General features: G+C 38.0%; 4 protein-coding genes across 4 annotated transcripts in view; 2 read left to right on the forward strand and 2 right to left on the reverse strand.

Moving 5' to 3' along the window:
• LOC140756830 (tRNA pseudouridine(38/39) synthase) overlaps positions 1-1,645 on the reverse strand; it is a 23,902-nt gene extending 22,257 nt beyond the window's left edge. The window contains 2 exon segments of the mRNA XM_073092361.1: positions 1,285-1,412; positions 1,492-1,645. Of these exon segments, the coding sequence (XP_072948462.1) occupies positions 1,285-1,412; positions 1,492-1,566 (203 nt within the window). The 5' untranslated portion in view covers positions 1,567-1,645.
• Positions 1,646-24,619: 22,974 nt separating this feature from the next.
• LOC140756797 (anoctamin-4) lies at positions 24,620-75,400 on the forward strand. The gene is made up of 25 exons (XM_073092334.1): positions 24,620-24,777; positions 44,830-45,111; positions 45,641-45,762; positions 46,857-47,003; positions 47,946-47,978; positions 48,424-48,582; positions 48,907-49,014; positions 49,860-49,994; positions 50,615-50,791; positions 51,160-51,311; positions 52,771-52,873; positions 53,893-54,000; positions 55,124-55,329; positions 55,682-55,848; positions 58,624-58,700; positions 66,132-66,272; positions 66,952-67,116; positions 67,415-67,558; positions 68,396-68,565; positions 69,190-69,329; positions 70,121-70,280; positions 71,029-71,180; positions 72,530-72,705; positions 73,444-73,621; positions 74,466-75,400. Exons 2-25 carry the CDS (start codon positions 44,838-44,840, stop codon positions 74,573-74,575), a joined length of 3,504 nt encoding a protein of 1,167 aa, XP_072948435.1. The 5' UTR covers positions 24,620-24,777; positions 44,830-44,837; the 3' UTR covers positions 74,576-75,400.
• Positions 75,401-89,058: 13,658 nt separating this feature from the next.
• On the forward strand, positions 89,059-121,697 carry LOC140756861 (lysosome membrane protein 2). The gene is made up of 12 exons (XM_073092392.1): positions 89,059-89,496; positions 107,339-107,430; positions 108,217-108,380; positions 112,157-112,295; positions 115,740-115,852; positions 116,234-116,333; positions 116,618-116,745; positions 117,860-117,980; positions 118,678-118,825; positions 119,438-119,588; positions 120,348-120,444; positions 120,788-121,697. The coding sequence occupies exons 1-12, from the start codon at positions 89,250-89,252 to the stop codon at positions 121,001-121,003; spliced, it is 1,716 nt and encodes a 571-aa protein (XP_072948493.1). The 5' UTR covers positions 89,059-89,249; the 3' UTR covers positions 121,004-121,697.
• A 1,299-nt stretch (positions 121,698-122,996) lies between these two features.
• Positions 122,997-125,161, reverse strand: LOC140756862 (uncharacterized). The gene is made up of 2 exons (XM_073092393.1): positions 124,619-125,161; positions 122,997-123,671 (listed from the first exon to the last, which is right to left on the reverse strand). Exons 1-2 carry the CDS (start codon positions 124,964-124,966, stop codon positions 123,108-123,110), a joined length of 912 nt encoding a protein of 303 aa, XP_072948494.1. The 5' UTR covers positions 124,967-125,161; the 3' UTR covers positions 122,997-123,107.
• Between the last annotated feature and the right edge of the window lie 266 nt (positions 125,162-125,427).

The raw sequence follows: 125,427 nt of genomic DNA on the forward strand, positions 1-125,427 counted from the left end.
CGTATAAAGAGACACCCCAATGTGCTTGCCAGTGAGCTAATGAAGTCCACACACACCTTTAAGCGCATCAAAAGGAGAGCTCCCCAGGACCTTCTCCCTTCTTAGAAATTGCCTACGGGGATACACTTATAAATGGGTGCGCCACTGGGCGTAAACCATGCACGCCTTGTAGTAACCACATAACCTCCAGCTAAATGCCTTGAGAGGCAGATTGCAGGATATAAGGAGTTAAAAAAAAAAAAAAAAAAAAAAAAAACAAATATCAAATGCACCTTGGTTTATTAGAACAACAGAGGTCCATGAAATCCTGAACATACCCATGGTAAAAACAGAAATAGAAACTCATGGAGAAAAATATAAAAAACGCCTACATAGGCACCCCAACCGACTGGCGGGGCAGCTGGCAACTGCAGTCACTGAACGTCGCCTAAAAAAGCGGCGGGATATGTTCGATGACGCGTGACTAATAGTCCGAAAATAAAGAAAGGGTTGGCTCCGCTGGGAGCAGTTCCCTACAAGCCTTATAAGACTCACAACACATCTGTTTATAGTCGCAGACAGACTGATCGCAGATGCTAACACAAAAAAAAAACTCTAGAGGTATGCCACACCTATTTAACAGTGTTAAGCACTGCTGTGTTCTGGTTTAAAGGGTGTGGTAAGGAAAACATAGTTTCATGAGGGCATTCCAGCTTAGTCCTCAGTGCTAGCAATTCCTCTGAGGCCGACCTGAGATACAAATTAAATCTTATCTGGAGTTGAATATAGATGTCCATGGGTAGCCATAACCATTTACCATCGGACTTGTGGACTACTCGTTTGCTACTTCTATACTATAATTAAGTAGTTATAGTACAGTAAGGGGTTGATGACGTGACTTGACGTGATGTATGTGTAGTAGTACTACTACTTAAAGATGTGACTTGATACCGTGACGTGACTACTACAAGTAGTAGTACTACTACTACACATACATCACGTATATAGTAGTAGTATTGCACATACATCGCGTCAAGTCACGTCATCAACCCATTACTGTCCCACTGCTGGGCACGGGTCTCCTCTCAGAGCGAGAAGGATTAGGCCATAGCCAACCACGCTGGCCAAGTGCGTATTGGTAGACTTCACATACCTTTGAGATTTTTCTATATAAATCTCTCAGGTATGCAGGTTTCGTCACGATGTAAGCCCTAGATTGGAGTTCTATCTGAGGTTGTTTAATTGCTTTATCCAATCCAATCGTAATTTCATAGTACACAGTACGAATTATTAAAATTTACTCACTTTGTAAAGTCGAACTCTCTTTTCCTTTTTAAATCATAACTTTTCGCGCTCTCGGAAACTTTTCTTTTCAATAAATTACTTAACTGTTCGTTATGGGCTTTATATTGAAGGATTTGCTGCACTAACTCCTGTTAGAAATGTTAAAATAAACGAAATATTAATAAATGCCGCAATTTCATTTTACAAATTTGTAATTTACGTATTTACCTCCTTATCAAGTTGTAATAATTCATCTTTACACGCATTCCGTAATCTTTTACGTTTAGAAAATGTGTCTTCCATATTTAAATACAATGTTTATCACAATTTTTGGAATGCTTTATTTCTTGGTTATGTTTTTACTTTGTAGTTTGTTGTTCAAGTTAAGACTGTCACTGTCATCAAGACAAGATCAATATGTCTTGTCTATGTCAAAAGACAAGTTATAGTTATACGGCCTTGACTTCTTGCCCTCCAGCCTAACTTAAACTTTTTGTTCTCAGATTTTAGCGTTATGGATTTGTTACTTTAATTTTATAGTTTTTTTGTGCTTTTTTGTTTGTATGACTTCAAATACAAATAACAGAGTCATAAATTATTAATTTTATTTCAAAGTTTATGTAATAAAACCTCTTAGTACCTTTGGTTTTTGTTTACGTGTGCGTCCATGGCACCTATGACTTAGGTTACTATACTCTTTTCCTATGACACAGGAAAACTAATATGAGGCTAACAGTGTAGAAACGAAGAGCCCTCTTAGCGCCTGCCTGCCTTGCCGCCTTGCCTGGTCGAGCTCCGCCTAGGTGAGATTGAATCACCACACCGTCTGGTGTATACGACGGAAAGCAACCACACATACCGCCGTCTTACGACAGGCAGGGGATACCGTAGCCCTATTCTGGTCCCAGAACTACACTGTATTAGATACAGGTCTGTTATACAAAATATAATTAAATTAGGATTCTATTTAGTGCCTTCGTCTGTGGCACTCACCGTCTGTTTCAAGTACCAACTATTTACAGATCGTTGACCTAAAATCTTAAATAGTTTCGTCAATCGTCAAAACTAAAATATCTGAGGAAACTTCAGTCAATATGAAATAAGTGAGCTAAAGTGCAATACACGAAAATCAGTATTCTTAATTAATTTATAGCCATCAATAAATACAGTAATAGCGTAGTGGTTGATAGTCTCTCAATCGAGGGGTCCGAGGATCAATTCCAGGAACGCACCTAAAATTTTTCAAAGTGAATTAGAAGAGAACTATCACTTGCTATATAAATAGTTGTAAAGGGAAAATATCGAGTCTAAGTTCTTTAAAAAAAACAAAGAATATCGAAAAGATATACCTACATATATACCTACCATAGATTAGTAAAGATACTTCGCCGCCTTTAAAATTGAATGAAGCCACAAACGGCTTATTAGTAAGTTCTTTTTTTGAATTCTTGACAAATAAAAACATTTTTAGAGAAAATTTACGAATAAATAACTAATACTGCGTAATTTACATAATAAATAAATAATTATTTCAAATATTTTAGGGACATTTTAGCACGGAGACGTGGCAAAACTTTTTTACGCAACTATTTAAATTCTCAAAACTGGGTACATTTTCTTGTTAGGAGTGAGTAATCTTTACTAATCTGTGATACCTACACAGAGAGACCTTACAGAGAGGGTCAAAAGATCAATACTTAGAGATGTTCTGTGAAAAAAAAAAATGTTTTTCTAATCGTATTATGTCTATTGTTTTATATACTACTGTATTTATTTGATTCTATAATACTATAGTTTTGTAGGCAATAAATCAGTATGACACATGGTTCCCACGTGGCTTCGTAGTGTAGTTAGGGAAGTAAATTAATAAAAATATCGATATTTGTATTTAAGGCTCAAAGAATATCGGTGACCTATAAAGTTAAGATATTATCGACAATTCATAGAATATTCAAATCAGAGATCAGTTTTTTGCTGAAGTTCAAAGATTATTAATTTTGACGACTTTTATTTTTTTCCGACCTAGAAAACTAGGTCGGCAAATTATAATAATAATAATAATAAATTTTTATTTCAGATAACAGAGATCCATTTTGTTAGTTACAATTAAACTTAAAACTATGTTAGTACAACTATATCTATACCTATAATCAATAAATCATGTACTTGCGGGGCACCCCGCGCAGACAACGACACCGAGCCATGGGTAGTTCCGTCTTGGTTTCAATCATCGTCCGCGCAAAATGCCTCCAAACAGGTGCATGCACATCCTCACAAACGGTTTTTAGCATGATGTTGTGACTATCCCTTATTCTCCTCATCAGCGATGCGACTTTTTTCCTTATGACGGCATGAAAGCTATCAGTTTGAGTCTAAGCAAACATCTCGGAGGCTCTACAAAAGCGAGGAAGTCCCAACATCATCCTAAAGACATTATTATACTGAATACGCAGAGCGCTTAGTGATTTTTTGGCATAAGCTATCCACAGTCCTCCCGTGTACAATCCCTGACAGTACGCCCTAAAGAGTGTAATTTGGACCTGTCGTGAACAGCGGGCAAACCTACGCGCCAGCATATTACCTCGAACCGCAAGCGCTCTGCGTTCCCTTTCGATATCTACATCATCTCTAAGGCTGTCTGTGAGGAGATGTCCTAGATATTTAAAATGATAAACCCGTTTGAGATTAACACCATTTAGGGTAATCGCAGGGAAGGATTCAGGACATTTACCGGCAGCCTTAAACACCATGTACTCGCTTTTTTTAACGTTATATACTAGACCGTGTGATGCGGCATAGACCTCACAAGCCGATAGCAGTTCTCTGATTGCTCCAACAGTCGGCCCCAACAGCACCATGTCGTCCGCATAGCTAATGTTGTTAAATGGAATACCACCGATACGACATCCTACACGCGTACCGCTGAGCCCGACTATGAGGTCATTGATGTACAGATTGAAGAGCTTGGGCGAGGTTAACCCCCCCTGCCTCACCCCACACTCCAATCTGTACGACTCAGAGACACTGTTCGACCACCTAACGAAGTTAGTCTGATTTGTATACCAGTATCTAAACAGATTAATCAGGTCCGGCGGCATACCACTATCTGCCATTTTTCTCCAAAGCACGTCGTAGGAAACGAGATCGAAGGCCTTGGAGAGGTCCAGAAAGCAGGCGTATACCGGTGTTCTACGATCGGTATAGTATTGGACAGCATGCTTAAGACACAGTATTGCACTCTCAGTTGATAGACCAGGCCGAAAACCAAACTGAGCGTCATGTATGTTTAAATATTTTTGCAAGTAAGAGTCCAGCAAACCATCCAACACCTTAGCTGTAACAGTAGCGAGAGAAATAGGTCGATAATTTCCCGCATCAGAGATATCTCCTGTCCTGCTCTTAACTATGGGCACTACAATAGTTTTCATTAAGTCAGCTGGTAAGTAAGAGTGGCTCATACACATAGAAAAGAACATAGAGAGGACCCTCGGTAGATGCGGCCCCGCGTGTCTTAGGTGCTCGACACTGAGCCCATCGTGTCCTGGAGATTTACCTCGTTTCATTCCTTTAATAACTATGTTGACTTGGTTAGGTGTAAATTCTAATATTGACTGATCCCCACGGTCAGAGGCCCCAGCGTCGAGCACCACAGTGGACGGGCCGAGAGGAGATGCTACCTTAAAGTAATCCCTAAACATATTCGCAATTTCCCCTGGATCGCTTAGGCCACCGATGGTGGCTGAAAGACCAGGCTTTATGTCCATTTTACCAGTGGTCTGCCAGAATTTTTTTAAAGTCTTTCCCAGCCCGTAATTCGGCCAGTCGATCCATTTTTATTTGCTCTTGGTTGCTTTGGCACCATTTTAACCGCCCTTTAAAAACCTTTCCAGATTCACGCATTTTTTCGTAGTATATTCCCGTAGATGGTCGACCATTCAGAACCCAGTGACTGAAACAAGCCCGTGCCTGTCTATGGGCTTCCCCCACATACCTATTCCATCCACACAATACTCGTTTCTTTTTACTGTAAAATATGGTTTCCTTAGTTTGGATAGCCGCATCCCTTAAACTAGTTATAATTTGGTTATACATTTTGTCTAAAATCATCCTATGGCATGTCAAATTACATGGCCCGCCACTGCATTGGTTAAATTCTGGAGGAAATACTATATCACGTAGGGCATTGTTACATAGATAATTATATCTACTAATTTGGGCCTCATCCCTCTCGCCCCAAATTGCCGCATCACACTTTATTGTACAGGTTGACAATTTAGGTCGAATTATATCTAAGTTACATTCAAAGCATATCGGCAAGTGATCTGACACAAAAACATCTTCTATGATATTTAAGCTCTTAATAGTTTGAAAAGCTGACAGGGACACCACACAGTGGTCCAGCCATCTTCTGCTCCCATGATAAAGGTCTACATATGTATACTTATCCGAAGAATTACCACCCATTATTTCCACATCAGCACAAACCCAGGACCGGTCCGAGCAGAATTTACTTAACTCCGAATAAAAAAGTTCATTTGGGTGAGCATTAAAATCGCCCAAAATGTATACAGTTTCTATTTCATTGCTCTCTTCAATTGCACTTATTTCACCTAATACTTCAGCAAAAATTGGTAAGTTATCAGTTGACTTAACCGGCATATATACCGAAAACACTAAGATGGTACGTTGGCCCACGGTGGCCTTAATTGCAGTTAGTCTACTACTAGTACAATCAATAACAGAAACAGTATTAAAGATGCCCTTCCTCCAGAGAATGGCCACCCCACCGTATGGTCTCCCCCTCAGAATGTCCACAGATGTGTCAACAGCAGACTTGCCTGTGTATTCAAAATCATTACTTACAGTTCCTAATAGGCATATATCGTGTTGAAGAAGCCAGGTCTCCTGTAGACACACAACAACAATTATCTTACTATCTAAAGAAATAAAGAATATCGATATCGACATTTGATATATGTATTTGATGTGATAACCGTATCGCGCATAGTCTCCATGACCTTCATTAATAAAATCAATCTGCTCATTGCTTATCAATGATCGAAAAATGACAATGTCTTGTATGAAGAATTTGTCAAATGTATCGTAGCAAAAAGTCGTATATCTAAATAAAAATCGATTTAGACTCCGATATTATCGATAATATCGTTACATCCCTAAGTTTATAATGAAACGCACGTGGCAACACACCTGCCAAAACATTTCATTAATCTTGGCGCCAAATCACTATCAACGATTCCTATATACAACATTTATCGCATGTTAAATTGGATAATGTTTAGACTGACATCTGTAACTAACCCCCAAATAGATGTATTCATCATCATCAACCCATTAATGTCCCACTGCTGGGCACGGGTTTCCTCTCATAATGAGAAGGATTAGGCCATAGTTCAACGCGCTGGCCAAGTGCGTATTAGTAGACTTCACATAACTTTGAGATTTTTTTTTATAAATCTCTCAAGTATGCAGGTTTCCTCACGATGTTTTCCTTCACCGTTTAGCAAGTGATAATTAATTTTTAATACGCACATAACTTTGAAAAATCAGAGGTGCCTAAGATTTGAACCTCGGACCCCTCGATCGAGAGGCCGAGTTTCTTAACCACAAGGCTATCACTCGCGATGTATTAGGCCTCATTAATATCTTTTTTTTTTGAACAGGGGAAAACCATTAAAAGGCATGTCGCACCGGGTAAGTGCCGTGGGAGCGACACAGGGTTATGTGGGACTCTTACCGCACTAAAACCCCCCAGGCGGCCGTCTTCGGCGCTACGTAAAGGACTCCGGGATCTCCAAAGGAACGCAACCGGAGTGCTCTTAGCGCGTTGCACCGTCGGGCTCCGCCCAGGTGAGCCTGACGCGGACCGCACCGTATGCACGACAGTATGCGACCACACATAACGCCGTCCTTCCCAGGGTTGCTGGCAGTGTTAAGCGCTGCTGTGTTCTGGTTTGAAGAGTGTGGTAAGGGAGACATACTTTTCCGAGGCGTTCCAGCTTAGTCCTCAGAGGTAGCGGCGCATACGTGGCCGACCTCATATAGGAATCTAATCCTATTTGGGGTTGATTACAGATGTCCATGAGCGGTGCCACTTACCATCAGGTGGACTGCATGCTCGTCTGCTACTCCTATATTATAAAAATGTTTGAGTTAGTACCCCTGCTCCTCTGTGTAGATATAAATGTACCCTAAAGGTACCTATCCTTCGTAGTTTGACTCTGGAGACACTACTACCACTGTATAAGTATCTATAGATCCTTATACTGTGCTACTACTAAATATTCTTGCCTTAACACTTGAATCAAATAATTTACACGTAAGTTTCATGTAATTATATTACCACCAGGCATTATGTTTGCCCTTTTGTATATTTATTTTTAGAGGTGATGCATTAAATTTTAAATAAATATATTCTAACATAATGACGTCACTTCCATAAAGACGTCATGGAACCAAACGCCATGGTAATTGAGAGATCAATTATTAATATCCTATTCAACGATCGAAGAACCGTGGGACGCATGACGTATATGAACATAGATATCGGATACGGAATAACTTTAATTGACCGCTGAATGAAATATCTATTACATGGATTATATACATATTTGACGTTAATTTTACTACATATATATTATTTTCAACGAGCTTTTGCCCGCGGCTTCGCTCGTGTTATGAAGTAATATTTTCATCCCCTATTTTATGCCCTTGGGGGTAGAATTGATCAAAATCCTTTCTTAGCGGATACCTACGTCATAACATCTACCTGCATGCCAAATTTCAGCCCGATCCGTCCAGAGTTTTGGGCGGTGCGTTGATAGATCACTATATCAGTCAGTCGTCACCTTTGAGTTATATATATTTAGATGCCGTACAGAAACTTATTACTAAGCCTAAATCGTTTCGTTCGGTCTATTTAGGCCTAATATGCAACAGACAAAAAATAAAATATCGAGAAAAAATAAATAATTACAGTATGTATAGTGCGTCATTATAATGTCGTCATTGCGCTGCTCTCTAAGAGATGGTGCCACACGTTGATTCAGTTAATTGGTGAATATAAGGAACTCTAATGCACTCAAATTCAAAATCATGTCCATTTGTGACTTTCTAAGGCGTTGAAATTTAAAAAAATAGGATGATTTCTTGCCGACTATTGACTTGTTTCGTATAATATGTAACTATTTACATTACTGATGAAAGGAAAACCTATTTATCTATCGATATATTAAACTGCTGCAGCAGGGGCGGGTCTAGCTCGTGTAGCGCCCTTGTGCAATGAAACCCTGGCGTCCCCTCTAGGCCTGACTCCTGAAATAAGGTTTATTTCGAGTCAAAACAAAATGTTCGAAAAAGAAGCCGCCCATAGGGCGCTCGCGTTTGACAACTGCCGCCACCGCGCTGGCTGGTGGCTTCTGTCATATCATTGTTGTACCATGATGGTCCAAGACGATGCTCTTAGCTGTCTCAGGGAGCGCCGCGGCGCCTGTGTGTATTGCACACCCTGCACTATAGGTTAAGCCGCCCCTGTGCTGTAGGCAGCGCTAATGTCAATCAACTCTCATAAAAAGTAAGTGCAGGGTGTCCCAGGCCTCATTCCATTCATTGTAAGATAAAACCCATGCCCAGGTAAGAGGGAATTTGAACAATATAAACAATTTTCTTGTATAGAATTTATTATGCCTAGTCTATGGCGCGTGACGTCATACTCTTGCAATATTGAATGAAGTGCTACGTAGTGGGGTCACGTACGGGGTTATTCGCTGATAACACGATAAGAATTAATGAAGAAATAGTCTAGTGGTTGATACTCTGCCTCTAAGTCCTAGGTTAGAATCCCAGACGGGTACTTATGATTTTTCAAAGTTACAAAGAACCGTCTGTGGTTGGACTCCGGCGGCACCACCGCCACACCTATCTTTGCCTAATAACAGCAGTGTTAGGCGCTGCTGTGTTCCGTTTTGAACGGTGTGGTAAGGGAGACATACTTTTTCGAGGCGTTCCAGCTTAGTCCTCAGGGGAAGCGGCGCATTTGTGGCCGACCTCAGGTAGGAATATCTAATCCTATCTGGGGTTGATTACAGATGTCCATGGCGGCGGTGGCCACTCCATCAGGTGGACTGCATGCTCGTCTGCTACTCCTATGTTATAAAAAAAACACTACCACAACACCTATTTCTACCTAATAACAACAATGTTAAGCAATGTTGTGTTCCAATTTGAATGGCTTAGTTACGTAAAGATACTTTTCAGAGGCATTCTAGCTTAGTTCTCTGAGCTACGGGCGCATCTGTGGTCGACCTCAGTTAGGAATCTAATCTTATCTGAGGTTGATTACAGATGTCCATGGGCGGCAGTAGCGACTTACTTTTGGTGTTAGAAATTAAATTATCACTTGCTATAACCGTAAAGGAAAATATCACGAGGAAACGTACTTGCCAGGTTCTTTAAAAATTCTCAAATGGACGTAGTTATGCAAAATAGATCCAACCACAAAAACTAGCTTTTGACAAAATAGGTCTTTTAGTTAAAGTTAAATTGCTTAATTTATGGTTGGTATCACGGGTATCTGTACGTCAAATCAAAAGAAATAATGTACCATGCAACTTGAATATTTTTTGAAAGTTGATGTGGAGATGCCTTTTGTGATAATAACTAAAAAAACGGTTTTTGTGGGTTCGATCAATTTTGCATAACTACGTCCAAATGTGTATTAAATCTCCCAAGCCCCTCTTACTTTACTTAGATCTATGCCCAGAAGTAGGACAATAATGGGTCGAGGAACATGTCAACGAATAAGCTCAGCTTCAGGACTGCATTCTCGTTTGCTATTTTAATCTTATAAAAAGACCGATGGATAACAGTGGGACAGTAATAAGCCACAAATAGATTGCATATACACTTAGTTTTATATAGAACAATTTCGAGTAGCCACACGAAACTTTATCGAACAATCTAAAAATAAACTTACTCTATTTCGGAAATAGCATTCTTATAATAGAAAGTACTGAATATTTTAAGGATGGCTTTTGGCGTATCAAATAATTTCGATAATGACGTCATCAGAGACGTCATTTAATATACGAGTAGGTCATGGAGTTACATAAAAACTATAATAAGAAGTAAGAACTGTTGCTAACTTCACTGACGTAAATTTGTTATAGTCCGCGCCAAACTAGTAATCCGCTCTGAAGTTGTTGCGAGCAGGTGTAGTCATACAATTTGCTATGGCGACGCGATTCATTTCTATGTTCAGAGCGGACTAGCAGATTGGCGCGGATATACCAGGTTAGGTTAGAGGCATTGATAGTTTATTATGTCTATGTTTAGGTATCAGAAATCCGATCTCTCAATCGGGCGATCCAAGGTTTGAATCCTCGGCACACAACTCTGTTTTTTGAAGTTATATCATATGTGCGTATTAGAAATTAATTATCACTTACTTTTTAATGATGCAGCAAATCGTCGTGAGGATACCTACTTGACTGAATTATTTACTGTGAAGGAAAACATCGTGAGGACAGGTGTCCTCACGATTTTTTCCTTCACAGTAAATAGGAGTAGGTACTCGACTGAATTCTTAAATACTCGTAGGTACTGGACTGAATTCTTAAATAAAATTATAGTTTAAAAACTAAAAACCATGATAATCTAACAAGGAAAATCGTTAATCCTAATTCCTGGCGATCCTGATGAGGTGAATGGGATAAAATTATTAAAATCGTGTATTGTCATTGGTTCTGCATGTTCAAAATTTTATTTCATGGTGATCTGAAATATAATTGAGAATTACAATGTAGTATCCTTCTTCCCACTCGTCGGCATCGCGATTGTTTAGCCTTTAAAAACAAAAAAAGTTTAAAGACCACTGACACTGCGTATGACAGTGACAGCTCCGGATTCCTCACTTCTTTTTCGCGCTTCCAAGGCATCGTGATACTATTTTTTCAAAGTTTTGTTAAACGTGTATAGTGAAGCAAAGCTAGTGAAAAAATGAAGAAAATGGAAACTAGGAATGAAGAATCACGTCTGCGTAGTTGTAGTCGCAGTAGCAGGAATTTACGAAGCAATTCTTCGGGTTGGATCACCGGTTCAGAGGTTATGTACAAATTACTTACCAGGTATGTAAGAAAATAATGTATTCATTTATTACAGTTATGTGTACACAACTATAAAAATGCCTAAATAACTAACATATGCTTAGAGAGAAACTATATTGTTTGAAAAACTTTCTCGTATCTACAACTTCAAAACTATTCACGCACGCCAATCTCGCTCTTGCACGTTACAGACACCAAACGGTGCTCATATTCGCCATTAACCGCAAGATGCTTGCATTTTTATGCATATAATTTAGCAATTAATGGTCCAGATATAAAATGCACCCGAGCCACGAGTACCACCTACCCGAGTACGAGATACTCGTGGCGTCGCTTTGTCGACACTAAATGGTTCCCATGCTCACCATTAAGCACGAGATGCTGGCCCTAACATGTATATGTGACAAATGTTCGAATATTCAAAGAGTCACAACCGTCGAGTACGAGATACTCCTAGTTTTACTTTATTGACACTAAACGGTTCACTCATTCGCCATTGAGTACGAGATACTCGCGCTAACATTTCTATGTGGCAAGTGGTCGAATATACAAAGCATCAGAACCGTCGAGTAAGAGATACTCCAAGTGTTACTTTGTTGACACTAAACGTTTTACTCATTCGCCATTGAGTACGAGATACTCGCGCTAACATTTCTATGTGGCAAGTGGTCGAATATACAAAGCATCAGAACCATCGAGTACGAGATACTCCAAGTGTTACTTTGTTGACACTAAACGTTTCACTCATTCGCCATTGAGTACGAGATACCTGCGCTAACATTTATATGTGGCAAATGGCTTGAATGCTTCCATCACTAGCTATTGCACTAACAATACACAATATAAAGCATGAATGATTTATAAGCACCAAGCTAGAGCTGCTACAACACAAGGTTATGCCAACCCTGTTATACCAACTCTGACAAAATAATTTTCAGAACCAGCTATAATTTCAGGAATCATTCATGGAGTTATTGCAAATAGCAAAACATATTTGTAACTATATGACAAAACAGTGTCCTAACAGAAATGGAAAATATTATGTCAACATACTGGGACAACGAGTGAATACAATAATATCATCAGAGTTCTCTAAAATTGGGAGGTATGTGTGAAGCAACTGGATGAATGACATATTCCAATGAGAACTGAGGAAATCAACCTGGTACATTTTGATGCTCTTCTCAGAATAACACTTTAACTAGTGCTACCTATAAAGGTCATAATAGGTCATTTATGCTCCACCACAATACACACGATAAAAATATATGTAATACATGGTGGAGAACAGAAAATAGGAATCATCACATTGCTGGTGCGCTAACCCAAAACAAATATAACCCCGTGCATATAAGAATCTTATCAGGATTCACTGCACAGCATGATGCTCATGAGCTCATGTAACGGAATCATACTGAAGACATTGAAACTCACTTAGCTGCATTACAAATGATAGAAGACTAGCTATCTTATCAGAAAACAATGTCTAAAATAGACATTTGTGACATAAATGTTTTATGCAGCACCCCGTTGCCAATTTGAAATTGGTTGAGATTGGTTGTTCCACACAAATCAATTGTGTTATATGATATTAAAATTTAATATATGGCGTCAAGATAAAAATCTTACAACATTGATGACAAAATTATTTTTGTATACTAGTTAATCCAATGCTCGATCTCAAATGGTAATAGATGTGCTCTTCACATTATCACATACACACTGGTGTATATACATGACAACTGTTTCATGTTAACCTGATATAGAACAGAAGGCATGTTCTCTCAAAAGAACCACCTTAGGAGGACAATGATTAAGCAAACAAGACTCCGGCTTATTGATACTTACACATATCTGTCCAATATATTTTTAGTCACATGAAGAAAGAATACTATAAGTATCCCATATATTGGATCCAGCGTCTGAAGTCCTAGCTTTGATAGTAGCATTCTGTGTTAATACCTCAACACAATTGAGCAGAGTTCATTGATTTGTTATGGATACTCTATAGTTCCTACTCAATTTCAGCTGTTTTATATATATAAGCAAATAACAGGTACCTATACATGGCTCAAAGTAAACAATATTACATGGGTTATATTGTAGTACATCTTACTCACATATATACAAATTATGTATAATAAAAGTTAATCAGTTACCAGCTATATAAAGCTGTTTGATTTGATATCTTGAGGGCTAGGTATATGAATATCCTAACATCCAGATTAGGTGTATTTCAAGATATTGCGGATTTCAGGAAATACTCGTATTATTATGGTATAACTCTAAGGAGATTTGTATCAAGGAGTACAATCAGAACTATAATGCACCACTTAACTACTGGTACAGAGTACCTACTTAAAGTCATTGAGCTTACATAATATATATAACTCTATTATATATAGATGTAACTTGAATTGAAGTTTTTAAATTATCTATTTAATACACTGGTTTACAGTGATAAAATCAATCCAGAAGTCTGGAGTTGTCTCTGGACACAAATACCTTTATGATTTATTCTAAGGCCAGGTACTATAACAATACCTGCAATACTATAACAATACAAATGTGCTAAATAATAAATGTCCATACTTGTAAATAATTCAAAAACCTTGTTTAGTATTACTTATTTATGTGGCATATGTGACATAAATGCAAATATGTGAATGTCAAGAGTGAACTTTATGTACAAATGTGAGAATTTATACAAAATTAACATTTTGGATTTCGTTACACTTATCTTTCAGTGACTCAATAGGAATAAATACAGTAATAATTAAAGGTTTGGAAGTTCAGTCCACAAACATACGGTTAATTATTAAATATCTGCACATATTTTTCACTTTTACTGTACATAACTGCTTAAAATATGAGGTTGATCATCATGAAAAAATTGACTAAAGATTGGTAGTACCTATGTAATGTTCTACAACAGAAGCCTGGTACTCCCAACATTACAAAAAGCAATCAAATAATAATATATTATTTATATGGTTGCTTAAACATTTCCTTTAGCAACTCCGGGTTTATATAGAAACATGCATCATACATTTATACACCAGTCATCAGGTCAACAAATAACACAGCAGTCCATTAATCTTAGAATAAAGACAAGCATAATATGAGAATTGCTATTGCACTTAAGTCTTCATAATGTCTATGTTAGTTACACTAAAACTGAAATTGTTATCATTCATAATGAAATTTAATAATGTCCACCATGGTAATATGTGACACATTAATGATATAAAAGTAATAACAATATTATTATATCATGTGAATGGCCAGCCATTAATATGATATCTTCTTTGGGTCTTTTATGCCTAGTGTGTATACCTAGATGCTCTTATAAAACATAAAACAAAGAAAGTAAGCTGCATGTCCAATCAATTTTCAAATGTAAATCTAGCATCCCTAGAATTAATAGGAATTCCTTAGGGGTATGTGTGATGAATGTTACTATATAGGACACACATGGCAGACATCTGGCCTGGAACAAAGAAAACTATATTATATATACAAATTATTATTATAATTATTATATATAGAAGATTTATCTACTTTCCTTTTCTTAAAGAATTAAGATGGAGAAAAATGTGGGTAATAACTTTATAATTTATCACTGTCAGAGCTGTAACTAGAACCAGTTGTGTTAGTAATCATTACAGGCTAAGTAAGCCAGAACCCCATGGAAGTTATAAAATATTTGACTTATTAAAACTGAATTAATCCTGGGAATGCTCAGCATAAATACTTTTGAGTCAAGATAAGCTTTTCTGGTCTAGTCATGAATGGGGTTTGAAATAATCATATACATAAATACTGCTATGAAAACTGATATCAACTTTTACATACACACAACTGATAGTTACACACATTTTTAGGAAAAGATGTTAGATGGAAAGTCAGATTGGATTTCAAAAGGAAACACATCATAAGCTTTCCAACCAACCATATAGATATGTAACTTTACAGAGGGCATGCATAAGCATGGTACAGCAAAAAGTATAAGTAACTTTTGCAAATCTGATATATACCTACAAAAACAGGAAGTCATATAAAACTAAAATGTTTCATTGATCTAAGAATGATCATGTCCCTCCTGAACATGCACACTAATATAAAGAAACAAAGTAGGTATAACACCCAATATTATACCGGGTATACCTACAACATAAAATATAAATTTATCTCACATGGGGCATATATCATCCCAAGATCAAATCAAATACCCAATCATAATTTGTCAATAAATAATGGTATTAATTCCTTAATATTCAACATGGGATGGCTTCCTATTTTAATAATATTGGAATACATACAATGTACCTACTGGTACATTTAAGTATAGTATTATATAAAAGTACATAATTATATAATGCACATCACATATGAAACATATTTATACACATATTGCTATATAGCAAAGGAAATAGTATTATTTGTGTCAAAAAAATTGACCAAGTAATTCATTCTACACATAATTATGACATACTCGTACTATGGAGGGTAGAAAACATATTTTCGACCTTGTATGTATTTATTTTTTGCAAGGTGCAAAAGCTTGAATTGAATAATTATTAATACTGACTAAATTACAATATTAGTATTATTATTATTATTATTGGCCAACTTTAGTAATAATATATTTAGAGAAAAATATTGCATTATTATTGCACTGAATATTATTTCATCTAATTCAGAGGGAATCTCACTTAGTACTATGTGTTTCAGAACATTTCATCCATATTATACAGTAAGAGTAAATATTCAGTTAGCAATCCTAATAATTATGTATATTTTATAATTATACCTAATTAAGAGAAAAAATTCTTATTAATATGATATTTTCATATTGTATTTTTATATATATATATATATATATTTTATTATTGAGAATAAATCTCACTAAGCACTATGGATTTCACAACATCTCAACCATATGATGCAGAACAAATAAATATTCAGCAATGTAATTAAATCCATATAATAATATATATGTATGGTAATAAATCTCTAATTTAATTACATGTTCCATTGTTGCAGTTGTCTCTAAACATCTACATTGTAATTCTCAATTATATTTCAGATCACCATGAAATAAAATTGAAAATTAGACGAGCTTACCTGTAAGCGAAGTCTGATTATAATTTTATGAATGGTGATCTGAAATATAATTACCCACCCTCCCAAAATCAAAACCCATACTGCAACAATAAGAACAAAAGAGTCTCCTAGATATAGACAGCATGCATATTATCAAGGAGACTAAGTTGGAAATGATAGACTCTAAATTAAGTGAGGAATCCGGAGCTGTCACTGTCATACGCAGTGTCAGTGGTCTTTAAACTTTTTTTGTTTTTAAAGGCTAAACAATCGCGATGCCGACGAGTGGGAAGAAGGATACTACATTGTAATTCTCAATTATATTTCAGATCACCATTCATAAAATTATAATCAGACTTCGCTTACAGGTAAGCTCGTCTAATTTTCAATTTTAAATTAATCGTTCAAAGTGGGTAATCGAGTTCAAAGATTCCGTTACATACATACAGGTTAACCTAATAAAAGCGTGGTAAAAAAGTTCTCAAAGGTGCTTGAGTCTACCATGAATCTACCAATAAATTGGCCAGGGGGGGAGTATAGCCGAAATTCTTGTCACTTAGACGAAGACCCATTCCCAACAATAGGACAATATTTGGCCGACGACGACACATACAGAAATTACATTTATATTTAAAAGGATAACTTATTACGACAAATACACGTTCAACTTAACTCCTAAGCACGTTTGTGTACCAAATATCAATTATCCCAAATAACATGTCTGTGGAAACACTAAACACTTAAACAAATTACAAGAGGTAGTGATGTATTGCTTGTGAAAAAATATCGATAATCTTGATAAAATTTTACGATGGGTATAGTTCGCGGAAAACTGCTAGTCCACTCTGAAGTTGTTGCAAGCAGGTGTAGTCATACAATTTGCTATGGTGACGCGATTCATTTTTATATTCAGAGCGGACTAGCAGTTTTACGCGGACTATACTAAATTTTTTTTAAATGGCAGCAATAACCTAAATGAAATCACTATCATAGAAAATATCTAACTTGTAGATATGATACAAAATTAATGTATTTATACTTTACACACATATATTGAGATTTTTACTGAATTTATAAATAATAATTTTAGATTTATATGTAAGGGAGACATACTTTTCCGAGGCGTTCCAGCTTAGTCCTCAGGGGTAGCGGCGCATATGTGTCCAACCTCAGGTAGGAATATCTAATCCTATCTGGGGTTGATTACAGATGTCCATGGGCGGCAGTAGCCACTTACCATCAGGTGGACTGCATGCTCGTCCGCTACTCTTATATTATAAAAAAAAAGTAATAATAATTCGATAATTATAACTGTGATTTGCTGCATTAGGAATGTTATTTCGCATGACCTGTGGGTTACGATAAGAGTAGTTAATTTAACTTGACTTTATCCTGTGAATATTTATTAATCATAGAAATATTTTAATGGAAGTATTTATAGGTCTAAATTAAGTTGACAACCTTAATTCGACTAAGGATAACCATCCCGTTATCGCACATAAAAATATGTTTTATGTAATTGTAGCTACAAATCCCGTAGCTTTGTCCAACTTTTTTGAAAGACTTTGGATTACGGATAAATGTTCCAGACTCATTCATTCAACTTCATTAAGACTTAACAATTTTACTAATATTTGACGGCAAATCTCTTAGAATAAATGTTATGTACTCTAAACTCTACGCCCATGACTTTCAATTTGACCAAAAAAAATACACTTATTTGATTGTATTCCATATACCTACATGTATATTGTATAGTGTAGGTTTATCGTGTATGTCACTTTATTTTTAGGATGAATCAGAAACTTTCTTTGGGACTAAACAATGTACATATAATCATTGTAGTACTTAGAAGAGGCCGCCAAGACAGATTTATAATACTTCGAAGCGGTCTAATTTAAGTCGAAATCACGCGAATAAACGACCATCCACTTAACATGTGGTAGAGTGCATTATCGTTTGCTGATCAGTATATAAAATCATTATATGTCTATGGGTTTCTGATAGATTTACTGTTGTATATTGTTTTGATTTCGAAGTAACGCTTTAGAACTAATCTTTATTAGTTTTCGTGAGAACCTCTGCGAAATAATTCCATGAACATGGGTTACTTCAAACGATCAAACAGTCGAAAATCAGTTTTGTTAAGTAAGAAATAGTACTAGTAGTAGTGTGCTGAATATATATAGTAATTGCATTGTCAACAAAAGTAAAGTGCGCATCTAATCCCAGAATAATCGATAGATAAACAGGTAGGAGCTAAAATTTCCATCTAGTGATAGAAATTTTGACCCACCAAAGTTAAGCTAAATAAAACTGTTGAAAAATACTTTGAAAGCACTGATTTGAGTTTATAATTACATTGCGTAGTACGTGTATAGTTGTCGACTATTACTTTCCCATTGCTGGGTACGGATCCCCTCTCAGATTTAGAAGAATAAGGCCATAGTATACCGCGTTGGCCAAGTGCTTATTGGTAGACATACCCTTGCGATTTTTTTGATTTTTTGAGGTATGCAGTATGTCCATACCTATTATTATTTTGCGTTTTCTACTATAACCAGACCACGTGGACAGCTAACATGCTATGTGTACAATACTGTCTACATAATCACGATAATTTGAGCGTAACATTTCATCTAGTGACACGCATGCCAACATTACATAGTAATAATAATAATAATAATAATATTCTTTATTGTACCCAAAAAAGAACACAAAACAAAACATACAATTTTGGACGATACAAAAGGCGGTCTTATCGCTAAAACAGCGATCTCTTCCAGACAACCTTAGGATGAGGAGTTAAAGAAGAGATGACTTAAAATAATAGGGAGGGTGCAATTAAATGATAGATGCAGGGCTAATATATAAAATTAAGTGTAAATATAGAGATAGCATACTATAGAACAAATAATAAATAAAGGGGAAAGAAGCTAAAAAAAAAAAAATATAAAACAACAAAAAGAAAGTTAACACAGTTTTATAGGTGAATAGCAAGAGCACAGATTTTGGGAGGAAAAATAGTTAGAGGTGAAGGTAGTGAGATTTTACGAGATTTTTGAAGGAGTATAAGGATTGGGAGTAACGAATAGATACAGGGAGGGAGTTCCAAAGACGGATAGCGGATACAGTGTAGGATTTTTTGTAAAAAGAAGTTGAGTGAGAGGGAGTACAGAGAGCAAGATTTTCTGAGGAACGAAGGGTTCGGTCATGGGACAAGTGGAGGAACTGGAAGCGTTGTTTGAGGTAAGGAGAAGCGGTTGGATTAAATAGTAAACAATAGAGAAGAGATAGAATATGAGCATTCCGGCGAAGGCGAATTGGGAGCCACTTGAGTTTAGCACGATATTCTGAAACGTGGTCATATTTTCTTAGGCCGAATATAAACCGTATACATAAGTTTTGGAGTCGCTCAAGCTTATTTAATTGCTCCTCGGTAATGTCGGGATAACACACATCAGCATAGTCAAGTATTGGTAAGAGGAGGGACTGTGCAAGCGTAATTTTAGTTGGAATGGGTAAAACATTTTTTAGCCTACGTAGCGAGCTCACTGCAGCAAAGAGCTTTCTACTGACCTCTGAGATCTGAGGTATCCATGAAAGGTGTTGGTCCATGTAGATACCCAGATTTTTGACCTTATTGCTATAGGGAATACGCACATCATCCAGTACGATTGGTGGTAACTGGTGCCAATCGATCCTAGAGATCAGACGCGAACTCCCTATGATAATAGCCTGAGACTTGGTAGCATTTAATTTTAGGCCAAAGGTTTTACTCCAAGTCGAGATACAATCCAAATCAGCATTAGTAATCCTGATGGCGTTGAGTAAGTTGTTCAAGCAAGCATGATTGTAGACTTGTAAATCATCTGCATATAGATGGTAGAGCGAAGTGAGATGAAGACTAATAGAATTTATGAAAATAGTAAACAGGAGAGGAGACAACACGCCACCTTGCGGTACACCGGCAACCGTATTCAACCAGTACGAAAATTTGTCATCAATTTGAATCCGCTGCCGGCGGCCATGCAAGTAACTATGAAACCAGTCAATAGCCGTCGGAGATATGTAGAGAGAACGCAAGACCCCCAAGAGGATATCGAAATCAACAGCATTGAACGCATTGCTGAAATCCAACAGCGTCAACACCGTCAGCTGTTGATTATCCATCCCCATGCGTATGTCGTCCGTGATTTTTAGCAATGCAGTAGCCGTACTATGACCAGGACGGAAACCGGATTGTAAAGGATTAAGTAGAGCATTAGCGGACAGAAAAGAGCTAAGCTGATGGTGGATGAGGCGCTCGAGGACTTTAGATAAGAAAGGAAGTATGGATATGGGTCTGAAGTCCCCAAATTCGGAAGGGTTGGACTTTTTGGGTAAAGGGATGACATGGGCATCTTTCCAAATGGAAGGGAAGGAATTATTACGGACGGAACTATTCAGCAAGGACGTAATGCAAGGGAGAAGTATGTCAAGGAGAGGGATGATCATTTTACGGCTAATGCAATCACTGCCGACCGCATTAGATGGTATGGAGAGTATTGCCCCCTCGACATCACGATCCGAAAATTGACTAAACGAAAATAAAGGAGAGGTTGGATTGGGAATATGTGACAGTTGATTTAGAGTTTTTGCTTTTGTTTCGCTATCAATGGAAGACGTGACAGAGAAGTGACGATTTAAATCGTTTAGGTCGAGATTGTGCGGAAGAGAATTATTTGGTGATTTCCCAATTCCTAAAGTTTTTAAAAATTTCCAGACCCTGCTAGGGTCTTCATTTTGAACAGACTTATGAATATGGCGTCGTTGTAGATCTCTACACATCATATTGCACCGATTTCTTGCGAACTTATACCGCTCAAGATTACCTTCGCTGGAATCTAGCTTGTACCTCGCTTTGGCAGAGTTTTTCTTATTAATTAAAGACCTCAAGTCGTCAGTGAGCCAAGGAGCTGGTGGATGTCGTATGCGGACTGGACGAACAGGGGCGTGCAAATCGTACAGTTGTACTAATAAGGAGTTAAAGAGTTCCACCTGTTCGTCGACAGTGCTTACACACTCAATGACACCCCAATCAATATTGGCAGCGTCTTGGCGAAGCTTTGCAATATCCATTCCACTGAAATTACGCTGAAGAAGAATCTTTGACTTAGCTTTTGGAGGACGGATTTTGTATGACATATAGAGAAGGTCGTGATATGAGAAACCTTCGGCAGCACACTGGCCATACTTTGCAACGTGATCCAATGATGATACAATCATTAAATCGAGCAGAGATGGGTCACAGTTCGGGAAAAAGTGTGTTGCACTTAGTGGCAATATATTTAGATTAGCCGCATTTACTAAGGATTGTAGTTTACGAGATCTGACATCCTGCTTGAGTAAACAAGTATTAAAATCACCCATAATAATTGTATGGTCAAAAAGTGGACAATGATCTTTAAGCAGTTTGTCTAGGCAGGAAAAGTAATCGATGGTAAGAGACGGGCTGTAAAAAACGCCAAGAAGTAGTTTAGCATTAGAGAGATGAATTTCCAGAAAGAGATGCTCAGATTCGTTCCCAGAAATGTCCTGCGGAGATATACTTATAATCGAAAAGGGGATATGGGAACGAAGATAGATTGCAACTCCCCCACCGCCCCGAACAGTACGGTCGTTGCGGATTAGGTGAAATCCAGGAAGAGAATATGCCGTAGAAGGGAGACATGGCTTAAGCCACGATTCCGAAACAAGAATAGCATGAATATGTGTGCTATCAAATGTTGACAACAGGTCGGGGTAAAGTAAGTAAAGTAAGTAATGGGAAAAATATCGATTACTTAGTCGCTTTATTTGGTTGAAAGCTTTTTGTCAGATTTCATTATTAAGTTTTTTTTTTTAATATAATATAGGAGTAGCAGACGAGCATGGAGTCCACTTGATGGTAAGTGGCTACTGCCGCCCATGGACATCTGTAATCAACCCCAGATAGAATTAGATATTCTTACCTGAGGTCGGCCACAGGTGCGTCGCTATCCCTGAGGATTAAGCTGGTACGTCTCAGAAAATTATGTCTCCTTTACCACACCCTTCAAACCAGAACATTGCAGCGCTTAACACTGCTGTTATAAGGCAGAAATAGGTGTGGCGGTGGTGCCGCCGGAGTCGAACCACAAAGGGTTCTACTACCTTCAACTTCACTACAAGTTGTATATCTTGCTTTAAAAGGATAAGGTAGTGATAGCCGGCCGTTCTATTGGGGGTCCAACGTTCGAATCCTAAACAAGCACCTCCATTTTTCAAAGTTGTGTGTATGCTAGGAAAACATCATGAGTGTAGATTTCCACTCCTGACTGTTCTAAAATAGCATCAGCGCGGTGGTTTTTGGTCTAATTTCATAGAATAACAGCTATAGTCATTACTCTGAGAATTATTTTTTTCTTTGACAGACCCTGTCAAACAGTAACAGTCCAAGATGACTTCTTTAAGCGTATTAGATATTTGGGAATATTTCCATGAGCACGCACTCCATAACACGTGTAAACGATTTGAAGTTACGTTTTATTAACGTTTTAATAAAATATTTTTTTTTAATAAAGTAGGTACATCCTGTATGTATGTATCTAGGTAGGTATTTAACTGAATCTTTGAACTTGATTTTAATAACACCAATAACCGATTATTGCTTCACAAGGTGTTCAGTTTCTAGAAATATTATCCATTTAAATATGATATCAGATGAATTATTTATTGAACCAGTTTTGTTACCATTAAAGTAAGGTAATTTGAAATTATTTTATTATTGATTTGCAATAAGACTCATGAACAATGCAGACAGAAATATAATTATTGAGCTGAAATTATCACTAGATGAATGAATGAGGAGAAAGCAAAACGCATAGGAATAAGTAGACCCGTATTTGTTCATATTCATAATAAATTATTCATAACACAACTGTATGACGGAGTGGTGTTAAATATTGAATACTAAGTATGCAAATACTAACTTATTTTAGTTTTATTTAAGAGGAACTTTTTATGAAAATCCATTTGAGCATTTAGTACGTCACAATGTCAATGTATATGGACATCTGTAATTAATTAACGTAGGATAAAATCACACCTTGTCCGAAAACACTTGAAGCATTTAAATGTCTTATGCACCCATTACTATCCCACTACTGGATACAGGGGGGTTACTACCATCTCTTAACACAATATTATTTTAATCACATTTTTATTTTTTTTTGCAGGAAATTTAACTTTTTAAGCAAAATATGACAATTTCATTTGGTTTTATACAATGGATAAGCGAAAAATTAATAAGGGTTTAATTTTGTTCAACTATGTATGACGGAATGTTATACTGTTTTAAGGAGAAAATAAAACATTCCTGAACTATGATGGTTTTTAAAAGATGGTGGCACGCCCCCAGGTCTCCTCTCTGAATGAAAAGTATAGTGCCGTAGTTCACCGCGCTGGTCAAGTGCGAGTAGGGAAACTTCACACCTTACTGGGTTTCTTCGCGGCGATTTTCTTCGCCATTACAGCAAGTGATGGCAATTTATAATAGGCACATAATTTTGTATAATCAGACAGGTGTGCGTGTTTTATAAACCTCAGATAACTCAATGAGAGGCTGTGTGAACCAGTATGTTATCACTGATGTCAGAATAAAATAATGGTTCTCGTAGGCCTAAGGCCTGATGCAGATTGAGATAGACACCTTTTCTTAAAATAAGACGATGACACCGGAAAAGCAAATTGTGTAAAATACGGAAGCGTGTGTCTGTACTTGCACAAAACCTTTGGTGAGCTTTACTTTATTTCACTAAATTTTATTAAAACAATATTAATTTTCAACATTTGCTTTTATTAGCAGTATTTTTTGACAATGAGATTACAGTTATTTTAAAATCTACTAGTAAGTATGCGGTATAATACGGTGAATGATTGAACACAAAGACGCAATTTCCGAAATCGAAAATCAATATTAAATGACCTGACCAATATACGATTGTACGATAATTTACAACGTAACCATAAATTATTCTGTAGTTACACGCATACGAAACATCGATACGTTTTCATGGCCACGTCACTAGCTGTCAGTGGCCATATTGGAGTTTTATTTCAGAGTTCGAAGCGGGCGGAAGCACGCGTCATTATGTCTGTGCGCGGGAAATCGTGAAAAAAAACGGTTGTGTACAACAGCGTATTATCATTATGCCATTGAATGATTTTCTCATAATTGTGCTGTGAAGTGCCAGTGTTTTGTGTGAATGGCTTTGTTTTGATATTGGTAAGTTATTTGTTGTTATACAATTTTAATACTTTTTAAGGTGAATATTTTGTTCTGCATTGTGTCTATTATATCGTGCTATGTGCTATTAGCATTGTTCGATCTGTAAATATTTTTTGGCTGTATACGGTGTGAAATCTACAGGTGCGAAATATTTTTTACGAATACGGAAATTCTTGCAGAATGCCAAATAAAAAGAAAATAATTAAATTAACTTTCGAAAACGAAAACATTGAGAATTTGACCTGAATTTTAATTTATTTTGTTATATTATGCACGATGTTTCCAGCATGTGTTCCTGTGCATTCTGTGTCGTTGGTGCCATGGATATAACGATATCCCAGAATAGACATTTAAATTCATCATTCAGTCATCTGATTAGGCGGCGATTGAACCGGTAAACTACATGTAAAACCAATGGGATGTCCAGTCCATCACAAGTCATCAATTATTAAATTTCATTAATAGTTAAAAGTTGAAGTTAATACGTTTTTTCTAGTAAGTAATATTGAAGTAACTACCGAAAATGCAGTCCATCGAATAGTAAGTGGTAACTGCCGCCTGTGGACATCTATAACCAACAGCCATAGATTAGTAAAGATACGTCGCCGCCTTGAAATTGAATGAAGCCGCAAATGGCTTATAATAAATAAATAAAAACATTTTTAGAGAAAATTTACGAATAAATAACTAATACTGCGTAATTTACATGATAATTAAATAATTTATAATAATAATTTCAAATATTTTAGGGATATTTTAGCACGGAGACAAGGCAAAACTTTTTTACGCAACTATTTCAATTCTCAAAATTGGGCACATTTTCTTGTTAGGAGTGAGTAATCTTTACTAATCTATGATTAAATATGATAATATGTTTTTTTATGAAAAAACATTCTTTTTTTTATGGTAGAACCCTTTGCGGGTCGACTCCGGCGGCACCACCGCCACACTTATTTCTGCGTAGTAACAGCAGTGTTAAGCGCTGCTGTGTTCTGGTTTGACGTGTGTGATAAGGGAGACATATTTTCCGAGGCGTTCCAATATAGCCATCAGGTGTAGCGGCGCATCTGTGGCCGACCTCAGGTAGGAATCTAGTCCTATCTGGGGTTGATTACGGATGTCCATGACCGGCAGTAGCCACTTACCATCAGGTGGACTGCATGCTCGTCCGCTACTCCGACATAATAAAAAAAAAAACCTTTAGTTAATTTAACACTATTTTCTCAAAATTTTTCTTTGTTTCTTAAGGAAACAATCACGTGGGGTTTCCCGATACCCTCTCCTCCCCAAAGTAAGATTAGATGACATTTGGTTCGACCCCCTCCCCCTCCTAAACGCCTCATGTAATTATTGGAAGCCCCCTAAGATAATCGCTTCATGTAGCTAAGAGGCCGGCATCACACATCCACCAAATCATAGAATGCGATAGAAATCGGTGTTACTGCCTATTTACATTAAAAACAAAAGTTTTGCCTATTACATCATCATCAACCCATTATTGTCCCAATGCTGGGCACGAGAATGAAATGGATTCTCTCAAAATGAGAAGGAATAGGCCATAGTCCACCGCGCTGACCTAGTGCGTGTTGGTAGACTTCACATACCTTAGAGTTTCTTTTTAATCTATCAGGTGTGTACGTTTTCTCACGATGTTTTCCTTCACCGTTTAAGCAAGTGATAATTAATTTCTAATACGCACATAACTTTGACAAAATCTGGTGCCTGGAATTTGAACCTAGGACCTTTCGATCAAGAGGCCAAATTTCTTAACCACTGGGCTGTCACTGCATATTACATAAATTAATTATTTTATCTACAAGATATTATATAGTCCGCGCCAAACTGCTGTCCGCTCTGAAGTTGTTGCGAGCTGGTGTAGTCATACAATTTGCTATGACGACGCGATTCATTTCTATATTCAGAGCAGACTAGCACATTTACGCGGACTGTACCTATTAAATTATAACTTTTGAGTGGATAAAATAGTATTAAATTACTATAGTTTCGTTTTATTTAAATGTAGGCCACGTAAACCATTCGCCGTGAAGTGAACGCAAGGAGAATTTCTTAAGAAATCTGTACAAAGGTCGAAATTTTGTTGCAATTATGACAATTGGTTGAATATATTTTTAACTAATTAAGTGACTTTTGAAGGTGGCAGAACCATCTGTGCGCCACCGCTGCAACTATTTCTGCCTAATAACAACAGTGTTAAGCGCTGCTATGTTCTGGTTTAAAGGGTGTGGTAAGGGAGATATATGCTCTCGAGGGATATCAACTTAGCCCTCAGAAGTAGCGGCGCATCTGTGGCCGAAATTAGGTAGGAATCTAATCCTATCTGGGGTTGATTACGGACATACTGGTGGAATAACTGGCGGCACTTGCTATATACCATCAGATGGACTGCATGCTCGTCTGCTACTCCTATAATATAAGAAGTGGAGAGAAGTGGAAAATATTAATTATTGCTGATAATATAAGAAACAAAATAATATTTAAAAAACAATTTTGCATTGTTTTAGTAAATCCTGATAGTAGGTGGTGCAATATTTTTTCTTTGTGTATTACTTTCACTTACAAAATGGACTGACGATGGACAATTATTATCTATAATTTAAAAAAAAGCTTTATAAAGTACAATTCATTATATCGGACATCCAATTTGAAACCTGGCGAAATAGCAACATAGTACTGAAATCGGCGGTTAATTTATCAACATATTATTACTTATTACCATAGATTAGTAAAGATTATTCACTCCTAACAAGAAAATGTTACCAGTTTTGAGAATTGAAATAGTTGCGTAAAAAGTTTTGCCATGTCTCCGTGCTAAAATATCCCTAAAATATTTGAAATAATTATTTATTTATTATGTAAATTACGCAGTATTAGTTATTTATTCGTAAATTTTCTCTAAAAATGTTTTTATTTGTCAAGAATTCATGGCGGCGAAGTATCTTTACTAATCTATGCTTATTACCTACATCACGACATAAACGATTTCTAATATTATCGCCGACTTTTATCTTTAGAGAGCGATCTCTTTTTCACGCTTCATTGCTCTTTAAACACTCCAAACACTCCAAGTTTAAACAACAAAATAAAAACTAATATTTTATATTTAAACTTTACCACTTTCTGTAGAGTCCGCGCCAAATTTCTAGTCCGTTCTGAAGTTGTTGTACGCAGGTGAAGTCAGAGAGCTAATGCGGTCGAACAACTACAAGCATATACTCCGTAGAACAGACAGGGCGGGCAGCGGAGGGTGCCGTGGAGGTCCCGCGCTGTCATCGTCCCGCCGATATCTACAATTTGCTGTTGCGACGCGACTCGTTTCTATACTCAGAGCGGACTAGAAGTTTGGCGCGGACTCTACCTTCAATAATATTTGAACAGAGTCGCGGACTAAGCTCGTCGGAAGCTCGGGGCAGAAAGTTGAATGAGGCCCCCAGTCTAAAGAGTTAATTTAATTTTAAAAGCTTTTACAAATGTCTACAAGAGACCTTTTAGACGTTGTTCTTCCCCCCTTTCCCCCTTAGACCAACAGAATTTTAATCAAAGATAATTAAAATGTACGGTTAGCAATTTCGAATTAACTACTAAACGACTGGACTGATTTTGATGAAATTTGTTGTGTGTGTTCAAGGGGACTTGAGAATGGTTTAGATTCACAATTTAGTCAGCAAATGTTTTTTTTCTGACTAGAAAATTTAGTTGAAAAATGTTTTCTTAATTATTTTTTAATTCGTAAGTAGTTGTTGATTTTGGAATGTTTCACATTGGATTCGACAGTCTTCGCTACCATCGCAGTTGCAAATATTCTATCTATTTTTCAAACCCGTAAGTGATAAGGGTTGTTGACCCTTAACATTTTTTTTTATTTATATGGCAACACAACGTTTGCCGGGTCAGCTAGTCTATATATATATATTTCTTATGTGCGTGTGTATGTCACTGAACTCCTCCTAAACGACTGGACTGATTTTGATGAAATTTGTTGTGTGTGTTCAAGGGGACTTGAGTATGGTTCAGATTCACAATTTAGTCCGTGGGAAAAGGTTTTTTTTTAATTAACTTTTAATTCGTAAGTAGTTATAGAATCGGAAACTATGCATTTGATCAAGTGAAGATCCGTAGCAAAGCTTGGGAGGGGAGCCCACGAGAGTTTGGGAGTTGGTAAGACCAATTTTCGATAGATGGCACCACTGTCATTTCAATGCAGGTACAAATTTTCCGTTTTACGTATGTCATATTATTTCTTTAAAATGCGGGCGAAGCCGCGGGCACCACTAGTACTCAATAAAATTTTCAAGTGTCTATCTATTACGGTTCAAGAGATAGTGTGACAAACGGATATACAGCGGAGGCTTAGTAACAGGTTTCCGTCCCTATCCTTTGGAAACGGAACCTTAAAAATAGCGTTTATATTGATCGGAATAAAGGTTGAAAAATACCTCGTTTATTATGAATCTTCATTATTCAGCTGAATAAAGCATTATTCGTTTAAACAGAGCATGACGTGTTTTCCTAACAACCTTAACAATACGGTATTTTTGTTTAATTATATTATTAAATAGACTTTAATAGTCTATTTAAAAATAGTAATTTATAAAAGGTTTTATAGTTATTGTAACATTGATAGCCCAGTGGTTAAGAAACTTTTAAAAATCCCACCTTTGATTTTTCGAAGTTATGTGCGTATTAGAAATTAATTATCACTTGCTTAAACGGTGAAGAAAAACATCGTGAGGAAACATGCAAAAAAAAGAATTGTAAAAGGCATATGTCTACCAACGCACTTGGCCAGCGCGGTGGACTATGGCCTAATCATTCTGAGAGGAGACCCGTGCCCATCAGTGGGACAGTCATGGGTAACATTCAATCTTCTTTAGTTCTAAAAATAATTGTCCTGTTTGTCTGACTGATTGCTCGTCACAGACCCTATTGAAAATAGAAACGTGTTTGGACAATACGTTCCTTTTATAACGTAGGACCCATTTTTTAAGGTGTTAGAACCCTCTGTGGTTCGACTCCGGTTGCACCACCGCCATACTTATCTGCCTAGTTAACAGCAGTGTTAAGCGCTGCTGCGTTCTGGTTTGAGAGGTGTAATAAGGGAGACATCTCTCTAAAGTATATACTTTTACGAGGCGTTCACCGCAGTTTCGCCGTGACCACAATCCATGCAACTGGGTCGAAATATCGGCAATAAAGAAATTCAAAAATCGCATATCCTGATTACTCGTTATATAGTAAAATGTCTCAATTCCGCGATAAATTTAGTCTCAAATCAAATAAATACATTTTTGGTATTTCTGTACCCTCTGCCAGGCCCCGATTTAGGGGGGGCAAGCCGGGGTCTATGCCCCGGGAGGCAAATTCGGAGGGCGGCATAATTCACACTTTACAAACGAATAGACAACTCATTTACTTAACTTTGACCTTCTTTTTTGTTTACGAGAGGGTAACCTTCAAAAGGTTCCCTATGCCGTGGGAGCGACACGGAGTTATTTGGGATTCTTACCGCACTAAAACCCCCCCGGTGACCGTCCTCGGCGCTGCGTTGAGGACTCCGGGATCTCCAAAGGAACGCAACCCCTTAGCGCGTTGCCCCGTCAGGCTCCGTCTGGTGTGCACGACGGTATGCGACCACACATGCCACCGTCCTTCCCGGGGTCGCTGGCCGGGCGGTTCGAGCTCCCACTCTTGCCGCCCGCAACCCCGGAAGCCCCTTTTAGTCGCCTCTTACGACCGGCAGGGGATACCGTAGCCCTATTCTAGTCCCGGAACTACAGGGACAACCTAACTTTGACCTGCACTACGCACAAACATTATTATTCGCGAAGCGCGTAGGCATATTTCGGTAAAAATAAATATATTTGGGGCGTCAATTTTCAGTATTTGCCCCGCCTTAAAAAAATTGAAGATCCGTGTCTGTCCTCTGCAAGCGTACAGTTCCTACATAAATAACATGTTATTATTGCATTATGTAAATAAATACGTTTCAAGAACACCTGTGGCGCGAATTTAAACGCTCATATCGTGTTAGTTACGATTAGTCATAATTTTTGTAACCGAATCGGATTGTTGTACAAAGTTTTACAATACGATTTTTTATAATAAATTTACACCCAATCGTAGATTAGTAAAGATACTTCGCCGCCTTGAAATTGAATGAAGCCACAAACGGCTTATTAATAAGTTCTTTTTTTGAATTCTTGACAAATAAAAACATTTTTTGAGAAAATTTACGAATAAATAACTAATACTGCGTAATTTACGTAATAAATAAATAATTATTTCAAATATTTTAGGGACATTTTAGCACGGAGACGTGGCAAAACTTTTTTACGCAACTATTTCAATTCTCAAAACTGGGTACATTTTCTTGTTAGGTGTGAGTAATCTTTACTTATCTATGCACACAATATGCAAATATGTTTGCCAATTCAACTCAAATATTTTGAAGGTGAATCCTGTGTGGTTTGATTCGGGCGGCACCACCGCCACTTCTGTTTCTGCCTAATAACAGCAGTGTTAAACGCTGCTGTGTTCTGATTTGAAGGGTGTGGTAAGGGAGACATACTTTCCGAGGCATACCAACTTAGTCAACCAACCAAAGATAACAAATGTCCACGGGCGGCAGGAGCCACTTACCATCAGGTGGACTGCAAGCTCGTCTGCTACTCAATATTATAAAAAATATATTTAACAATAGACAAACACATATTTTATTTATAATATAAAAACTTACGCGAGATAATTCACAGTACCTGACCAGTTATAAAAACAAAGATGAAAAAGAAAATATTTAAATATCGACCCCTTTGTCCTCATCGTATCTATAGATTGTTTATATTTAACTGTGATTCATAAACCAAGGATGAAGATTAAAAATACGGTTGTACAACCAATGTCATATTGGTCGAGAATCAAAAGTTTAGCTAGAAATAGAATTCTTCTCAGTTTGATTGCGGCATAGTTACTTTGTCAGTTTTAATGTATGTGAACAGATTTGGAGAGACTTGAAATGTTCACAGAGTGTGTAATTAATTTATCATATAATACTAAAAATAAAAAAAAACCTTCAAAAATTTCGTGGTGAAAATTTTAACTGTCTACATTACGGTTTAATAGATAAAAAGAAAAACACCGGAACCGGTTTCTTGTGTAGCTATTGGCTACCCTTAATTATTTGGTAGCAATTATTTTGTAAGGCAGTGATAGCCTAGGTTAAGAAACTCGGCCTCTCGATCGAGGGGTCCGAGCTTCAAATCCCAGCACCTCTGATTTTTCAAAGTTATGTGCGTATTAGAAGTTAATTATCACTTGCTAAACGGTGAAGGAAAATATCGTGAGGAAACCTGCATACCTGAGAGATTAATAAAAAAAATCTCAAAGGTATGTGAAGTCCACCAATACGCACTTGGCCAGCGCGGTGGACTATGGCCTATTCTTTCTCATTATGAGAGGAGACACGTGCCCAGCAGTGGGACAGTAATGGGTTGATGATGAATTATTCTGTAGCTTTTTTATTTTTAGTATTTGTTGTTATAGTTTAGTATTTGTTGTTATAGCGGCCACCGTTATGTATCCTCTGTAAAATCAAGTGTCTATCTATTACGGTTCCAGAGATAGAGCCCTGTGACAGACGGACAGACAACAAAGTTTTAATAATAGGATTCCGTTTTAAAACGTTGGGTACAGAAACCTAAGAACTGAATTGTCCATTGCCTTTTTGTTGGTTAAAATGAATTTACCATTTATTTTTGAAGGGTGTGGTGGGAGACAGACTTTTCCGAGGCGTTCCAGCTTAGTCAGGGGTAGCGGCGCATCTGTGGCCGACATCAGGTAGGAATATCTAATCCTATCTGGATTTGATTACAGATGTCCATGGGCGGCAGTAGCCACTTACCATCAGGTGGACTGTATGCTCGTGCTGCTTCTATATTATAAAAAAATAACCAAGAAACAAAGTCTTAAGGATAAAATCGTGTGAAGTATAATTTTACGTTAGGATTAACAAAGACCAATTAGTTATTATTGTAATAATTAACTGGTTATTTTTACATATAATTAAATGGCTTAACGATGTTTTTATTGATCTTTCCCACAAGGAAAGAAATCCCACACGGAAAGATAAAATAGTATGTTTAATGACAAAGAAAATATAGGTACAGGAGATAAAAGTACATAAATAGGCAAAGATAGCTTAAAAAGCAGTGATAGCTTAGAACCTCGGCATCTTGATAGAGGTGTCCGAGGTTCAAATCCCAGGCATTTACCGTACGGTGGACTATGGCCTCATCCTTCTCATTCTGAGAAGAGACCCGTGCCGAGCAGTGGGACAGTGGTGGGTTGATGATGATGAATAATTTAGTGCCTTTTTACTTGATTAAAGAGGGTAATGTTTTTCGAGCGTATGTACGTCTCATTCTTTGGCATGTTCTGCAGCCCAAACGGCTGAACGGATTGTAACTTTGACGTGTCGTTGGATTCGTCTAAAATTTGAGAATAATATAGGCTATTTTTTAGGCAGTCCGATTTACGTTATTATAATAATTTTATAGTTCTTGGTGTTTATTTTTGTACCTTTTGGGGAGCTTAAGTGTAATTATTAAAAAAATCTTAAATCCTATATATAAAATTCTCGTGTCACAATGTTAATTACCGTACTGCTCCGAAACGGCTTTACCGATTTTCATCAAATTTTATACGCATATTCAGTAGGTCTGAGAATAGGCTACTATCTATTTTTCATACCCCTAAGTGATAAGGGTTGTTCACCCTTAACATTTTTTTATTTATATGGCAACACAACGTTTGCCGGGTCAGCTAGTTATCTATTATATTATCGTTGTTATCAACCCATTACTGTCCCACTCCTGGGCACGGGTCTTCTTCCAGTGAGAGGAGCTTAAGGCAAACTGTATTCGATTGCCAAATGCGAATTGGTAAACTTCACATAACCTTGAAACTTTTTTGAATAAATGTACCTACGATGTTGTCATTCATCGTTGTTGCAAGTAATATTTAATTTCGAATACGTACATATTTCGAAAAATATAAGCCTGGGAATCAAACCGCGGATCAGATTGAGTGTCCACATTTCAATCACTATTCTATCACCGCCTTAGATAAGTATATCATCAACAACCCATGACTGTCCCACTGCTGGGCACGGGTCTCCTCTCAGAATGAGAAGGATTAGGCCATAGTCCACCGCGCTGGCCATGTGCGTATTCGTAGACTTCACATATTGAGATTTTTTTTTATAATTCTCAGGTATGCAGGTTTCCTCACGATGTTTTCCTTGACCGTTTAGCAAGTGATAATTAATATCTAATACGCACATAGCTTTGAAAAATCAGAGGTGCCTGCCTGGGATTTGTACCTCGAACCCCTCGATCGAAAGGACTAGTTTCTTAATCACTAGGCTATCACTGCCTTAGATAAGTATATACGGAGTTAATGAACAAACATTAAAAAACATATTTACAGTCGAATTGAGTAACCTCCTCCTTTTTTTTAAGTCGGTTAAAAAAGAGACTAATTTAACCCCCTAGCAGAGTGCATGCATGTCCGATTATCCTATTTGTATACTTCGGGTCAAACTGCTAGTCCGCTCCGAAGTTGTTGCGAGCAGGTGTCGTCATACAATTTGCTATGGCGACGCGATTCATTTCTATATTCAGAGCGGACTAGCAGTTAAGGACCCATAACTATGTACTATATGCATGAGCAATAAAAATTGAATTTGAATTTGAAAATTTTGTACATTTATAACAAGGCTTTTTCCAGAGTGAGATCACAGCTACAGAATCGATTTAAATCCCCATTAAAGTCTATGTGATGTATCACAGCTGCTTCCTATACAATTGATTGTGTTTACACGCATTCGTGTGTATTTGCGTATATTTGAGCTTCGTGACGACAGAGTTATTTATTATTTTCTTTAGATTTTAGGAATACTACGAAGGTGGTAGAACCCTTCGTGGTTCGACTCCGGCGGTACCACCGCCACACCTATTTTTACCTAACAGCAGTGTTAGGCGCTGCTGTGTTCCGGTTTGATGGGTGTGGTAAGGGAGACCGACTTTTCCGAGGCGTTCCAGCTTAGTCCTCAGGGGTAGCGGCGCAACTGTGGCCGACCTCAGGAATATCTAGTCCTATCTGCAAAAAAAACCTACAAAAAAACTGTCACTATAAATAATTATAGTTTAAAAACTAAAAACCACAAAATCATGAATCCTGATTCATGAAGATCCTGATAGGGAGAATGGGATAAATTATTAAAATCGTGTATTGTCATCGGTTCTTGATAATTGTTCAAAATTTTAAATTAATTGGACCGTTAAAAGTAGGTAAAAACCGAGTTCAAAGATTCCGTTACATACATACATACGCACATACATACATACATACATACATACATACATACATACATACATACATACATACATACATGCATACATACAACCCAAGCTAATAAAAGCGTGGTTAAATAAATATCCTTACAATTTACTGAATTGGTTGCAAGGGTTATATTATTGGTTGCATTGGTTTATGAAGGTGGTAGAACCCTTTATGGTTCGACTCCGGCGGTACCACCGCCACACCTATTTCTACCTAATAACAGACTGCTGTTTAGGCGCTACTGTGTTCCGGTTTGAAGGGTGTGGTAAGGGAGACACACTTTTCCGAGGCGTTCCAGCTTAGTCCTCAGGGATAGCGGCGCATCTGTGGCCGACATCAGGTAGGAATATCTAATCCTATCTGGGGTTGATTACAGATGTCCATGGGCGGCAGTAGCCACTTACCATCAGGTGGATTGCATGCTCGTCTGCTACTCTCATATTATTAAAAAAAAAGGGTTTTGTTTAGTGGGTCGCGACACAGAAATATTCACCTAGATTGCGCCAGAGTTATATATTTCAGGTATGTTGGAGTCCGAGGTTCGAATTCCACGCACGCTCTGATTATACAAAGTTATGCGAGTTAGAAATTTAATATCACATGCTTATATGTAAAGAAATACATGAGAGATCGATATGTGTAAGAGTTTAGGAGGTGGTAGAACCCTTTGTGGTTCGACTCCGGCGGCACCACCGACACACCTATTTCTGTTATAACAGCAGTGTTAAGCGCTGCTGTGTTCTGGTTTGAAGGGTGTGGTAAGGGAGACCTACTTTTCCGAGCTTAGTCCTCAGGAGTAGCAGCACATCTGTGGCCGACCTCAGGTAGGAATATCTAATCCTATCTGGGGTTGATTACAGATGTCCTTTACGTTTTTAAAGATGACTAGTGCCCAGCTGTGGGACAATAATAAGAAAATAATTTGTAGGTATTATCTATGTGTACTAATATTATAAAGAGGAAAACTTTGTTTATTTGTTTGATTGTAATGAATAGGCTCAAAAACTACTGGACCGATTTTAAAAATTCTTTCACCATTCGAAAGCTACATTATCCACGAGTAACATAGGCTATATTTTATATGAAATATATTTGATAAATAGATTTTGAGGCGGTATAAAATTTGCTGGATCAGCTAGTTACTAATATAATAGTAGAAGAATTTAATGTGTATGATTTCTTATTTTGCACAAACATCATCAACTTATTACTGTCCCACTGCTGGGCATGGATTTAGCAAAGTGCGAATTGGTAGACCTTACACACCTTTGAAAACTTTTTTTTTATACATTTTGTGTATACGTCTCCATTATATTTTACGTAACTATTTTAACAAGGGATAATTAATTTCTAATACGCACATAACTTTGAAAAATCAGAGAGCCTGGGATTTGAACCTCGGTCTCCTCGACCAAGACGCCGAGTTTCTTAACCACTAGGCTATCACTGCTATCGATGGATATTATGATTGGTGGATGTATATTAAAGAATATTATTTGTTTATACTAAAATTTATTATAAGCAAACTAGCTGACCCGGCAAACGTGTTGCCATTATATAAAAAAATGTTAAGGGTGAACAACCCTTATTACTTAGGGCTATGAAAAATAGATAGTAGCCGATTCTCAGACCTACTGAATATGCATGTAAAATTTGGTGAAAATCGTTAAAGCCGTTTCGGAGGAGTACAGTAACTAACATTGTGACACGAGAATTTTATATATAAGATAATATCCATCAATGAAAACGTACATATACGTGATATAAGATACATGTAGATTGTAGGAGCATATAATATCTATTTAGATAACCTCGCGTTCTTTTTTCTTCTCAAGCGAGAAACCTTCAAAAGGTACCCGGTGCCGTGGGAGCGACACGGGGTTATGTGGGATTTTTACCGCACTAAAACCCCCCTAGTGGCCGTCCTCGGCGTTTGGTGGAGAACTCCGGGATCTCCAACGGAACACAACCGGAGTCTTCCTAAAGCGATGCCCCTATCGAGCTCTGCTGGGGGGAGCAAACGCTTTCACATCCCGTGGTGATTACAGCGATATGTGACCACACAAACCGCTGTCCTTCCCGGGGTCGCCTCCTGGACGGTTTGAGCCCCCACTCTTGCCGCCCGCAACCCCGGAAGCCCCCTTTTAGTCGCGTCTTACTACAGGCAGGGGATACCGTAGCTCTATTCTACTCCCGGGACTACAGGGACAGCATCGCTACCTCTGAGGACTAAGCTGTAACGCCTCGAAAAAGTCTGTCTCCCTTACCACACCCTTCAAACCGGAACACAGCAGCGCTTAACACTGCTGTTATAACAGAAATAGGTATGGCGGTGGTGCCGCCGGAGTCGAACCACAAACGGTTCTACCACCTTCAAACCACATGTAGTTATAGGTGCATATAAAATCTATTTAGATAACCTCGCGTGACCGTTTACCCACTAGTTAAACTAACCGCCTAACCTCACGGTTAATGCTTGTTTAACGCATTCAGAAGTTCAATTAGTTTAATCCAAACCCATTTTAGTTACAACAAAGGTGGTTTTTACCTTTTGGATACGGAATTTAAATGGTGATTAGCTTGAGATTTGAACCGGCCTGAGTTCAAACACAAAATAAAAACGAATTATTATCAACCTTGTGATGTTTTAGGATAAAGAGAAAATGGTTATGATTAAATCGATTATAATGTACTTAACCTACACGCTATACGTGAGGGATGTGAACCACGCGTGTCGTAAGAGGCGACTAAAAGAGGCTTCCGGGGTTGCGGGTCGTAAGAGTGGGAGCTCGAACCGCCCGGACAGCGACCCCGGGAAGGACGGCGGTATGTGTGGTTGCATACCGTTGTGCACACCAGACGGTGTGGCGAGCGTCATACTCACCTGGGAGGAGCCCGATGGGGCAACGCGCTAAGAGGACTCCGGTTGCGTTCCTCTGGAGATCCCGGAGTCCTCTACGCAGCGCAGAGGACGGCCACCGGGGGGGTTTTAGTGCGGTTAGAATCCCACATAAACCCGTGCCGCTCCCACGGCACAGGGTACCTTTTGAAGGTTCCCCCTCATAACTAAAAAAAAAAGGACCGGATGAGCATGCAGTCCACCTGATTTTATAGTCCGCGCCAAACTGTTAGTCCGCTCTGAATATAGAAACAAGTCACGTCGCAACAGCAAATTGTAGGTATTAGCGGGATGAAGACGGCGGAGGACCCCCCGGCACCCTCCGCTGCCCGCTCTCGCCCACGAGTACATGGCTGCGTTAGTGTGCCCTTACGTTGCTACGCAGTATATGTTTGTAGTTGTGCGCAAAAACTTCAGAGCGGACTAGCAGTTTGGCGCGGACTATAAGTAGCTACTGCCGCTCATGGTCATTTGTAATCAACCTCCTATAAAATTATTTTCCTACCTGAGGTCGGCCACAGATGCACTATTACTTCTAAGGACTAAGCATTACACATTACATTAAATGTCTCTGAAAAGTATGTCTCCTTTACCACACCCTTCAAACAAGAACAGAACAGCGCTTAACACTGCTGTTATTAGACAGAAATAGGTTTGTGTCTTTTTTTATAATATAGGAATAGCAGACGAGCATGCAGTCCACCTGATGGTAAGTGGCTACTGCCGCCCATGGACATCTGTAATCAACCCCAGATAGGATAAGATATTTCCACCTGAGGTCGGCCACAGATGCGCCGCTACCCCTGAGGACTAAGCTGGAACGCACCGGAAAAGTCAGTCTCCCTTACCACACCCTTCAAACCGGAACACAGCAGCGCTAAACACTGTCATTAGGTATAAATAGGTGTGGCGGTGGTGCCGCCGGAGTCGAACCAAAAAGGGTTCTACCACCTTCAACCTACGAACCTACTACGAGTTCTACCTCCTTCAAAATTTTGATACCAATTTTGGTGACACATGAATATGAGAATAGAAAATGTTTTACTCTATGAGTACAGACCGACGCTTTAATATAGATTTTTGTAAATAGTAAGCCATATTTTTATGATTAAGTAGTAATATTAACACAGATTTTAATATCAGATTAAAGCACTGATAAAATAGATATGGAAAGATAAAATGTTGATCTAAGTGAAGAGTGTACATTTATGAAAATAATATCTTTTTCATATACCAGGCTCCCTAACACTGGGGCCCCAAGGCACAACAAAAAGGGGCCCCTTGAAAAGTGATAATTTAAGAACACAAAACCATACATTATAACTAGTTATAAAAAGTTAAAACAAGCAAACATTCACTGAATTTGAATTTGTTTTTAGTAAATGATCCACATTTAAAATTAGTAATATTTACCGTAATCTTAGGACATTACAGGTATGTATTATGTAAGCGAATATATTGCCCTTTCAAGGGGCCCTTCAGGTCAGGGGCCCTCAGCACGGGGCCCCTGTTATCTTCGGGTTTTAAAAACGAGACTCCCGACCTGGGATCGACCACAAATTTATAGTTTCTTCTGAAGAGTAAGTTACAAAGTTTCGGATAAATATATCTATCTTAACAGCTTTCGAAAACGATACCGAGCATAGTCCGCGCCAAACTGCTAGTTCGCTCTGAAGTTGTTGCGAGCAGGTGTAGCCAAACAATTTGCTATGGCGACGCGATTCACTTCTATATTCAGAGCGGACTAGTAGTTTTACGCGGAATATACCAGAAATATAAAATAAACATTTAGTTCTTGAAGCACACTTTTCAATTTTAAACATATTGTTTACTGCATCTGCTGTTTAAAACATATAAAAATATATTTATGTAACACATTATGTATCTTTACAAATCATTAGTCTTGCCAAATATTTTTCAAAAATTTTTTGGCGCGCCACCAACTTGTGACAAATTAATCATTCATGTCCTAAGTGTTTTAATAACTATAATATAATACTGTGATAGCCGAGTAGTTAAATAGCGGGTTCTCAGAGGTTCGAGGTTCAAATCCCAGGCAAGCACCTCTGATTTTTCAAAGTTATGTGCGTATTAGAAATTAATTATTTATCACTTGCTTTAACGGCAAAGGAAAACATTGTGAGGAAACCCGTATAAATAAAAAATCATAAAAAAAACATTGTGAGGAAAGTATAAATAAGAAATCGTAAAAAAACTTTTCGACGGTATGTAAAGTCTATCATACCAAGTTCATATTTTTTCTATGCTGACACCGGATCACATCTTGACTTTTATGCCCGTTCCACATTCTCGCGAGAACACGAGGAAAGCATGAGAAACGAGAATATGGAGCCAATACGCATCGGGTTTTTCTAGCGTTCTCGCGAGATTCTCGCGAGATTCTCGCGAGATTCTCGCGAGAATGTGGAGCGGACTTTACGGTTTGCTTTGCTGTCTTACGAATTTTCAGGCCACGTGTCCTGACGCGAGTTTAACATTTCTTACCCATCACAATATGCGCACAACGCAAACGAAGCTTTTTTTATAATATAGGAGTAGCAGACGAGCATGCAGTCCATCTGATGCTAACTGGCTACTGCCGCCCATGGACATCTATAATCAACCCCAGATAGGATTAGATATTCCTACCTGAGGTAGGCCACAGATGCGCCGCTACCCCTGAGGACTAAGCTGGAACGCCTAGTAAGTCTATCTCCCTTACCACACCCTTCAAACCGGAACACAGCAGCGCTACACTGCTGTTATGAGGCAGAAATAGGCGTGGCGGTGGTGCCGCCGGAGTCAAATCACAGAGAGTTTTATCACCTTCAAAAAGTTTTCACCCTTCAGTTTCCACTTCAAAAAACTGAACTTATAAGTGTAGGAAACGTTATTTCTTTGTGGTATGGTATAGTTATTTAGTTACATATCTTAGTTACCAGGGAAAGAGCAACTGTTCAACACACCGCGGAATCACACGCCCGTCCGCTGAATTATTGATAGTATCGACCGTGGGTACGGTGGCCAGCCATTCGGTGTGGTGTGGCTTTTCCACATTAAAATAGGACTGTATTTAAAACGAATACGTCTTTAGAAAAGTATACTTACTTACAATCAGTGGCGGACTAAAGTCTTCGGAGGCCCGGGAAAGTTGAATGGAGGCCTCCAGTGTAAGTTCGCCTGTTATTCGGTGACCTTTTTGTTTTTGCTGACTTATACACATTTCATAGATTGTTTATTTCTGAGGATCTTTTTTTAGCATCTGTGTTTGGAGGCCCCCAGGATCGGGGGCCCTATGTGTGGTCGCATTCCGTTGTGCACACCAGACGGTGTGGCGAGCGTCACGCTCACCTGGGAGGAGCCCGATGGGGCAACGCGCTAAGAGGACTCCGGTTGCGTTCCTCTGGAGATCCCGGAGACCTCTACGCAGCGCAGAGGACGGCCACCAGGGGGGTTTTTAGTGCGGTAAGAATCCCACATAACCCCGTGCCGCTCCCACGGCACAGGGTACCTTTTGAAGGTTTCCCCCTCGTAAACAAAAAAAAAAAAGAATCGGGGGCCCGGAGCGGACCGTCCGTTCCGCTCTCCTCCCGCTAAGCCGCGAGTGCTTACAATATGATAATAAAGATTAAAATGAAAGAAGATGAAGATGTAATACTTTTTACAAAAGTATTACATGACGTAACATGACAGTAGATATTAAATTATAAGAAGATTGAATTTCGATGGATTAAAAGAGTTGTTATTGTTCATCTTTTAAATATGTTGAACTCAGGATAATAATAATTATTTAACTATGCTTATATTTAATATTATTTCATATTGTAGGGGTACAATTACCATTTAATCTGTAGTATACCTGTTTTTGCCGAATTACAACTTTGATAAGCCCTGCAGAGTATTAGTTTTGGTGTAGTAAGGGAGAAAATATAAGTTAAATTAATTAAACTTGATCTTTTCTGAAAAAAAAACAATGGGTAATTCAAGTAAAATCATTCCAAAAAATCGTAAAATTTGTAAATTTAATACTAAACTAGCTGACCCAGTAAACGTTATGTTGCCATATAAATAAAAAAATGTTAAGGGTGAACAACCCTTGTCACTTAGGGGTATGAAAAATAGATAGTAGCCGATTCTCAGACCTATTGAATATGCATATAAAATTTGGTGAAAATTGGTTAAGCCATTTCGGAGGAGTACGGTAACTAACGCTGTGACACGAGAATTTTATATATAAGATATAGATGGTACTTTCCATTCAACGAACAAAACAGGACTTGTCCTGTAAACCTAAGAAACATGGTCACCCTGTTCGTCCTGACATTGTTCAAGCACTTCCCCTATTAAAATTTTAATGGCCGTATATTGAATTATATTCTAGTCCAAGAATTCTACTTTGTATAGACAGTTCTAGGACTTCTAACCAGGCTAACAGGTCACCTAGACTTCTAGGAAAGTACTGAAATAAAATAAAAATATGAAGAAGTATAACGTTACAATTTTTATATGATTGAAGCAAACGAGCATGCCCACTTGATGGTAAGTGGCTACTGCCGCTCACAGACATCTGTAAACAACCCTCGATAGGATTAGATATTCCTACCTGAGGTCAGCCACAGATGCGCCGCTACCCCTGAGGACTAAGCTGTAACACTTCGTATGAGTATGTTTCCCTTACCACACCCTTCAAACCAGAACACGGCAGCGCTTAACACTGCTGTGTGGTCGCATACTGTCGTAAACGTACATGGTGTGGGAGGAGCGAAAACTGCTCCCCCAGGGTAGAGCCCGTTGGGCATCGCGCTTGGAGGGCTCCGGTTGTGTTCCGTTGGAGATCCCGGAGTTCTCCAACAAGCGTTGAGGTCGGCCACCGAGGGGGTTTTAGTGCGGTAAAAATCCCACATAACCCGGCGTCGCTCCCACGTCGTCGGGTACCTTTTGAAGGTTTCCCCCTCAAGAAAAAAGAAAAAAAAAAAGGTAAATACATAATTAGATGCAACTTTTTTTAATTTTTTAAAATACCGTGTGCTTACATCACGTTTTTCTAATAAAACTGGTTTGCTGATTTTTCGTTTAACGCAGTCGTTAAACGAAAAATCAGCAGAGTCGTTTTGCATTTAATGAGCAATTTATGTATGGTCCGGAGATGACACCGCGGACCCCCTTACATATACTTGCGGATCCCCAGGGGTCCGCGGACCACAGGTTGGGAAACGCGGCACTAGACCATTACTGTTTTATTTTATACTAATCGTAAAGCTGAAAGCATGACAGCGATGAACAACTATAAATAGACATCAAATTGCTACGAAATCGATTTTGTTCTATTGACGTATGACAATTCGGTCAAGTACGTAACGATGTGATAGCGTGGTTAGATCCTCTCGATCGGTCCTAGGTTCGATACCCAAGCATTCTGAATTTTCAAAAATTGTGCGTGTTAGATTAATTAAAGGCGAAGAAACATTGTGTGGAAACTTGCACTATGACTTTAAAAAATGTGTCCTTAAGGGTGTGCGAAGTTTACTAAAATGAAACACTCCAGTTGATTTGACATGCAAAAACTAAACCCTTTATTCATTATTACTTAATGTTGATTATTTTCTTTACTTATTATTAATTATTTTCGTACCTACAGGTTTTGACAATACCTATTTATATGAAATCGTAATACATAACATTTACCTATCCGCACTTGGCCCGCGCGATGGACTAGTAAGTCCTATACCCCTTTCACTCTGAGAGAAAACCCGTGCCCAGCAGTGGGGCAGTAATCGTTGATGACACACATAAAGAAGCACTGGGAGTGTTGCGGTAAAAAGTCTCATGTTGGGGTCAAGGATTCAAAGCCCTAGCAAGCGTTTCAGATTTTTGGAAATTACATGATTATTAACAATACTTTAGATCCATACATATCGGATACCTATATACCTAGATAGAGCAGTGGCAGTCCGTCCATGGTCTTTTAGGGAACAACAAAATTTTAGAAATAGGAAGCCCGTTTCTTTTTACGATCGAATTCAGACTTAATTCGTAGATTGCATATGCATAATTATACTTATTTTATGGTAACAAAAAATTAGTATAATTATGCAATCTACGAATCGAAGCTATCTTTACCTCATTCTTCACTCAGACCCAAAAACAAAAATCTCAAATTCAAATATATTTATTTGCAAGAACATGGGTTAGACATAAAATAACAGTAAAGGTATATAAGTTCGCCAAGTTCCACCTGTCAAGGCATGCAAATTTAGAAATTGTGATTACAAATAAATTCGAATAAATTATTTTTATAATTATTACCAATTGTCAAAATTTACATTTCAAATTAGTCATCATAAAATACCAATCGTTTATTATTAACGTTAATTATAATCTTTTATTACAACAGTCTTCAAAAAAATCTTTAATACAATAATAGGCTTTTTGTGTCAAAAATGTTTTTAGTGATTTTTTAAAGTCAAATTCACTTTTACTCTTGATATGAATAGGTAGAGCATTGTATATCCTAGGGCCCATGCAAAATATACTGTCGTGGAACATCTAAATTCATCATTAAGATATCTGTCTGACTGGGGATCGAACCCGGAACTCTGCGCGTCAGACCGGTATCTTGATCGCTCCGCCACGCGGTCGTGTAATTCACTACTACACTTCTATTACTGCTACCCTTCTTATTTTGAGAGTCGACTTGTGCCCAGTACAGTAATGTATCATAATATTTGTTACAGTAAAAACGATGGAACATGGCCGCAGTCTTCTAGAAGTTCCTATGAAGAAGGTATCCGTCCGACTGGACCAGCGAGCTCCAAGAATTCTGGAGCATTTGGACAAAATCGGCCACGGCGTGGAGAGAGTCGGTCAAATTGTTAATAGACGGTTGGATTGTGCGAATCAGAGTCTTCTGGACAGAATCACGTTCGAGAGTGAGAGGAGAGGGAGCAGGAGCGAGTCTTCTTCTAGAAGGAACAGCGATGATGCTGGCAGAGCGAAGAAGGAGAGGCTTAGAGAAGGTAATTGTGAATTGCTTTTTCGACTGTGGAGGATGTTTTACATGCGTGTGTGTGTTTGTGTGTGCGTATGTATATATGTAATACATACATACACACACACACTCACACACTCTGCAGCTAAAACTTGGTGTGGTAAAGGAGGCATACTTTTCCGAAGTGTACCAACTTAGTCCTCAGGAGTAGCGGCGCAACTGTGGCTGATATTAGGTAGGAATCTAATCTTATTTGGGGTTGATTACAGATGTCCATGGGCGGTAGTAGCCACTTACCATTAGATGGGCTGCATGTTCAATATTTTAAGTTATGTGCGTATTAGAAATTAATGATCATTTGCTTAAACAGTGAAGAAAAATCGTAAAACCTGCATACCTGAAAAATGTAAATAAAAAAGTTTTCAAAGGTATGTGAAGTCTACCAACGCACTTGTCCAGCGCGGTGGACTATGGCCTAATCCTTCTCATTCTGAGGAGATCCGTGCCCTGAAATAGCAATGGGTTGATGATGATGATGATGATAAACCTTCTTCCAGATGGAACCAGCTCAGAACCACCAACAGCGAACGTGACGAACCACAACGCGTGGAACGAGCTGGACAGTTCCACTTCCACCACCCGGACTGAGCTCAGCGTGTCAGATGGCGCTGATGAGCAGGTCAGTTAAGTTGTGGCGAGTTGCCGCTACTCGTCAACAGATGGCGCCACTTTCCGAATCACGCTATAAAAGTTTTTTTAAGATTCTTGTATATACAGGGTGAACTTTTCATACCTTCAGTGCCATATCCAAAACTATAAGGATTATCGATAAATGCTGAAAGGAGTTACGAGGCCGATTTTGATGACAATTAAAACTACACAATTCAGTTTTAATAAATCGTTTTTCATAGCTTTAATATGGTGCCTCCGGAGTCGAACCACAAAGGGCATAGTCCGCGCCAAACTGCTAGTCCGCTCTGAAGTTAATGCGAGCAGGTATTGTCATACAAATTGATATGGAGACGCGATTCATTTCTATATTCAGAGCGGACTAGCAGTTTTACGCGGACTATACCTTCAAATATATACGTAGTTTATGTAATTTAAACCCAAAAGTAGTTTATTTAACTACTTCAATAAACAACGTAGTAAACTATACCTAAACTTACTACATTACCTTACTGTTGGCAAAATCTAGATCGTAAAATTGTAAATAGTTAGGAATTTGGGAAATCGTTTGATTTATGGCTTTTATATGGTCTTAAAGGAATATTTGCAAATTGAATACATTTTCTGTCGCACCTCACTGCGATACAATTGAAGGTGGACTCTGTGGTTTAACTCCTGAACCACCGCCACACCTGCCTAATAACAGCAGTGTGAAGCGCTGCTGTGTTCTGGTTTGAAGGGTGTGGTAAGGGACACACTTTTCTGAGGCATTCCAGCGTAATCATTAGAGGTAGCGGCGCATCTATGACCGACCTCAGATGGGAATCTAATCTTATCTGGGGTTGATTACAAATGTCCATGAGCGACAGTAGCCAGCATAATATAACCTACATGCTAGTCTGCTACTCTTATATTATAAATAAATTAGGATTTTGAGTAGAAACTCCAAAATATGTAGAGCATTTTATTTTAGTAGCAAAGCGTCATTTTTGCATGTTAAAAAATAACTATAAAACCATACTATGTTTTAGCTATGTATATTTATTTGGTGGAAATATATTGTGTCTTTGAAGCGACACATACAATGAGATATTGTTTTTTCAGCACCCTGTACGGCGTAGAAGCCACGAGCTAGCGCTCCCAGGGACGCCACTCCACGTCAGGACACCATGGAAGTCGGCTGACAGTCTAGCACCAGAATCAGCGTTTGGCACATCCCTAGCTGACATCATGGAGAGTCCTGCTAATAAGGTAGATTGATAAAATATTCTTTATTGCACACTTTAATGGAACTGAACAATACAACATTATATTCCAGGCAGAATTAACTGAACTTTTAGTAGAGATGGCGATTCTTTCCGAAAAAGATCGATTCTTGAATCGATTCGAATTTAAGTGTATTAAATCGATTAACAAAAAATCGAGGCACAAAAAAACGATTCTTTAAAAAACGATCTTCGATCTTTTCAGCTGGAACAGGGGAAAAACCAAAAAAGCACTGAAATACGTATCCGTAAGCAAAAATGACACTAACACATACAGACCAATTTCGAAAAGATCGACTTTTGATTTTCTAGTATGAAGGATCGATTCAATGAATCGGCCCATTACTGGAGATCGATTAAAATAATAGATATTTTGGCCCAAAATATCGATTCTTCGATTAATCGATCTCAGATCACTAACTTTTAGGTAGAGTCCTTGGGAATTCGACTGTAGTACTGTACTAACGTTAGACTTATTTCAAAGAGACTTTCTACCCTCTTTTGAAGGTGGTAGAACCCTTTGTGGTTCGATTCCGGCGGCACCACCGCACACCTATTTCTTTTATAACAGCAGTGTTAAGCGCTGCTGTGTTCTGGTTTGATAGAAGTGGTATGGGAGACATACTTTTCCGAGGCGTTCCAGCTTAGTTCTCAGCGCTAGCTGCGCATCTTTGGCCGACCTCAGGTAAGAAGCTAATCTTATCTGGGGTTATTTGTAGATGTCCTTGAGCGGCAGTAGCCACTCACCATTAGGTAGACTGCATGCTCGTCTGTTACTCTTATAAAAAACCTGCTATAAGAGACATTACTTGAATTAAATTTATATTATTTTAAGGATTTTCTTTATCTGGAGGCACGGCAGTGCCTCCGCCAAGTCGAGTACATATTTATTTATTCTCCACAAGTTAAAAGTATTTAAAATTTTCAGAGCACACCTTTTAGCCAGGCGAGTGAGACAAAGGTACATATATAAATTATAGTTTGTGTTAAATGTTATGTATTCTGTAATGTCTTCAATGTTTGTATATGTGTATCTTTTTCTTGCCGTTTTGTGCTTGTATGTGTTATTGTGAAAAATATTTAAATATTATTTTATCCTCATTGTTAAATACTTAATCTTAGCCGTAATATGCTAGAAAGTTTAAGTCATTTTGATGTTTAATGATCCCGGTAACACCCAAATCTTATTTCCATAGACCCTGGTAAAACCCAAATGTAAAAATAGCCAATCCCATTAATCCCGGTAGAACCAGAATCCAATATTAATTCAAATTTTTCCTGTAAAACGGTAAACGGTATTGTTAAAATCCGTATCAAATTCCTTTGGAACTGATAAAATCCGAATAATTTTTTATGTAAGTTTAGGTCCCGGTAAATTAAACCCAAATTTTACCTCTTAATTCCAGATTAATCTCCGTGACGACCTGAAGTCTAGAGACAGTTCAGAGGAGTCCAAATCGAAGCATGGTTGGCGGTTGGTCAGGAACGTGACGTCAGCTGCCAGTGCGTTCGCCCCCAAAGCTGGTACAGCAGCGTTGCCTGGCACTCCGCTACCGAGCTTCCAGGTTAGTTTCTGGGGATAGCAGATGGCGCTACATCTGTCGAATCCACGCTATCGAAGATTTTTAGGATTCCGTACCCAAGGATAAAACGGAACCCTATTAAGACTTATGATTTTCTCTTTTTTTACATTTGATTATATATATTTTAAATTAGAAATATTTTTTTTATATTTTTAGCTACAATTATTTTCTTGTTATTTAGTTAGAATGTCATTATCCTTGTTTTAACATAATAAGGAAATGTAAAAAAAAGAAATAAATATTGTAGTCGTTCAAAAAAAACCGTATTAATCTACTTTGAATAAAATATTTTGTTGTTATTTACAGTCAAAAAGACACAGCCAAGGTTCAAACTACACTGCTGATGACAGAAAGTCCCCAGCACCTAATTCCCCGAATGAAAAAGAAGAAAATGTAGGCGAAACAAGCCCTGAGGTAAAGTATATTATGTATGAGCTTTTATTTAACTCTGATTAAAAAGCAGTGCAAGCCTAGTGGTTAAAAACTCGGCCTCTTGATCGAGGGGTCCGAGGTTCAAATCCCAGGCACATCTGATTTTTGTAAATTATGCGCGTATTAGAAATTAATTATCATAAGCTTAAACGGTGAAGGAAAACATCATGAGGAAACCTGCATACCTGAGAGATTTATAAAAAAAAGTCTTATAGGTATGTGAAGTCTACCAATACGCACTTGTCCAGCGCGGTGGACTATGACCTGATCCTTCTCATTCTGAGAGGAGACCCGTGCCCAGCAGTGGGACATTAAAGGGTTGATGATTAGCCAAACTGATTTAGCTGAAATTTTGCAAATACGTTTGCTTTGGATGACAATGCATGATCCGTTTAGTGACGGCACGTCATCCAATATGGCGCTTCAAGATGGCTGACTAATTATTTTGTATGTAGCCTATGATATGGGTATCAAATGAAAGGGTTTTATGAGAAAAATATGAAAGAACAAAATGACGTTACTATACATTCAAAATGGCGGACATAATTTTCTCATATATGAATATCAAATTAAAAAGTTTTCTGCGAAAAATACGAAAATGATTATTTTTAAACCGCACCATACCGTTTTGACGCGCAAAGAGTTCCAGGTTCGATTCCCAGCCAGACAGTATGTACTTTCGTTTATATATGTACCCACCTACCCACGACACGAGAAAAGCGTTTTAAAATATATATTTTTTTATGAATTACGGCAAAGAAGTATAAATTTCTACAAGCGTACATAAATACACACACATTTCTTTATATCAATATCATTTATTTCAGGGTCTAGACCCAGATTCCTTGATGTTTCGTGATGGAAGACGGCGGATAGACATGGTGCTAGCGTACGAAGAAGAGGACTATGGTGTCATGACTGAAGCTGAAGCGAAGAAACGGGAGTACAGACGGACTTTTCAGGTGAGATCTTGAAAGTAGTACTGCGAAAATAGGGTTATGTTATTGAATGTGTGTATGTGTGTGTGTGCGAGGGAGAGAGAACGAAAGGGGGATTGTCTTTCCGCAATTGTAAGTTTTTTACAAGCTTGTATTTAACTTGACTTGTTAGTTTTTGACTTGTAGACACCTTCCTGAAGTCGGCCACAGATACGCCGCGACCCCTAAGGACTATGCTGTAAGCGGTGGTGCCGCCGGAGTGGAACCACAAAGAACCCATTAGTGGTTCGACTCCGGCGGCACCACCGCCACACCTATTTCTGTTATAACAGCAGTGTTAAGCGCTGCTGTGTTCTGGTTTGAAGGGTGGTAAGGGAGGCTTATTTTATCAAGGCATTCCAGTTTAGTCTTCAGGGGTAGCGGCGCATCTGTGGCCGATCTTATCTGGGGTTGATTACAGGTGGTCATAGGCGATAATAGTCACTTACCATCAGGTGGACTGCATGCTCGTCTGCTACTCCTATGTTATATAAAAAGACAAGGTTCATCCTTCGATTTGTCATGATACCACTTTTACTATTTTGTTATACTTTTAATTCTGAACTTTTGAGTAGTTCATTATTCTTTTTTCTATTTTCTTGCAGGAAAACCTAATAAAAGAAGGCCTAGAGCTAGAACTAGAGAACAAGTGCCTCTCCTTCGATGGAAAGACCTGGTTCCTGAAGATACACATTCCATGGAAGACGGAGATGAGGCTCGCGGAGGTGATCGGTATGAAGTTACCGACGAAGCGGTTCATCACCATATCGGTTAGAGCGTGGGTAAGTGCTTAGGTTCATCACCATATTGGTCAGAATGTAATTTAGTTTGCTTGCGGAGAGTAATGTTTTAAGCACATTTAAGCCCGAATTAAGTCACAATTAAGACACTTGTCTTACGAAAGAATTCATCATATTGCTTAGGGCGTTAGTAAGTTTGCTTTTAGTGCGGAGGGTAATGTTTGTCGAGCTCATGTTTGTATATATGTGTGAATGTGTATATATGAATTATATAATAATTTATATATATATATATATGAATACCAATGAATATTTAGTATTATAAAAAAAAATACAAAAAATACCTTATAATTTTTAAAATTAACCCTGTATATAATTTATCAGATGAATTACCAGACAATTTATTCCAGAGTGAGGAGAAATTAGCCGAAAAAGACAAAAAGTGGTATTCGAAATGGCGTCGGAAATGGAAGGAGGTGTACGAGTATGAACACAGTCGGATCGAAGCGGAACCTTCTTTTTACACCTCCACCGAACAGAAAGGCGTTAGGCGTGAAGAACAGTTTGTATTTTATCACCCTTATCAATAACAAGTTTGTCAACGAATTCCAATATATGGTTTTTTTTTTATAATTATACCTAAACGATGAGGTAGACGGGCTACATTATGGAAAGCAGTTACCGTGGCCGTTACATTTGCAACAACAGAGGAGTTGGCAATGCAGGCTTTAGAGGAGAGCTCTTTTTATACCTTTTTTGAAGAGCCCCATGTCATATCGCTCCGGGAATACCTGAGGAGGAAGTTCATCTAATGTTTAGTAAGATTGCCAAATCAATCTATTTATTTAAAACATAAAAGATTTTTAACATTGATATGGACTAATAAGATGTTGTTGAGTTGGTTAATTACGAAATAATTTAAAACAGATGGTCCCTTATGTAGCGATTGAATAAATTAATCGACTTGGTAATACATGGATCTCACAACTTTTTACGGTAAAAGTATTAAGTTGTGAGACTTGTTGTTTTTTATTAGTTACATTTTTGATGGCATTACAACTTTGTCAACGACGTCATCATCAAGTTTAGCAAAAATCTCATCATTATATAAATCATTATTTTCTTGTGCTTCTTTCATAAATTAAAGAACCTAGAAAGGACTAGAATACTATCTGAAGTCTGCTATCCCTGAGGACTTAGACTAAGTTGGAAAGCCTCGTGTAAATGTTTCTTTATTTCCACATCCTTAAACCAGAACACAGCACTGTAAGGGAGACATACTTATCCGAGGCGTTTCAATTTAGTCCTCAGGGGTAGCGGCGCATCTGTGGTCGACCTCAGGTCGACCTGATCTTATCTGGGGTTGATTTCAAATATCCACCGGCTTTTCGCTTGCTACTTCCATACAAAAAATATTAATGTGTATGATGATTGATGGTCATGATAGGATCGTTAATTATTAATTTATTTATATATTGCATTTTGCACACAGACATGTATTATATTACGACATCTTAAGCTAACTTCATATATGTTATCTAGACTTTGAGTGCCAACAATTTGTGTATTAAAATACACTAGACAAGTTTTGATGTGAAACATCTATAGCCGCACGTAAAACCGATTTCTGGCGTGGCGACGCATGCCGTGTCGCCACGCTATACGATGGTATATATATACAGTCTATATGCAGTAGTGTGTACGGTGTGGCGACGCGTCGCCATGCGCAATCGACTGTGCGATTGTCTCCCACTCGATCATCGTAATATTTTATTTTATCACTATGACATATTTAGTTCCTATCACAATATGTTCTTTTCTGCATATTACTTTTACAAAATAATGTCGATGTTTCACATCTGCCAGGCGTCCCGTGACGGCTCAAATTTTTTTAAGGATTGAATTGTATCTCAGGGTACCTTACAGTATTAATAAGTACCTTAAGGTAGGAATTACATATTATAATACATTTTTCAAATTAGAATTAAAATAGAAATTAAGAAATATAATTTTACTTCCAGATTTCTAGTCAAGGATCGTCATACGCAGTTCTCGCCGGCACAACGCAGTTTACTTGTGATGCAAATACTCTTGCGTGCTAAATACGACAATAATGAAACAAAGGTAATTGCTGCGTCGGCACGCTTGCCAAACATCGACAAACCGTTACAAATTCACGTGCGGATGTTTGATTTGGTTTCTATAGGTTTGTAAATGCTTGGAACTAATTCATAGAGTGCCAGTTTCTTTAGAAAGTCAAACGAAAAGTTGTGCATTTGTACTTTGTAGAAGTTTGGAGTTTGAGCAAGTTTGACAAGTGTCAAGCATGTGGACGCAGCATATGGGACGTATTTATCGAGTATATCTACAAAGGACGTAACGTTATACCTTTTCCTAATGTGAAGCAGTTCTTGCGATGGAATTTGTGGACGTCTGCTGACTTACATATGAGAACCATCGTAGCCCTACGAAATGATGACACTGCTCCAGACAGAACAACATTATATGGAGCATAGATTAGTAAAGATTACTCACACCTAACAAGAAAATGTACCCAGTTTTGAGAATTGAAATAGTTGCGTAAAAAAGTTTTGCCACGTCTCCGTGCTAAAATGTCCCTAAAATATTTGAAATAATAATTTATTTATACGTAATTATTACGTAAATTACGCAGTATTAGTTATTTATTCGTAAATTTTCTCTAAAAATGTTTTTATTTGTCAAGAATTCAAAAAAAGAACTTACTAAAATAAGCTGTTTGTGGCTTCATTCAATTTCAAGGCGGCAAACTATCTTTACTAATCTTTGATATGGAGTAAAACATTATATGGAGTTTATTATACCATAGATTTTCATAGGCAACTGTGAGCACTTACCATCAGGTGGCACGTTACCTTGCTATTTTTCTCCATCATTCATAATTTAATATAATAATTAATTAATACGCACATAATAAAAATCAGACGTTCATGTTTAAGATTTAGGTACCGGATTTCCAGTGTGTAAAACTAGATTACAAAAACCTAACCTTTTTATTTAGTGCGCCAAAAATATTGTAGAAAATGTGTATTTCCCCACCTTATTTGTTACCGTTGCTTAAACGGCGATGGAAAACAATAATGGGTTGATGATGATGATTTCAGATGGGAATACGTCGTCTCCTAAACGACGGGACTTATATCGCCTGTTTCCCGCTACACGAAGGGAGATATGACATGGACACTCCTGAGGGAACACAGACTGACAGACGAGTGAGTACTAGTATGTTAAAGGGAAGTAAGTTTCCATGAAAGCATAAGAAAGTGTGTCTTAAATAAATCTTGAAGGAGGTAGAACCTTCTGTGGTTCGACTCCGGCGGCAGCACCGCACACCTATTTCTGTTATAACAGCAGTGTTAAGCGCTGCTGTGTTCTGGTTTGAAGGGTGTGGTAAGGGAGATATACTTTTTTGAGGCGTTCCAGCTTAGTCCTCAGGGGTAGCGGCACATCTGTGGCCAACCTTAGGTAGGAATCTGATCTTATCTGGCGTTGATTACAGATGTCAATACGGCAGAAGTTATTTACCATCAGTCTCTTTGACTCCATTTCAAATCCAGAACACAGCAGCGCTTAACATTGCTGTTATAACAGAAATAGGTGTGGCGGTGGCGCCGTGGAATGCGAACCAAAGAAGGTTGTACCACCTGTTTTGGGTTTTTTAACGTTAAAGTTACAACCCAACTTAACTTACAAAGTTACAAAGGTGCAACCCAACTTAACCACAATAATAATAACTTATCGTACATTGATCAATTTATTAAGTACATGGTGTAACAGAGAGTGTTCTGTTAATAAGTTCTGATCCTCCTACCCATTCTTTTGCTCACTAAATTAAATTATTGTTAAACTAGTTTTTGCCCGCGGCTTCGCCCGCGTTGTAAAGAAAATAATCTAACATACTAACATACATAAAACTGAAAATTCGTACCTTCAACTTTGCTAAAGATATTCACTTGATCAAATGCATAGTTTACGATTCAATCCTTACTAATATCGAATAAAATAATCTATGTTTTGGGTCCAAAGATAAATTCTCCGATTAATCGATTTTAGATCGCCATCCGTAGTTCCCGTGGGATTTCCGGGATAAAAACTATCCTATGTCCTTTGCCGGGTCTCAGACTATCTTTGTACAAAATTTAATTTAAATCGGTTCAGTGTTTTGGACGTGAAGAAGAGACAACCAGACAGACAGACAGACAGAGTTACTTTCGGATTTATAACATTAGTAAGGATTTCATTTCTCAGTAAGTTATTGTAAGAAAATCTTTTGAGAAATAAAGAGTCTTAAACAATAAACCATAATAATCCTAAAACAATTCCATTTCTCATCAGCTTCTATACCTGGAATGGGCGCGTCCTTGCAAATGGTTCAAAAAGCAACCTCTTTGGCTAGTAAGGCGGTACTTCGGTGAGAAGATAGCGCTATATTTCTGCTGGCTGGGCTTCTATACGAAGATGTTGTATGCCCCCGCTGCTGTTGGTACGCTGTGCTTCTTGTACGGACTGGCTAGTATGAACTCCGCTGATAATATACCTAGGTAAGACATTTAATCTTTTTTATACCATGGCCACGTGTGATGAGCTTAGTGACGTCATAGAAATCCAATATGGCGAACCAATTACTTTTTATATAACCACGTAAAATGGGTATAAAGGGTTTTTACGATGAATACGAAAAATTTGACGTAATGATAAATGCAAGATGGACCTTTCATTTTTATGCACGATGATATAAGTATCAAATAAAAGGGGTTTTCTACGATAAAAAAGCTTATTTTATAAAACATTTTTTACATAATATACAATTATTTAAGATTATTTCATACTACAAAAGATTTATGTTTTTTAATACTACAAAATTGTTTTATACCTATAGATTTCTGTTTGCAGTAAAGAAATCTGCAACACTAACGGTCCGGGGAACACGACGCTATGTCCGCTGTGCGACAAGGCGTGCCAGTACCAGCTGTTAGCAGACTCCTGTCTCTTCGCGAAGCTGAGCTACCTCTTCGACAACCCCGCTACTGTGTTCTTCGCGATCTTCATGTCTTTCTGGGGTGAGTACTAATGAAACTAAGGTGGAACGTCAGGCATTCCATATTAGTTAATATTGCTATAATGAGTACTATACTATTCTTGGGCATCTTTATGGCATTATGGGCGAATTTATAGTTAAAACTTTTTGGGAACGTCAGGCATTCCAGGTTAGTTTTGGTAGCGATAGTGACTATTTTGCACTAGAATGGCATAATATAGTGAACTAGCGGGGAACACGAGGCATTCCGAGTTAGTCTTCTAATTTTGTAAGTAAATTTAAAATGTGTACATGAGCAAGCTATAATACACATGCATCAAAGACTACTGAAGAACATAGAGCATTCCAAGTTAGTCGTTATACAAAACATACTAAATAAATGAAATGACAATATTAGGACTCAAGGCATTCCAGTTCCTTCGTAACATAGTCAAAGTATCAATGGTAAAGAGAACACTACGCTATGTCCGCTGTGCGACAAGGCGTGCCAGTACCAGCTGCTAGCGGACTCCTGTCTCTTCGCGAAGCTGAGCTACCTCTTCGACAACCCCGCTACTGTGTTCTTTGCTATCTTCATGTCTTTCTGGGGTGAGTACTAATGAAACTAAGGTTGAACGTCAGGCATTCCATATTAGTTTTGAACTCTATAAGTATTTTAGCAATCTTCGTGTCATTCTGAGGTTAATTAAAGTTAAAACGATATGATTAACTAGCGGGGAACACGAGGCATTCCTGGTTATCTTCGAACATGAGTAAGTAAAAGCAAACCAATGTACGTGGTAACTTAATACGCTAGCATGAATGACTATTCAAGGACATAAAGCATTCAAAACATGCTAAATGAATAAAATAACTAGGTTGGGACACTTGGGACACAAAGCATCCCAGTTCCTTTGTAACATAGTCAAAGTATCAATGGTCCGGGGAACACGACGCTGTGTCCGCTGTGCGACAAGGCGTGCCAGTACCAGCTGCTAGCAGACTCCTGTCTCTTCGCGAAGCTGAGCTACCTCTTCGACAACCCCGCTACTGTGTTCTTCGCGATCTTCATGTCCTTCTGGGGTGAGTTACGTATGAAACTAAGACGGGACATTAGGCGTCCGATTTAGTTCTGAACTCTTATGCGTATTTTACGATTCTTAGGCATTGTTATGGCATCCTAAGGCCAGTTAAATTGAAAACTAACTGGGAACGTCAGGCATTCCAGGTTAGTTTTGGTAGCGATAGTGACTATTTTGCACTAGAATGGCATAATATGGTGAACTAGCGGGGAACACGAGGCATTCCGAGTTAGTCTTCTAATATTAGTAAGTAAATTTAAAATGTGTACATGAGCAATCTATAATACACATGCATCAAAGACTACTGAAGAACATAGAGCATTCCAAGTTAGTCGTTATACAAAACATACTAAATGAATGAAATGACAACGTTAGGACACAAGACATTCCAGTTCCTTCGTAACATTGTCAAAGTATCAATGGTTAAGAGAACACGACGCTATGTCCGCTGTGCGACAAGGCGTGCCAGTACCAGCTGCTAGCAGACTCCTGTCTCTTCGCGAAGCTGAGCTACCTCTTCGACAACCCCGCTACTGTGTTCTTCGCTTTCTTCATGTCCTTCTGGGGTGAGTACTAATGAAACTAAGGTGGAACGTCAGGCATTCCATATTAGTTATTATTGCTATAATGAGTACTTTACTATTCTTGGGCATCTTTGTGGCATTATGGGCGAATTTATAGTTAAAACTTTTTGTGAACGTCAGGCATTCCAAGTTAGTTTTGAAAGCCATAGTGACTATAATACACAATGGTACAATATGGTAAACTAGCACAGGACACGAGGCATTCCGGATTAGTCTTCTAAATGAGTAAGTAAATACAAAAAATATTTTATGTAGGTTAGTTAATGCACTAGCAAGAAAAAACTATCGAGAACATAGAGCATCCCGATGTAGTCGCTATACAAAACTTGCTAGGACACAAGGTATACCAGTTCCCTTGTAACATAGCCAAAGTATCATTGGTTAAGAACACGACGCTATGTCCGCTGTGCGACAAGGCGTGCCAGTACCAGCTGTTAGCAGACTCCTGTCTCTTCGCGAAGCTGAGCTACCTCTTCGACAACCCCGCTACTGTGTTCTTCGCTATCTTCATGTCCTTCTGGGGTAAGAAACGTCTTGGAACATTAGGCATTCCGGATTAGTTTTAAACTTTATTCGGATTTTACCATTCTTAGACATTTTTAAGGCATTCTGGGGTGAGTTGGTGTAACCAAGGTGGGACGTGAGGCATTCCATTTTAGTTCTGTGTGCTATAAGTGTTTCTTACGATTCTTCGCAATCTTTGTCATTCTAGCGTTTAATTAAGTAAAAACTAACTGGGAACATCAGGCATTCCAGCTTAATTTTGATAGCCATAGTGACTATTTGGTATCGGAATAGCAGAATATGGTAATCCAGCGGGGAACACGAGGCATTCCGGGTTAGTCTTCTAAGATGAGTAAGTAAATAGAAATCAGTTATACGTGGGTACCTTAATACGCTAGCATGAAATACTACTGAAGAACATAAAGCATTCCGAGTTAGTTACTATTTATAACACACTAAATGAATGAAATGACTACTTCGAAACACAAGGCATTCCAGACTTTTATTAGTTCGTATGTTAGGTTAAAGTCAAATCTTGGAACTAAATTTTAAACAACATACTTCAACCAACTAAGCTGAGTTTGTTTCAAAAAAAAATTTTAAAAAGATTTTTGAGTAGATTTGTTTAAATTGTACGTCTTGTTTCAGCTACAACATTCTTAGAGCTGTGGAAAAGAAAACAATCAGTCTTAAGATGGGAGTGGGATTTGGGTGGAGTTGATCAAGTAAGTTTAATAATCTGTCTATACGAGTATTATAAAGATAACAATGTGACTATTTGTACAGGTACTGGACTAATAAATAAAAATAAATAAAAAAGCCTTTATTTTTCCTATAAACCTAGATTGTAACAGTTGCAATTATTTTGTATTTTCTTAACTCTATGTTAGTAGTAAATCTTATTATAATTGTTAATGTAAATTTTCATTTTATATTATAGGAACCCCATTGTTGGGTATAGGCCTCCTCCAATTTATGCCATTTTTCTCTGTTTTGTGCTAGTTTTATCCAGTTTGACCCCGCCGACGATACTAAATCATCTGCCCATCTTTTTTGTGGTCTGCCCACGTTTCTTTTTCCTTGTGGGCCGGTCCATTTCGTGCTCTTTAAAGTCCATCGCTGGTCTGTGCATCTTGCTACATGGCCGGCCCAGCCCCATTTTAATTTTAATGCTTGGTGTAATGCATCTGTCAATTTTGTCTTTTTCCTTATTTCTTGACTTCTAGTTTTTTGTATTTTCCTTAGGTGTAGCATGCTTCTTTCCATTGCCCGCTGACAAGTTCTTATTTTATGTCTTATCCTGGTTGTAAATGTCCATGTTTGGGAGCCATAGGTCAAGCAGGGCAGAATACAGGTATCCATGATGGTCTTTTTCATGTTTAACTCATAGTTACCTTTAAGTATTTCTTTGTGGGCCCAATATTTGTTCCAGCTGTACGTAATTCTTCTGGTGACCTCTTCTTCTACTGGACTAATAAATTATATTTATTCGTACATTTATTCTATTTTTTTTTAATATATTTATTGGTACATTTATTCTATTTTTTTTTCTTTAAACAATGTGACATTTTTTTTTTTTTTTTTAAATATATTTATTCGTACATTTATTCAATTGGTTAGGTTAGGTTAGGTTAGGTTTTTTTTTTTTTTTTAAATATATTTATTCGTACATTTATTCAATTGGTTAGGATTTTTTTTTTTAAATGAAACGTTTTTTCCCCAGACGGTTCGTCCGTGCCTTTTTTACCCGACTGCCAAGGAAGGGTTATGTTTTTCGCGCGTATCTTGTATGTTTGTCTTTCTTTATTTGATCCGATCTAACAAACGGCTGGATGAATTTCAACAGTTAAAGTGTCATTATATTTGTCTCAATGACCCGAGTGTCCTTAGATAGGTGTTAGTAAAAAAAAATCAAAATGGCGGATTTTTGGCGCGAAATAGTAACACATTTAAAAAAAAAAGTTAACCGAACCTATCGAGTAGGGTATCAAATGGAAGGAAATTAAACGGAGATTATAAAAACATATTTGTATATATATAAAACAGTAAGGTGACTGACTGACAGACTAACTAAATGACTTTTTCATTTTTCAGAAATCAACGTACAGCCTAAACCAAGGACCTTACAGTTCTGAAATTTTGCACACAGGTTCTCTATATAGCTTGAATAAGTAGTAAGAAAGGCCTTTTTGAAATTCTACCCTTAAGAGGGTAAAATAGGGGAAAACAGTTTTTTTGAAATCCTTTAATTTTGAAGCAACTACTATAAAATTTTGCATTTGGCTTTCTGGATAGGAACAAGGACGCTCTTATTTATCCCCCTCCGAAAAATCAACCCCGTAGAGGGTAAAATAAGGGTTAAAAGTTCATTTGAACAATCGTCAATTTTGAAGCAAACACTATGACATTTTTTATCAGGCTTGTTGGATAAAAATAATGAAATGCTACCTCTAACGAGGTGAAATAATGACCGAAACTTTGATTTACTGAAGTTATATATTTTATAGACCGTAAATGGTGAATTTTTTCGCGAAAAAGTAACACGTTTTAAAAAAAGTTAATCTATCGAGTAGGGTGTCAAAATAAAGGAAATTAAGAGGAGATTACACATACATTATATAATATATCTTATATATAAAATTCTCGTGTTAGTTACCGTATTCCTCCGAAACGGCTTCACCGATTTTCACCCAATTTTATATACATATTCAGTAGTTCTGAGAATCGGCCACTATCTATTTTTTTTTACACCTTAGTGATAAGGGTTTTTCATCCTCAAAATTTTTTTATTTATATGGCAACACAACGTTTGCCGGGTCAGCTAGTACATATATACTCGTATATACACATCGAGATGACTGTCTGACTAAATGAGTGAATTGCTGTGCCAGAGATCAACGCAAAGGGAAACCGCTGAACTTAAGCGTGCTGGAATTTTACACATAGGCTCTTTATATAGCGTAAATGAACACTACGAGGATAAAATAGGATAATATTGTTTGAACATGTTTTGTTTTTGAAGCAGACACCTACTATGAAACTTTATATTTGGCTTTCTGGATAAAAATAATGAAATGCCTATTTCACTGCTTTTGGAAATTCTACTTCAGCCTTTCTGGTGCAGTCGGGTTTTTGATTTTTTAAATTAATTAAGATTGTTCTTTATTTTGTCATGTATTCATTTCTAAATACTTAGCTATTATGGGATATATAATTTGTTTTTATGATATATGTTTTTTTTTTTTTTTAGATATATTTATGTACGAGTATATGTTTTTTTTTTTATTTTTTTTTTACCCGACTGCCAAGGAAGGGTTATGTTTTTCGCGCGTATCTTGTATGTTTGTCTTTCTTTATTTGATCCGATCTAACAAACGGCTGGATGAATTTCAACAGTTAAAGTGTCATTATATTTGTCTCAATGACCCGAGTGTCCTTAGATAGGTATTAGTAAAAAAAAATCAAAATCGCGGATTTTTGGCGCGAAATAGTAACACATTTAAAAAAAAAAGTTAACCGAACCTATCGAGTAGGGTATCAAATGGAAGGAAATTAAAAGGAGATTATAAAAACATATTTGTATATATATAAAACAGTAAGGTGACTGACTGACTGACTAACTAAATGACTTTTTCATTTTTCAGAAATCAACGTATAGCCTAAACCAAGGACCTTACAGTTCTGAAATTTTGCACACAGGTTCTCTATATAGCTTGAATAAGTACTAAGAAAGGCCTTTTGGAAATTCTACCCTTAAGAGGGTAAAATAGGGGAAAACAGTTTTTTTGAAATCCTTTAATTTTGAAGCAACTACTATAAAATTTTGTATTTGGCTTTCTGGATAGGAACAAGGACGCACTTATTTATCCCCCTCCGAAAAATCAACCCCGTAGAGGGTAAAATAAGGGTTAAAAGTTCATTTGAACAATCGTCAATTTTGAAGCAAACACTATGACATTTTGTATCAGGCTTGTTGGATAAAAATAATGAAATGCTACCTCTAACGAGGTAAAATAATGACCGAAACTTTGATTTACTGAAGTTATATATTTTATAGACCGTAAATGGTGAATTTTTTCGCGAAATAGTAACACGTTTTAAAAAAGTTAACCAAACCTATCGAGTAGGGTGTCAAAATAAAGGTAATTAAGAGGAGATTACACATACATTATATAATATATCTTATATATAAAATTCTTGTGTTAGTTACCGTACTCCTCCGAAACGGCTTCACCGATTTTCACCAAATTTTATATACATATTCAGTAGGTCTGAGAATCGGCCACTATCTATTTTTTTACACCTAAGTGATAAGGGTTGTTCATCCTTAACATTTTTTTATTAATATGGCAACACAACGTTTGCCGGGTCAGCTAGTACATATATACTCGTATATACACATCGAGATGACTGTATGACTAAATGAGTGAGTTGCTGTGCCAGAGATCAACGCAAAGGGAAACCGCTGAACATAAGCGTGCTGGAATTTTACACATAGGTTCTTTATATAGCGTAAATGAACACTACGAGGATAAAATAGGATAATATTGTTTGAACATCTTTTGTTCTTGAAGCAGACACCTACTATGAAACTTTGTATTTGGTTTTCTGGATAAAAATAATGAAATGCCTATTTCACTGCTTTTGGAAATTCTACTTCAGCCTTTTTGGTTCAGTCGGGTTTTTGATTTTTTAAATTAATTACTTGTTATTAAATATATGTTTACATATGACATTAGCATTTTGTTCCATACGCTGTTACTTGTACTATTTGACTATTACATTTTATTTACCGACTTACGACTATACAATGGGACTGACTTACAACTATACGTGCTATATAATATTATGGTACTTTGCGGAGGTCGCTTCGAGCTTGTCCTTAGACTTGCCAATTGCCTTGAGGTCCCTGCTTCGGATCGCCATAGAGGTGTTATAGTCCTCCAGTTTTTCGTCTGTGGCAGTCATAGCCTTCCGGATGAACTGGGCTATGGCGTCTTCACTGTAGTCAGAGTAGTAGGTACAGCTGATGGTATGACGCGATACTGCCACTACGGCGTGGGGGACACTGTCATGCAGTCGTAGTTGTTGGGTCGACGTGCGCACTATCACCACTGTCTCGTACGTCGATCCCTGTGCTTCGTGTATGGTTAAGATGCACGAACCTTTTCCGCTCCCAAATCCTCGGTCTTCAGACTCTCTTTCTCGGATTGAGTGTGCACCAAGTAGAGAGTCTTCTCGAGTGACTTCGGGATCGGTGCATCTGTGAATCGCTTCAGCTGGAGGGATCTCGTGCGTGGCACGGACGAGTATATGCCGCTATAGACTTTACTAAGGGCGTACGCCACGTCCTTTGGGTTCCTGTGCGTGCATAACAGTTCTTGGCTTATTTTGGCTACTGGTGTTGGGCGGCTATAGAGCAGCTCGAAGAGGTTGTTGCGCTCGATGTAAGGGAGTTGGTTTATGTCTCCGGCGAGTAGTGCTTCCGTCGCTCCGGTTAATCTTATCGCCATCACGATAGCCCCGAAATGGTTCATGAGAGCTTCGTCGATCAGAAGTCGTTCGTAGCTCTTCTCTGAACCATTTACCAATAGCGAAGCCATCGTGCGTACTCTTTTTTGGGCGTACGTTCCGGTGCGGTGGATGAGTCTCGTCCGGAGATCCCTCGCTGCCTCCGTCAATTGGTTACGTTAGGTTAGGTTAGGTATTTTTTGTTTTTTTTTTTTTTTTTTTTAATATATTTATTCGTACATTTATTCAATTGGTTAGGTTAGGTTAGGTTAGGTTTTGTTTTTTGTCTTTTTTTTTTTTTTTTTTTTAATTGATTTCGAACGGGCTGATGGCGATCGATGTAATTTTTTGATGTTAAGAGCTTAGTTTCTAAAATCGATCGGTAGAGCCGTTTAAAAGTTATAAAAAAAACATTTCAAAAAATTTTTTTTTGTAGTTTTTTTGAGATTTCTACCGGTTCGAATCGGATAATAATAAATTGTTTGTCCAGTACCCGTATTAATAATTATAAATTATTCGTACGGTAACCGTATTAATAATTATAAATTGTTCGTACAGTACCTGTATTAATAGATTCAGCCTAAAGATAAATGCTAAAAAAAAAATTGCCAAGTCAATAAAAAGCTAAACAGCGAAGTTATGGCCGAAGAAAATAAGAAAAAACAATTTATTGAACTTTTATAAAGTAAGTAGCAGACGAGCATGCAGTCCACCTGATGGTAAGTGGCTACTACCCATGGACATTTGTAATCAACTCCATACAGGATTAGATATTCCTACCTGAGATCTGCCATATATTACGCTACCCCTGAGGACTAAGCTGGATTCTCGGAAAAGTATGTCTCCCTTACCACCCTTCAAACCAGAACACAGCAGCGCTTAACACTGCTGTTATAACTGAAATAGGTGTGACAGTGGTGCCGCCGGAGTAGAACCACAGAGAAAGTATTACCACGTTTAAACTTTACTTTTGATTCAACACACAAAATTACTCGTATAATGCGTTTCGTTAGAAGGATGCACAGTTGGCTGCCATTTGTGATCGGCTTCTAGTAGAACCAGTTATATAAAAAGTTAGATTACAGATGTAGAGCCCGCGCCAAGTTGCTAGTCCGCTCCGAATATAGAAACGAGTCGCGTCGCAACAGCAAATTGTAAATATCAACCCCCCCGCTGCTCTCTCCCGCGGGCACATAGCGTAGTTAGTGTGCCTTTACGTTACGGAGTACCTATATGCTAACTATACCTGTGCGAAACAACTTCAGAGCGGACTAGAAGTTTGGCGCGTACTATACATCTATACTATATTATCTTAGAAAATATCAGTAAGACAATTTATATTTTTCCCAAAATGAGTTCATTTAGAAAACCTTAATCGATCATATTTTAGATAAAAAACAAGGTTTTGTTTTTATAAATTATTAGCACATAAACAATACATCTTCGGCGTGGACACCAGAATTGGATCTAAACAAAAATGAAGAATTTGTGAGTAAAAAAAGTTAATGGGTAAAAAAGGTTACCTGTCATAGCGTAAATAACTATCCAAATCATCCTATATAATCCTAATCCTATATAATCCAGGTGATTTTTAAGTATTTGCAGACCAAATTCCATTAAAATCCAAACATTTGTTTTTACGTGATTGACAAACATACACTATATTTTTAATCATCTACTAGTATATGATTGCCGAGGTATTCCTATGTCTTAATCCAATTTATAAACTATTTGTGATCCAAACTTCATGAAGATCCATTCAGTTGTTTTCGCGTGTTTGACAAACAAACATTTAAACATAAAAAATTGTTTTTAACCGCTTTTTTGTAACTAATTGCCGTGATTATCCTACATCTTACCTATTCCATAATCAATTTGTTGATCAAATTTTATGAAAATCCATTCAGTTGTTTTTCCCTTATTAAAGAACATTCAAACATAAAAAACCATGTGTTATAACCATATTTTTGTAATTAATTACCGAGATTATTTTATGTTGGTATCAAAAACTTCGCAAATGTATGTCTTAATCCAATCTATGAACTATTTGTGATCCAAACTTCTTGAAAATCCATTCAGTTGTTTTTGCGTGATTGAATAACAAACAAACAAAACAAAGAAACTGTTTTTTTTTTAGATTTCTTTGTGATATTTCTTTTTGCCACGCTTTTATTAACTTGACGTATGTATGTATCTGGGTAGGTAACGGAATCTTTAAAATCGTTTTTTTTATTATCGAGTCAATCCTGTGTCCAATCCTATCCCCAATCTCTTATTCAATTAATAAACATTTTGTGACACTAATTTCATGCAAATAAATTCAGTTATTTTTGCGTGATTAAATGGATGGATGGATGAATGGATTAAAACAAAGGAAGGAAGGAATAACAAATATTCAAATATATACTATATTTGTAATATTAAATAGTATTTTTGTAACAATATGAAGGCATTAAAAAATGAAAAGGAAATAAATATAATGATAATCGAAAAAAAGATAAATCCGCTGAGCTTATTACCGGATCTTCTTAATTGAGGTCGCGTTCCGATCCGGTAGTAGTTTAAGAAAAAATATTGTAACTAACAATTTGTAAGTGCCGTAGGTCTAAACAAAATTATATTATTATTTTATTGTAACTTTCCAGGATGAAGACCCAAGACCAGAATTCGAAGCTTCAGTCAAAACTTTCCGGACTAACCCTGTGACAAGAGAAAAGGAACCGTACCTACCCACTTGGCAGAAGACCATGAGATACGTTGCTACTAGCTCCGCTGTGCTATTTATGGTATGAATAAACGTTTTTTTTAATTACTAGTAGTATCCGCGGCTTCACCCTCGTATTAAAAAACACTAACACGACATACATATAACTGAATATTTGCACCTACATTGGAATGTATGTGGCGCCTGTCGAAATGGTCGTACTAACGCAGAAACCTTCGTGAGCTAATGTAGAACAACAATTTAAACGTTTGTAGAGATTAAAAGTTCGCGGCCAGTGCATATCATAAATCTATCCAAAGATCCAAGCCTTGACTACCGAAGATCGACATTTAAAAATGGTTATGTCACAAGTTACTATAGTCCGTCAAATTTTTCTGTGCGCATACCGTCTTTATAGTCCATTAAAAAGTTACAAATTTTGGTCTTGGACGTGCAAAAGTCAGAGGACGCAATTTTATTTTTCTGATTTCAATAAGAGTTTACACTAAAACCTTACTGATTTGTGGGGCCGCAACTATTGTTCCTCGGCAGCCATATCGATTTTTTTCCATAACATTATGAATAGTTTTTCACATTATTATCAGAGTTTTGTAATAATATGTTAAATATTGATAAAAATAATCGTTAAAATTTCCCATTTCTTTGGTAATTGATATCTTTCCAACATTATAATGGCAAATGGCGCCACTGACTCGCACAGAAAAGCTTGTCGGATTATATTTTTCCTATTTTCTCCACAGATAACAGTAGTAATGGGTGCGGTGTTAGGTACGATCATCTACCGTATATCCATGGTGTCTGTCATTTACGGTGGCAGTGGCTTCTTCCTCAAGAAGCACGCGAAGATATTCACCACCATGACTGCTGCGTTGATTAACTTGATCATCATTATGATACTTACTAGGGTAAGTCTGTATTTAGGGTCCCGTACCCAAAAGCACGACAAACAATATTTTCGTTTTTTACAATCTATACTAATATTATAAAGAGGAAAACTTTGTTTGTATGTTTGTTTGTAATGAATAGTCTCAAAAACTACTGGACCGAATTTGAAAATTCTTTCACCATTCGAAAGCTACATTATCCACGAGTAACATAGGCTATATTTTATATAAAATATATTTCATAAATAGATTTTGAGGCGGTACAAAGTTTACCGGGTCAGCTAGTTGTTTAATAAAATAGATTTGTCTTTCTTCACAGATATATGCAAAAGTAGCCGTATACTTGACTAACATGGAAAACCCACGGACCCAAACCGAATATGAAGATTCTTACACATTCAAAATATTCTTTTTTGAGTTCATGAACTTCTACTCTTCACTTATTTATATTGCTTTCTTTAAGGTAAATATCAAAGTTGTTACCACGGAATTAAGTTGCACGTAACACATGTAACACATAATATATTTATTTATTTTTTATTGTAACCAGCGCCATATAGTATAAATCAAATGATTACATGTGATATCGGTGTTGGATTTATAATGATATCACTAAAATGTTTTTTTTTTATGTCTACACCAACCCATTACTGTCCCACTGGGCACGGGTTTCCTCTCAGAATGAGAAGGATTAGGCCATAGTCCACCGCGCTGGACAAGTGCGTATTGGTAGACTTCACATACCTTTGAAAGTTTTTTTAATATTTCTCAAGTATGCAGGTTTCCTCACGATGGTTCCTTCACCGTTCAAGCAAGTGATAATTAATATCTAATACGCACATAACTTTAAAAATTCAGAGCTGCGCGCCTGGCATTTGAACCCCGGACCCCTCGACCAAGACGCCAAGTTTCTTAACCACTAGACTATGCTTACTTATTGCGTATTTTGATGTGAAACGTCTATAGCCGCACGTCAAACCGATTTCTGGCGTGGCGACGCATGCCGTGACGACGCCACGCTATACGATGGTATATATATATTATATACAGTCTATATGCAGTAGTGTGTACGGTGTGGCGACGCGTCGCCATGTGCAATCGACTATGTTTATTCAATAAATAGTCATCGTTATCTGGAAAAAAATCGTAATATTTTATTATATCATTATGACATATTTAGTTCCTATCACAATATGTTCTTTTCTGCATATTACTTTTACAAAATAATGTCGATGTTTCACATCTGCCAGGCGTCCCGTGACGGCTCACATTGTTTTTTATATAAATTTATTTATTTCAGGGCCGTTTTTACGATTACCCAGGGGATGATATAGCCCGAAAGTCTGAGTTCTTTAAACTGAAAGGCGACATCTGTGACCCGGCAGGCTGTTTATCAGAACTGTGTATACAGTTAGCCATTATCATGATTGGAAAGCAGTGCTTTAATAACTTCGTTGAGTTGGGATATCCGTAAGTTGGTCCTTTTGTAATATTTGAATATACAAGTTGGTAGAACTAGTGACTATGTGATTGGGGAAGATTGGGGGACCAACGCGATGGCAGATTCTACTCGTATCATGATTGTAAAGTATTTCTCGAGTTTCGATCAATCAGACGACAAACCAGTCGACCAGTTGATTAACCAATTGCTCGACTATCCAGTTAACTTATTGAACGACTAATCGAATATCAAACGAATATCAAACAAATCGAAATCTGACATTTCTAGTACGCAGTATCAAATGTCGATCTTCGGTAGGTACAAAACATTGGACAGATTCATTATTAATAAAGGACGATAAGCACTTACCTTAAATAATCGCTTGATATCACTTAACTGACGGCTCGACCAATTGCCTAATCGCTCGACCATCCCCTTAACCGATTGCTCAACTGGTCGACCAACCAATCTTACCTTCGTCGAATTCACCCAAATTAACAGTCGAGCGATAGATCGGGAGATCGGTCAAAAACAACCGTTCAACCAACCTCTCGACCAATCGCAAAACCGGTCGACCAACCAATCCTACCTAAGCCGAATCATCCAACCTACCCGTCGAGCGATTGATCGAGCGATTGATCCGTACCTTCCAGGAAGTTCCACAACTGGTGGCGTCAACGCTCCCACCGCGCGGTGACGCGGGACCCCAGCAAGCCGCACATGGCGTGGGAGCAGGACTACCACCTGCAGGACCCTGGCCGCCTGGCGCTCTTCGACGAGTACCTGGAGATGAGTGAGTCACATCATCACACACACACACGGCGTGGGAGCAGGACTACCACCTGCAGGACCCTGGCCGCCTGGCGCTCTTCGACGAGTACCTGGAGATGAGTGAGTCACATCATCACACACACACACGGCGTGGGAGCAGGACTACCACCTGCAGGACCCTGGCCGCCTGGCGCTCTTCGACGAGTACCTGGAGATGAGTGAGTCACATCATCACACACACACACGGCGTGGGAGCAGGACTACCACCTGCAGGACCCTGGCCGCCTGGCGCTCTTCGACGAGTACCTGGAGATGAGTGAGTCACATCATCACTCACTAGGGACTGAACACACAAACACATAAACGCACACAATGGGGATGGCGATCTGAGGTCTATTAATCGAAGAATCGATCTTTTGGACCAAAAAATCGATTATTAGAATCGATCTCTACTAATGGGTCAGTGAATCGATATTTCATCCTAGAAAATACTGACGAGCTATGTTTTCGCTATATCGATATAGAATATCGATTCTTCAGTGACACTTCAATTCGAATCGATTCAAGAAACAATCTTTTTCGGAAAGAATCGCCATCCTTAACACACAATACGCACTTGCATTGCATGGGGCCCTAAGTCATCACATTGTAATTAAATTTTACAAAATACGTCTGTATCATATCAGCTATATTAGACATTTTTCGCTCACGAATACGTGCTTTAGTGATTTAGGACTCGGGTCTCAGGACGTTTGGTCCTGAGACCTATTTTTCATGCACATATCAAAATAATAAATAAATATTTTTCCCCAGTCCTTCAATACGGCTTCGTGACTCTCTTCGTGGCGGCGTTTCCTCTGGCTCCTTTGTTTGCGCTGCTCAACAATATAGCTGAGATTCGACTGGACGCTTACAAGATGGTGACGCAAGCGAGGCGCCCTCTGGCGGAGCGGGTTGAGGATATTGGGGCGTGGTGAGTTTTAACATAGAAATAAAATGTTTAAGATACACAAAGAATGAAGAAGATGGTAGAACCCTTTGCGGTTCGACTGCAGCAGCACCAATCCATTCTGCCTCATAACAGCAGTGTTAAGCGCTGCTGTGTTGTGGTTTGAAGGGTGTGGTAAGGGAGGCATACTTTTCCGAGGCATTCCAGCTTAGTCCTCAGGGTTAGCGGCGCATCTCTGGCCGATCTCGGGTAGGAATATCTTATCCTATCTGAGGTTGATTACAGATGTCCATGGGCGGCAGTAACCACTTACCATCAGGTGGACTGCATACGTATCTGCTACTCCTATGTTATACAAAAAAAGTTACATGTAAAATATCAGAATTAAAATATATAAATTTTACTATTACGGCACACATATGAAGATCAATTTTGATCAATCCAATCTGACATTATGTATCTTTAACATTCTATTGTATATATATGTCATGAACAATAAGAAATTATTTTTCATTTTTTTATAATTCCGAGTTTATTAGCAAGCCTAATTTATTGTACTTTAATTATACACAATATTATTAGCAACAAGTATATTTAATATTTCGGCAAAGGAAGATCTCGCTGTGTTAGGTGGTCATGCCCAGGAAGCGGACATGCTTAGACAGTCTAAGTTCGAAACTTGTATATATACAACATGTTAAGAAAACGTGTAGCGCCATCTCTTGACGAGTAGCGGGAAGTCACCAATTTCTGATAATCTCTATTTTTATAGGTATGGTATCCTGAGAGGCATTACGTACGCGGCGGTAGTGTCGAACGCATTCGTGATAGCGTACACGAGTGACTTCATACCACGTATGGTTTACAAATATGTGTACTCGCCGGATAATACTCTGGCAGGATACATAGATCATTCGTTATCATGTAAGTATTTTACAAACCATTATTTAACTTGCATTTTTTTATTATATTAGCCTAGGAAACGAGCAAGCAGTTCATCCGATGGTAAGTGGCTACTGTCGCCCATGGAAAACTGTATTCAACTCAGATAGAATTATATTCCTACCTGAAGTCGGCCACAGATGAGCCGCTACCTCTGAGGACTAAGTTGAAACGCCTCGGAAAAGTATGTCTCCCTTACCACACCCTTCAAACCAGAACACAGCAGCGCTTAATACTGATGTTATGAGGTAGAAATAAGTGTGGCGGTGGTGCCGCCGGAGTCGAACACCTGATTGATTTGCTTTGTTTGTTCGTATGTATGTGAGGGTCATCTGGTAACTGAATTTTAAACCAGTGAACTCCAACCAATTGAGCTTAAACTTTTCATATATGTTTGGTTTGGATGATAATGCATGATTGGTTTAGTGACGTCATCATCGTCTAAATTCAATATGGCCGATGCCCCAAAATGGCGGACCATTACTTTTATGTATCCCATGATATGGGTATCAAGGGGTTTTCTGGGAAGTAAAAATAAATATATTTATTTAAAAACAAGCTTTCATTAGGACTAAAATTAAAATAATAATTTCATACGATTTGTTCTATCTATTTGTATAAATGCGAATGTGATTTTTGTTTGTTACACTTTTACAACTATATATAAAATAGGAGTGTCTGTTTTTAATATTTAAATAACCGCTTTTTACTACATGCATATGAATATGCATGCGGTACATATACCAAAATAAAACTTTTTTTTAAATTTTTGTCTGTCTGTGTGTTCTGGCTAATCTCTGAAATGACTGGACCTATTTTGACGGGACTTTTATTGTCAGGTAGCTGATGTAATAAGGAGTAACTTAGGCTACTTATATTTTAGAACTAGCTGTGCCACTTTCTTTTTAACGCGGGTGAAACCGCGGGGCACAGCTTGTAATAAATAAATGTTGATAATTATAATAGTCTGTAAGAAATAATTTTTTGAAGTAATTCATTTTATTCATCATCAACCCATTACTATCCCACTGCTGGGCACGAGTCTCCTCTCATAATGAGAAGGATTAGGCCATAGTCCACCGCGCTGGACAAGTGCGTATTGGTAGATTTCACATACATTTGAGTTTTATTTTATAAATCTCTCAGGTATGCAGGTTTCCTCACGATGTTTTCCTTCACCGTTTAGCAAGTGATAATTTATTTGTAATACGCACATAACTTTGAAAAAATCAGAGGTGCGTGCCTGGGATTTGAACCTCGGACCCTTCGATCGAGAGGCCGCGTTTCTTAACCACTAGACTCATTTTATTATTGATAATTAATTCTTCCAGTATTCAACACATCAGACTACCGTGAAGATTGGGGGGCGGATGAGAACGAAGTGGACCCCCCGACGTGTGCGTACCGGGGGTACCGCAACCCCCCCGACCACGCGGACCCCTACGGCCTGTCCCCCCACTACTGGCACGTGTTCGCGGCTAGATTGGCTTTCGTTGTTGTGTTTGAGGTAAGTATTTTTATTTTAAAAGTGGTTCTTTACCGGCGTTGTGCTTTTTGTGATGGGTAAAAATGTTAATCTGGCGTCAGGATCAAGAATCCCAATCGAAAATTCGTAAGAGAGCAAAGCAAACTCCAAAAATCAAGATGTCACCTGTGTCAGCATAGAAAAATATGTCAATAGGTGTCATCAGTTTCATGTTTTATTTATTATATTTTATTATTCAGGTTAGGTTTCGAAATTTTTCATTTCTGCCGGCACTCCCGGAGTGCAACCCATTTTTTATTCTAATATAGGAATAGCAGAGCATGCAGTTCACCTAATGGTAACAATGCGGGCGGCATTGTTGCATGGATATCTGTCATCAATCCCAGATAAGATTAGTTTCCTACTTGACTACCTGACTTGTTCCATCGGCCACAGATGCGCAGTTACCCCTGAGAACTAAGCTGGAATGCTTTAGAAACATATGTCTCCCTTACCACACCCTTCAAACCAGAACACAGCAGCGCTTAACTTAACTACTGTTATATTAGAAATAGGTGTGGTGGTTGAGCCACCAGAGTCGAACCACAGAGGGTTCTATCACCTTCAACGTCGTCCCACGCACCTATCTTACCACACCTATAGACCAGAACACAGCATCACATCCACAAAATCACCACTCTACAACACACTAAAATTATCAGTCACATTAGCTTTGGCTACTCGACACTAGATGGCGCTACATCCAACAAACGTTTCCAGCACGTGGTCTTCGGCCTCACGGGCCTGATGCAGCTATTCATCCCGGACGTGCCAACAGAGCTCCGCACGCAAATGCAGAGAGAGGCGCTGTTAGCTAAGGAAGCGAAGTATGAACACGGAAGACGGAGACTATCGACGGAGTATAGGCAGCTGATTACGCAGAAGAGTGATGGTGGAGGTTAGTGTGTTGGCAAGGTAAAATAATTAGAGATTTATTATTAAAATAATGAAAAAAAAAAAATCAATTTGGATGGGCCAAATTGAATAATATATTTTTTTTAAATCACTGACATACAAATATATATATAGTTTGTGGTTGAATATAGAACCTAATTTTTTAATCGGCAACAATACACCACCACCGACTCTTTACAGATATAGCATATGTCACTCGCTCATTCTTATAATTTTGATAAATCTAATGACATCTAATTATATTAATTATAATTATGTTATAATTTGTGAAACCGTTTCGGCCACAGGAAGTGAAAGTAGTAGGAAGTAAAAATGAGTGAAACATACGTAAGCTTAAAAATGTTACCCTCTACAATCGGGTTAGAAGTAGAAAATAAAATATGGATCTTGAGCACTACAGATCATTAGTTGAGACTTGGCCTCCTCGAGCCTCGAGCCTGGAGCCTTGGCCATACGAGGGTTCCTCTGATTTTGCGTCATAATTGTGAAAATCCGATCATAGAAGGGAGATCATAAAAACCGAACATAAGTTACACAAAAACGGCTTTGGTTTGAAAGACAATGCGGAATTAATTCAATCATGTCATTTTAAATCCAATATGGCGGACATCTCAAGATGGTCAACTATTTATGTACACCAACAACGTGGAAAGGTTTTCTGTAATGAATAGAGAAAACAAAATAATGTTACTAAAAAAATAAAAAATTGTTAATATAAATTTTATTATAGTATTAATATTTATTTTGATTAATACAATATGAATTGAATATTATTCAATATATATAATTCTACTTCTATAATTCTTTCTCTATAATTCTACTTCTAGAACGTTCTGGAGTCTCTGGACCATGGCGTCGCATGTCTAGAGCGTCGGACGGTTTGGACGCACACGTGGCGGTCGCACAGCGGCCATCTTCTCCACAGATAACACATTGACAGATGACAGATGACATTGACGTACGTCATCAGATGTTAACGGACCACAAAAGACGTAACCATAGACAAGGATGTTTTTTTTATTTGACTGAGATAATTTTTGATGCAACACTTAACTAATTAATGAGTCAAATAAGTTTTTAACGACTTATTAATATAAATGTCATGATTGTGTTATTTGAGAATTATAATGAATTTTTGACTGGTTATTTTTATAGTAACTTTATTTGTTTTTTTTTTTAATATTACATTATTATATATTTTTTAAGTTAAATCAGTCTCTATACTGTTTACTTGTTTTTCTACAAAAAATGACTTAAGTGTTTATTAAGTAATTTAATTTAAAGGAATATATCTGTGTATTTTGCTGTTCCTATTTATTCAAGGCTTTATTGTTAATAATAAGGGTTTCAAATTATTCTATCATCGACAAGTTATTATTCATTACTTTAATACGTAAGTTGGGGTCCAAATCTTAATAAGTGGGACTAGCACCACTTTCGTGCTTTTTATGGGACGTATAAGCAATGGCGTGAGTATCTTATAAGTCAAATCAAAGTTAGTTAAGGTGTTTAAACGTGAGCATCTAGCGCCATCAGTATCGAGTAGTGGAATAACGCCGCATAGGATACGTACTATCTATTTCTAGTAGTAATTTTACATTTACTGTGAATGTCCAAAGCTAAATGTGATATTAGGTATTTGTATTTCAATATTTAAATATTTATTTAGTTATAAGTGCACGGTCTGTGTTGAATCTCTTATGAAATATTGTAATGTGTTACAATACCTACTCATCGAATTAATAAAATATTTGTTGTTGTATCTTTTTGTTTTATTTTCCTTTTCAATACTATTATATTGTTATAAGACTATAGAATTATATATTTCTATACAAAAGAAAAGTATTTCTAATACAGAAAAAGTTACAAATATTTATTTAAGATGAAAACAAAAGAAAATATTGAAGTAAGGGGTAAAAGCAGTGGCACTTTGCCCATTTCGCTGATTCGGGGTTCGAGTCCCCGGCAAACAACTAATTTCTCTATTTTTATTAAAATAGAAAACGATATTTTGATCCACATGAATATTAATTTTCAAAAAGTAAATACAATTTGAAACATACTATGTACGTTCTTACGGTTATGATTACACTGAGATTAAATTTTAAGCCCTAGAATAGAATTTTAAGCTCCTCTACTTTATTAAAATCCATATCATACCTCAAGATTGCTGTAATAAGGAAAAAAAATATATATTTACCATTCTGTTTGACGTAAGTTTGAACTACTCGCCACTAGATGGCGTTACGAGTTATTAATGTCAATACAAGATTTAGTTCATAGATAGAATAAAATCATTGTTTACAATTGCGGCATCATTACAACAGCCATTTGACATATGAACTGAGATAAATTAACTAATTTCCTTAAGTTTTACAATCACGTTATCACAGAATGAAGCGACACAAATGTAATGGCTAATAAAATATTCTTTACAATCTTATTTTAAGGATTTTATTTTATTGTTATCTTAACTACGTAATTGTATGAAAATGTGATAATATTGTCATTATTTAAACCGATTCGAATAATATTTCATAATTAATTATTTTGGTATTTTTTTGTTTAAAAAATATGATTACGGCATTTGCTACTTCTATATTATAAAAAAAGTAAAACTTAGTACATATCAAAATGATGATTATGAGAAAAAAATGATGTAGGAATGAATGGGTTGATTAAGCCATATGTAATCAAATTGATATAAAAATTTCATCTATTTTTCAGTTGGGGATATCTATGCCTAGATACTAAACATCAGATGGACTGCATGAGTGCTTGAATTGCAATAATAAAAAAAAACTTGAAATTTTATTTATGATTAAGTACTTAATAGGGTCCTGTTGTATCCTTAAGGTTCAGACTAACAATAATAAAGGAAGTAGATAGGTATAGTCCGCGTAAAACTGCTAGTCCGCTCTGAATATAGAAATGTATCGCGTCGCCATAGCAAATTGTATGACTACACCCGTTTGCAACTTCAGAGCGGACTAGCAGGTTGGCGCGGACCATAGGTACCTACTTTGTTTTTTATTTCAACTTTATAAGATGAGCAATATGATTAAATGTAGTCTGAGTAGCCACTTAACCTTTACCTACTGTTTAGACTGTTTGTCCACTGCACCGTCACCGAGCCGATACCGAGAACGAGATTATTTCGGGCCGATTCTAATTATGTCGTGACGGCGATAGTTTGTCCACTGCGACCGATATCGGTGGTTTATTTTGTTCCAGCTGTCACTTGTGAGACGGCTGTGTATGGACAAGTTCCAATGTGTTTTACATTGCCGGCTCATCGGCCCGTCAAAAACTCGGTGCCGATCTAGCGGTCACGCCGATCTACTCGGAATATCGGCGGCCGGGATGACAGTGCTCGGGTGACGGACGTTCGGTCATCGGTGGGCAAGCTGCTATAGTAAATGTATGTACGCTACTTCGGCGCCGTCAGTAATTATCGGTATCGGCTCGGTATCGGTAGTTGGTGGACAAACAGCGTAATGATTATAAAAAACATGTTTTTTCCAATTACGTGAATATGTTGTTATAATCGGATTTTCCTGTAAAGATTTTGAATATTGCTTTTTATGTACCCGATTACAATTTAATGTTACGAGTATGTTCATATCGACTTATTAGGGACTAGCTGTGTCCCGCGGTTTCACCCGCGTTAAAAAGAAACAGGGGCACAGCTAGTTCTAAAATATAAGTAGCTTAAGTTACTCCTTATTACATCAGCTACCTGCCAATAAAAGTCCCGTCAAAATTCGTCCAGCCATTTCAGAGATTAGCCAGAACAAACAGACCGACAAACAGACAAAAAATGTTATTTTGGTGTATGTAGTAACAAGCGGTTATTGCAATATTAAAAAACAGACACTCCAATTTTATTTATATGTATAGATTTGTACTGAATTTTAAAGCTAGAACTGTTTCACGGAGGTAATCTCGCCACACCTATTTCTGCTATATTATAGCAATTGCTATATTATATTGCTATATTATAGCAATGTTAATCGTTGCTGTGTGGGCCTCGTGTAAGGGTGTGGCCCTTCAAAACAAAACAAACATAAGGGAAACATACTTACCCGTGGGGTTCCAGTTTATAATAACAATAATCATTTATTTCAGAATTAGATTCCATATTATATAAAATTAAAATCAATTACAAATGAAATGAAATGAAATGAAATGAAATGAAATGAAATGAAATGAAATGAAATGAAATGAAATGAAATGAAATGAAATGAAATGAAATGAAACGAAACGAAACGAAATGAAATGAAATGACTAAGTACTAACTAAGTACTACTTTGGCCACAATTTTGGACTTAATCTTATCTGGGGTTGATTACAGATGTCCGTACGGCAGTAGCCAGTTACCACCAGGGAATGTTAATTTGCGTCGATATTATATAAAAAACTAGCTGACCCGGCAAACGTAGTGGTGCCATATAAATAAAAAATAAAAAAATGTTAAGGATGAACAACCCTTATCACTTACGGGTATAAAAATAGATAGTAACCGATTCTCAGACCTACTGAATATGCATATGAAATTTGGTGAAAATCGATAAATCCGTTTCGGAGGAGTACGGTAACTAACATTGTGACTCGAGAATTTTATATATAAGATATACATTGTTACTATTCTAACTAGTTTTGAAACACCAATGGAAAAGTTATTAATAAATATAGTTTCTAATGGGTTTTGTAATTGATGAGTTACGTCTTGGTATAGGGTGGGAATTTCCGGTCTAGATAAGGGTAGGTCGGGGTAAGGGTATTTTTCCCATGCTTTTATTACTTGACAACAAAAGCAGTGGTAGCCTAGTTGTTAAAAACTCGGCCATTTATCGAGGGATCCGAGGTTCAAATCACAGACACCTCTGATTAAAATTATGTGCGTATTAGAAACTAGCTGACCCGGCAAATTTTGTACCGCCTCAAAATCTATTTATCAAATATAATTCATATAAAATATAGCCTATGTTACTCGTGGATAATGTAGCTTTCGAATGGTGAAAGAATTTTTAAAATCGGTCCAGTAGTTTTTGAATCTATTCATTACAATCAAACAAACAAACAAAGTTTTCTTCTTTATAATATTAGTGTAGATTAATTATCACTTGCTAAAACGATGAAAAAAACCATCGTGAGGAACCCTGCATACTTGATAAATCTTAAAAAAATAGTTTTCCAAGATATGTGAACTACCAATTCTCACTTGGCCAGCGCGATGAATTATGGCCTATCCTTCTCATCCTGAGAGCTACTCTCAGGATGAGAAGGATAGGCCTGTCTTACTGCTGGGCACAGGTCTACACCTGTGCCCAGCAGTAAGACAGTAATGGGTCGATGGAGATGATTAACTTGACCTGTATGATGTATCTGTGATGTAGAAGAATCTTTGAACTCGATTTAAGATTATTTTATACGAGCTTTTGCCCGCGGCTTCGCTCGCGTTTCGAAGTAATATTTTCATCCCCTATTTATCCCCTTGGGGGTAGAATTGCTCAAAATCCTTTCTTAGCGGATGCTTGCATCATAACATCTACCTGCATGCCAAATTTCAGCCCGATCCGTCCAGTGGTTTGGACTGTGCGTTAATAGATCACCATGTCAGTGAGTCCCCTTTGAGTTATTAGAAGAATAAATGATTGACAAGGTGCAAGCCGCGAGTAATGCTAGTAAGCACATAACTTTGAAGAATGCGTGTTTTCCTGGAATTCAAACCTTGGACCTCTGAATTGAGGACTCCTTTTTAACCACTCTCATCTGGGTAAAATGAGCATTGAATGAATGTCGAATACTTGAACGTCAGATATGATAGGGAATCGGAAGTTGTGATACCGATGTGATATCGCTGTACGGACGTTGCATACGACCCTATTTCTGTTATAACAGCAGTGTTAAGCGCTGCTGTATTCTGATTTGAAGTGTGGTAAGGGAGACATACTTTTCCGAGGCGTTCCAGCTTAGTCCTCAGGGGTAGCGGCGCATCTAAAACAGAAACATTAATTCTCATAAATAGTATTTTCTTTTTTTATAATATAGAAGTAGCTGGTGAGCATGCAGTTAACCTGATGGTAAGCTACTGCCGCCCATGGACATCAGTAATCAACATAAGATAAAGATTTTCTACCTGAGGTCGACCACAGATGCACCGCATACCATGAGAATTAAGCTGGAATGCCTCAAAATGTATGTCTCTCTTACCACATCCTTCAAACCAGAACACAGCAGCGCTTAACACTGTTGTTATTAGGTAGAAATTGATGTGACGGTGGTGCCACCGGAGTCGAACCACAAAGAGTTTTACCACCATTATTTTTTGATGACCTCAAAATAAACATTTCTTGATGTTGGTATTTTTTTATTATTTTTTTCAACCCAAGTTCAGTTTTTAACGTTACTCACACAAGTTCAGGCCACAAACCTAATCCAGATATTAAATCTAGTTAGATCTAGCTTAAAACGCAGGAAACCTCAATTGTACTTACGACACGACGTAATTAGGCCGACGACCTGTCGCAGCCGTGAATATACTCAATTGTAAAGATTGGTACACGACGAACGAAATAATAGACTTAATTTATATTTTGTTAACAGTGATAGATACTTAACTGTAAAACATTAAATTAAATCCTAAGTAAAAAAAATAGATAGTATAGTGGTTAAAAACCTCAGCCTCTTGATCGCGGGGTCCGAGATCCAAATCCCAGGCACCTCTGGTTTTGAAAGTTATTTCCATATTATAAATTAATTATCATTTGCTTAAACGGTGAAGGAAAACGTGAGAACACCTACAATCCTACATACCTGAGAAATCTTAACAGTTTACAAATATAATAATATGTGAAGTCTACCAATTTGCACTTGACCAGCGCGGTGGACTATGGTTTAATCCTTCTCTGACAGGACTGACCGTGCCCAGCGGTGGGACTATTGTCCCACCGCTGGGCACGGGTTGATGATGATGATTTGGGTTGATGATGATTTTTGGAGAAAAACATGGTTTGCCGTGTTTAGAAAATGGGTGCTAAGGTAAAGTAGGGATTTAAAGTTTGTATTATTTCATGTTCTGATATAGGTATATTGCACGCGTAAGAAGTTGCTGGTAAAAGCTGAAAAGAAACCGCTGGATCGATTTTGACGGGATTCTTCTTGGCTTTCTTCTTGGCTGGCTTCTTGACGCAGTAACTGGTTGATGACGATAGTACTTGTAATGCGGCCTGGCTATCAAAGATCGAAAATAGACAACCAATTCGTAATTCGAAGGTGGTAGAACCCTCTATCGTTAGACTCCGGCGGAACACCGCCACACCTATTACTGCCTAATAACAGCAGTGTTAAGTGCTGCTGTGTTCAGGTTTGTAGGGTGTGGTAAGGGAGACATACTTTTGGGAGGCGGGATACTTAGTCCTCAGAGGTAACGGCTCAATTGTGGCCTACTTCAGGTAGAAATATCTCCTATTTGGAGTTGGTTACAGATGTCCATGGGCGGCAGTAGCCACTTACCATCAGGTGGACTGCATGCTCGTCTGCTACTCCTATGTTATAACAAGAAACCCGCCTATGACGGTGGCGTCTCCAGAGTTGATCCACGAAGGGTTCTACCTTTAGGGATAAATAAAACTAATTGCATTATTTTTTAAGGTAATAATAACAAATCGTTAAACATTTTGTTATTTTGTACGCTGTCTGTCATTTTCTGTTAATCTCTGACGCATAGTGCCAATGTGTGTGGTATGCTGACCACAGAACTACATACACTTAGAAATGGCTTTAATACTTAGTACATTTTACATACCTATAGGACACAATAAGTAATGAAATATATTTTTTTTATGGTACTGTGGCGACCTCCCGCTACTCGACAAGAGATGGCGCCACGAGTATTCTGAATCACGCTATCGAAGTTTTCTAAATATCTGGCATATATACAAGTTCCGAACTGAGACTGTTGGAGCACGGCCGCTCCCCGGGCACGATCACCTAGCCCGGCGGGAGATCTCCATTTGCCAAAGTGGTGACCCCTGACAAGAATACGTCCCTTCTGACCCTCATCGATGGTGGCAACCTTACTCCCTGGATGGACTGCAATCTCACAGCATCCGTTCAGCGGCTCATCAGGTGCATCGCAGTGCATTATGAAAAAAACACTTCCTGTGCCTGGTCCAGCTGCTCTCCGCGACTGCCCGGACGGCTCGAGTACCCCAGCTCGCCGTCTCTCTCCGCCCCAACTTTGAGGCCTCGGTTCGTCCTCACATCTCGACTCACCGCAGACAGAGTGCGTTCCGAGGCGCTTGCGACCTGGACGAAGACTTCACTGACTACAACGGATCTCGACCTCCGGTACTTCACGGACGGCTTGAGTAGCCATTACTCGCCCTCCACACTTCGCTCCAACCTCAAGGCCTTGGTTTTCCCTCACATCTCAACTCACCGCAGACAGAGGGCGTTCCGGGGCTCTTGTAAGCTAGGCGAAGATTTACCGAAGTACGGAGTACTGAAGATATCGACCTCCGGTCTGAGCAGGGGGTGATGTGGCGACCTCCCGCTACTCGACAAGAGATGGCGCCACGAGTATTCTGAATCACGCTATCGAAGTTTTCTAAATATCTGGCATATATACAAGTTCCGAACTGAGACTGTTGGAGCACGGCCGCTCCCCGGGCATGATCACCTAGCCCGGCGGGAGATCTCCCTTTGCCAAAGTACGGTACCCAACTATTAACATAACCTATTTGCAGGTGGTAGAACCCTTTGTCGACTCCGGCGGCACCACCGCCACACCTATTTCTACCTAATAACAGCAGTGTTACGCGCTGCCGTGTTCCGGTTTGAAGCGTGTGGTAAGGGAGACAGACTTTTCCGAGGCGTTCCAGCGTAGTCCTCAGGGGTAGCGGCGCATCTGTGGCCGACCTCAGGTAGGAATATCTAATCCTATCTGGGGTTGATTACAGATGTCCATGGGCGGCAGCAGCCACTTACCAGTAGGTGGACTATATGCTCGTCTGCTACTCCTATATTATTAAAACAAAACCCTATTACTGAGTCTCCGCTGTTTGTCCGTCTGTCACAGGAACTCACTTGAACTGTAGTAGATATGGGTAGACACTTAATTTTTTACAGAGTATGTATGGTATATCAAAAATACTATAAACTGCAGCCACCGTTGTGCATCCTCTGTAAAAATTTCAAGTGTCTATCTATTACGGTTCCGGAGATATAGCCCTGTGACAGACGGACAGACAGCGAAGTTTTAGTAATAGGGTTTCGTTTTTACCCTTTATGTACGGAACCCTAAAAAAGAACCCTTTCATTCCCTTCAAATACCTTCTATCTATTCAATGTGTCTTGAACACAAATAATACGATCCTAACCGACACCGGAAGACTCCAATTTAACTGCGATCATAAGTGCATATTATGTCACCTACTCCGTCTCTTATATACATTTATCGTTCTACAATATATGCGTTTAATCCCACTGCTATCTTCTAAATGGGAGCAGACTAGAGAATTCTATACAACTTTAAGTTCTTCGATCAACAATACCAACAGATCGAAGTTTAAGTTATATAGCTTTCTGGCTGGGCAACGTGTCTCGTATTATAAGTGGGGAAGGCTGGGGAATTCTCTAATTTTTTTTCAATTGATACGTCATTTTTTCGTTATCTTTTGAACACTTTTTAAGAATTCGCCGCTGCTATTCTTTTATTTTTAGCCCTTACCGAAAAGGTAAAAACGGAACCCTATTACTAAGCCTCCGCTGTCTGTCCGTCTGTCTGTCACAGGGCTCTATCTCTGGAACCGTAATTGATAGATACTTGAAATTTTACAATATAGTGTAATGGTGACCGCTATAACAACAAATGTTATTTTTTTTTATAATAATATAGGAGTAGCAGACGAGCATGCAGTCCACCTGATGGTAAGTGGCTACTGCCGCCCATGGACATCTGTAATCAACCCGAGATAGAATTAGATATTCCTACCTGAGGTCGGCCACAGATGCGCCGCTACCCCTGAGGACTAAGCTGGAACGCCTCGGAAAAGTAGGTCTCCCTTACCACACCAAAAATAAAAAATATTAAAACAAAATGGGGGTCGCTATACAAGAAACTGGTATTTTTTGTACAATTCATTAATTCTATGGCTGCTATGATAACGAATACTAAAAATTAAAAACAAATAATAATTTGGTGGTACGGAACCCTCTGTATACGAGTTCTACTCGCTCTTGTCCATTTTTTTAGTAAAACGGGGTTGATTGCAAGCAATAATAAATCTTATCTCCACTAAATTACACTTTAATATGTTTTCAAAACGCACCAAATATATTTCAATGTGACTATTTGTACAGGTACTGGACTAATAAATTATATTTATTCGTACATTTAAATATTCAATTTTTTTTTTAATATATTTATTCGTACATTTATTCAATTTTTTTTCTTTAAACAATGTGACAAATTCAATTTTTTTTTTAAATATATTTATTCGTACATTTGATTCAATTGGTTAGGTTAGGTTAGGTTTTTTTTTTTTATTTATTTTATTTTTTTACTTTAAACCTCCGGCATATAGGGGTTACGTTAGGTTAGGTTAGGTTAGGTTAGGTTTCAAAAAAAAAATTTTTTTTTTTGTAGTTTTTTTTCTCAAAATCTACCGGTTCGAATCGAATCGGATAATAATAAATTGTTTGTCCAGTACCCGTATTAATAATTATAAATTATTCGTACGGTAACCGTATTAATAATTATAAATTGTTCGTACAGTACCTGTATTAATAGACTCAGCCAATATATTTACCCGACTAGAGCGAAGTAAAAAGGAGAGTTATGATTTTTGACCGGTATTTATGAATGTATTTTGAAGGTGGTAGAACCCTTTGTGGTTCGACTCCGGCGGCACCACCGCCACACCTATGTCTACCTAATAACAGCAGTGTTAGGCGCTGCTGTGTTCTGGTTTGAAGGGTGTGGTAAGGGAGACAGACTTTTCCGAGGCGTTCCAGCTTAGTCCTCAGGGGTAGCGGCGCATCTGTAGCCGATCTCAGGTAGGAATATCTAATCCTATCTGGGGTTGATTACAGATGTCCATGGGCGGCAGTATCCACTTACCATCAGGTGGACTGCATGCTCGTCTGCTACTCTTATATTATAAAAAAAAATGTATGTATGGATATGTAATGGAATGGAATGGATGTATGTATGGATGGTACGGATGTTTGTATCTGCCATCTTGTCCTAAGTAAAAGTGTAAAACCTTCAGAATTAACTGCCATTACTCTAAACATCACTAAATATCTGAATATTTGATATCTTTAGACATTTTAGACGACTATTCAGGACCGGATTTAAGGGAGGGCAACCGGGGCGGCCGCCCCGGGGCCTCCACACAAGAGGGGCCCCACAATAGAGACGTCGGATTTTTTTTTAATTCTACTAGTAAAGACTAGTAAAAAAATATATCTTTTCCTTTAATATATTTTTCGCTGTTTTACCTTTGTCTACAGTACTTTGTACAAACATGAATACTAGAAGAATCTACCTGCGTTTCACAATAAAATATTTATTGAAAAACTCAATTGAAAAAAATGTTCAAAATGAACAATTCGGAAAATAATTTGGGGCCAGGGTCTCCGCTCCTTTGTTGCTCCAAGGCCTCTAGACATCTAAATTCGGCCCTGCGACTATTTCTACCTTATATGATTTGAAGTAGGTACTTTTTAACTTTTTCCAATATTTCTTCCGAAAAGCATCAAATCAATTAACAATAATGAGAATAGGAACGGACGCACTGATATAACAGAACAATTAGTGAATGATTTTAACTTGAAACAAAGTTATAACGCTTATCGGAAGGGTCAGACAACCTTATCAGCAAACCTAAACAGATTGTAACCCTTTAGAAATAAATAAACACATCTGTCAGTATTCTCAAATTCTCAATAGTTATTTTAGCCATATTTGATTTTTTAAATATAGGAGTAATAGAACATGCAGTCCACCTGATGGTAAGAGGCTACTGTCGTACGGACATCTGTAATCAACCCCAGATAGGATTAAATTCCTGCCTGTTGGCCACAGATGCGCCGCTACCCCTGAGGACTAAGCTCGCCACGGAAAAGTATGTCTCCCTTACCACACCCTTCAAACCAGAACACAGCAGCGCTTAACGCTGTTATGTGTCTGAAATAGGTGTGGCGGTGGTGCCGCTGGAGTCGAACCACAAAGAGATAGAAGATTTTTCTGTAAGTGCCATAAACTAAAGCATAATGAAAATTATGAAAATTCTATGGAAAAAACCCCTGCATTGACACGCGACGCCACGTTAAGAAGCTTGTGTATCTAAATAATAATATCATGGTCACGATTGTTCCCTAAATAATAAATAGACGGGGTCATGACCCGTGTCGAAACTTGTCTGGCGGGAGTTTCGCGCTACTCGATAACAGATGGCAGCACATGTATCTCGTATTCTGAATCACGTTGACGAAATTTTTGAGTTTGTAAGTAGCGAATGTTATTTGAAGTGAAAACTTCTTTGGCGGCGTTGTGCACTTTTGTGATGGGTAAAAAATGTTAAACTCGCGTCACGACACGTGGCCTGATCGAAAATTCGTAAGACGGCAAAGCTACTGCAAAAGTCAAGATGTCATCCGGTGTCAGTGAAAAAATATGTCAATGGGCGTCAGTTTCATTTTTTATTTATTATATTTTATTATTCAAGTTAGGTTTCGAAAGTTTTCACTTGGGTCGGCACTGCCGGAGTGCAACCCGTAGATTTTTTTATAACTTTGGAGTAGCAAGCAAGCATGTAGTCCATCTGATAAGTGGCACCGTCTCACGCAATCCACGCCACACACACACACACACACACACACACAACACACACACGAACTCGCACATATATACACACAAACATATTTAAATTATTTTCGTTTCAATGTCTGTTTATGTAAGTGATATATTACTCGAAAATGGGAGAAGACGCTGGTTCCTGAAACACAGTTTCGACTAACTCAGGAGCCAGAGGCTTCAAACTTCTAAAATGTTTTTACAGTTTTTGTGTCAATAACTTTATTATTGTTATTATTACTGTCGAGTTGATTAAGGGGGTCGTAAGGAAGAAACTTATACAGAGGCATTCCTACTTAGTCCTTTGAGGTATCAACATATCTGTGGTCTACCTTATATAGGACTCTTGTCTTAGGGTCACATATGTCGATACGGTAGTATAGTCCGCGTAAAACTGCTAGTCCGCTCTGAATATAGAAATGAATCGCGTCGCCATAGCAAATTGTATGACTACACCTCCTCGCAGCAACTTCAGAGCGGACCAGCAGTTTGCCGGGGGTTATACCTGAAATTAGTTACAGATGAGTAACTCCTGACGACTAAACTGAAACGCCTCGGATAAGTATATCTCCCTTACCACACACAAATAAGGCAGTCTGACCTAAAGTCGATCACGTTGCCCTGTAGGACTAAATTGTAACGCCTCATGCTCAAGTTTACCCATTAGGAGTCTATCGTTTATAACGTCTATGTAATTCGTTTTCTTTGTATTGAAATGTTAATGACATTTACATAAACACACGTTCAAAGTAAATAGAATACTAATCATTCTATTAATTTGATACATTCTACAATATCCATTACTGTCCCACTGCTGGGCACGGTTCAGATAGGATTACAGTTCTATCTTAACAGTTGACCTTAGATTTTCTATAATATTGAAGTTAACGAGCATGCAGTCCAACTGATGGTACGTGGCTACTGCCGCCCATGGACATCTGTAATCAACCCCAGATAATATTAGATTTCTACCTGAGATCAACCATAAATTCGCCGCTCCCCTTGAGGACTAAGTTGGAACGCCTCGGAAAAGTATGTCTCCCTTACCACACCCTTCAAACCAGAACACAGCAGCGCTACACTGCTGTTATAACAGAAATAGGTGTGGCGGTGATGCCGCCGGTTTCGAACCACAAATGGTTCTACTACAAGTTGAACACGGAGAATTTTAAAATAAAAAAATATACACCATGGCACCACCACTAGATTATTTCTGCCTAATAGTAATAACAGCAGTTTTAACCACTGCTTTTATACTTAGGCGCATCTGTGGCCGACCTCAGCTAAGAATCTAATCTTATCCAGGATTGACTACAGATGACCATACAGCAGAAGCCACTTACCATCAGGTGGACTGCATGCTCGTCTACTTCTCTTTTTATACAGGTAATAATTGACTAAACTTTTTATAAAGGTTTATAAAAGTATTGATTGATCAATACCTTTATAAAGGTTTTATAAAGGTATTGATGAAATTTTTTACTAAAAATAAATGAACGACAAATGCTTATATGAATTACAAATTAAATTTAATTAATGATTACAATTGATTATTCGACATTGGACTTATTATAACTAAGTGCCGTTGTGTCCCTTGAATAGTATTATGAATGAAATAGTTAAAATAATTGGCTAAGTGCGAAACGAGCTCGCACATGGTGGGTTCCGTACCACCAAATATTCCTATTTTATTTTTAGTATTTGTTATTTTTTGTATCATAACAGTACATGAATTTTTTCTTCATATTCATGTAGTAATTTATTTTAAATGTATTTACTTCTTATCTATTTATATCTTATTTCTTTTTTTCTCTCTCTTTCTCTCATTCTTTCTTTTTTATGTTCTCCTTTCTCCCCTTTTTTATCATTTTATTTTATTTCCTATTTATTATTATTATAGTTGTTGTTTTTTAGTATAGTTGTACCGCCTTTAATTTTTCTGCACATCCCTAAGGTTGACTGGGAGAAAATGCTATTTAGCATTAAGTCCGCCTTTTGTACCACATTGTTTTTAACATGGTCAATAAATAGTCAATAAATAAATAAATAAATGAATTGTGACCATTTGAACTGTCCACCTATTGCGGCTATAATAAAGATGTAATAGATTGAATGTGGTAGAACTCTTTGTGGTTCGACTCCGGCGGCACCAGCCATACCTACTTCTGCCTAATAACAGCAGTGTTAAGCAGCTGTATTCTTGTTTGAACCGTGTGGTAAGGGACACACTTTTCCGAAGCATTCCAGCTTAGTCCTCTTGGGCGCATCTGTAGCCTGATGTAGAAATTTAATCAACCTCAGATTACATGTCTATATACGACAGTAGCCACTTAGCATCAGGTGGACTGCATGCTCTGCTTACTCATATGTCATATTAAAATTATCGATAGATTCAACATTCTTCGAGCTACAAAAGCATCTCAGATTAGCGATCTCAACACTCCATCTGTACTGTTCACACATCAAAGACCATAATGACATAAAGATAACCCTAAAACGTGTATAGATAAGATGAATTAACCCTTCGAGCGGCCAGTCAGTCGTTAGACTTGGTCGCGCGCGGTTCATATTTATCCGTCACATACTTCGAACTCAAAAAAATCGAATTTTAAATATAAAATAAAAATGCCGAATTTTTGAACAATTTACTTAAATTACGAATATAAATTCTAATTTATTGTGTTTATGGAAGATTGAATCTATCTTTTTCGTAATTTATCTTTTTGACTAAAGACTTTTGAAAATGGATCATCTTAATTTAGATAAAACGACGTCTTCGAGTCTTATGCTTCCTAAGGAGGAAAAAGAAAGAGTTGTGATCCTGCGCCCGAATTCTAATAATCTCGGGAGGCTTCTAATTCGAGAGGATACGGTTTTAGCGAATATACAAGGATGTGCATGTGGTAGAGCGCAGTTTACTTGCGCTGGGGTCAAGAAACAGTGGTCAGTGCTTTGCTGGGGGAAACAATCCGACAAGAAATATTATTCACGTAAGTTTATTTATTATAATTTTTTTAACAAAGTAGATTTGGCAAATTTGTTTAGTATTTATTAATTTAATTAATTAGACTTTGATGTCATGGCACAGTGAACCAGTTTAAAAGAACCCTCTGAGCTTCGACTCCGGCGGCACCGCCACACCTATTTCTGTTATAACAACAGTGTTAAGCTCTGCTGTGTTCCGGTTTGAAGGGTGTGGTAAGGGAGACATACTTTTCAGAAGCGTTCCAGCTTAGGCCTCAAGGGTACCGGCGCATTTGGGGCCGACCTCAAGTAGGAATCTAATCTTATCTGGGATTGATCACAGATGTCCATGGGCGGCAGTAACCACTTACTAAGAGATCGACTGCATGCTCGTCTGCTACTCTTGTGTAAATCTGATGAAACTTATTTTTATAAGCAGGCATAGAGTTCTTAAAACCATTAGAAAAAAATATTTCTTGTAGAAAATAATATACAATTCTTAATATATTTACTAGCTGACCCGGCAAACGTTGTGTTGCCATATAAATAAAAAAATGTTAAGGGTGAACAACCCTTATCACTTAGGGGTATGAAAACTAGATAGCAGCCGATTCTCAGACCTACTGAATATGCATATAAAATTTGGTGAAAATCGGTTAAGCCGTTTCGGAGGAGTACGGTAACTAACATTGTGACACGAGAATTTTATATACATATAAGATGAAACGTAACTCTCTCTCTTTCTCACGAGCTTAGCTACTACTAGTACTACTTACTAGCTAGTAACTTCACATTCTTACACATTATTAGGAACGGTGATCGCTATTGCACCAAATACTAAAACTAAAAAAAATGAAAATATGGGGTCGCCATACAGAAAACCGCTATTTTTTGACGTTCTTCGTTTTGTCCATAGATTAGTAAAGATTACTCACTCCTAACAAGAAAATGTAACCAGTTTGTCAATTGAAATTGTCACTGTCATCTATTTTCGTGCTTGAATAATATTTAAAAAATGACGTTTTTAGATCATTTACGAATGAAACGACATTTCTCCGCACCTTTTATTCGATTTCGTGTTGTTTTTGCACCTCTTAACTGGACATGTCGGCATTGTTCCGCGTAAATTACACCATGACAGCCATTAAATGGCTGACACATTTGCCAGCCGTTTAAGCCATTTAATGGCTTCCTTCAATTACAAGGCGGTGAGATATCTATACTTATCTATGGTTTTATCTATTAAACAGTAACAACAAATACTAAAAATAGATAATAATGAAAATTTGGAGGTACGGAATCCTCGATGTGCGAGTTCGACTTGCACTTGGTCAACTATTATTTTTCTCTACTATTTTTATAAATAGGTAGGTACCTCTTATTATGCATGAAATATAATTATTTAATATTATGTCAAAATTCGCATAAAATTATAATTATTAATTGAAGGTTAATTGATATAAGAACACAAGTATTACAAAATGCTCACATAAGTGCAATCCCCAATCAATCCCAGATAGTTTGACATCTCCTATTTCACACTCCAAAGGATATTGGAAACTCGGCAACGTCAGTATTCTTGGGACCCTGTCGAATCTATAGTTCGAATTTGTAAATATAATTAACTAGCAGTACCCGTGGCTTCGCCTGCTTTTTGTCCTATCATAATAAAACATAGTTTTTTTTTTAATCGTGGGGAAACCTTCAAAAGGTACCCGGTGCCGTGGGAGCGACACAGGTATGTGGGATTCTTACCGCACTAAAACACCCCCGGTGGCCGTCATCTTCCCTTGAAATTGCTTACGAAAGAACTTAAATTTTTAGTGAAACCATCGAGAAAACTTGTTTTTTCATCAAAAATCAATGGTGCTGATATGGTGCCCGGTTATTTTTTTTTTACTCGCACAACTAACTAGCATACGTTTGAAGCACCAGAGCTCGCCTTTTGTACATTGGAAAACATTATCGATTACCGACTCTATTTTGATTCTACAACACATTACTGTCCCACTGCTGGGCACGGGTCTTCTCTCAGAGTGAGGGCCATAGTCCACCGCGGTGGCCAAGTGCGAATTGGTAGAAAATTTTGATTAAATTGTGTATAAAAATTGAAAAATTCTTTGTTGGCCCTTAAATAACTCATTTAACACATTGTCAATAGTTGAATACGGTATGTCGTTTATTATTAAGGAACTCAATCTTAACAATTATCAATTAACAATTCCTAAAGTTGTTTCCACACACTCACACAATAAATTTCAAAAACCTTATCACCCCGCTTTTAATAGCTTGGGTTGTATCTATCTATGTAGGTATGTAACGGAATCTTTGAACTCCATTTTAACCTACTTTGAACGGTCCGATTAATTTGAAATTTTGAACAATTATCAAGAACCGATGAAAATACACGATTTTAATAATTTTATCCCATTCTCGTCATCAGAATTGTCAGGAATCAGGATTAAGGATTTTTCTTGTGCGATTTTAGCGTGGTTTTTAGTCTAAATTATAATTCATAGATTAGTAAAGATTACTCACTCCTAACAAGAAAATGTAACCAGTTTTGATAATTGAAATTGTCACTGTGATCTATTTTCGTGCTTGAAAAATATTAAAAAAATAGTGTTTAGATCATTTACGAATGAAACGATAGTTCTCCGCACTTTTTTTTCGCTTTCGCGTTTTTCCACCACTTAACTGCACATGTCGGCATTGTTCCGCGTAATTATACCATGACACATCGTCAGCCATTTAAGCCATTTAATGGCTTCCTTCAATTACAAGGCGGTGAGATGTCTATACTTGTCTATGTATGTTATAATTAATAAAGGTAGGATTTTACGTAGTAGTACAGAATATAAATATGTTGACCATGAATAAGTTGTTATTTTTTTAGAATATACGCATTGATTTAATATATAAAAAGAAGCAGCAAACGAGGATGTCATAGGCAATAGTTGCCATTTACCATTAAATATATGCCTATAGACATCTATAATCAACCCCAGATAAGATTAAAAGTCGGACCAAGTTCGAAAGCCTCTGATAAGTGTGTTTCCTTTACCACACCCTTCAAACCAGAACACAGCAGCCCTTAACTTAGCTATTACTAAGCAGTAATATGTGTGGCGGTGGTGCAGCCGGAGTCGAACGAGAAAAGTTTCTACCACCTTCAAAATAAAAATATGTAATTATTATTGACAAATTCGGATGAAAATGTTCGAATATAATATACACTATTTCAACCCATTACTGTCCCACTGCTGGGCACGCGTCTCCTCTCAGAATGAGAAGGATTAGGCCATAGTCCACCGCGCTGGACAAGTGCGTATTGGTAGACTTCACATACCTTCGAGAATTTTAATGTTTTTTACAATTTCACAGGTATGCAAGTTCTTTCAACATGTTTTTAAATATTTACCGTTCAAGCAAGTGATAATTAAATTTACCGTTAAAATATAATTATAAGTAAGGTAATTAAAATATTTTTGAAGTCTTCTTCTTTAGGCACGATATAAAAATAACATAAAAGAATTTTTTCTCAGACAAAAAGGTAACTCGCGCCAACCAGAAAGGAAAATTATTAAATAAGACTACAAAACTACAAAAATAACACTTTTTTTTAATCGTGGGGAAACCCTGCATGGGTTCCCCTCAGTCGCGGAAGCAGCAGAGGGGACATTTTTTATAATAATATAGGAATAGCAGACGATAATGCAGTCCACCTGTTGGTAAGCGGCTACTGCCGCCTGGACATCTGTAATCAACCCAGATACGATTAGATATTCCTACCTGAGGTCGACCACAGATGCGGCGTCACTCCTAAGTACTGGAACTGGAAGCTGGAACGCCTCGGAAAAGTACTACTCCCTTACCACACCCTTCAAACCAGAACACAGCGACGTTTAACACTGCTGTCTTGAGGCAGAATGGCGGTGATATCGCCGGATTCGGACCACAAAGGTTCTACCACCCATAGTTTGTTCGAGTAAGCCGATATTCTGGACTCCTACCAGCTAAAACTCCACGGTATTCCTCTGTACGTTTTGTCGGGACCACTAATGCTCACCTGTTATGTCATCTTATATTTGTCTGTTTGTTTTATATATTAAGTTCTATGTACCCTTAATGTAACAGGATGCTTACCGGAATAAATGTTTTCTTTCTTTCTTCCTAATAGCACTCGTTCGTTTAGGAAAAAACTCATGAAGTCCCGACTTGAGTGTGCAGCCGGCATAAAAGTATCCGACTCATATTAATTGGCTTAAATTAACTTCAATCAAAGTAACCTTATGTGTTGCGTTACATTGAAACAATTGGTAATATTAAAAATATTTTCGATTTAATTGTGCCTTCGACTGGTGGACAGTCTGACACCAAGGGTATAGCTATAGATGTTACGGATTTCCAAAATAGTGTCCTAGTACGAAATCTGTCGACAAATAAAAATATAGTTCAAAAAACTAAAAAACACGCTTTTATGATAAAATTAACTAAAAAGTAGAAAATCTAAATGAATCTAGGAATCAATTAAGGAACAGTAAATAGTATAATTGTGAAATAAATCTACAAAGTTTGAACGAAATCTGGCCGTTTAAAGTGGGTCAAAATCGCGCCCAAAGAAGTCGGTTACAAACATACAAACAAACATACAAACATACAGGTGAAGCTAATAAAAAGCGTGTAAAAAGGCATATTTGAATATTTGATTGCATGAACTAAGATAAAGTCCAATTATTTTTATAATATAAGAGTAGCAGACGAGCATGCAGTCCTCCTGATGGTAAGCTACTGCCTGCGACATCTTGCAACCCCAGATAAGATTAGATTCCTACCTGAGGTCGGCCACATGCATAGCTACCCCTGAGGACTAAGCTGGAACGCCTCGGAAAAGTATGTCTTCCTTACCACACCCTTCAAACCGGAACACAGCAGCGCTTAACACACTTTTATACATACTCGGTAAAAAATTCAAGTATCTATCTATTACGGTTCAGGAGATAGAGCCCAGTGTTGTTAGAGGATGCTTCTAGCAATACCATTATTGTACCATTTTTTTATCTATACTATCTATACTAATATTATAAAGAGGAAAATTTTGTTTGTTTGTTTGATTGTAATGAATAGGCTGCAAAACTACTGGACCGATTTTAAAAATTCTTTCACCATTCGAAAGCTACATTATCCACGAGTAACATAGGCTATATTTTATATGAAAATACTAATATTATAAAGAAGAAAACTTTGTTTGTTTGATTGTAATGAATAGGCTCAAAACTACTGGACTGATTTTAAAGATTCTTTCACCATTCGAAAGCTGCATTATCCACGAGTAACATAGGCTATATTTTATATGAAATATATTTGATAAATAGATTTTGAGGCGGTACAAAGTTTGCCGGGTCAGCTAGTCTAATATAAAGTTTTATAAATATGTACTAGTGTTATAAATTATGAACAAATAAAGACACTTACTGACGAAAAACGTCGTGAAGAAATATATTAATTAGAATGAGAAGAAAGGGACTATAACTAATTATTTATATATATATAGGTAGTTTATATGTAGTATTATTGTATAATATGTAGGTATATTTTCATTATTTACTTGTTTCCTTATAATATAAATCGCTATCGTGTCTGAACTATGAACTGTAGAATACTGGGAAATGTACTTTTCCTAGAAATATCTATTTCAATAACACTTTCTACACTATGACTAGCTGAACCGGCGAACGTTGTGTTGTCATATAAATAAAAAAATGTTAAGGGTGAACAACCCTTATCACTTAGGCGTATGGAAAATAGATAGTAGCCGATTCTCAGACCTACTGAATATGCATATAAAATCTGATGAAAATCGGTAAATCCGTTTCGGAGGAGTACGGTAACTAACATTGTGACACGAGAATTTTATATATAAGATTATGCGGGTTTCATGTAAAAATTAGACGTTTATATAATTAGGATGCTCTAGCAGACTAAGGGGGGCAAAAGGGCGGTCCGGGGGGCCCCGATCCTGGGGGCCCCCAAACACAGTTGCTAAAAAAAGGTTGTCAGAACCAAACAATCAAACAATTTGAAGGTGGTAGAACCGCCACACCTATTTCTACCTCATAACAGCAGTGTTAGGCGCTGCTGTGTTCTGGTTTGAAAAGTATGGTAAGGGAGACATACTAATCCGAGGCGATCCAGCTTAGTCCTCAGAAATAGCGGCGTATCTTTGGCCGACCTCAGGTAGGAATATCTAATCCTATCTGGCCTTGATTACATATGTCCATAGGCGGCAGTAACAACTTACCAGCAGGTGGACTGCATGCTCGTCTGCTACTCCTATATTATAATATATAGACAAAACATATACTTTTTCTATACTAATATTATAAAGAGGAAAACTTTGTTTGTTTGTTTGATTGTAATGAATAGGCTCAAAAACTACTGGACCGATTTTAAAAATTCTTTCACCATTCGAAAGTTACATTCCACGAGTAACATAGGCTATATTTTATATGAAATATATTTGATAAATAGATTTTGAGGCGGTACAAAGTTTGCCGGGTCAGCTAGTTCGTTATACAGATAATACATCAAATTTCTACAGCATCCACATTTTAACAAGATTATATCAGTTGAACTGTTATTAAATGCCATCGTACGATATTTATCAGACAAAGGTGATAAGGTCATTTAAATACAACAGATTTTTTTCATGGCCACTAGAAACATTCAGATTAAACTATTATGTCTAATATTTTCGTGGAAACGATTAAAAAAGAGAAACATGATTTAAACCTCGAGTGTGACATAAAAATATAATTTTCGACACTAAAAGTTAGGATTTTTTAAATAATATAGGAGTAGAAGACGAGCATGCAGTCCACCTGATGGTAAGTGGCTACTGCTGCCCATGGATATCTGTAATCAACCCCAGATAGGATTAGATATTCCTAGCTGAGGTCGGCCACAGGTGCGCCGCCACCCCTGAGAACCAAGTTAGAACGCCTCGGAAAAGTATAGATGTAACATCCTTCTAATATTATAAAAGCGAAAGTTTGTGAGGATTAGTAAATTGTCAGATGTAGATCTTTGGCATAACATTGGATAGATTGATTATTAATAATGGGCGTGGGTATAACATAACCATAAGTATCAAGTCAAAAATTCTTACCTTTTTAAGCTGTTGAACGCTGTAAGCCACATACAAAAATAATGAATCATGAAAATATTTGTCTTAAATGAGTAGTCGTTACTAAAAATCTGCAATAGCGTATGTATGTATGTATGTATGTATGTATGTCTGTATGTATGTATGTCTCGTTCTTTGGCACGCCCTTTTTTTTTGTTGACGAGGGGTTTGGCAAAGGGAGATAGATAGATAGGGGAGCGGCCGTGCTCCGACAGTCTCAGTTCGGAACTTGTATATATAAGTGGATATTTAGAATACTTCGATAGCGTGATTCAGAATACTCGTGGCGCCATCTCTTACCCGACGCCAGTTATGTGGGATTTTTACCGCACTAAAACCCCCCTGGTGGCCGCCCTCAGTGTTTAGTGGAGAACTCCGGAATCTCCAACGGAACACAACCGGAGTCCTAACGCGATGCCCTTCTATCGGGCTCTGCCCTGGGGGGAGCAATTTACGCTCCTCTCGCATCCCCTGGTGATTACAGCGATATGCGACCACACAAACCGCTGTGCTTCCCGGGGTCACTTGCTGGGCGGTTCGAGCTCCCAATCTTGCCGCCCGCAACCCCGGAAGCCCCCTTTCAGTCGCCTCTTACGACAGGCAGGGGATACCGTAGCCCTATTCTGGTCCCGGTACTACAGGGACTCTTTGGCACGCCCTACAGTCCAAAGAGCTTGACGGATTTTAACATATGAACATTGGATTAATCTAAATTGTGGAAATGACATAGATAATATATTTTTTAAGCAGTTGGTTTTTTTGTTTTTATAATTCTTCATTAAAATAAGAATTCTGGAATTGAAAAGAAATCTCAAAGGTATGTGAAGTCTACCAATACACACTTGGCCAGCGCGGTGGACTATGGCCTAATCCTTCTCATTCTGAATGACCCGTGCCCAGCAGTGGGACAGTAATGGGTTGACGACGACAATTCGCTATTATAAAGGTTATATTATTAATCTGCAAAAACAAATGAAAACATAGTTATGACAACTTAAAACTATTTTTAACTAAAGTAGCATTATAATAATAAAATTTCAAGTATTCTCAACAAGATAAAAATGAATACTTGAGTCTTTGAGTTCTACACAAGAAATAAAATATATACTTACGTAATATTTTCAAAAGATTATTTTAGTACTTAAATCAATACTTCCGTAATTCACAAATTTAAGATACAATAAGGATTTTATTGTCCATCCGGGTTCATCATCAGATCAGCTAAATAATTGGTGACGCACCGAAGTCCACCACCGGCACACCTATTTGTTATAACAGCAGTGTTAAGCGCTGCTGTGTTCTGGTTTCAAGGGAGTGGTACGGGAGCCAAATTTTCCGAGACATTCTAGCTTGGACCTGAGTAGCGCCTCTGTGGCCGACCTCAGATAGGAATATCTTATCCTATCTGGGGTTGATTACAGATGTTCATAGGCGGCAGTAGCCACTTACCATCAGCTGAACTGCATTCTCGTCTCCTACTTCGATATTACAAAAAAAACACCGCCTCACCTATTTCTGCTAATAACGGCAGTATAGTGCTGCTGTGTTCTGGTTTGAAGTGTGGTAAGTGAGACATACTTATCTGAGACGTTCCAACTTAGTCCTCATTGGTAGCAACGCATTTGTGGCCGACCTAAGATAGAACTCTAATCATATCCGGGATTGATTACAGATGTCCATGGGCGAAGTAGCCACTTACAATCAGGTGGACTGCATGCTCGTCTGCTACTTCTATATTTAAAAAAAAATTATATCGATTTGAATATTTGTAATATCAAATTGTAATATTTGTAATATAGCTTTATCTAATACTAGCTGACCCAGCACACGTTGTGTTGCCATATAAATAAAAAAATGTTAAGGCTGAACAACTCTTATCACTTAGGGGTATGAAAAATGATAGCCGATTCTCAGACCTACTGAATATGCATATAAAATTTGGTGAAAATCAGTAAAGCCGTTTTGGAGGAGTACGGTAACTAACATTGTGACACGAGAATTTTATCAAATACAAATACAAATACAAAGTCTTTATTTGTAGAAGACTTATATAGAAGATTATGCGGATTTCATGTAAAAAATTGGACCTTTAAATAATTTTGATGCTCTAGCAGACTAAGGGGGGCAAAGGGGCGGTCCGGGGGAGCCCGATCCGGGGGCCCCCAAACACAGTTGCAATGAAACAACGAAACAATTTGAAGGTAGTAGAACCGCCACACCTATTTCTACCTCATAACAGCAGTGTTAGGCGCTGCCGTGTTCGTGAAAACGTTTTTTTGTTGTATTACGTTATAATAGGTATGTCACCACCACGCCTACCTACCTACCTATCTAGGGGTCATGGTAAGTGCGTCATTGTTTCGGTAATTCATCTTATTTTCAGGGTTAAAAAAATTCAATTGTTGTTATAACGTCAAGTAAAACTGCGTCATTATTGTATAATGACACTTGACTATTTTGGGATTTCTAATACTAATCTTACGTCAATAATCTATGCGTCATAGTAAGAAAAAGGTGATTTGACATTATTTTCAATTTATCTTAAATACAAATAAACATTAGTTAAGTCTATTGTTGGTTTCATATTGACGTGTCGTCATAGAAAAAGCGTAGGTAATAACTACCCACTTTGTTAAGGCCCCTCCTATTTTTGCTGAGAAGGGGAAACCGATGGTGGTAGAACCCATTTTGGTTCGATTTCGGCAACACCGCCACACCTACTTCTGTTATAACAGCAGTGTTTAGCGCTGCTGTGTTCTGGTTTGAAGGGTATGGTAAGGGAGACATACTTTTCCGAGGCGTTCCAGCTTAGTCCTCAGGGGTAGCGGCGCATCTGTAGCCGACCTCAGGTAGGAATAGCTAATCCTTTCTGGGGTTGATCAGTGAACTCCATGGGCGGCAGTAGCCACTTACTATCAGGTGGACTGCATGTTCGTCTGTTACTCTTGTATTATAAAAAAAACCTTCGAAAGGTACTCAGTGCCGTGGGACATCAGGTTATGTGGGATGCTTACCCACTAAAACACCCCGTTGTCCGTCCTCAGCGCTACGTGTAGGACTCCGGGATCTCCAACGGAACACAACCGGAATCCTCCAAGCAATGCCCTTATCTAGCTCTGCCCTGGAGGAGCTATTTACGCTCCTCCCACAAAATCTAGTGTTAACGACGGTATGTGGCTCCGTATACCGCCGTCCTTCCCAGGGTCGCTTGCTGGACGGTTCGAGCTCCCACTCTTGCCGCCCGCAGCCCCGGAAGCCCTCTTTTAGTCGCCTCTTACAATAACCAGGGAATACCGGAGCTCTATAAGGTCCGGAGACTACATCTTGGTTAGAATAAAGGTATTTATTGATCACGGATGCGTAAACGCCTTTGAGGACCACTTAGAAAGAACTAATTAGAAGTACCTACTACATAATATAAATATGACGAAATTTTTATCAATCGTTTCCCTTCAAGTATTTTTATTGAGGTAACATACGAGCATGCAGTCCACTTGATGGTAAGTGACAATTGCCCATGGACATCTGTAATCAACCGCAGTTAAGATTAAAGTTCTACCGGAGGTCAGCTACAGATGCGTTGATACCTCTTGGGACTAAGGTAGTTAGAATGTCTCGAATAAGTATGTATCCCTTACTACACCCTTAGAACTACCCCTTAGAACACAAAAGTGCTTAATGCTGCTGTTATTAAGCAGAAATAGGTGGCATAAGGCTATACCACCTTTAAACCATTTAATAAAAATACACATGGTAAACACAGGGATATTTGACGACCCGCGTGGCGGAGCGGTCACCATGCCGGTCTGACGCGCAAAGAGTCCCGGGTTCGATTCCCGGCCAGACAGATATCTAAATGATGAATTTAGATTTCTGTTTCTGGGTCTGGGTGTTTGTGTATTTGTCTGTGTGTGTTCATGGCACCCACGACACAGACAAGCGTTTTTTTTTATTTTTTTTTATCACTTGCTTAAAACGGTGAAGGAAAACATCGTGAGGAAACCTGCATACCTGAGAGATTTATATAAAAAAAATCTCAACGGTATATGAAGTCTGCTAATGCGCACTTGGCCAGCGCGGTGGATTATGGCCTAATCCTTCTCATTCTGAGAGGAGACACGTGCCCAGCAGTGGGACAGTAATGTGTTGATGACGACGAAATATAAAATAAAAAAACCAACTGCCTAACTTATAGCAAAGGATGTCACAATTTAGACGAATCAAACGACACCTCACTAAAATCTGTCAAAAACTGTAGCGTGACAAAGAATACCATACTCAGGGTGAGTGTTCCGAGGAACTATTTGACCTAGTGCCTACGTCACCCTTCCTTCATCTCACCACTCGCCGAAGGATAAAGTTCCATCCACACCAACTGGACTCGTGGCGGTCCATGGTTCGGTTTGCACGGACGTTCTTGCCACGACGTGTAAGATGTGGAATGAGCTTCCTCCCGAGGTATTCCCGGAGCGCTATGACATGGGGCTCTAAAAAAATGTGCAAAAGGAGCTCTCCTTCAAAGCCGGCGATGCATTGACTCCTCTGGTGTTGCAAATGTCCACAGGCGACGTTAACTACTTTCCATCAGGTAGCACGTCTGCTTTATCGTCAGGTTAAAAAAAAAATTATGACATTTCTATTCAGTGACTTCACTGGTGTTGCGCGTAAAGTGTGGATATATATGTTTGTCTCTTTCTACGTAACGCCTCAACTTTTCGTGTTACACTTGATTTTACTCCTCATAAAATTTCCGTACCGGGCCTTATAACTCAAATCGTTTCTTAAGGAGTAAACTCCAATAAACTCCAAAAACGTACGTTCGTAAAACACCCTCCGCTTGGTAAACAGTAGCAAAATATTTAAACCAATTCTTATCATAACGGAACTCTCTCTCAAAGTTCATTGATTACGTATCGTCGTTCTAAAGGGTAAAATAATATTGTTTTCATGTTTCTGTGTAAATCGTAAACTCATTTGTACATATAGCACTACCATGAGTTGGCATAGAAACGCCACTATAGAAATTGTAAATAGAAACCTATTGTCATTTTGCTAGTGAATGACATAACTACTATCGTTATGGTATTTCTTGACAACGTCTGTCAAATTAATGACTCATGGGACCGAATTTGTATGGCAATAGATCATAATGACATTCGCTAGTGATGTGATTTCGATAGGGTTTTTACGTATCGAGTTACGTAGTGGCTCACACTACAGATTTTAGTTCTACGAGTAACCACCAGAGGCGCTGTACAATTTTTCATACATTTATTTTACGCAGTCGCTAGCGAGTAATACTTTTGTAAACTCATGGTAGTGCTACTGAGGTGCTGTAGCGGCTTACCCTTGCCAATACCATGCTCTACCCTTACCATGAGTTTTCAAAACATCCCACAATTTTACGTTACGTTTACTCAATCCATTATTCTGTTCCGTTTGCTTAGTAGACTGAGTAAACGTAAAAATATATAATAGTGCTAAAGTATTTTTGTCTACCTCACATGTTCCCAAAAGAGAGAAACAAAACATAAAGCGCCATTTTGTCAATTTAGACATTTATTGTTACGTTACTGACACTATAGTTCTGATACAATCCGCTAGGGGCGATTGGGAATTGTATGGGCAAATACGTAAACAAATACCAAAACAGTCATATTTGTCAAAACGTAAAAACTCATGGTAAGGGTACAGAACCAAACAATCTATGAAATGTGTATCACTCAGCATTGGGGGCCTCCTTTCAACTTTCCGCCCCGGGCCTGTGAAGACCTTAGTCCGCCACTGCTGAGATGCAAAAGGTTCCGGGATCGATCCTCGGCCAGACAGATATATGAATGATGAGTTTAGATATCTCGTCTGGGTCTGGGTGTTTTTGTATTCGTCTTTGTGTGTCCATGGCACCCACGATACAGAGAATCCTAGGCGCTGTGAGTGTAGCGTCTTATGAAAACAAAATAAGTAGGTTGGAATGTAGATAATTCTGAAAGCTTGTAATGCTTATGAAATCTGCATACCGTTTCGCGTGCTACAATCTTTTTAAAGATGGTTACTGTAACATTTGATGGTGGTAGAACCCTTTGTGGTTCGACTCCGGCGGCACCACCGCCACACCTATTTCTACCTAATAACAGCAGTGTTAGGCGCTGCTGTGTTCCGGTTTGAAGGGTGTGGTAAGGGAGAAAGACTTTTCCGAGGCATTCCAGCTTAGTCCTCAGGGGTAGCGGCGCATCTGTGGCCGACCTCAGGTAGGAATATCTAATCCTATCTGGGGTTTATTACAGATGTCCATGGGCGGCAGTAGCCACTTACCATCAGGTGGACTGCATGCTCGTCTGCTACTCTTATATTATAAAAACTCTTATATTACAATTATACTTAAGTAGGTATATTTTTATCTTATATATAAATGTTAGTTACCGTACTCCTTCGAAACGGCTTTACCGATTTTCACCAAATTTTATATTCAGTAGATCTGAGAATCGGCTACTATCTATTTTTCATACCCCTAAGTCAAAAGGGTTTTCCCACTTTACCTTTTTTATTTATATGGCAACACGTTTGCCGGGTCAGCTAGTATAATATAGGAGTAGCGGACGACCATGCAGTCCACCTGATGGTAAGTGGCTACTGCCGTACGGAAATCTATAATCAACCCGAGACAAGATTAGATTTCTATCTGAGGTCGGCCTCAGATGCGCCGCTACAAGGAGGAATAAGAACCTCGGAAAAGTATGCCTCCCTTACCACACTTCAAACCATAACACAGCAGCGCTTAACACTGCTGTTATAACAGAAATAGGTGTGGCCGTGGTGCCGCCGGAGTCGAAAAAAATCTACCTTTTTTTTATAATATAAGAGTAGCAGACGAGCATGCAGTCCACCTGATGATAAGTGGCTTCTGCCGCCCATGGACATCTGTAATCAACCCCAGATAGGATTAGATATTCCTACCTGAGGTCGGCCACAGATGCGCTGCTACCGCTGAGGACTAAGCTGGAACGCCTCTGAAAAGTCTGTCTCCCTTGCCACACCCTTCAAACCGGAACACAGCAGCGCCTAACACTGCTGTTATTAGGTAGAAATAGGTGTGGCGGTGGTGCCGCCGGAGTCGAACCACAAAGGGTTCTACCACCTTCATACCTTTATGAGAATGAGACATACATAAGTACTCTTAAAAACAAAACCTGATACTGTCAGTAAAAATGATGCATGTTCTGGTATTGCAGCAATTAATAAGTCAAGAATAATTCTACAGTAATGCATTGTACATGTAGTGATTACAGAAATGACGTAATGAACACGTGGGAATGTACTTCGTATATGTATGTAGATAGGTATATAAGACGTTTCAATAAAGAATTTCATTTAAAATGGTCGCGGGACATATGTATATTGTACTATAGTCGTCACAATTTAATAGGCCCATTTTGACACATGTTATCCTAATGTCATTAATGTTTTAAACTAACTTTTAGTAGGGAGTTTACGACCACGTGACGACTAGAGCTTGCGACTTCAAACCATTCGTAAGAAACCATAATCGGTTTCTTTGGTTATCGATTTGTATATCACATTCTTAGAGCCTAGCGATGGTATGTGTCAAAATGGGCCTATTAAATTGTGACGACTATAGATTTAAAGAGCTAATTCAAAAATCTCTGTTGTTGTGTTATGCGGAAGGGGCAGGAGGCCCCCCCGGGCCTCCCATCCTGGGGGGCCTCCAAACACAGTTGCTAAAATAATTCGCCAAGTACGAGTCGAACTCGCACATGGAGGCTTACGTACCACCAAATGTTCATTATTTTTATTCATTTTATTATTTCAACAATATTTAGTTATATAAAACAACAATAGATGGCGTTGGGATGATGATGAATGATACGTAAACAACGTATAATAAAATCAAAACAATTGTTTTACAATATGTTTTATGGTTCTTATTTGCTACCATCTTATTTATTATAATAGCAGTTATAGTAGTAAACGGATTGTAAAAATTTCAACTGTTTCCCTAGTACGGTTTAACAGTTGCATCGAAAAATGGCGAAAAATACCGGTTTGTTGTATGGAGACCCCCCTTTAATATTCAACTTTATTTTATTTTTAGTATTTGTTGTTATAGCGGCCACCGTTATGCATCCTCTGTAAAAAAATCATGTATCTATCTATTATGGTTCTGGAGATAATAGCCCTGTGACAGACGGACAGACGGACAGACAGCGAAGTCTTAGTAATAGGGTTCGGTTTTTATCATTTGGGCACGGAACCCTAAAAATCTCAGTTGTTGTGGCGGTCAATCCCGGGCCTCTGATCCTGGAGGGCCTCCAAACACAGTTGCTAAAAAGAGGTCATCAGAACCAAACAATCTATGAAATGTGTATCACTCAGCGAAAAAAAAGGTCACCGAATCACAGGCGAATAATTCTATGACACATTTGTCATTTTGTAAAATCAAATAAACTTTTTACACTTTTGGGGGCCTCCATTCAATATTTCCGCCCCGGGATCCCGACCGACACGACGACACCGGGTGCCTTTTGAAGGTTTCCCCCTCGTTAACAAAATAAAAAAGCAACATGAATACTGGGCATTTTGAGTTTTGCGTGGAATTAAGTTTAGCTAGTAACATACATATAAATATGTTTGTAGGTGCATACAGACAATAATGAACAGGAAAAATATGTAATGGTCGCTATATCTTTAATTATTGACTACTAGCTCTTATCGCGTTGTCATTCGCGTGAACTGTCTTACTTAATGCCTGTTTTAGACATTTAACACGACTTTGGTTATGTTTTCTGTATGTTTGTCTCATTCTTTGGCATCTAGGTATTTTGAAGGTAGAACCATTTTCGACTCCGGTGGCATCACCGCCACACTTACTTCTGTTATAACAGCAGTGTTAAGCGCTGCTGTGTTCTGGTTTGAAGGGTGTAAGGAAGACATACTTTTCCGAGGCGTTATAGCTTAGTCCTCAGGAGAAGCAGCACATCTGTAACTGACGTCAGTTAGGAATATCTAATCCTATCTGGGGTTGATTACAGATGTCCATGGGCGGCAGTAGCCACTTACCATCAGGTGGTCTGCATGATCGTCTGCTTCTCCTATATTATAAAAAGAATCCTGCTCAAACGACTTTACGTATTTTAACATATATATTTTGATTTCGTTCAACATTTACCATTTACTATCAAAATAAATAAAAAAACATTTTGACAAAAAGTGGAGTTGGCTGATTTGCGAATAAAGGTATCGTATATGTATGTATATGTGTCGTTGGATTCGTCTAAATTTTTGGAGTAACATCGAAATATTTTAAGCAGTCATGGTTTCCTTTTTTAAGTAATTAGTACTTATAATATTCAAGTATATAATATTCAAAACGCAGTGATAGCCTAGTGGTTAAGAAACTCGGCCTCTCGATCGAGGGGTGCGAGGTTCAAATCCCAGGCACACCTCTGATTTTCAGAATTATGTGCGTATTAGAAATTATTTATCACTTGCTTAAACGGTAAAGGAAATATCGTGAGGAAACCTGCATACCTGAGAGATTTATAAAAAAATCTCAAAGGTATGTGAAGTTCACCAATACGCACTTGGCCAGCGCGGTGGACTATGGCCTAATCCTAATTCTGAGAGGAGACCCGTGCCCAGCAGTGGGACAGTAATGAGTTGATGATAAATATTCAAGTAGTAACCGAGCATGTAGTTCACACGGTGTAAATGACTACTGCCGCCCATGGCCATCTATAATAAAAAAAGGTCCCCAGGACATCACTAAAGTATGTAATCATGAGCGAAAATTTCTTAGGGCCCCATGCGATGAATTTACCATGGGTCTCTTATGGTATAGTTACGTCACTGGTGTCTACCTCTGAGGATAAAGTTAGAACACCGCGAAAAATATGTCTCCCTTACCACACCCTTCAAACTAGAACACAGCAGCGCTTAACATTGCTGTTATTAGGCAGAAATATGAATATGGTAATTAATAATTTAATGAATACAATTAATACTTATGAATGTAAATTAAGATATTGGTATACCTGAAAGGGTCAAATATAGCGCACTTTATGTTCACAAATAAAGAGATTTGATTTGATTTGAGAAATAGGTCTGGCGGTGGTGCCGACGGAGTCGAACCACAAAGGGTTTTACTACCTTCTTGTTTACATGTAAACTGTAAATGATGATGCCGCCAATCCATCTGTAATCAACCCAAGATTCCTACCTGAGATCGGCCCCATTTGTCTTGTTAATTTCTACCTCTGAGGCCAATTATACCTCGGAAAGCCTTACCACACCCTTCAAACCAAAACATATCAGCGATTATCATGACTGTTATTAAGTAGAATAGGTTAGGATATGAAATCTTGAATATCATTAACTATAAAACACACAAATAGTTACAGTTTCATTGCGATAACAATCTCTCAATTAATGTAGTATAATATTATGTAAAACAATACAGTTCCTATAATATTAAACTTACCCAGGGGAGGCCTGGAGATCTGTCATACAGGTTATCCTAGTACGGACTCCAGACTCTCACAAAGCATTAATGTAATGTACAACTTAAGGTTTTGTATTGTAACCTAGAACCTAAGCTTTGTGAAGAGATAAATAAAGATATTTATTATTTATTTATTTATTATTTATATAATATTTTTCTCTTGCAGTTTTGGTGACTCTCTCTACAACGTTCGCGCTCAGTCTCATCGGGACAATATTCTTCTGTTTCACGAACACTATTAACAATGCCATATTATCTGTAAGTATTGCCCGAAAATACTTTTCATAGTCTATCACTTTAGTTTGCCGAACTTCCGCTACTCGACAATAGATGGCGTTAACGATATATGTTGATTCTGAATCGCGCTATCGAAGTAATCTAAATTAGAATTGAAGTTGTACTAACGTCTTTCAATCGAGTGTGTTGCTTATCCAAGATCGATATTTGACAAAACGTCATACGATGGTTATTAATAATGAATCTAACCAATTTTACACACTAAAGGTAAAATTTGACAATGTCGATAATTTATTTTTTTTATAATATAGGAGTAGCAGACGAGCATGCAATCCACCTAATGGCACTTACCATTGGCTACTGCCGCCCATGGACATCTGTAATCAACCCCAGATAGGATGGGATGACCCTACCTAAAGTTATCCACAGATGCGCTGCTAACCCTGAGGACTAAAGTGGTATGCTACGGAAAAGTATGTCTCCCTTACCACACCCTTCAAAATTAATTGTCAAAATTGAATAAATTCATTATCAATAATGGACGATACTCAAAATTGTTAAATTCTTATCTTTGGCTCATAAAATTTAACATCACGTAACATCCTTGTCAATTTAAAATGGCGGACGACACAAAATGGCGGACCAATTATTGTTTATCCACTTCCATGATATAAATTAAAAACTGAATTGATATAAATTAAAAGAGTTTTATGTAAAGAATACAATAAATACGACAAAGCCTGTTTATAAAATATTTTTATGTACACTTAATTCCATTCTTTCTTTCAATCTTTCATTTCTTTCCAGAACATGGTAATACGAAACAACTCCTTAGCCTACAGCATGTGGAAACGCCCTCCAGTGCACCCTTTGATGAAGGTCCACGTCTTCAATTACACGAATTGGGAGAGAGTTAGGGATGGTTTGGACGCTCGCCTCAACGTGCAAGATGTTGGGCCTTTTGTCTACTCGTAAGTACTCAAAACTGACACAATAATGATAGCCTAGTGGTTAAGAAACTCGGCCTCGTGATCGAGATGTCCGAGGTTCAAATCCCAGGCAAGCACGTCTGATTTTTCAAAGTTATGTGCGTATGAGAAATTAATTGCCAGCTTAAACAGTGAAGGAAAACATCGTGACGAAATCTGCAGACCTGAGAAATCTTAAAAAAAAATTCAAAGGTATGTAAAGTGTACCAATTCATTTTCATTCATTCAAAATTTGGTAGTAGGTACAGAACTGTTCATGTGTGAGTTCGTGTTGCAATTCGCCAATTATTATAATAATTCTGTTTTTACTATGCGATCACAAACCTTTATACTAACCTATCACTATTTTTAACTAAGCTATCACAGTTTTGTGTCATCATCATAAACCCATTACGGTCCCACTGCTGGGCACGGGTCTCCTCTCAGAATGAGAAGGATTAGGCCATAGTCCACCGCGCTGGACAAGTGCGTATTGGTAGACTCCACATATCTTTGAGATTTTGTTTATAAATCTCTCAGGTATACAGGTTTCCTCACGATGTTTTCCTTCACCGTTTAGCAAGTGATAATTAATTTCTAATACGCACATAACTTTGAAAAATCAGAGGTGCCTGGGATTTGAACCGGACCCCTCGATCGAGAGGCCGAGTTTCTTAACCACTAGGCTATCACTGCTATATTCAGTTAAATATTTCACTCGCATACATTGATAATATGGTTATTTATTCAAGATAACTTATAGGTTAAACCAGATATAGTAAAAGTCAAAACATATAATAATAATAAATCATTACACTGACATAGTTTACTTTTATTTTAAAAAATTAATAAGTTTTAAAGGTGATAAAACTCTAGTTCGACTCCGGCGGCACCATCGCCACACCTATTTCTGTTATAACAGTGTTAAGCGCTGCTGTGTTCCGGTTTGAAGGGTGTGGTAAGGGAGACATACTTTTCCGAGGCGTTCCAGCTTAGTCCTCACGAGTAGCCGTATTTGCAGCCGACCTCAAGTAGGATTCTAATCTTATCTGGGTTTGATTACAGATCACAAGGCAGGGATCAGTTACCATCAGTCGGACTGCTCGTTTGCTATTTCATATTATAAAAAACAAATTACCATTTTTTTTATAATATAGGAGCAGCAGACGAGCATACAGTCCACCTGATGGTAAGTGGCTACTGCCGTACGGACATCTGTAATCACCCCCAAATAAGATTACTTTCCTACCTGAAGTCGGCCACGGATGCGTTTGCCTTAAGGACTAAAGTGTAACGCTTCTGAAAAGTTTACTTTACAACCTTCAAACAAGAACACAGCGCTTAACACTGCTGTTATTAGGCGGAAATAGGTATAGTCCGCGCCAAACTACTAATCCGCTCTGAAGTTGCGAGCAGGTAGTCATACAATTTGCTATGGCGACGCGATTCATTTCTATATTCAGAGCGGACTAGCAGTTTTACGCGGACTATTAAATTGTTAGCCGCTGGCATATCTATTTAATAATAGTTATAACTCTATAGCGAACCAAGCCTATCTTTTCTAATATGATATGATAACGCTGTAATTTTGGGTTGTTATTGTCGGGAAGCCAAATTGTCTTTATGGCTGATATAAATTGCGAGCGTAATTGAAAGAATATGGCTGAATATTTTGGATGAGTTATTTTTAGAATAACTAAAGGGTTAAGAGAGCTTATTAATAAGCATCGGCTAACACACAGGGCTTTATCTCTTAAGAGGTTACTAAGTTATTTTTTTTCTTTAACTGATTTCAAATAATTATAGTTTAAAAACTAAAAGCCACGCTAAAATCGCATAAGGAAAATCGTTAATCCTGATTCCTGACGATCCTAATGAGGTCAATGGGATAAAATTATTAAAATCGTGTATTGTCATCGGTTCTTCATAAGTATTCAAAATTTTAAAATAATCGGACCGTTCAAAGCGGGTAAAAATCGTGTTCAAAAATTCCGTTACGTACATACAGGTCAAGATAATAAAAGCGTGGTAAAAAGGATGTTCCGTATTCGACCGCTATGTATGTATGTATTTATGCTTGTATGTCCGCGATTTGCCCAAAAATTAATGATCGAATTTGGATGGGGTTTTGGTTATTTGAAAGAATATATATTACACGACAGGTTTTAGTAGGTAGGTAGGTATGTAGGTCAGTATATATTTTTTTTATAATATAGTAGTAGCAGACCAGCATGCAGTCCACTTGATGGTAAGTGGCCACTGCCGCCTATGGATATCTGTAATCAACCCCAGATAGGATTAGATTCCTACCTGAGGTCGGCCACAGATGCGCCGCTACCCCTGAGGACTAAGCTGGAACGCCTCGGAAAAGTCTGTCTTCTTTACCACACCCTTCAAACCGAAACACAGCAGCGCCTAACACTGCTGTTATTAGGTAGAAATAGGCATGCCTGCGGTGCCGCCGGAGTCGAACCACAAAAGGTTCTACCACCTTCAAAATCATATATATTTTTTTATTCATAATTTCGTGCAAAACCTGAAAAACACATAGGTACACATTTCGTACATAGAAAATTTTAACTGTCTTCCTATTACGGTTCATAGATAAAGCGAAAAACGCCGTAAAATAGCAGTTTCTTGTATGGCGACCACCATTTATTTTCAACTGTTTCACACTCTATAAAAAATCATCTACCTATTACGGTTTAAGAGATAGAGCCCTGTGAGAAACAGACGGACATCCAAGGCTTAGTAATAGGCTTCCGTTCTTCGTCTTACCCTTTGGGGACCCTAAAATCTGACGTGTATTGACGCATATCCTACGTTTAGTCTAAAGTCTAGATCATTTATAAATAACACGTAAACACACTATTCATCTAAGTTCAAAGTTCCTCTGATAATTTTATGAATGAAATGGTTTAGTTAAACGATGTTTACGAGATGTTGAATGTCAAGGAATATAATGTTTTATTATTTGTTTACGCCAGTTGAAGTTTGCACGCCGATAATAAGTGGCGCCTGCTGCCCATGGACATCTGTAATCAACTGCGAATAAGATTAGATTCCTACCTGAGGCACAGTTATTCCGCTGCCCCTCTAAGCTGGAATGTCTCGGAAAATAATGTCTGGCACAGGTGCGCCGCTGTCCATGAGGACTAAGCTGGATTGCAGAACACAGCAGCTTAACACTACTTTTTTTTATAATATAGGAGTAGCAGACGAGCATGCAGTCCACCTGATGGTAAGTGGCTACTGCCGCCCATGGACATCTGTAATCAACCCCAGATAGGATTAGATATTCCTACCTAAGGTCGGCTAAAGATGCGCCGCTACCCCTGAGGACTAAGATGGAACGCCTCGGAAAAGTCTGTCTCCCTTACCACACCCTTCAAACCGGAACACAGCAGCGCCTAACACTGCTGTTATGAGGTAGAAATAGGTGTGGCGGTGGTGCCGCCGGAGTCGAACCACAAAGGGTTCTACCACCTTGATTTGAATTAGACCATGTAGTATTAGGGTCTTACTTACAGTCAACTATCATCTTAAAAATCTTATCATTAAAATGCGGGCGAAGCCGCGGGCACCACTAGTACTATTATATTAACATTGGTACAATTCTGTGACTCTGACTGTTTTGTCCTGAGGACGTTTTTTTAACCCACTTTATTCCATAAAGGGCGGCAATTTACAGCCGGCATAACGGCACTGAGTACACAGTTTCATGTAGATTTTTGACCTGGACCTTGAGTCAGATTCACTAATGTTTTCAATTGTTCCAGGCAACACTTAGAACGTGTAAACGTAAAGTTCACGGGAGATCAAGTTACATATCAAGAGAGAAACAACTTTAAATATATCCCCGAGATGAGCGCTGGGGCCCATTTCGATAAAGTCAGAGTACCGAACCTACCGCTACTTGTAAGTATTCAAAATAATATCATATTTGTCAGATTTTTTTATTTATATTGTATTTTATATTTATTTTTTGTCTACAAAAGATGTGTATACAAACTGAGCCAACAAACTGTATGTATAGTTTGGCAAGTTATAATTAAATTTATTTTATGCGTACCTAATTTGTGATTAAATAAATAAAAAAATATAAATAATATAAGAGCAGCAGACGAGCATGCAGTCCACCATGGTAAGCTACTGCCGCCTATGGACATCTGTAATGAACCCCAGATAGGATTAGATTCCGACGTGAAGTCGGCAACAGATGCGCCCGCTACCGCTGAGGACTAAGCTGGAATCCCTCGGAAAAGTATTGCACGACACAGTATGGAGCTGTGAGTGTAGACAGCTACTTTTGGCGACAGCGCGTACTTCGCGTCCTCTCGTGATCCTGTGCTAGCGACACGCAGGATGCAGCGCTTGCTGGACCTGCTCCCAGAGTGGCTGGATAAGTGGCGTATGGCCGTCAACGTCGGTAAGACGGTCGCGACACTTTTCAGCCGCAGGCGTACTATGCCGCCGCCGCTACGTTTCCGTGATCGGGAAGTAGCTTGGCAACCTACAGTTAGGTACTTGGGATGTCACATTGATCGCTCGTTGCACATGAGGCCTCAGGTGGACCACGCGATCCGACAGGCCCGTGCTGCACGAGCGATGCTCCGACCAGTGCTGGCATCCCATCTACCGACCCGCACCAAACTAAGGGTGTACAAGTTGTACGTCCGATCACGCCTAACTTACGCGGCGCCAGCATGGTATGCTCTGGTGTCGGAATCCAACCGTAAGCGTATCCGTGCCGTGCAGAGCCTGGCCCTACGAACGATCGTGGGGGCGGGCCGCTATGTTCGGAACGACGTGTTGGAGCGCGACCTCAAGGTTCCGACCGTGGACGGGTTTGTGGCCGGGTTGGCGCGTCGTATGTACGCACGCGCCGACAACGGACCACATGCCCATCTGAGAGGCTTCGCGCCCCTTCATGCTCGACCCCCCGACGGTCGCCCGCTCCCTCGTGAACTCGAGGGGCAGGTGTTCTCCGACCATCTGGAGGACTGAAAATCTGCGCACGCAGCCTAGCACAGGTCACGTAGAGGACCGACTGCTGCACCGCTGCCTCACGGCAGCCCACATCACCGGTGGGCAGTGTTACCCACTGAGGAGATTGCCCGGGTAAGGAGGGATCCCTCGAGGCCCGTAGACCCTGCGCCATGCGGCGAAGTCACGCCGCGGCATAGGACGACCGCTTCCGTTCGTTTCTACTTTTGGGGGGCGCCCGCTCCCGCGGGAACTCCCTGGACTGGCGACCTCCGACCATCAGGAGGCCGACCGTCCGCTCGGTAACGACGCATAAGTACCGAATCACCCCCTCAACAGGGGGATGATAGATATTTTTAATATTTGTTCATTATTTTATTATGTTTTAAATAACATTATTATTATGAATAAATATCAAGAATCCGGGGGGTATTTACCACTTGAGAATCTGCCCGGGCAAAGAGAGGGTATCCTCGAGACCCGAAATTCCATGCCCACCGCCCTTATGTTAGCATTGCCTTAGCATATGAGAGACCCGGAGGGTATGACGTCCCGCTGACTGACTGACTGAGCTACTTTTTTTAAAACTACTGTGATAAGTTATAATCTGATGGACTGTGTACTCGTATGCTAATAGTGATAATAATTTATTTATAAAAAAATGATAAAAAAGTAAATTGTTTTGCTTATAATAATTATTACTTATAAACGAACGAGCTTTTGCCCGCGGCTTCGCTCACGTTACGAAGTAATATTTTCATCCCCTATTTTATCCCCTTGGGGATAGAATTGATCAAGATCCTTTCTTAGCGGATGCCTACGTCATAACATCTACCTGCATGCTAAATTTCAGCTCGATCCGTCCGGTGGTTTGGGCTGTGCGTTGATAGATCACTATGTCAGTCAGTCACCTTTGAGTTATATATATTTAGATTGATAAAAAAACATGTTTAAATTTTGAGAGAAGACCTTAGTCACATGTCAATAATGACATATCAAGGTTTATAAATAGGTTTATTTATTAATTAACATCATTATACCTAAGTAAGTCCTTGAACAACAAAATATTAATTACAATTAAATAGATAAGCGTTTTGTTGCATTATCTTAATATAAATAAAATGTTTATTTTAGTTTTATATCTATATGGTTCGATTCTCGATATGTATATAAAAAATAAACAAGTGTCTCAAATAGTTAAACAGATATAAGTAATAACGGATCGTGAGGAGTTTCTTATAATAATTTAGTTTTATTGTCAACTACTTTTTGCCGCGGCTTCGTCCGCGTTTAAAGGAAAAATAATATGACATACTAATATGTTATAATAAAACTGAAAATTCGTACCTTCATTGGAATGGCAGTGGCGCCATCTGGCGAAAATTGGTCGTACCAACTCTAAAACGTTCGTGGGCTCATGGACAACAACTTTGCCAAAGATCATCACTTGATCAAATGCATAGTTTACGATTCAATCCTTACTAATATCGATTAAAATAATCGACTTTTTGGTCCAAAAGATCGATTCTCCGATTAATCGATCTTAGATCGCCATCCCTAATTCCCGTGGGATTTTCGGGATAAAAGCTATCCTCGGCATATCATCCTTTCTCGGGTCTCAGACTATATTTGTACAAAATTTCATTAAAATCGGTTCAGTGGTTTAGGCGTGTAGAAGAGACAAACAGACAGACAGGCAGACAGAGTTATATTCGGATTTATAATATTAGTAAGGATAAAACCACGGTCTACGATTAGTTTTTTAACTTTAAATATTTCATGGCAACAGCAATATAGATCTTATGTCAAAAGGTTACACAGATAACTTACAAATGACAAGTTCAACAACTGTTGATAATAAATTGTTCAATAAAAATATTATTTTTATACTCAGCTGTGATTGGGCGTATCACGCCATTTGTAAATGCACAGTGCAACGCAGTTTAAGCCTACTCGATAACAGATGGCGCAGTTTAAAAGTGCATGCTACTCGATAACAGATGGCGTTGTTTACAGTAGAACTGAGTACATCAATATCTATATGAGTAATTAAAAAAACGTACACCACGCATATAATCTGTTGTTTTATAAACATTATTTACAATTTTTGGACACGTAAAATATATTTACAAATATTCTTCGGGTAAAACTGGAGTGGATAAAAAAACGATAACTCAATTTAACCTTGTCGATAAACCTGACACATATTGTAACAATATTTGAAAATATAACTTTAGTAATTGTTTTTTTATACATAAAAATGCAATAAACTCTACTCTATTTCTCTTATTAATTATACTAAAGTGTTATTATAACATGCATCCTTTTTACTTGATAACGTGTTACTGAATTTTATTTCTTTTATTTTATTTCCAGGGTATAGCGTCTAAGGCCTTAGCACTTCCCTACCTCGTACAGATGACTTTACAATCAAGTTTGTCAACGTTTACAAATCATCATGATGCTTTTATAGAATTACCCGTTCACAGGTAAAAATATTTTTTTTTATTTTGTACAATAGCTATACAATACTAACATTTATATTCATTTTAAAAGATTTTATATAAATATGTAATGAATAGTCCGCGTAAAACTGCTAGTCCGCTCTGAATATAGAAATAAATCGCGTCGCCATAGCAAATTGTATGACTACACCTGCTCGCAACAACTTCAGAGCGGACTAGCAGTTTGGCCCGGACTAATTGCGTGTATGTAAGTTTTAATTTTAAAGTAAGGTACATACTGTAAATATTTAGATGAAATAAATAAATATTAACAAGATATTATGCTATTTTAATTTATAGGTATTTTATTTTTGTTTTATATTAATGGTAGATTGAAATATATGTAAGAATAATATAATTTCGCAGGTTCTTATGGGGATACGACGATGACATAATTGACTTGGCGAAACCATTCCTCAGTTTGCAGGGAAAACTGAATTTTGAAAAATTCGGACTATTGGTTACAGTAAGTACCTTTATAACTATTACTTTTTAATAAATAGACATGCAAAGCAGCTTCTAGGCAGGTCAGTGACAACGAAAACTAAATTTTTGTACCTAATAAAAATCTAATGATATTTTTTTATAAATCTCAGGCAAATTATAACTCGTCCCCAGTGTCTGGAAGCAGCATAATATTATTGTCGTTAATCTGTTCCCACCTTAATGATGTGATTTATAAATAGAAAATTCTCATATTAGGTCTCTTAAACCTACATATTTCCACTTTAACATTGATTTTTTTTTCAGAAAAACGGCACAGTATCCGACGTCCTTACTATTAATACAGGGGAAAATAACATGAACAAAATGAATATTATTCAAAAATTCAATGGACACGAACATCTGTCTTTTTGGGGAAATCCAGAATGCAATAGGTATGTATAATATATTTTATATAAAATTATGACCTGACCCGACTAATGTGGGCTTGGTTGTACGACTATGTGTTCAAACTTGCAGTTACATTTAAAGTTTTTGAAGTAAAAACTTCTTTAGCGGTGTACACTTTTTGTGATGGGTAAAAATGTTAAACTCGAGTCAGGACACGTGGCCTGATCGAAAATTCATAAGACGGCTAAGCAAACTGCAATAATCAAGATGTCATCCGGTGTCAGCATAGAAAAAACATGTCAATAGGTGTCAGTTTTATTATTTATTATTAGGTTTCGAAAGTTTTCATTTCTGCCGGCAACTCCCGGGTTGCAACCTTTTTTTTAAAATTATCACATGAATTGTAATATAAAAAGTTGTCAGTAATTAATTGAAGTGTTCTTCAATGATATTACTACGGTTCACTAGTTTATCATTTCTTGATAAGTGAGACGCCATGTTGATATTGCAATCGGTAACTGCGTAAAATACGATTTTATTACTATTCCAGATCAATTGGCTATTTATTTATTGTATAAGGTATTTTCCCCTAAAGATTACCTGATTATAAAGGTAATTTCATACAAAAGACCAGTAATTTTTAAAATAACAATTGCCTGACAGAGGAGAAGTGTTGCTAGTTATACATTCAAATTTTACATATTCATTAATTGTACACAATCAAGAGTAATTTAAGAGGCAGAAATAAGTGTAAAGGTGGTAGAACCCTTTGTGGTTCGACTCCGGCGGCACCACCGCCACACCTCTGTCTACCTCATAACAGCAGCGTTGAACGGTGCTGTGTTCTAGTTTGCAAAGTGTGGTAAGGGAGATACTTTTCAGAGGCGTTCCAGCTTAGTCCTCAGGGGTAGCAGCGCATCTGTGACCGACCTCAGGTAGGAATATCTAATCTTGGGGTTGATTACAGATGTCCCTGGGCGGCAGTATCCACTTACCATCAGGTGGACATCATGCTCGTCTGCTACTCCTATATTATAAAAAAAATAAAAAGTGTATTGGTAATAATTAAATAGCTAAGGGCTCTACATGGCATTGATACCTTCCCAAATGAATCATACCTTCTGTTATGTGCTAATAAATGAATTATTTCATTCACAGCATAGAATCAACTGACGGCTCAATCTTCCCACCAGCGCTCTTAGACAAAAATACGACACTTTACGTACTCTACGCCAATCTGTGCAGACGGGTTCCGTTCATGTACAACAAGGAAGTCGAGGTGAGAGCAAATAGGATTTATTATATTACTTTGAAGATATTGAGCCTTTTTATTAGCCTAATGATTGCAATTCAGCATCTCATCGGGAGGTTGAAACCCCAGGAACGTGTCTTTGACTTTTTACAATTTTGTGTATATTAAAATTAATTATAACTTCCTTCAAATATTGAAGAAGGAAAACATCGTGAAAGAGCCTACTCAACGGAAAGTCCTTTGAAAATGGTCTCAAAGGTGTGCGAAGTACCAATTCGCAGTCGAACAGAGCGGTAGACTATGGTCTACATCGCTCTCGCTCTGACAAGAGACCCGTGTCCTGTCATGACACTGTAATATGTTTACGACTATCTGCCTACTACCAAGTCCAATGTTACCTTGAGTTTGTGAAACCCTTTATGATCTACAAAATTAATCAACGCCGACCGTAAAAGCCCCGAGGAGCTTAATTCGTAGGCTTCTTTAAACTTATTGACATTTAAACGAATATCTCTAATAATTATCGAGTTAAATTCATAGATTAGTATAGTCCGCGCCAAACTGCTAGTCCGCTCTGAAGTTGTTGCGAACAGGTGTAGTCATACAGTTTGCTATGGCGACGCGATTCATTTCTATATTCAGAGCGGACTAGCAGTTTTGGGCGGACTATACTAATGATTACTAATCTATGGTTAAAGTATTCAGATTTGGATATCTATTTCAGGAAGATGGCATCAAGCTTCTCCGTTACCAAATGCCGAAGGATGTGTTCGACAGCCCAAAGTATAACACGGCTAACCAGTGTTACTGTGAAATCGACTCCGCGACCTGCCCGCCCAGTGGCATTGTGAATGTGACTGCGTGTGCTATGGGTAAGTGACTGACGTTTTCTATAATATTTCCTACGTCGTGGTCGCAGAACCTATGGACACTGATAAAGATAAACTGCCCAGGATATTGAATATTATTTAAGTAACAAATGAGCATGCAGTCCATCGAATGGTAAGTGGCTGCAGCCGTCCATAAACATTGTCCATAAACGTCCATAAAACCCTGATAAAATTAGATTCCTAATAAGGTTAACTAAAGATAGCTACATCTAAAGACTGAGTTAGAACGCTTTGGAAAGTTGAAACCCAGAAGCGTTTGACGCAAGTCTTAAGCACACAAAGATGTGACGATACCTTGGCAGTCGAGACTTCATAACTTTATACTAAATTTCGAAGAAATGGTCCTACCACTTTTGTGCTTACCAAATGTGATAGCCATCGAACCAAGGAAGAATGTCTATAAGTACTCGTAGCTCGAAAACACGGTTTCTAGAAGAACATCGTATCAAATCAAATCATTTTTTTTTAATTCAAAATAGATTCTTTACAGAGCACTTTTTGAATGTCAATACATCTACCACCATTTCACAAGGTGTTTCGTTATAGAGACATTGAACGGGTGATTCTACAGTAATAAATTCATTTATTTTCCAGGTGCTCCAGCTCTAGCGTCTTTCCCCCACTTCTACCGAGCTGATCCGATGCTGCGTGTGAATATCACAGGAATGGATCCCAAACCAACGTTACACGAGTCTTATATCGACGTTCATCCTACTCTAGGACTGGCGTTGAGTGGACGATCAAGGTAAATGTAGCAGTAACAATGATCATGCAGCCGTGTCCTGCCGAAATATACAGTTTGATTTTTTCAAGTGGGCGTTCAGAGTCAAATCCGAAGCTATAAGGATTAATAAAAAATGCTTAAAGGATGTGTTTTTTATGCAATATATATTTGCGCTAATAATGGTTACAATATGATGTTCATAATTGTTACTAGGAATCTTACAATCAACCATGACATGGCATGAAAAAGTTATGGCAAGTTATATCAAGGTATATTGTTTTAATGAACTCGTTCGATTCCTGGCTAGGAAGAAGACTTTTTGTAAACGAATGATTTTATCAAAATCGGCCTCGTTTAGCTTTTTCTTATAGTTTCCGATTTCACCATTGAAGCACACGAATGCTGTGTTGCACCAATTGATTTGTCATTAACGTCATTTCTGTCGCTGTCACCGCATTTTTTATTAGAAATTTACAGATAGGGAATACTGTAACTTTAACCGATCGAAATCGAGCGGTTAAAGTTAAGTATTAGTTATGAGGTAATTTCAACCTCAACTAAAATGGTGCAAGTAATTATTTTCTTAACCATGAATTTGATGGTTGGTTAGGCTTCTGTGATTGTTAAAGTTACTTAATGCAACCCACCCTTAAACAATTTACAATTTTGGGACTAATTTGAAAACATTCGGAAAGACCCGAAATCGGCAATATTTGGATACCAGGAATACATGACACGATATGGCTTAAGTACTAATAGAAATATAATTCATTGTTACAGCTTGCAGATAAACATACAAGTGAAGAAACCGAATTCATTCAGATCTCTGGATTTCTTAGACCAAGGACTCATTCTGCCAATAGCCTGGATTGAAATGGTGAGAATAACTTTGCTATTTCATACAAGTATTCTTTACGTTATTCTAAATATTTATTCACTAAAACTAGTCAGTGTTATTTACAGTTTTTACTTAGGCTGTTAAAAATAATTAAAATCAGACATTGTTTTGTATCGAGAACCAAATACCAGATCATTTGTACTTTATACATATATAGATACATGAAAAAAAATGTAATTTAGGTACATATTTCTTATAAAATGTATTCGTATAAAATATAACTGTAAATATAAGATAAATAAAGCTTTTTTTTTCGCTTAAAGTACACATTTAATTTTACTGTTTTCATAATTATTTTTTAACGTTGATTTATTTTTTCTAGAGCGTGGAACATATACCAGAGAGCCTAAGATCTTTGGTATACCACGGGACCTACTCAACAGCGGCGGCGCAGTTAGGCCTCGTCGTAATGTGTATTTTCACGCTCATAGTGTCAGGATTTTGTCTATTCTTCATGCTTGTGCGTAGACGCAGAAAACCGTGTGCTACGTTGAAAGTTATACCAGTGAATAATGACACGAAGCAAGTATCGCGATGAAAATAGTGTGTTTTTAAACTGGCAATGTCTCACACCAGTGTCATAGACAATTAATAGTTGTATTACATTTGATAGACGTCAATTGACATTGACATTGACAGATGTCAATGCTGTAAAATTTTAATAATCTGTTTGTAGCGCTGACAAGATCCAATGAAAATTAAATATGTATAGATTTTTCTAGTGGAATAATACGTTATTTTTTTTTTGTACAAATCATTATTAAATGTGAGTGTCGTTTCAATTAGTATTCCTTTTCGAATTTACCTAAATTTGACGGATGCTTCTTGGTTTTGTATTAGAGATTTAGAGTTTCCTAAATTTCAGGGACGTCTAAGTTCTATCGATGACTATCCGACTATTTGTGATAGATTTTGCAGTCTACATAACTGGCCATTGTTCGTTCTAGTTCGCGCCATCTTAACGAATTCCGAGACTTTCAAATGTAAGGGCTCCCTACTTGTACCTTGTAACTTGTACCCCTCGTTTCCCTTTTGTGGTCGCCATTACAAACTTTGTTCCTGTGCAAGTGGGATTACTTTTGGTAATCCATTATTATGATAAGTATGCACGAATGAATAGATGAATTTTGAATTAATATTATGTATGGGAGTGTATGGTAAAATTATTTTTAAGTTAATTACTTTATGGTTTAAATATAGTCGGGTTTTTAATAAATTCGTTTTTAACATTATTTATGTACTAACAAGATTTATTGCATTTTTGTCCCTTAATTTAAACGCCGGCTGTGGTATAATGATACTAAAAATAAATACTACCTACTTACTTTTTAAATACACTATTATAGGCCGCGCCAAACTGCTAGTCCGCTCCGAATATAGAAACGAGTCGTGTCGCAATAGTAAATTGCCCGCTCTCGCCCACGGGTACATAACTGCGTTAGTGTGCCCTTACGTTACAGTGCATATGCTAACTAAACCTGCGCGTAACAACTTCAGAGCGGACTTGCAGTTTGGCGGGACTATACGCATCTTTAGAATTACAATGACGTAGATGTAAATACTATGTTCTCGAGAAAAATGCATTTGAATCAGGCGCGTTATCTTCAGCTCCCTCTCAACTCGCCATTGACACTGCTGACATCTAGCAGAATCTACGGTAACTACATGAGAGTCCATTTTGCGTGGAATAGTTGGCGCCTTTTTTTAAAGTGATATATTTATAGCAGTTTGATGTTTTTTGGACTTAAGTCATTGTAATTCTAAGGTGCAATAAGTAACAGTTAATTTTTGATGTAAATAGTAATATTAGGAGACGTGGGATTTGATTTAGAATAAAAAAGGTACTTAGTGCAGATTATTTGTTGATAATAATTTTAGGTTATTTAATTGGTGTGTGTAAAATAATATAGGTTATAAATTCTAATTATTATTTTTAATTATCATTTTTATTTCAAACGATGATTTAAGCTCAGAATACACTAAGGGACAAACGGAGTGACATGTTGCGAAACATGTTGCTCGTAAACTACGTAAAATGTCCCGAGACAAATGTCGCGGCACATTTTGCAGGCCACACTAGTCAGTGTTTATAGAAATGTCGCCCGAGGAGGTTGTGGCTATTAGTGCTGCGTACATTATTTTATCGGGTAATAAGAAGAAACGAAAGAAACGGTGGTGGATGCGTAATTATTTACGGGAACGAGAAACAAGAATCAATATCTTAAGTGACCTTCGGTTATCCGATGGATCATTCACTAATTTTACGCGAATGTCATCAGCCGATTTTGAAATTTTATTGAAAATGATCGGTCCATCTATATACAAACGTGATACAAAACTACGGAACGCTGTTGCCCCTCATATAAGACTTGCAATCACATTGAGATATTTGTCGACTGGCGATTCATATACTTCCTTATCGTACACTTTTAGAGTGTCAAAGCAACTGATCGGTAGAATAGTACCAGAAGTTTGTAAAGAACTGATAAATCAATTGAAATGTTTCGTAAAGGTAAGTAAATACATACAGATTAATTTTTAACACCAGTTTTATTCAAATTAGAATCAACAACTTAAAAAATACAAAATATTAGGCTTAATAATACGATGCTAACATTGCGCATATTAAGTGTGTATTGTTATCATTGCTCGTTTGATGACTCCATCGTTGAAATAATTTTTGTTATAGGGTCATCATCCGGACTAAAATTATTACTACCGGAGACGGTACTATAGTTGCGCTGCCCTGCTGGCTGGCTATTCTCATCTACATAATCAGGACTGGCATAGCTGGATGTAGTACTATAGCCGTGATGCTCAGTCGGCTGGCAATTATGGCCGGAACGGTATTTCCCCAAACGTGCATCAATAAGAATATTATTTATATAATATTTTGCCATCAGTATGGAATTTGTGTCTTTCATTTCACGTAGCTCTGACGCTACGTATTGCCCATATACAGAAAATTCATCTTGAGACAACATTTTGCTTTTAGCAAGACTCATAACTTCATACGCTTCGTTCATTCTATCTTCATTTGGTAAAGTTCTTTTGCGAATTCGAGACGTAGATGGCCTAATGATTTGCGGATCTTGCGGTCCTTCCTGATTAATAACTTGCGATTCTAATTCAACTGTAGGCTGATTATTCTCTTGAAGAGCTTCTGCATTTGGAGACTCAGGAATCGTGTCTTGGCTTTGTTGTGTCTGAAAAACATTAAAAATAAAATTTATTATTCCAGGTTCCAGCTACAACAAATGAATGGAAAGAGAAAGCTCGTGCTTATGAAATTATATGGAACTTCCCTAATTGCCTTGGGGCTATAGATGGCAAACACGTTTCTATTATGGCTCCTGCTAATTCGGGTAGTGACTACTATAACTACAAAGAACAATTCAGCATTATTTTATTAGCTATTGTGGATGCAGATTATAATATTATATATGCAAATTGTGGTGCTAAAGGAAAATCTTCGGACAGTGGAGTATTTCAAGAGACTGCTTTTTATAAAGCTTTGACTGAAAATCAGCTTAACTGGCCAGATCCAGAACCCATACAAGAAGGTGGGCCTAGTATGCCCTTCGTACTCGTAGGAGACAGTGCTTTTGCACTAACAGACAACATGATGAAGCCATATCCTGGTAACCATGAAGCAGGGACAATGAAACGAGTTTTTAACTATAGACTATCAAGAGCTAGACGAATTGTTGAAAATGTGTTCGGGATTTTAAGTGTTGTGTTTCGTGTATTCCGAGGTCCTATTGCTCTGCGGCCTGATAATGTTGAACTGGTTGTAATGGCATGTGTATATCTGCATAATTTTTTAAGACGAAATTGTCAATCAAGATCACTCTATACCCCTCATGGGACCATCGATTATGAAAATTTTGATCATGTTATTGTAGAGGGATCCTGGCGCCGAGAAAGTACACCTTGTAATATGTCTAATTTAAATAATATCGGCAGGCGCAACCCACAGTCGGCTATAGAAATAAGAAACAATTTTGCTGAATATTTCGTAAGTGCACAAGGACGTGTACCTTGGCAGAATAATTTTTAGTACATATAAGAGTATTGTACCCCAGACACTACATTTATATTCTTGCATAATTAAAAATTGGATATTAACTAATTACACTTGACTTTGACTTACCGATATCTCCAATGAATCCACGCCACCAGACGTTGTAGCTCCTTTCAACAAAAACTTCATTGCGTCATACGCAAACCATGTACTGGACTTAACATGATCTCGTCCACTACCCGTAGTTTTGGACGATATTATTTTCTTTTTCTCCCGGATAAATTGGGAACGAAGTGTATGCATTTTGTTCTCTATTTCTTTTTTTGGTATGTTTAGGGCCTTTGCTATGTCCTCCCACGCGTCATTTTTCTTTAATTTATTGCGGTAATCTCGATTTGTAGTATCCCATAGCAATCCGTAACTCTGGTAGAGTTCGATCAAATGTAGCACTGTTTCGTTTCCCCACACTATTGACATGTTGAGAGACACGTTGCGCACGCGTCCACACTCAGCGACAACCTGCGCGGCACTGACGCGCAACACGTGCGCCCGCTCTCAGTACGGGAGCTGGCAACATGTCCCGCGTCACGTAAATGTTCCTCAAAATGTTGAGGGGCATGTTGCGGGACACTATGCAACGTTGCAGCGTCACGTATATTGGATATTGCGCGTCATGTTTCGAGACAAAATGTTCCCTAGTGTATCCGTGGTCTTAAAAGGCGTTTAGGAGTAAAATTGTTATAGTATCCTTTATTTAGAAATATTTAATATAATACTTACTTGTTATATCCGAAAATTTATTTTAAAAATTAAGTTGAAATGTGTTGTTAAATTGTTAAAAATAAGGTTAAGTTATTACGTATGTATATAATTTTCTAGAAACTCATTATTTCCCATATAAATTAGGGAAAATCCATTTACTGGCAACACTCGTGAAT

Source organism: Epargyreus clarus, unplaced genomic scaffold (genome assembly GCF_041222505.1).
Source record: "Epargyreus clarus isolate Ecla_fem2 unplaced genomic scaffold, WU_Ecla_fem_2.2 ptg000036l, whole genome shotgun sequence".
Lineage (NCBI taxonomy): Eukaryota > Metazoa > Arthropoda > Insecta > Lepidoptera > Hesperiidae > Epargyreus > Epargyreus clarus.

Bases quoted from the DNA above. Each gene is read 5' to 3' on its own strand.
- LOC140756797 (XM_073092334.1), top strand. From the start codon at position 44,838: ATGGAACATGGCCGCAGTCTTCTAGAAGTTCCTATGAAGAAGGTATCC. The intron at 45,112-45,640 runs GTAATTGTGAAT...ACCTTCTTCCAG, and splicing joins GAAGGAGAGGCTTAGAGAAG to ATGGAACCAGCTCAGAACCA. The intron at 67,559-68,395 runs GTAAATATCAAA...TATTTATTTCAG, and splicing joins TTTATATTGCTTTCTTTAAG to GGCCGTTTTTACGATTACCC.
- LOC140756861 (XM_073092392.1), top strand. From the start codon at position 89,250: ATGGATCATCTTAATTTAGATAAAACGACGTCTTCGAGTCTTATGCTT. The intron at 117,981-118,677 runs GTGAGAGCAAAT...TATCTATTTCAG, and splicing joins TGTACAACAAGGAAGTCGAG to GAAGATGGCATCAAGCTTCT. The intron at 119,589-120,347 runs GTAAATGTAGCA...TCATTGTTACAG, and splicing joins GCGTTGAGTGGACGATCAAG to CTTGCAGATAAACATACAAG.
- LOC140756862 (XM_073092393.1), bottom strand. From the start codon at position 124,966: ATGTCAATAGTGTGGGGAAACGAAACAGTGCTACATTTGATCGAACTC. The intron at 123,672-124,618 runs GTAAGTCAAAGT...AATGTTTTTCAG, and splicing joins TGGATTCATTGGAGATATCG to ACACAACAAAGCCAAGACAC.